We start from the raw sequence: 144,179 nt of genomic DNA, 5'->3' as shown, positions 1-144,179 counted from the left end.
TTGGCTTGCTTTTTATACATCTCAGAAGCCTTTTTCAGAGTGATTTTAGTGTTTTTTCCATACCTCCTCCTACCCCCTCACCCATTGGTCAAGCATTTGGGAAGTAGAGGGCCCCTGAATATATTCGGGTATTGGGTTGAACTCTTTTCCTGTGGCAACTTTAAAAGGTCTAAAACCAGTTCTGCTGTGAACAGTTATTGTAAGCCACCTCTGCAAAAGGGAGGAGGTCAATCCAGTTGGTTTGCTGATAGTCCACATAGCATCTGATATACTGCTCCACCATTGAGTTCACTGATTCAGCCACCCCATTTGTAGATAGGTGGAAAGCCAATGATAGACCTTGCGATGAGCCAATTAGCTTGAGGAAATCCCTCCAGAGGTTGGCTGTAAATTGCACCCCTCGGTCTGAGATTATTTGCTTTGGCGTGCCGTGTAGTCTGTAGATGTGTTTTTAAAACATCTTGGTTAATCTTTGGGATGACAGGAGTCCTTTGCAGGCGATGAACTGAACTTGTTTTGAAAATAGGTCTATCACAGTCCAAATCACCATATTCCCCCTAGTTTCAGGTAGTTCTACTTTAAAATCCCTAGCAATTTCTTCCCATGGTTGGGAAGGGTCCACAACTGGTTGCAATAGTCCAGGAGGCTTTCCAGGAAGTCTTTTCATGGTGGCACATACTGCACAGCTCTTGACATAGTTCTTTACGTCCCATTTTAAACCTGGCCACCAAAATTGCCAACAAACCATATGCAATTTCCAAAGTGTCCAGCTTGTTTCACATCATGACCGTGCTGAAGAGGAGAGTTTCAAGCAGATACAACTTCCCCCCTTTGTAAGCCAAACCATCCCTGCACATCAAGGAGGTTTGATTTTCTTTGAACCATTGATCGTTGAGGAGTTCCTGTTTTATTTTCCTCACACCAGGGACATCAGGGTTTGGGACTTTTGAAGATGGGGCTCTTTGTGGCATTAGTTAAGAAGCAGCTTGCAGTGTAGATATAATAAACGCTGGCTCTTGTACTGAGGTAATCTAGATAAAGCGTTACCTAAAAGCCTTGGTGGAGCAATGGGCTAATGCCTCCTTAAGTAACACCAGCTGCCTGCAATTAGTGCAGGTTCGCATCCCACCAGGCTCAAGGTTGACTCAGCCTTCTATCCTTCCGAGGTAGGTAAAATGAGGACCCAGATTATTGGGGGCAATAAGCTGACTTTGTAATAATGCCGCTTGGTGTGTGTGTGTGAAAGCCCTAATAATATAAGCAGGCATATACATAGAATGAAGGCTATTGCTAAGCACATTGGTTTGTGCTTAAATTGTAAGCCGCCCTGAGTCTTCGGAGAAGGGCAGGATATAAATGGGATTAAAATTAAAAATTAAATTAAATTAAAAAGTTTTTTACTTCAGGCTGAAGTTAAATCCGTTAAAGTATTGCACCCACCATACTTGTTTCAGGAACAGTTTGTGGGGAGTTTTCAGTGGCTCTAGATTTTTGTGATCAGTCCATACTTCGAAAGGCACCTTGCTCCCCTCTAGGTAGTGTTGCCAGTTTAATAGAGTCCAGTGGATTGCAAAGGCTTCCTTCTCCCACAATGCCCACCTCTCGCAATCAGTGAACTTTTTTGAGATGTAGGCACAGGTCTGTAGGACTCTGTCATGGTTCTTTTGCAATAGTATAGCCACACTGCTGGCATCAGCTTGAATCACAAGGGGTTTCCCCAGACAATGATGCTTTAGGACTGGTTCAATCGCAAATAGTCTTTTTAAATTCTCAAAAGCAGTTTGACAGTTCATAGTCCATGCTAGCCTAAAGGAGATCAACCCTGTCTGCTCTTTAGGAGGCCAGATCCTGAAGTTGAAACTCAAATACTTTGGCCACCTAATGAGAAGGAAAGATCACTGGAGAAGAGCCTAATGCTTGGAAAGATTGAGGGCAATAGAAGAAGGGGACGACAGAGAATGAGGTGGCTAGATGGAGTCACTGAAGCAGTAGGCGTAAGCTTAAATGGACTCCAGAAGATGGTAGAGGACAGGAAGGCCTGGAGGAACGTTGTCCATAGGGCAGTGATGGGTCAGACAACTAACAACTTTGCAACTAACAACAACAAAAGTCCATGCTAGTAGCTGGCCAGTTGTGGCTTCCCCCTCTCTTTGCCTGTTTTCAGGAAGTCTGTGAGGGGTAAAGCAATTTCAGCAAAGGAGGGGATGAACTGTCAGTAAAGTTGGCAAATCCCAGAAAACTCTGAAGCTGCTTGCGAGTCTTTGGGGGTTGCCATTCGATTATGGCTTTCACTTTAGCCAGGTCCATTTCAATGCCCTCACTGGAAATTCTGTAGCTAAGATAATCTAGTCAGGTCTGATTATGTATTATGTATCTTATGTATTTGTATCTCTGCTTTAAGAGCTATGGATGGGTCCTCGAACCTTCTTAGTCCAAGAAGGAAGAGGTAGAGGTTTCCCCAACTCAGGCGCCTGCTCATTGTACAAATTTCTTAGCCACTCAGACGCGACTACCAAATTGGCTGCGACTACATTGACCATAGCAGCTGGATTTGGGTAGAGATTGGCATTGCTATTCATGTGGGAATGCACTTGATTTAGGAAGAAAATAAGCTTCTCTGGGACACCGTTAAACATCACTCTGAGTGGTGGCGCCATCATGGGTCGCTGTTCCCCCCAGTGTGGCTGCATCCCCAGTGGAAGCTGACCTCCCATGGTGGCTGTGGCATCCCCAGTTGCTGCAGGCCTCCCAGCAGTTGCTGCACATTCAGGGGCTGTTGCCAACCCCATTGCTGCTGCATTCCCAACAGCTGCTGACTTCCTAGCAGTGGCGGCTGTTGCATCCCCAGCTGCTGCAGGGCTCCCATCGGTCCTGGTGGCAGTTGCTGTGGCATCCCCAGTTGCTGCAGGCCCCCCAGTGCTTGCTGTAGATTAAGAGGTTGGTTGCCAGTGGTTGCCAGCCCCACTGTTGCTGAGCTCTCGTCAGTGGCTGTGGCATCCCAGTTGATGCAGGCTTCCCAATGGTTGCTGCACATTTAGGGGCTGGTACCAGCCCCACTGCTGTGGTGCCCCCACCTGCTGACCTCCCAGTGGTGGTGGCTGCGGCATCCCCAATGGTTGCAGGGCCCCCAACTACTGCGGAACTCACCTGTTGCTGCCTGGCCAACAGATCGTGCAGCTGTTGCATTATGTCATGTTGAACGTTCACATCTGAGTTTTCCCCCTGTATAGGTTTCAGGCTTGGGTGGTGCTGACGGAGAAGCTCTGAGCTGTGTGACTGATAGTAGTGATGGTCAGTGCTTCTAGAGGAATGATGACATCTCAGTCTGCCGTGTTCAGAGTGGTGGCTGGGACTGTCCCTCCTTGCAGGGCTGGAGGTTAATGTAGATGGCTTCAAAGATGGGGAAGCTGTTTGTGCTCCATGGGCGAGGCTGGGGCTTCTTTTATGCAAGGATTTATGTCTGCTCCACCAATCGTCATCACTTGCATGGGAAGAGTGAAAGGGCTGCTTTCATTCTTCATCGCTAGCCCTTGAATCTTTCCACCAACTTCTCCACCAATTGGCTATGGGCTGCAGACCAGTACTTCCATTCTCCAGAGTCCCCAGTAATCATTGATTTCCTGATTCTCCAGCGGCTCGGGGAACGCAATTCTCAAGAGGTTCCTTCTTGCAAAGCAACTTTGAATGCTTTCAAAGAACTTGCTTTTGGCAGGGTCGCCTCAAGGGGTTTGGAGTCTTCACTGGGCAGCATCCACTTCGAAGACAAGATCAGCTCCCACATTTTGGGTCTCGCTCCCAGCTGTAAGGCCTGGGAAGATTCCTTCTCCACCGGTACGCTGGCTTGCGCTCGCTCCACTGAGGTGGCAGCCACGGCCAGGGTGCTGGATACAGGCACTACTTCCTTCTCCATGTTGAGATCTTCCCTTTGTAAGCTGGCCCCTCAACTTAGAAACGGTGACTGGAGCTCAGGACCCCAATGTGGTTAAGGTAGAAAATGTTAGTTTTGGGGTTAATGTCATGGTTCCAAAAGATGAAACCCTTCAAAAGAACTTCGAAGCATTGTTTTCCTTAAATAATATTTTATTCAGGAAACAATATATATATATGACAAATGCTTAACTATTTAAAATTTACACACACACATACACACATATATATATATGTACACATACACACACATATGCATATATACATACATATACACACACACACACACACACACACATATATATATATATATATATATATATATATATATATATATATATATATATATATATATATACACACACACACACACACACACATGTATATGCATATGTGTGTGTGTATATATATATATATTTGTTTTCTGAGGTTTTCGCGGGTGCCTGTATGTGGATCCTTGGTTTTTCGGGTTTTTCCCCGCGTAGAACTAGTACCAAGGATTGAAATTTAAGAGTTATCCAAAAAAATAATCTTCACGATTAACATTGTATACTTGGTGATCAATCTTCTATTATTTTATTGCTTGAAAGCATAATTTTGTCACTTGAACACCTGACAGATCAAATTCTCACCATAAAATTTATCACTGAATTAGATGGATCAAACACAGTTTGTTTTACAGCAAATATTGACCAAATATCAAGATTGCCATTTTATGATTTTCAGATTTATTGAATATGATTAATGACCATGAATAATCAGATGATGGATGTGAGAGAGTGGCTCGGAGGTACCACATGCTATCCCCCTTGAGGTGTGAGCTCTATGGGGGCAGGTTTTACCCTGGATGTATTTTCCATTCCACTTCCTGGTTCAGGCCTGCGACCGTCGTGAGAGGATGGTGGCCAACCTGTTCAGAGGTTATCCAACTCGAGTGGCAGTGGAGTTGGCTAGGCGGTCCGGACATCTATCCTTCTTCTGATTTAAGATCCTCCTATTAATCATGGGTCTGCCTTTGGTGGACCCTCATGGACAACTATGGCTCGTTTACATTACTCCAGCACAGATTTATTCGCTCTCAGGGGTGCCCCCCCTTCCTGGGTGCGACCCGCCTGTTTCTTTATTTCTCCTCTTGATGACGGCCCCAACTGTTGGGACCCTGAGAGATGGTTGGGTAGGGACAGGAACCTCTTGTATAAATTTAAGAAGAGGCTCCTGGTTTGTTTTTTATCGAAATATTTTATAGGGTTAGGGAGGGGGGAGGGTTTGCGGTCTTGGTTGGATTTTGGGGGGTGTCCACCATCTGCTGTTCAGGCCAGGCCTGGAATAGATCACGGTTGGACGGGGCTTGGGCGAGTTGCCTCCGGGGCCCCGAAGCGGTGTGTGGGACTACCTATTACCACGACGTTAGGGAATGGCAGCTGGTGTTCGAACAGAGGGCCATATCAACCTTCAGGAGTGCGTCCTCGCTGTCTTCAAGCGGTGATGCGCTCCGACTGTTTGGTTTCATCCCGTGGGCCCGGGAACGGGGATGAGCAGCCACCTGAGCTCAGGCTTGTGTATTTTAACGCCAGGTCCGTAGTTAATAAGTCCCCTCTCGTCCATGATTTGCTTGAGGAGGAGCGTGCGGACCTGGCTTGCATTACGGAGACCTGGTTGGGCCCAGAGGGAGGTGTCCCTCTGGTTGATATTTGCCCACCGGGTTTCTGGGTGCTTCACCGGCCTCGGGCTCAGGGTAGGGGCGGAAGTGTGGTGGTAGTTGTGAGGGAGACCTTATGTCCGCGGGAGGCCACCGTTGTCCAAATAGCCAGGTGTGAGTCTCTCCTCATGAGATGTGGCCCTAGGGCTCAGTTGGGCTTGCTGCTGGTGTACCTTTTGCCTAGTCGCATAGCAGCAGCCCTGCCTGAGCTTCTCAATATCCTCTCAAGGTTGGTGATTGAGTTCCCCAGATTTATGATTTTGGGTGACTTCAATCTACCGTCCCTGGGGGGATCATCTGAGTTAGCTCGGGAGTTCATGGCTTCCATGACAGCCATGGACCTGACACAAGTAATTCAGGGCCCAACTCATGGGGGGGGTCACACGCTCGATTTGATTTTTTATCTGGCCGGTGGTTAGATGATCTGGGTGGGGGTTCACCAACTGTTACGCCCCTGTCATGGACCGATCATCATCTCCTGTGGCTGGTCTTCCGTTTTGCCAATCCCCGTCATGGGGTTGTTGAACCAATTAGATGGTTCTGCCCCAGGCGCTTAATGGACCCTGAGCAGTTTCAGGCAGCGCTTGGGTCCCCACCTGCCGCCCTAGTTCACAGCTCGGCCGAGGCCTTAGTGGAGGCCTGGGAAAAGGCTTCCACGGAGGTACTCAACCAAGTTGTACCCATGCGGCCCCTGACCCGGTACAGATCCCAGTGGGCTCCGTGGTTTTCCGCGGAGCTCCGGGAGATGAAGCATCAGAGACGGGGCCTAGAGAGCTGTTGGAGGTCCAGCCGGTCTGAATCCAACCTTTTGCGACTAAGGTCCTTTACAAGGTCTTATCTCGTGGCGATGAGGACGGGAAGGTCAAATTACTTTGCTACCCTCATCGCGTCCACAGATAATCGCCCGGCCGCCCTGTTTAGGGTGACTCGCTCCCTCCTGAATCAGGAGGTGAGGGAGGAGCCCCACTCGGATCCGGACCGGTTTGGATACCGACTGGGCAGAGTCTGACGGTGAGAACATGGGTGGTCTTGTCAATGTCATCTGGAAGGAGTTCGATCCTGTGACTCCGGAAGATGTGGACAGGATTATGGGGAGGCTGACCTCCACCACGTGTTTATTGGACCTGTGCCCCTCCTGGCTGATATATTCGGCTCGGGAGGGGACACGAGGCTGGCTCCAGGCAGTGATAATAGTTTTCCCGCCGCCTTGAAGGAGGCGGTGGTGAGACCCCTCCTCAAGAAGCCTGCCCTGGACCCAGCTGTGTTAAACAACTATCGTCCGGTCTCCAACCTTCGCTTTCTTGCGAAGGTTGTTGAGTGTGGTGGCGCAGCAGCTTCCTTTGTTCCTGGAGGAAGCTGATTATCTAGACCCGTACCAATCGGGCTTCAGGCCCGGGTACAGCACAGAGACAGCATTGGTCGTGCTGGTGAATGATCTCTGGCAGGCTCGGGACTGGGGCTGCTCCTCTGTCCTAGTCCTATTAGACCTCTCAGTGGCTTTTGATACCATTGACCATGGTATCTTACTGCAGCGTCTTCGGGGGTTGGGAGTGGGAGGCACCATCTTACGGTGGTTCTCCTCCTACCTCCTGGGACGTTTGCAGTCGGTGTTGGCAGGAGGGCAGAGGTCGGCCTTGAGGCCTCTCATTTGTGGAGTTCCTCAGGGGTCGGTCCTCTCGCCTCTCCTGTTCAACATCTATATGAAGTCACTGGGTGAGATCATTCGTGGTTTTGGGGTTGGGTATCATCAATATGCTGATGATACCCAGATTTTTATTTCTACCCCAAACCACCCCAGTGATGCCCTCGATGTGATGTCCCGTTGCCTGGAGGCGGTTCGGGTCTGGATGGGGAGCAACAGGCTTCGGCTCAACCCTGACAAGACTGAGTGGCTGTGTGTGCCGGCCTCTCAGGAAATTCAGATTATTCCATTGTTAACTATGGGGGATGAGATATTACCCCCCGTAGATAGGGCTCGCAACTTGGGTGTCCTCCTTAACTCACAGCTCTCTTTGGAAGATCATATAGGAGCTGTGACTAGGGGGGCCTTTGCCCAGGTTTGCCTTGTGCGCCAGTTGTGGCCCTATCTGGACCGGGATGCCTTGCGCACAGTCACTCATGCGCTCGTGACCTCCCATTTGGACTACTGCAATGCTCTCTACATGGGGCTGCCCTTGAGGACTACTCGGATGCTCCAGCTGGTGCAGAATGCGGCCGCGCGAGTGGTGGTGGGGGTTTCCCAATACTCCCATGTAACACCTCTACTCCGCGAGCTGCATTGGCTTCCGGTTGTCCTCCGGGTAAGATTCAAGGTGCTGGTTATGGCCTATAAAGCCGTAAATGGCATGGGTCCGGGTTACTTACGGGAGCACCTGCGGCCGGCATCAACTTCCCTTCGTCCAGTGTGCTCCCACAGAGAGGGCCTCCTTAGGGTGCCGTCGGTCAAAAAGTGTCGACTGGTGACCCCCAGGGGGAGGGTGTTCTCTGTGGGCGCGCCAGACCTTTGGAACCGTTTACCGGTTGAGCTCCGGATGGCTCCCGACCTTCACTCCTTCTGACGTGACCTAAAAACATATTTATTTGAACAAGCCGGCCTGGTCTAATGGGTTTAGGGGTATTTTAATATTATTGTATTAACTTATTGAATTGGGCTGTAGTATTTAATATTTTGTTTAACTTTTGTATATTGTATTTTATTGTATTGCCCTGTACACCGCCCTGAGTCCTTCGGGAGAAGGGCAGTATAGAAATTAAATAATAATAATAATAATAATAATAATAATAATAATAATAATAATAATAATAATAATAAAATTATTATTATTATTATATTATTATTATTATTATTATTATTATTATTATTATTATTATTATTATTATTATTATTATTATATGCATCTCTGCTACCAACTGAAAAGCCTATGGCCTTCCTTCCTTCCTCCTTCTCTTCCTTTCATTCTTCCTTCCTTTCTAATATATATAACTGCCTACTGCACAAGAAATATTATTAGATACCTTAGGTATCTAAATATTATTAGATACCTGCCCACTACAGAAGAAATATTATTAAATACCTTATGCATAAGAGTAAATTATAAGTACTTTAGAAGAAAAAGATTATACCAGAGTTTGATTAGATAAGATATTTTAAAAAATGTCACTGTGAGCAGTTAGTAAATTATGTGCAAAGAATCTGAACTCCTGTTGAATGAAAGTTGTTCTTAGCCTGTTGAAATATCATTATATGCTATAAAGACCATAGCTTTCAAGATTGTTGAGCCACTCAAAAAGTCAAGGTGTTGGCTGTGACTGTGAGTTAACCTATTTTTTTAGGACTGTCATTTTAAAGTATTTAATCACATTTTGCAGCCACTAGACACTAGCTAGCTAGAATAGCTTCCAGAAAGAAAAAAATAGTTATTTAGATCAGAGGTTATTTTTTCTGAGACTTGGTAGACTTAAGTAATCCCACTGAATGTTCTAGAAAGGGTATGTTTGTTTGCGTTGTTTTGAAGATTAACTTAGAAGGAAACAAATGGAAAGCTCATCAACTTTCTTCTTTTGATTTCTTTGCCTGCTAATTCTCTCCCTCTCCTCACTGTTGGTTTTCCAGTATTTTCTAATACTTTGTCATTCTTCCCAATCACTGAGAATGTGTTTTGTTTGTTCCACGCATTCATGTTTGGTGTTGATTTGCAGCAATATAATTTAATACAATCCTGATCCTCTTCTCCAAATATCTACGTTGGCACAGCATCAATCACATAATCTCCACAATTATAAGTTGGAACTAAAGTTACAACTTTACCTAAATTTACCTAGATTTTCTCTAAACTGGTTCTATTAGTAAAAGCCTTCTAATGAAGGCAGATGTTTTATGAATAAAGTTTATTTTGAAGTATCTGAGATACAACTATTATGAAGAAAGTGGCAGGAATACTGCAGTTAGATACATTGTAAACTAGAACAATCCTGTTTGTAGATCATATGTGGTTGTTCCTTTCTTTAGATCTAATTCAAGTCACAGGGTGAACATGTATATTATAAATTTACTAAAATGTGGTTTCAAGTTAGTACTTTCAGCATCTTCTCTGAATTTTATACATATAAACTTTTCTGTAATTAGAATAGAAGGAATGTCATTAAGTTAGAAGAAAATATATTTTAAAATATTTTACAAACAAAATGATTCTAATCCATGAATTTTATTTCAAATGCATTTAACTATACAGCACTCAGAGTTCCTCTAAGGGAGATGGGATATAGAATTGTGAAAAATTAATAAAATAAAAAACAAACAAAAAACAGTGAAAATAAAGGGATAAATTAGAATCTTCCTCTTTGCCAACAGTTTAAAGCAGATATTCTATCATTAGTTGCTTTCTACCATATAAGAAAACTTGAAGAAAGAAGCTACAAAGTCTTGCTTATAAGTCAATACTTTCCATCAAAATACTACTTATTTAGTTAAACATAGTGAATCTTTTGTTTGGGGTTCTTAAATTCAAAAGGATACATTAGACATAGTTTGGTCCTGCATAACTGCCTTTAAGACAATATTTCATCTGATTGCCAAGAAACAAGCCACACATGCTGAATAATTCAAAAGACACATATTTTGTAAATAGGAAATTCTGACTGTTATAAAATATTGCATGGGATGATCAAATTATTATGACCACAATTTGGCAAGTTATATAAGGACAATCCCCTTCATGGATTACTGCCTTGTCGTGGCGAAGGGGCTTGCGTAATTCAATGAAGCTATGAGCTATGCCGTGCAGGGCCACCCAAGACGGACAGGTCATAGCAGAGAGTTCTGACAAAACGTGATCCACTGGAGAAGGAAATGGCAACCCACTCCAGTATCTTTGCCATGAAAACCCTATGGACAGTACCAAAAGGCAAAACGATATGACGCTGGAAGATGAGCCCCTCAGGTTGGAAGGCGTCCAATATGCTACTGAGGAAGAGCAGAGGGCTAGTACTAGTAGCGCCAGAAAGAATGAAGCGACTGGGCCAAAGCCGAAAGGATGCTCAGCTGTGGATATGTCTGGCGGTGAAAGGAAAGTCCGATGCTGTAAAGATTTTTTCTCCATAGGAACCTGGAATGTAAGATCCATGAATCAAGGCAAGCTGGACGTGGTCAAACAAGAGATGACAAGACTGAACATCGACATCTTAGGTATCAGCGAACTAAAATGGACAGGAATGGGTGAATTTAATTCAGATGACCATCAGGTATACTACTGCGGGCAAGAATCCCTCAGAAGAAATGGAGTAGCCTTCATAGTCAATAAAAGAATAGGAAAAGCAATACTGGGATACAATCCTCAAAATGACAGAATGATCTCAGTTCGAATCCAAGGCAAACCATTCAATATCACAGTAGTCCAAGTCTATGCCCCAACCACCGGTGCTGAAGAGGATGAAATTGACTGGTTCTATGAAGCCCTACAGCACCTTATAGAACTAACACCAAAAAATGATGTCCTGATCATCATGGGGGATTGGAATGCTAAAGTAGGAAGCCAAAAGATAACCGGAATAACAGACAAGTTTGGCCTTGGAGTACAAAATGAAGCAGGGCACAGGCTGATAGAATTTTGTCAAGAGAATACGATGGTCATAGCAAACACTCTTTTCCAACAACCCAAGAGACGGCTCTACACATGGACATCACCAGACGGTCAACACAGAAATCAGATTGACTATGTACTCTGCAGCCAAAGATGGAGAAGCTCTATACAGTCAGTAAAAACAAGACCAGGAGCTGACTGTGGCTCAGACCATGAGCTTCTTGTTGCAACGTTTAGGCTTAAACTGAAGAAAGTAGGGAAAAGCACTAGGCCAGTCAGGTATGAATTAAATCATATCCCTGTTCAATATACAGTAGAGGTGACAAATAGATTTAAGGAATTAGATCTGATAGACAGAGTGCCTGAAGAACAGAGGTTCGCAACATTGTACAAGAGGTAGCAACCAAAACCATCCCAAAGAAAAAGAAATGCAAGAAAGCAAAATGGCTGTCTGAGGAAGCTTTGCAAATAGCTGAGGAAAGGAGGGAAGCGAAAGGCAAGGGAGAAAAAGAAAGATACGCCCAATTGAATGCAGAATTCCAGAGAATAGCTAGAAGAGATAAGAATGCCTTCTTAAATGAACAGTGCAAAGAAATAGAAGAAAACAATAGAATAGGGAGGACCAGAGATCTTTTCAAGAAAATTGGAGAGATGAAGGGAACGTTCAATGCAAAAATGGGCATGATAAAGGACCAAAATGGCAGGGACCTAACAGAGGCAGAAGAGATTAAGAAGAGATGGCAAAATTACACAGAAGAACTATACAAGAATGAGCTTAAGGTCCCTGATAATCACAATGAGTTGGTCACTGACCTCGAGCCAGACATCCTAGAATGTGAAGTGAAGTGGGCCTTAGAAAAGCTGAGCAACAACAAAGCTAGTGCAGGTGACAGTATTCCAGCTGAGCTATTCAAAATCTTAAAAGACGATGCAGTAAAAGTGCTACACTCAATTTGCCAGCAAATTTGGAAAACTCAAGAGTGGCCACAGGATTGGAAAAGATCAGTTTACATTCCAATTCCAAAGAAAGGCAGTGCCAAAGAATGTTCAAACTATCGCACCATTACACTCATTTCTCATGCTAGTAAAGTTATGCTTAAAATCCTACAAGCTAGACTCCAGCAGTATGTGGATTGAGAACTACCAGAAGTACAGGCAGGATTTCAAAGAGGCAGAGGAACTAGAGATCAAATTGCCAACATACGCTGGATCATGGAGAAAGCTAGAGAGTTCCAGAAAAACATGTACTTCTGCTTCATTGACTATGCTAAAGCCTTTGATTGTGTGGATCATAACAAACTGTGGCAAGTCCTTAAAGAGATGGGAGTACCAGACCATCTTATTTGTCTCTTGAGAAACCTATATGCGGGCCAAGAAGCAACAGTGAGAACTGGACACGGAACCACTGATTGGTTCAAAATTGGGAAAGGAGTCCGGCAAGGCTGTATACTGTCGCCTTGCCTATTTAACTTATATGCAGAGCACATCATGAGAAAGGCAGGGCTAGATGAATCAAAAGTTGGAATTAAGATTGCCGGAAGAAATATCAACAACCTAAGATATGCAGATGATACCACTCTAATGGCAGAAAGTGAAGAAGAACTAAAGAGCCTCTTGTTGCGGGTGAAGAAGGAGAGTGCAAAACATGGGTTGAAACTAAACATTAAGAAAACCAAGATCATGGCATCTGGCCCTCTCAATTCCTGGCAAATAGATGGGGAACAAATTTATTTATTTTATTTATTTATTTATTTAATTTATATACCGCCCTTCTCTCAAGAGACTCAGGGCGGTTAACAGGGCAATACGTAAAAGACAAATACAAAAGTTAAAATTATTAAAACATGATTAAACAATGCCCATAGTACAAATAGTACAAATTTAAAATTAAAGTCATAATAACAAACCCACCCCATCCCATCAGGCCAGGCCCGCTTCCTTAAAGAGATGGGTTTTAAGGTCGCGCCGGAAGGAGCGGAGGTCGGGCGCCATCCGGAGCTCTACCGGAAGATGGTTCCATAAGTCCGGTGCACCCACAGAGAACGCTCTCCCCCTGGGGGCCACCAGTCGGCATTCTTTGACCGGCGGCACCCTGAGGAGGCCCTCTCTGTGGGAGCGTACTGGGCGGAGGGAAGTTGACGCCGGCTGCAGGTGCTCCCCAAGGTATTCTGGACCCATGCCATGAAGGGCTTTGTAGGTCATTACCAATACCTTGAACCTCACCCGGAAGACAACTGGCAACCAATGCAGCTCGCGGAGCAAAGGTGTAACACGGGAGTATCGGGAGACCCCCGACACAACTCTCGCGGCTGCATTCTGTGCCAGCTGGAGCCTCCGAGTGGTCTTCAAGGGTAGCCCCATGTAGAGAGCGTTGCAGTAATCAAGACGAGAGGTCACGAGCGCATGAGTGGAGGTAGTGACAGATTTTATTTTCCTGGGCTCCAAGATCACTGCAGATGGGGACTGTAGTCAAGAAATTAAAAGACGCTTGCTCCTCGGGAGGAAAGCCATGGCAAATCTAGACAGCACACTAAAAAGCAGAGACATCACCCTGTCAACAAAAGTGCGTACAGTATAGTCAAGGCTATGGTCTTCCCAGTTGCAATGTATGGCAGTGAAAGTTGGACCATAAGAAAGGCTGAGCGCCAAAGAATTGAGGCCTTTGAACTCTGGTGCTGGAGAAGACTCCTGCGAGTCCCTTGGACTGCAAGGCGATCAAACCGGTCAGTCCTAGAGGAGATCAACCCTGACTGCTCTTTAGAAGGCCAGATCCTGAAGCTAAAACTCAAATACTTTGGCCACCTAATGAGAAGGAAGGACTCACTGGAGAAGAGCCTAATGCTGGGAAAGATTGAGGGCAAGAGAAGAAGGGGACGACAGAGAATGAGGTGGCTGGATGGAGTTACTGAAGCAGTAGGCGTGAGCTTAAATGGACTCCAGAAGATGGTAGAGGACAGGAAAGCCTGGAGGAACGTTGTCCATAGGGTCACGATGGGTCGGACACGACTTCGCAACTAACAACAACATAAGGACAATGATCGAAGGTGAGTGAAATAATGGAAATGACTAAGTCATTCATACAAATTTTAATGGATTATCTAATAGTAAAAGAAAAGTCATAACCATTACTCAAATGGATCTAGATGTCATCCTTCAGTATTAATAATGGTCCTTTATGTATCTACAGATTTTGGTCTACATTATTTATCCTTAAATAATGCTACTTAAATTTACTACTTTTCTTAAATTTATTACTATTAAATTTAAGGTACTACTTTGTTCCTTAAATAAAGCAAAAGTGGTATCATTTCTTTTGAAAACAGTTAATAATATCTTAGACTTTGAGTTTCATCTCAAGCATTATCTTCCTAGAATTGTTTGAAGACTGCCATCTAATGGTTAAGACTGGAGACAAAAGTATTTTATTAGCTACAAACTATATCCTGGATAAATTTGCTCAATATTTTCAGCCTATTTTTTTGTTCATCAAAAATTATTAATTCCAGTGATTATAATAGATTTGAATGTCCAATCATGATGCTGTCATTTTTCTGAAAATTCAGGATATTTCATTATTTTTCTGAAAATTCAGGATATTTCATTATCTTTCCTGTAGAATTTGTTTCCAAAAATATTTCATCAGAATATCATTAATAACAAAATGATAAAGGTGGATGTGTTTAACCAAGCTTTTTGTCTTTCCCAGAAAATTATTCAGAGAAAATATCAATTCTATTCTGTTCAGATGAATGGAATTTGTAAACTTGAAACTGAGCTTCTGATAGAGAATCAATGCTCCATGCCCTTTTGCAATCTTTAAGAAACTGGGTGACATTTTTATTATTTTGGTTGGAAGAAACAAAATTACTACGTAGCCTTGGGGTACTGAGATTCATGTAAATAATGTGAAAGTATCAATAACATCTCGCTTTCTAAACCTACAGTGCTACCCATTTATTAGAGGCCAAATCTCATTGTGTCCGAGTTCACACATACTGTCAGAATCAAACAAACCATATTGTTCCCATATGTATTCAAATAAATTATACAAATCCTTGTGTGTATAACAGAATCTAAACAATGTTTGAACATTATTTAATAAAAAGCACAGGAAGATAATTTTCACTCAGATTAGAGTATACTAAAAAGATATATTTAATTCCTTCCACTCATGTAAACTTGATGAAAATTGAATTTCCTCAAATGCCTTGATTACCTTTAACCTAATAAATAAATTTTCTCCAAAACAATCTATTCCCAACCTGGTTCTTCCAAGTTTTTCCAAGATAGAGCCTATGGAGTTTTAAGGACCTTCAATGGAAATGAATGCTTTCAAACATTGTGACCCATTCATTTTATTCATTTTTGTTTATTTTCATTTCACCTATATTGTTGATACAGAAATTCATTTATAATCCACTGTGTTTTACAACTTCCCCATTATTACATCCATCAATTTCTCAATGATCTCCTAAAAACAAAATCTCATTTGCACATCCAGACTGGAATAAACCTGACTGCACTTTCCAAATTCTGTTCATGTTACCTCTTGAATTTTCCAATCAGAGGTTTGCCAAAAACATTCTCAGGCACACCTAATATCCAAATCATCCCCAGTATTGACTTTACAAATTTTTTTAATCAAGGAACAATAATTTATTTATTTATTTATTTATTTATTTATTTATTTATTCGTTTTATATACCGCCCTTCTCCCGCAGGACTCAGGGCGGTGTACAGAGCAAAGTAAGTATACAATAAACCAACAATAAAACAAATAAAACCCCAGATCTACAAATAAAACCCCAAATCTATCAGGCCAGGCCGGCTTGCTGGAATAGAAGGCAACTGGAAGCCAGTGCAGCTCACGAAGCAGAGGTGTAATATGGGAGTATCGGGGAGCCCCCAAAAGCGTCCGTGCAGCTGCACTCTGTACCAGCTGAAGCTTCCGAGTGATTCTCAAGGGCAGCCCCATGTAAAGAGCGTTGCAGTAGTCAAGACGAGAGGTCACAAGTGCATGGGTGACTGTACGTAAGGCATCCAGGTCCAGATAGGGTCGTAGCTGGCGCACCAGACGAACCTGAGTGAAAGCCCCCCTAGTCACAGCTCCTATGTGATCTTCTAAGGAGAGCTGTGAATCTAGGAGGACACCCAGGTTGCGAGCCCTATCTACGGGGGGCAGTAACTCGCCCCCAATATTAAGGGATGGAATACTCTGAATATCCTGACATGCCGGTATGTACAGCCATTCAGTCTTGTCCGGGTTGAGTTGAAGCCTGTTCCTCCCCATCCATTCCCGGACCGCTTCCAGGCAACGGGACATCACGTCAAGGGCATCACTGATGTGGTTTGGGGTCGAGATGAAAAGCTGGGTGTCATCAGCATACTGATGATAACCCACTCCAAAACCACGGATGATCTCACCTAGCGGCTTCATATAGATGTTAAACAGGCTGTTAATGACATTCTTTTAATTCTATAACAGGGATGCAATTTACAACTGTACATAGGCATTAAACAAGCGCAAAGCTTTTCCATAAGGAAACCACACCTATATTTTTATATTTCTTCACTTATTTTTTTCAATATTCTCACAGCATTCATTACTTTTCATCAGTTTTTTTCTTCTGGGACACTGAATTTATAGTTGCAATTCCACTCTTTATATATCGTTATCATTTCCAAGCAAAATTTCCAGAATTGTCCGTACATTTTCTCACTTCAGTTTCACCCCAATTATCTCTTTACTTTCATTTTGAAAACCATTTCTGCTACTGGAGGTCCATTTAGCTCTTTTCACATCCTTCCAAAACACTTTTTTAAAAAAACTTCAATCAGTATTGCTTTGCATTTTTTTCCTCTGTCTTTTAATCTGAATTGTTGCCTGTTCTCTTTTATTTTTTTCAACAATCTCTTTTTCTTTGTAAATAGTATAACATATCTTTCTGTCACTCATTTCATATTGTAATCATTCTCTTATGTACATTTTTTTTCTCATTTCAGGCTCTTTCACTATTATTCTACCAGACATCTTATTTAAATAAATAAATAAATAAATAAACCTTTATTGTCAAAGTACAACATGTGTACGTTGAGATTAGCTGAGCCTCCCCCTGTGCTCTCTCCCCCCAACACACAGTGACAACAAACCCTCCATCCCACCACACTATGTGAACCAACTACACCACACACCAGCCTCCCAAGTCAATTCTGCATAACATTATGTCCCATTTAAAAGCCTAACAGCCCACGGATAAAAGCTATTTTTCAGCCTGTTGGTACGGCTGGCTATATTCCTATATCTCCTACCAGATGGTAGGAGAGTAAAGAGATACCGTCCAGGGTGTGAGTCATCCCTGAGAATCTTCCTCACTCTTCCAAGGCAACGAGCCCTGGCGATGTCATCCAGTGGTGTCAGGGAACAGCCCACAATGTCTTGTGCTGTGCTCACTACCCTTTGTAATACTTTCCTATCTGCGGCTGTCGGATAGTAAATAGTAAATTTAATATTTACTATTAATGATACATCACACTTTTGTATGCGGTCTGCAAACAATTATCACCTGGTAAAAAAAGGGAATGAAAATGCATTTATTTATGACAACTGATGGAAATTGTAGCCATTTTTACTTTGCTTTTAACATGCTTTTTCTTCTGTTTAGAGAGCAGTGTTGAAGGGGAGATGGGGTGAATGCTTGAGCTCAGCTATCCATAATAATAATGCAGCTCTGTGGGAACTCAAGGACACAAACCGATAACATTTTGGCAGGCTGAGGAGCTGGGGAGAGAGCCCTTGCTCCGGGCTAATTGGAGGATGTGAATTATGACTGCTTAATGGGGGTAGGACTTGCAACTTGTTACTTTGTATATGGGGGAAGGGAATCTAGTTTTGGGTTCAACGATGTAGTGCCGATACTTTGTTTTCTGAATAAAATATTCTCTAAGGAAGAATTCTTGCCTTAAAGTTCTTTAAGGGGTTTCATCTATTGGAACCATGACAGTAGAACTTTTTGGCCAGTATCCCAAAAGGGAAACTAAGCTGCTTATCATATTCTATGCAAGCTAGGATCTGTAATCTAGAGATTATATAACTATAAAGCTTTAGCCAATATCCCATCAACTTGGAGATACATGAATGTATTGACAACAATCAGCCAAATCCAGGTAGCAAAAGTTTTGATTAATAATTTGAGATACTTGAGTCCAATGGTGATAGGATAAGTAACTTTCCCTTTGGTAGGAATTCTTACCCCCTCTGTCATCCCTTTAGGTCAGAAATAAACCTCCATCTATTTCTTTAGACTGGCTAAGTAACATAATATTTAAAATTTAATTAATGCTTCCCTCTTGCCTCTAACATAAATATGAATTAGGGGACTGTCTATTTGACACATCACTCTTTGGATTCTAGCAGTGTTTTCCTTTTGCTTGCATTAGTACTCAAACTTCCCTTTGTCCACCAAGATCATCCTATGTACTCTTTACAATTTCTATGGATTTTTTCTCTCATTCTCTCATGTGCCTTTGTACTATTCCATGATTTATTGTAGTTTTTTTTCCTTTCCTAATAGAGTTTTCTTCTCTCATGTCTTGCAACAAACATCTCCTGGTAACATTTATTTCCAAGATACAGATTTCATTTTGTCTCCAAGAAATGAGTTCCTTAGCTATTCCAGTGTTGTAGCATGTACCCCTTATTTTAACTCCCATCTAAGATCAACTTTAAAAGTTGTAGAATATATTAGGTTTTTCCATCCTTAACCTTGAAGGAAAATCAGCTCTACATTAGAACCACTTTAGTAATTAATACTGCAGTTGCAAATATTATTGATGACATAGGGAAAATGCCAAGATGTAAAATATACTTCCTCTAGAGTTGCACTGCCACAGCCTTACGCAAACTACAGCCTGTAACATATTAAAGGTAATGCTCATATTACTGAATTAGTATATGTTTTAGATTATAAATAGCCAGACAGCCCAAAGGTCAACAAATAAGTTGACAATAATGTAATATATTAAAATTAAGCAATGATAGCAAAAGCAGTATAACAATATAAATGGCACTACTCCCTGTTCAAGATAATAAATTATATATGAATTATACATTAATGACATTATTGCAATGTAAAGAGGAAAAAAAGCATATATCTGGCCTCTCTCACAACTAAAGTCACAAGGATCATGGAAACACAAAGCCCAGTAATTTAATGTGAGAGGAGTGTTTCAAAAGCAAACTTGCCAGGCCATTTGCAGCTAAGCAAATTGTTGTTCCCAATCATATCATCCTCAAGACTGCCCTTGTTAGATACTGGGTTCGTTGCGTAATCGACAAGACGAGGCGAGTGAGTTGAGCAAAGAACATTGTTTATTGTTTTCAGGAACTGAACTGAGAAACAGGGCTGCAAATACAGCAATTTATACCCTAGCCTCTAGGCGGCGGCCAATAGGTTTAAAGCAACCTATTGCCGCCCTAGCGGCGCTGGAAACGGGTTGTCTGAGGAGCTGGGAGCTGTTAGCCAGCTTCCCCACTTGAGCAACCTTCCAGCAATTAATCCACGTGATATTCCCTGAGCAAGACAAAGCCCAATACATTACACCCCTCTCCCCTAGAATGTACATACATTATGACAACAAAAGGAAAATGATCACAGCAATACAAGTTTTACAGAGGTACAACAGTAACATACAATGTCCACATTTTTCCATACTGACTAATACAGAAAGTCTCCTGGCTAGTAGCATGTTAATAATACAAAATTTTAGCTCAGTTATTTCAGAACAAAATCTTGTAGATAGGCAGGAGGCTTGCGAACCCTCATGGAACGCCTGGGAGAGCCAGGTACTCCCTGGCCTACCAGCTTGCCCGCTGGGCTGGGTAGATCAGGGTCCATAAGTTCAAGCGAGTTTGGCTGACTCGGAATTCTCTGGCTGGCCCTCTCTGGTCGGCCCACCCAAGAGTCCAATCGCTCTGCAGAGTTAGCACAGCAGCTGTAGTGTTCTGGTTGGCTTTCTCTGTCAGGGGCCCCATGTTGCCCCATGTTGCTCTGCTCCCCTACGGACACCTCCCCGTTGTTCTGACTGCTCGGGACCTCAAAGTCTATGGATTGTCCGGCCTGGTTGCTGGTTTGTGGTCTGTGAATGGGACCTGGGACGAAGTCCTTGTTTTGTGGCCATTCTGGAAAACGCTTCCTAAGCTGACCGATATGGCGGTCACTTAGGCTCACTTCATATGAGAGAGGGTCTGATGTTTTGGTAATTTTCCCTGGCACCCACAAGTTCCCATCCCCATAGTTCCTGGCCCACACCCCTACCCCCACTTGCAGCCCCCTTGGGGGTTTTGGGTGAGAGGGCTCAGCTGCCACCCGGTCTGGGTTCAACCTGTCCAGTTTCGTGATTAGTCGCCTCCCCCAGCGCAGCTCTGCTGGGCTTTTACCCATTGCCGTGCATGGCGTGGAATGTTGGCAGAGCAAAAAGTCGGCCAGTCTGTGGTGCCAGTCCCCAATCACTATATTCTTCAATGATTCTTTTATGGTACACACCATTCATTCGGCTAGACCATTAGTAGATGGCTGAAATGGAGCTGATGTCGCATGCCTAATGAGGTTTGCCCTCAGGAAGGCCTGAAATTCTGCCGCAGTAAATTGGGCGTTATCGGACACTATGAGGTCCGGCAGCCCATGCATTGCAAAGTGTTTCCTAAGCACCTGGATGGTCCTAGCAGTAGTCATATTTACGACTGGTATAACTTCTAGCCATTTAGAGTGGCTGTTGACCACTATAAGAAAAAGCTGTCCCTGAAAGGGGCCAGCAAAGTCTATATGAATTCTTTACCAGGGGGCGTGTGTCTCCTCCCACCTGTGAACAGGAGCGTGCAGCATTTCAGGCCTAGCTTACTGGCATGTATAACACCCATGCACCTGAGCCTCAATGGCTTTATCTAATCCTGGCCACCATAAATAGCTTCTTGCCAAAGCTTTTATGCGAACAATACCCAGATGACCTACATGAAGTGATTGCAATACCCTGTCCCTTAATGAGGTGGGAACAATGACCCTGTTCCCCCAAAGAATACAACCCTTGTGAGCTGAGAGCTCATGTCTCCTTGTGAAATAGCTCTGAAATTCAGGACCTGGGCTTTTATCTAGCCACCCCGTGTGTACCCAAGAGAGCACTCTGCTTAGAGTCTTATCTGCTGCCATTTCTGCAGCTATGTCCCCCATGTGGAGGGGAAACTCTGGCAAGTCCTGAATGGACAAAATGTGGGCCGCTGGGGCCGGATCTGGTTTGATTTGAGGCAGTGGAAGCCTGCTCAGGCCATCTGCATGGCCCATATCCTTGCCGGGTTTGTGAATTAGCTTAAAGCTGTAAGCCGATAAAAAATTGGACCATCTTAGCATCCTAGGGGATAAGATGTGGGGAGTCTGTCTGTCTGTCTGTAGTGAATAACCCCAATAGCGGTTTATGGTCTGTAAAGACCGTGAAGTCCCTTCTGTATAAGTAGTTGTAGAATTTTTTTACTCCAGCTACTATAGCCAGTGCCTCCTTGTCAATCTGAGCATAGTTACATTTGGCGGAGGACAGTGTCCTCGAGTAAAAAGCAATTGGAACCAGAGTTCCATCGCTCTCTAAGTGACTTAGGACTGCCCCCACCCCACACAGAGACGTGTCACATGCTAGGCATACTGGCATTGATTCCTTGAAATGAGTGATTGTGGAAATGACTGACAGAAGAGACTTCAATTCCTGAAAACTTTTTTCGTGAACACTAGTCCACTTCCATGCAGCATTTTTGTCCAAGAGCCAGTGTAACGGCTCTGCCACTGCGGCCTTGTTAGGAAGGTATGCATGGTAAAAATTTAGGAGGCCTAGGAATGCTTGCAGCTCTCCCTTCGTTTTGGGGCTGGGTACCACCTGAATGGCTTTTACTTTAGACTCAGCAGGGTGGATGCAGTCAGCATCTATGTGGAAACCCAAGAATTCAGTTGAAGGGACTCCAATACTGCACTTATTCTTTTTAAGCTTGAGGCCTGCTTCGTGCAGCCTTTGAAGGACGGCTCTGAGACTCCTTGCTAGCACCTCAGTGGACTCACCGGCGATGAACATGTCATCAAAATAAGGGCAAATCCCCAGAATGCCCTTGAGCATCCATTCCATAATGCCCTGAAAAATGCCGGGGGCTACACTGACCCCAAATTGCAGGCATTTTACTTTAAACGCCCCCTGTGGGTTACAATTGTCTGTGCCGCGGCTGTGGCCTCATCAACAGGAAGCTGTTGGTAGGCCTGAGCCAAGTCCAATTTTGCAAAAATTGTACCACCTTGCAAAGATGCCAGGATGTGGCTTACTACTGGCACTAGGTATGCATGCTGTTTGAGTACATGGTTAATTGTGCATTTATAATCAGCACAGATTCTGACCTCCCCGTTGGCTTTTAGTGGCGTTACAATTGGGGTCTCCCATTCACCCCCATTTACTGGCTGCAGTACACCCTGTTCAACAAGTTTATCTAACTCTGCGTCTATCTTGTGCTTGAGAGCAAATGGCACCCTACGAGGTTTAATCCTGACCGGCACTATAGTAGGGTCTAGTTTAAATGTTATTGGCGGGTCCGTGTAAGTCCCCAGGGCTGAATCAAACACATCTGCGAATTCCTCGCATACTGTTGCTAGACTTGCGACTTGCGTCCAGTTAATTCCGATTACTTGCATGCCTAGTGTATCAAACCAATTGAGCCCGATCAGGCTCATTCGCTGACCCCTACTACAACAATGTCCAGGTGCCCAGAAAACCCCTTAAATTTAACGGCTAGTGTGGCCTCACCCTTCTGCAACTCTGGCATTCTGGAAATCAGTTAGTATGTCAGAAGGCCTCAGCTTGGCCTATCTCTTACTGTGATTGCAGACAAAATTAAATGTTTCAAGTGAAATGATAGATACGGCGGAGCCCATGTCCAACTCCATCTTGCAGGGTACCCCTTGCAACTCCACCCTTGCAACTTTGGCTTAATGAGGCAGTGAGCTCCTGTACTGCAAATGCTTCTGCGGCTGGAGCAAAATCCCACGCTATACTGTCCCGGGGCCCCGGTACCTCTCCTGGTCGGAATGTCCAACTGGCGATTCAATAGCCGATCCCTCTGGCAACCTCTGCAGATGGATGTGATGTGGCCAGTCTTTCCGCAGGCCTGGCATGTGGCTGTCCGGAACCTACAGTCCAAACATTGGTGGCAGCCGCCACACCCTGGGCACCTAAGGAAGGGATCTGTCTTGTAAGTCGCCCCTTGTTGTCTGTCACTGTGACACTGTTGGTCACTGTGTCTTTGTAGCTTGTTGATCTCTGTGTCATCTTTGGGGTCTTCTGTGTGTTTGGTGTCCTCGTGGTGGATGGCTTCCTCATGCTGTGCTGTTTTGGCAGGCCACAAGGCTCGTACAGCCCCGCCGGCAGCTTCATCCACCATGATTTCTTTCAGCGCATCTGGAAACAACAGTTTCTTTGGCGAAGAGTTTTTTTTCTGTAACTCTCGATTCCAGAGACTGCAGACAAGCCGGTCTTGTAGCCTCTCCTCGACATCAGAGAACTGGCACAAGTGCGCGGCCTGCCTCAAGGCTGTGATGAACTCAGATGCTGTTTCACCTGGTTGCTGAACTCTCAGTTTGAATGCATGGTGCCAAGCGATTACCGACAGCTTGGGCTGGAGGGGATATCCGAGCCTCTTCTTCAAGTCTGTGAACGTTACGGACTCTAATGGCGTGGGCATGAACAAATTCTCTGCAATGTCGAACCTGGCTGGGCCGCACACACACAGGAGCATAGCGGCCTTCAGGCCATCCTCTGCAACTTGATTCGTGCGCAGATACTTCTCGACCCTGGATAGATACAAAGACCATCTTTCTGGGTTAGCTATGTCAAATTCTTCCAGCTTTCCGACTTTGGCCATTTTTGCTGGTCTTCGCGGCTGGGGCTCGATGTCTTCTTGTCCTGCTCCACCGTTGCCCAGGGACTGGTCTTCTGGGCGTGTGGTCGCTAGCGTGGCTGTGCTAGGCTGACCGTAGGGGGCGGGAATTGCTTTCCCGCCAGGCATGTTCGGCCTCTCCGCTAGTGACTCTTCAGCTCAGTTGGAGGAGGAGGATCCCACCTTCGTCGCCAGTGTTAGATACTGGGTTCATTGCGTAATCAACAAGACGAGGAGTGTGAGTTCAACAAAGAACATTGTTTATTGCTTTCAGGAACTGAACCGAGAAACAGGGCTGCGAATGCAGCAATTTACACCCTGGCCTCTAGGTGGTGGCCAATAGGTTTAAAGCAATCTATTGCCACCCTAGAGGCAGCCAATAGCGGCGCTGGAGATGGGTTGTCTGAGGAGCTGGGAGCCGTTAGCCAGCTTCCCTGCTTGAGCAACCTTCCAGTATTTAACTCACGTGATATTCCCTGAGCAAGTCAAAGCCCAATACATTACAGTCCCTACAGTGTCCTAAATTGTCTACATGGGTATTTTGTTCCCAGAGAAGCAAAGCACCACTTTCAAAATGTAACAACTAGGTTGGGTATGAGACGGACGACATATATGTCAAGCACAGTGACATGTTTTTGTGCCATGGCAAGCAGGATATGATAATGAGCCCAATATGTACTATATATCCATTTGTGTTCAGTAGGGCTATTCTGTAACAGCTCATTTGGATTCCTATAGTCATAAGCATGCTTATGAGAAAATAAATCTCCCTACAGAAAATAACAAAAGTCGGTATCCTGGTAATGCCTAGCAACAAATTTCATTCATTTCATTTCATTTTATTAAATTTATATGCCGCCCTTCTCCCTGAGGACTCAGGGCGGCTCACAACAATAAAAATTAAAAAACATAGAGTAAAAAATTTAAAAGAGAATTAAACAATAAATGCAAAATTACAAAACAATTTAACTCAATAAAAAACCTAATTAAAAATCGTAGTCAGTCCAGGCCCGCTTGTTGGAACAACCACGTCTTCAGGTCACGGCGGAAGGACTGAAGGTCAGGGGCCATCCGCAGCTCCGGAGGCAACTCATTCCAGAGGGTCAGTGCACCCACAGAGAAGGCTCTCCCCCTGGGGGTCACCAGCTGGCATTGCCTGGCCAACGGAACCCTGAGGAGGCTGACTCTGTGGGAGCAAACCGGGCGATGGGAGGTTGACAATGGCAGCAGGTGGTCTTGCAAGTACCCCGGTCCTAAGCCATGTAGGGCTTTAAAGATTATTACCAGCACCTTGAATCACACTTGGAAGGTAACCAGAAGCCAATGCAGCTCACGCAGGAGTGGTGTAACATGGGAATACCGAGATACTCCTATAAGCACCCGCGTGGCCATATTTTGCACCAGTTGAAGCCTCCAGGTGCTCTTCAAGGGCAGCCCCATGTAAACAGCATTGCAGTAATCCAGGCGAGAAGTGACGAGGGAGTGCGAAGGCCCTCCTGGTTGTGGCCGTTAGATGATCTTCCAAATTAAGCTGTGAATCCAGGATGACACCCAAGTTGCGAGCCCTTTCTGAGGGGGGCAATACCTCCCTCCCCATCAAAAGAGATGGAACTTGTTGGACAATACGAGATATTATTACTAAAAGAATGTTTTAATGTATAACACTTCATCAGACAAGCAATGAATGTTCTTTTGAACATGTATAAATGTTGTGCCATAGGGCTGCAATAATTTTATGCATATACTATAAAAATCTGTCATACCCATCTTACCAGGAATGTATTAATAATCAATAATACAATTTCCACTTTCAAATCACAAAATTCTTTGCCAGTTTACAGACAGACCTATACTAGCTCCACAGTCCAAAAGGCATTCCTTTCCTCCCTAAAGATTTTTTCTGGTAAAAAAAAAAAGAGTAATTATAGCAGAGTAGACAAAAATGTTCCAAAAAATTGGTATCTGACATCTTTACTTTGTTGTCCTACTTTATGTATAGAACATAACATATTGCGTTTGCATAACATATTGAACCATAAATTTATAAATTTTAGCCTACTGTGAAGGGCAGATTCAACCCCAGTCGTGCATTTATGAAATCATAGCAGGGGACTTTGTAAGCATTCAGTTCAATCCCCTGCTCAGTGCAATAATTCATATTAAAGCCTCCAGATAGATGGCCATAAGGAGATCAGTAGCCTGCGGACATGTATGGTGAACCCATCCCAGTTTTTGCATTTTGGTTGTTTTTTTTTCTACATGAACCACGGGCTTCGTAAAAAATCAGTGGTTTTATAAGCCAGACCGAAGTTATGTCTAGAAGGAAAGATGTTCAAAAGGCATCCCTGCATTGCTGCTCAGTAGGAGGAACTGCCTACCTCTGCCTGATTTTGTGAGCCATCGATTAGAGATGGGCTCTTGGGCGTTTCCTACTCGCCGAGTTCAGCGCGCTTCAGAACAACCGTTTACAGCGCGGGCTGCTTGCCCGTCGCCATAGCGACCGTTCCAGGCACGTGGCACGTTTGACCCCTTTGCTCTGTGCACGAGCCGTGGACGGGAGTGACGGACAGAGCCTGGAGCAGCGGGAAAGGGACCCCAGTGCTGCCCCCAGGACGTCTTGTGTATCCCTCTTTCACCGGGCTGGGAAGCCACGCGCCCACTCTCCCAGATAAAAATGTCGAAAAAGTCCGTTGATGCCCGACAGACTTCAAAAGCCTTTCAGTGTGGTTCAGGAGGGGACAAAGAAGGATCTAGTATCAGTTTGGATGAGCACCAAATTGTTAACGAGGTGAGTCTCATCACCATCCCGCTCCTTCTAGGGCAGTTTTGCAGGGGGTCTGTCTTTAAGCCCTTTTCTCCTAGAAGGTCCTTCCCCCCCTTTCCTAAAAATAAATCGTTTTCGAATCGGAGAGAGCCTTCCAAGTCCATATATATGCCCTAAAGGTTTTGAGGAAGGAGATGTCCCTTTTAGCCTCCCTTTTAGTTTGAGTACAATCTTATTCTTATATTGGCGATTGGCACATAATGTGTTGTGTTTGGCTTGGGTTTAGATTATTGTGGGAATTGTGGATGACTTCCTGCAATGTGTACACCCAGCCAACTGCAGTTTATTCAACAGTTATGATTAAAAATATGCCTTTGAGTTCATTCAAACTCCTTTTTGAAAGTGTGCTCTTTATTTTCAGCCAGCTGTTAACCTAGGCAGCAAATCAGGTAAAGCAGAATTAAGGTGATACAGGAACCCAAGAGGTTCTATAAGATGCCAATCTAGGGAGCAATAGGAAAAAGGTGTTGCTTTGATTCTCAAAGCAGAACTTTAACTTGGGGAAAGGGGATGCTCTTTCTATTCTTCTGCAGGAGAAAAGTATATACAAAAGAAGAAATATCAGCTACAGAGCTTAAATTTGTCCTAGGAAAAGCAAATTTATTCCCTCCAGATGTCTATGGAGAGTCTCAGTCATCCAGGTCATAGTTATTCCAAAGGTGCCTTTTTCAAGAGGCAACTGGACTCTTGTTTTTTCTTGGAGATATTTCGCTTCTTATCCAAGAAGTTCTTCAGAACAGTTTCTTGATGAAGAGCAAAACATCTTCAAGGAAAAACTATGAAAGTCCTATTACCTCAAGCTGTTGTCACCTCAGTTACTTGCATGCTTTAACTATCAAACTTGGAGCAAAAGATAATGGATTCTCACAAAATGGTTGTTTTAAAGAGCATGGCCATGTAACTGCCCCTTGTATAATTTGGAATATTTTTGTAGTGTTTATCTTTATTCTATTTATTTATTTTTCACATTTTTGAACCGCTGATGTGTCTTGAGGAGGGACTCTGGTTGATGTATAATAAATTTTTCTGATACAATCTATTTTCAGATTTTAAACAAACAATTAAAAATTTGTGGCTATAGGAATGATAAAGAAGTCACAGATCTGTACCTTGGAGAAAAGTAAGTTGTTTGCACCTGTTACTATAATTAAGCTATACTATGTAAGACCAATGAATATTTCAGTAGCAGACAGAATATTTTTGGGGCTGTTTCTTAATTTATGTTTTCCATTATTTTAAATTGAAGTATGGTATCAGCTTTACTGTTTAATCTTTATTTTATTGGACCAGTGATTTAGCATGGTCTAAGTACCAGAATTTAGAAAATTTTCCAAGTTGAAGTCATAGAAATAATTGTAAATAAGAATCATTTTGCTTGCTCATCAGCAATTTTTATTACAAACTTTGTTCCATGTTAGTGATTGCCTAACTAAAATGTTCTCTCCCCCTCTCTTTCTCCCCCTCCCCCCTCCATCTCTACCCCTCTCTATTTGGAAAGAGAGGTGGAATAATAAAGATGCCTTGGGGTTGAAGCAGCCCTCTTTGAGTTATTTTGTTTCTGAGGTTATCCATGCCAGGAGACTAGAAAATTAAATCTTGTTGTTGCCACCACCCCTTCTTTATTCTGAAATTCTGAACCAATTTCCATCAGGCCTCTTGGGCAACCGGAAGAGGACTAAATGGATAATCCTCATCCCTGCCTTGGATCTGACTGAACTGCAGGAAGAGAAACCAAATAACTGTGGGAGTTGGTAGCTCAGCCAAGCTGAGGTGGATGCTAGAAGCCATCAGTCAACTCCACAATTTGCTTTAAAAAAACAACTTTATTAAAGATAACAAAGAAAGATAAGATTCTATATACATGTACAACACTCCGTTAAAAGAGACAAAATATAACCCCCGTCTCACAATTCTAGTCACAACAAAACAATCTGGAATTCCAGCCAACTCCCAAAGCCCCCCCCCCTAAAAAATGGTGCCAGCTATCAAACCTGCAGCTGCTTCCCTCCAGAACAAGTTTTAGAAAATGAAAGGGTAATGAATACAGACAAAGGGTATATTTCATTTACCTGAAATATAACAGCTATGCCAAAATACATGTTTCTAAAGGTCATTGATTTCAATTGTTTTAGGTAAATTGTGTCTAATTGCATAAGATAAGTTTGAATTTGCTTTTCATAATTTGATACATCAGCAAACTGTGATTTCTTTTTTTCTTATCTGTATTTAATCTTGATTTTCAGAAAGGAAAGGAAGAGCAGAGATATCCATTATTTCAATTAATAGTTTGTTGGATTAGAAATAATACCTCTGTATTATCTGACCTGAAGTTCTGTTTATTGGAAATAAAATTGAAAGTAGGCTTAAAAATGGCAATATTAAAAAATCAGTGGGAATAAGGAATATCATCTTAAAATATTGTGACAAATCTCAAACCATCCATCTTTAAAGAATTATAAAGACTAATTTCATTTTAAAATCACTGAGCTAAAATGTATAGATTTAAAATCATTTATCAGAGATTAAACTGCCCAGGATTGTTATTATATTACATATGTTGATTGGCTAATTAAATGTCTCTTTTATATTTTGATTTTGATTTTTTTTCCTTTGCCTTACTTTAAATGGATATGCACGTATAGAATACTTCCTTATTAGGACTGCATTTATTTAATAAAAGTTTATTGGGATGATCAATTTTTAAGTTTTTAAGATTTGATAAGATTCTTAGTTTTATAGTAAAATACTATAAAATTTAATCACAAGCAAATTGATATCCTTACCTCTACATCTGGATACTCAAGGCCCAAAGAACTTAGTTTTATTAAAATAAAGGATAAATTTAGACATTTGTGATAATGAGCATTTTTTAAAAAAAGATTGAAATGAAATTCTGCTGGGGAAAAAATAGATCCCTTGGGTTCAAGTCTTCAGATTTTTTGCCAATGATTTCAGTGAAATGTATCAAAAGTAAGTAGTTTGAGATTTGCAACCAGATTATCTAAGGAATAAGAACAGGTTGGAAGATAAATGAAAACATTTAGAAGTAAATTCATGATTTTAGAAAACAAATAAAAAGAAGAAATATTTGTATGCTTGTGTAATTTTGAATTCTGTAAATAAAATGACAGCATGAGATATTTAAAAGAAAGCGGTATTATCAATACAAAATTAGGTATCTTAGAACCAAAATGCAGTATAAAAATTGTCTCTCTTTTAGATTGGTTTGTTGAGAAGAATTAAGAATAGAATAATAGAATAATAGAATAATAACCTTATTGTCACTTTGAATGTACACTAATCAGCATACATTAAAATGAAATTTTGTTGTATACAGCTCTCAAAGGGATCCCACCTCCAATATATACTACATAAATCAAATGCATAGGTATAGTATAGGTGGTACCTTGCTCAATAGTAGTAACTGTGAGAGGGATCTCGGAGTCTTAGTAGACAATCACTTCAATATGAGCCAGCAGTGTGCTGCAGCTGCCAAAAAAGCCAACACAGTGCTAGGCTGTATTAACAGGGATAGAATCAAGATCAAGTGAAGTACTAATACCACTTTACAATGCTTTGGTAAGGCCACACCTGGAATACTGCATCCAGTTTTGGTCACCATGATGTAAAAAAGATGTCGAGACTCTAGAAAGGGTACAGAGAAGAGCAACAAAGATGATTAGGGGGCTGGAAGCTAAAACATATAGGGAACGGTTGCTGGAATTGGGTATGTGTAGTTTAATGAAGAGAAGGGTGAGGGGTGACATGATAGCAGTGTTCCAATATCTCAGGGGCTACCACAAAGAAGAGGGAGTCAAGCTATTCTCCAAAGCACCTGAAAGCAGGACAAGAAGCAACGGATGGAAACTAGTCAAGGAGAGAAGCAACCTAGAACTAAGGAGAAACTTCCTGACAGTTAGAACAATTAAACAGTGGAACAACCTGCCTCCAGAGGTGGTGAATGCTCCAACACTGGAGGTTTTTAAGAAGAGACTGGACAGCCATTTGCCTAAAATGGTATAAGGTTTCCTGCCTGAGCAGGGGGTTGGACTAGATGACCTCCAAGGTCCCTTCCAACTTTATTATTATAATATGACATAAATAAATATGCATATACCCACATATATGACACTAAGAAACAACAGTCTAGTTCGGGTTACATACATGTGCATGGCAAGAAAGACTAATCTTGTGAATTTATCAGATGGATGGCATAGGGAAGAAAGCTATTACAGAATCAGGTAGTCCTGCTAGAAATACTTAGAAACCTCCTCCCACAGAGGAACAATAGAAACAGACTGTAAAGTGGGTGTGTAGGTTCTCTAATAATGCTTTGAGCTCTACGAACATAGCACTTATAAGCAGCATCCTGAATATCAGGGAGCGAGCTTCCTATGATCTTCTCTGGTGTCCTTACCATTCTCTGTATGGACTTTCTATTTGAAGCACTGCTTCCACCAAACCATATAGTGATGCAGTTTGTTAAAATGCTTTCAATCATGCCTCTGAAAGGACAGGAGAAAGATGTGCTGTCCTCATCCAACGCAGGAAATGAAGACGCTGGTTTTCACGCTTCACTAAGGATGATGTGTGGAGAGACCAATTCAGATTGTTAGTTATCTGCCCCCTCCAGATACTTAATACTGTTGACCACCTCTACAGCTGCATCCTTGATACTGAGTGGAGTATGACTATGCCGTCTCTTTCTAAAATCTACAATTATCTCCTTTGTTTTATCAGTATTTAGAACCAGGTTACTTTTATTGCACCAATCCACCAGAGCCTTCACCTCTTCCCTATAAGCATCTTCACTGTCATCCTGGATAAACCCACCACTGCTGTGTCATCTGCATACTTCACAATATGATTCGTAGCAGATTTGGCACAGCAGTCGTGGGTCATCAGGATGAACAGTAGCGGACTCAGGACACAGCCCTGTGGGGAAACTGTACTTGAGATGGAATCGGAAACTTTCTTTCCAACTCGCACAACCTGGGGCCTATCAAGGAAATCAAGTATCCAATTACATAAATGAGTATTAAAACCTAATAGGCCCAATTTGTTCACCAGATGCTGAGGGATGATTGTGTTGAATGTTCAACTAAAATCCACAAGCAGCGTTCGCACATAAGTATTCTTCCCCTCCAGGTGTGCCAAGCTAAGTTGAAGCACACAAGAAAGTGCATCTTCTACAGAGTAGTTCTTCCGATAGGTAAACTGTAATGAGTCAAATGTAGGGGGAAGTTATGAAACCATGTAGTCCTTTACCAATCTCTCAAAACACTTAATCACAATTGAAGTGAATGAAGTAAGTGAAGCCCATTAAGCGTATTTGCCATTTTTATGGACAAAGTCTCACAGTAATGTTAAGCTTTAAGCTTATCTTGCAAAATCATAATCTGTAGGCTAAACCATAACTGGTTAATCTTACAATGCTCCAACCTATAGCTGCACTCATGAAAGAAAAAATAAAGAAAATAAATTATTATTTAGGGGCATTGTGACACCAATGTGTGAAGGACACATTTGTTACCATATATTCTAGATATTATTTATTTTATTTATTTTAATTCCATTTATATCCCGCCCTTCTCCGAAGACTCAGGGCGGCTTACAAGCTTGCCGACAAAGCTTTTCCTTTTCTACCACAGAGTTGTTTTAGTTTATGACAAAATATAAGTCATATTTGAAACTGCATATGGTGTAGTTTTTGGTTTTAGATTCATTTTTTAAAAATAAATCTGAAGTCATGTTTTTTGTTTCCATTAAAATAAGTTAAAGGGATTCAAGATGGATATGGAAAAGCTGATGTGAATCCAAATCAGGCTAGTGATGAATTTTCTAGTGTCTTCTCTGTATCCTTTGCATCATATCTACTATCTGTAGTTGTTAATATAGGTGGTCCTTAGTTAACAACCATTCAATCAGCTATCATTCAAATGTTTGGTAGAGTTGAATGACCAGTACTTACAACTAGTCCTTGAAGTTCTGGCTGCTGCAGAACTCCTGCAATCACATGGTCACATTTGTGATCTACCCTGCTACCTTTCCACAACCAAAGTTAAGAGGTGTGTCAGCAGGAAGTTGTTATTATGTGTTCAATGAGAGTAACTTAGGGCTGTTCGAAGTGCTGTCGTTAAATGGCACAATCACATGATATTGTGCTTTATGACCGCATCAGCAATGGAAATTCTAGTCCCAATTATTGTAATATGAATGAGTAAGAATATTTCTGTATGTTTAATCAGTCATGAGTATTGTGTTACTGTGGTATACTATTTCACTAGTCACATCCTAATAAAGTTATTAATTTCTCTTTCAGTGGATTAAAAGATGTTCCTCATTTATCAAGGTTCCGGAAATTGAGAACTTTGTGGCTAAACCATAATAAGGTATTAAAATACAAGAATTTTTATAACTGCAATTATTTCTTATCTCTGATTATCTCAGATTATTCTTTCAAGGGGAGCACCATTGGCTGTATTTACAAATAAGCCAAAATTTCAGAATTATAATGAAAATTATAAAAGCTACAGGGACCTCCCTGAAACATAACTGTATGTATAGTGGACTATTAATTTATCATATTAAGCTACATAAATATGCATGTTTAAGAGTCTTCATAAAACTACAATATTCCATAGAATCTAGCTGTGTATAAATTCAATGGGATATTTTCTGGAATATCACAGCAATTTTCTGGCATATCACAAAATGTTTCCATGTTTGCAGATTACCTTTTGGAAAATGTCCAGACTGCAAGAATAGTGACAGAAAAGACAAATGAAATGTTCTGGATTTATCCAAAAGCGTCCAGTTCCAGAAATATAATTGTGTACATTTCTAATCTCTTTTAATTCAGCAAACTCATTAGAATAAATTTCCCAAAATACCCTATGTATGTACATTATTAAGGAATTTTTTTAAAAAAATCAACAAAGCCATTGTAAAAGTGACTATGCTATACCAATAAAATAATAATAATGCTATTCTAATTTCTTTTTTTAGATTCAGTATATAACATTCGTGAAATATAACTGTTGCTTGACAGAATTATATCTTCATAATAATGATATCAGAACTATAACAGGTACTGTTTAAACATTTCATTTTATCTGATTTTTCTGAGTAAGAAATAAGTTTAATATATGGACAGTAAAAATGTTCTCTTAAAATATGTAATGGCCATTCTTGCACTAGATAAGGACTTTTGTTCTTCTATTTATTTTCTTTTGAAAATACATATATTGTGTTGATTTTTATGCGGCAATGGTCCTTTTTATCTAATTTTCCTTACCTGTAATTGAAATGCCACAAAACAATTATTTTTTGCTTTAAAAGTATTAATTGTAATTTTAATGTATTACAATTCCAAAGTTTCTTTTAGAATGGCATATATATATTTAAAACAAAGAAAATATTTTCATAGTATGTTTCAGTAAGCTCCCCAGAGATAGATGGAATATTTAACTCAACAATAAATCTTAAATTCCAATTGTTACTTTTATATGATTGAGATTAATTTATTCATATTTTAGTTGAATTCTTATATTGACTTGGTTATATGATACTGGTACTTGTACTGCCTGAGTTTAAGTAATGTTCTCATGTAGTGAAATCTCTTTATGTGGATATTAATAAAAGAAGTTTTACATACAATAGACTATATTTCAACAGTGATTTGTATCACTTCTGTGAATGATGAAATTGCATCAACTATGTCACTTGCATAATTGCATAATCATAAATGTTGTAAATGAACACAAACATGTCAAATTTAATTGATAGTTGCTAATAACAGGCATGTTGGTCTACTATAATTTTATTAAGATTTCTGTTAAATAGCAATAACACATAACTATACTTATAACTGCTCCGTAGTGCTTTACAGCCCTTTCTAAGCGGTTTACAGAGTCAGCATATTGCCCCCAACAATCTTAGTCCTCATTTTACTGACATCTGAAGGATGGAAGGCTGAGTCAACCTTAAGCCAGTCAGGTTCAAACTCCTGGCAGTGGGCAGAGTTAGCCTGCAATAATGTTTTCTAACCATTGTGCTACCATAGCTCTCAAAATAACTGTTTTCAATAATAGTAGGCCAGCTGTTTTCCTCTTGGCATGATTTCACTTGATGGTCATAGTCAAAACATGGTCTAGGCCAGAGTCCCCCAAAATCCTATATTGCCAAAGATTGCTGGTGTTATCCCAGGGGTGGATAAATGACTGGGAATAAAAAGTGGAACAGTAAATGACTGGGAATCAGTCAACTAATGATAGAAGGTCAATTGGGGTCAATTAATCTTTTGGGGTCTTTGCCAGTTCTTCATCCTAAAGGTGAGATGGAATTTAGCAAGAGTGATATCTAGAATATGATGATCAGTTCCAGATGATTACCACTATTTTCATGTAATAAATGTTTGGAGGTGGATGAGCAATCTGAAACTTCATGAAAAAGGTGATGAAGAGTTTGGACATTACTTATCTAGATTATTGGTCCATCAAGCTTTTGCCATCCAATCAAATGCTTTCAAGAATCTTATAAAGAAAGCATGAATGTTTTAATTGTTTTATTGCCTTTCTTGCAATAGGAATTAAAGTACAAGTTGTTCCTATAGTGCCTTATTTTTTATTATCATTTTTAGGTGCCCTGAAAAATTTACACTCACTGCAGATCTTGTTGCTTCACAACAATCAGCTAAAAAAATTGGATATGACTACGAAAGAACTACAAGGACTGCGAACTTTACATACCTTAAGTAATAATATGTGTGTGTGTGTGTGTGTGTGTGTGTGTGTGTGTGTGTGTATTTCTCACATAGAATAACAGTACCAACATAAATACATTTGTTTCATAGAAGCAGCTTTGGAAAAGTGAATGGGATACTATACTTCAATTTTTTTAAATAGGTTCTTTTGTTGAGAAACATTTTTTGTAATTCAGCACACCTGTGTACTTTTTAATTAATGTGTGTGTGTGTGTGTTCTTTTACTATATTGGGCAGAGCAAGGGACAGATGAAAATGCCTGAGTCTGAAACTTCATATTAAGATAACAAGACAGTACTGGCGCCACTAAATTCTGCTGTATGAAATTGCCTGCAGGGAAGTAGGATTATAAACTGTTAACCTTAAAGTGAGTGTGTAGGCAATCTTTCTCTCCCCCCCCCAAGGAATGCACTCATGCATCCTGCTAGGCTTTTAGAATTCTAAGAAGTAAGGATTCCTTGGTAAAGTAATTATTAAAGGTGTTTAATAAAATCCAAATGATTACTAGCATACCGAACATTTCACAGGAACATATCTGAATCACTCTAAAGTTAAAAAGATGATTAATGATTGTCATATTATCCCAGCTACTATGGAAGATATAGCCACCACGTTTTGAAAATACCAGCTATTGAAAGGGGAGAAAGTTTATGATGGTTATGGACATTTCCAGAATAACTGTGTTGAGATTGGTTTAGAAGCATGAACACTTTTCTTAGATAAGAATATTTATTTAAGATAATTTAAGTAGATCAATAAGAGTCAGTTCATTATAGTGGTAAAAGGCACCAGGCTAGAAACCAGGGAACTGAAGAGTTCTACTGCTGCAGGACACTATTGGATGACTTTTGGCCAGTTGCTCTCCTAGCCCTAAGAAAGTAGCAATGACAACCTGCTTGTCAAAATCATGCCAAGAAAGCTATATAAATTCAGGCAATTGCCAGGAGTTAAGACTGACTTGAAGAACAATACATAAAAGGCCATTATGCCATCTATTTTAAAAACAAACAAACAGACAAGCCCAGAATACTACACAATTTTAAAGACATTATTTAGAATTCTTTCAAATTGACAGTCCAGTAACCAATGTTATCCAGTGAATATAGACGGAATTATTTTTATTTTGCAAAAAAGTATTAATTATAATGTTCAGCAAAACTACTCATTTATTACATTAAATCTTGATATATTTGTGTAATTTATTAAATTACACAAAAGATTACACACGATAGCATACTCTACAAATAATTAAAATGAAAATCCATACTATGATAGGAAAAATGTTTTGGTTAATATTGACATAATTTCTAAGTTACAAAAATAGTGTAAATATGTGTTCTTTCTACTGCTGCCATCTAGTGGTTCTTTAAGTGCAATTAATTAGATTTCCTTTTTATGAAAAAGAAATCATGTCTAAAACAGACTTTAGAATTCCTTGGAAAAAACAAACCTCATTATCCATTATATGTTGTTTGTTGTTGTTAGCTGTGAAGTCGTGACCAACCCATCGCAGCCCTATGGACAATGTTCCTCCAGGCCTTCCTGTCCTCTACCATCTTCTGGAGTCCATTTAAGCTCACGCCTATTGCTTCAGTGACTCCATCCAGCCACCTCATTCTCTGTCATCCCATTCTTCTCTTGCCCTCAATCTTACCCAGCATTAAGCTCTTCTCCAGTGAGTCCTTCCTTCTCATTAGGTGGCCAAAGTATTTGAGTTTTAGCTTCAGGATCTGGCCTTCTAAAGAGCAGTCAGGGTTGATCTCCTCTAGGACTGACCAGTTTGATCGCCTTGCAGTCCAAGGGACTCACAGGACTCTTCTCCAGCACCAGAGTTCAAAGGCCTCAATTCTTCGGCGCTCAGCCTTTTTTATGGTCCAGCTTTCACTGCTATACTTTGCAACTGGGAAGACCATAGCCTTGACTGTATGCACTTTTGTTGACAGGGTGATGTCTCTGCTTTTTAGTGTGCTGTCTAGATTTGTCATGGCTTTCCTCCCGAGGAGCAAGCATCTTTTAATTTCTTGGATACAGTCCCCATCTGCAGTGATCTTGGAGCCCAGGAAAATAAAATCTGTCACTACCTCCATTTCTTCCCCATCTATTTGCCAGGAATTGAGAGGGTCAGATGCCATGATCTTGGTTTTCTTAATGTTAAGTTTCAACCCAACTTTTGCACTCTCCTTCACCCGCAACAAGAGGCTCTTTAGTTCCTCTTCACTTTCTGCCATTAGAGTGGTATCATCTGCATATCTTAGGCTGTTGATATTTCTTCCGGCAATCTTAATTCCAGCTTTTGATTCATCTAGCCCTGGCTTTCTCATGATGTGCTCTGCATATAAGTTAAATAGGCAGGGCGACAGTATACAGCCTTGCCGGACTCCTTTCCCAATTTTGAACCAATCAGTGGTTCCGTGTCCAGTTCTCACTGTTGCTTCTTGGCCCACATATAGGTTTCTCAAGAGACAAATAAGATGGTCTGGTATGTCCATCTCTTTAAGAACTTGCCACATCAAAGGCTTTAGCATAGTCAATGAAGCAGAAGTAGATGTTTTTCTGGAACTCTCTAGCTTTCTCCATGATCCAGCGTATGTTGGCAATTTGATCTCTAGTTCCTCTGCCTCTTCGAAATCCTGCCTGTACTTCTGGTAGTTGAGTTTTCCAAATTTGCTGGCAAATTGAGTGTAGCACTTTTACTGCATCATCTTTTAAGATTTTGAATAGCTCAGCTGGAATACTGTCACCTCCACTAGCTTTGTTGTTGCTCAGCTTTTCTAAGGCCCTTGCCGGACTCCTTTCCCAATTTTGAACCAATCAGTGGTTCTGTGTCCAGTTCTCACTGTTGCTTCTTGGCCCAAATTTAGGTTTCTCAAGAGACAAATAAGATGGTCTGGTACACCCATCTCTTTAAGAACTTGCCACAGTTTTTTATGATCCACACAATCAAAGGCTTTAGCATAGTCAATGAAGCAGAAGTAGATGTTTTTCTGGAACTCTCTAGCTTTCTCCATGATCTAGCGTATGTTGGCAATTTGATCTCTAGTTCCTCTTTATATAAACAAAGAGATCTAAAACTTAACTTAATTCTTGGGAAGCAAGATTGTATTTAGAAGACACAAATGTAGCTCCTATCCGATACACTATGATATAAAAGGGAGGGTGGTAATACACAATCAGGATATAGAGATTCTCTTGAGCTTGTCTACTTCATCAACTTTGTAAGCCTGGATGTAACATGTATTGAATACATGTTATTTTACTGAAATATGATGATGATCTTAATAAGTCATCTTTCAAATAAGTCATTTTTTAGGCTTTTAAACTGCCAGAGGCGGCTGGGAAAAGCTACAATACTGTGAGTTAAAGTGGGTAAGGAGCATAGTAGCTAAGCCCTTGCTGATTGGACCCTCTTTGCTTTTAAACTGCCAGAGGCTGCTGGGAAAAGCTACAGTACTGTGAGTTAAGGTGGGTGAGGAGCATAGTAGCTAAGCCCTTGCTGATTGGACCCTCTTTGCTTTTAAAATGCCAGAGGCTGCTGGGAAAAGCTACAATACTATGAGTTAAGGTGAGTGAGGAGCATAGTAGTGGCCCGCATGCCTAACGGCACGCGAATCACATAACTAAAAATAAAAAATAGTGGTGGTACATTCAGGGCAAGTGTATCTGAGATTCCTTTCATCTCAGCATGTCTGGCTTAGTTCAGTGCAACACTTATTTTGCAGCTGTCTTTCGCAGCACTCTTTTCAAACTAGGAAAATGTCCTATCTGTACTGTTATGTCGTAGCCGCCGTGTGGACACAATGAAGAGACTAGGTACATGACTGTTCCGTTTATTGATTACATAATGGAAGCCGTGGTCCTTCCCTTGTCAACCCCTTATAAACTACTGATGCCCCACCAGCTAACCAACCCGATTACTCCATTTTCCCACCGGTCAGGTAACACCCAACCTGGTGTCGAATATTTCCCGCCAGACAGGTTTACCTATCACATCACCTGGGTGATGTCAGTGATGTTAGGTTGGCTCTGCCAGTCAAGCATCCTACATACACAACACCCCTTCCCCCCACGAGAGCAATTATTATCCAGTCACAACACCAACAATCACCTCCAGTTATGGTCTCACATAATCCTTAAGATAGGCCGGAGTTTTGTGAGTTCTGACAGGGTACCTTCCTGACGGCTTTCCGGCCTCTGTATTAGCTGGCTTACTGTCTACAACATTCTTTTCATGCGAGGACTCTTTTCCCACTGACTATTCTACAGTCCCTGTGTGGTCTGTGGCAGATTCCTGATTAGGCCGTCTGGCTGTGACTGCTTTGCTGCCAACTTCAGTTGTTTCTTGCCTAAAATGAGGTGCAGTTACGTTTGGTACAGAGAAGGCCGCCGTCGGTACTGGTGGTTGTAGACCCACCGCCAAGTCCATTTGTGGTTCACTGATTGGCCTTTCTTCCATCTCTGAGCGAACCACTTGTTGTTGAGATTGTTGAAGTTGCAGACTCTCAGGTACCCGCTTCCTAAGTTGATCAATATGTCTTCTGATCTGCCTTCCCCCTTCCCCCTCAACAACCACCCCTTGCATCCACTTGTTACCCAGTCCATAGTTCCTGTACCAAACTAATTCCTCCACAGACAGTTCCCTAGCTGCGTTGGGTTGTTCCGCCTCTGCGGCCACCCTGTCTGGGTGAAGTCTGTCTAATCTAGTGATAAGTCTTCTACCCCAACGCAGCTCAGCTGGGGTCTTACCTGTGGCTGTACATGGAGTTGTGTGTTGAGCCAATAAAAATTGTGCCAGTCTCTGATGCCAGTCGCCCGCTATCACTTGTCACAGTGCGTCTTTCGTTGATTTTACCATTCTCTCTGCCAATCCGTTACTGGAGGGGTGAAAGGGTGCCGATGTTGCGTGTCTAATCGAGTTGGCCCTGATAAAATCCTGAAATTCAGTAGACGTGAATTGAGGGCCATTATCAGAAACAATTACGTTGGGTAACCCATGTGTGGCAAAGAGCCCCCTCAGCACCTGTATGGTGTTTGCAGACGTCATACTTTTTACAGGCACCACCTCTAACCATCTAGAATAACTGTCCACTGTTACTAAGAATGTTTGTCCCTGGAATGGTCCCGCATAATCTATATGTACCCTAGACCGTGGGTTGTGCGTTGTCTCCCACCTATGTACAGGAGCACATGGTTGTTCAGGTCTGGATCTTTGGCACTGGTAGCAACTTGCCACTTGTTCCTCAATAGCTGGACAGCCATTTGCCTGAAATGGTATAGGATTTTCTGCCTGACCAGGGGGTTGGACTAGATGACCTCCAAGGTCTCTTCCAATTTACTTATTATTATTATCTAGGAAAGAGGCAGATCTATTGCAGTTGCAATTTGTCTCTGAAATGCATTAACAAGTCTATTTGCAAGGGGCAGGAAAAAAAGAATAGCACATGATGTGGAACCTGTAGATTCTTGCTTAAAGTGGTAACTTTTCCCAGTTAATCATAAGGTACATTTAAAAGATAATGAACAAAGGATGACAAAAAGCAAGGGTGGTCATATTTTCACAATGCATTTCACAGTGGGTGAGAAGGTTCAGGAAAAATATACTTTCTGAATTCAAAATAGCATATTATATTTGCAAAGTCAAAATTAGCGTGAATATTGTCAAGTTTTTGCTGAATAATTTTCTTCTGTGTTTCAACTTCTGCAGACCTGTTTAACAATCCTCTGTCACAAGAATACAGATATCGCCTATATGTAATATATCACATTCCCTCAGTAACTTTGCTTGACAGAAAAGGTAGAATTCTCTTTTTTCAAGAAGAGTGTTTTGTAAAGAATAAAAGTATTATTCTTATGGTTAAAATAATTGTATAAGGTTTAATATGCATGGATTTTATAGTTGTATATTTTATTGATGGAGCTAGCATTGGATAGTTGATGGATAAATTAGTTTTATTGACTTGCAGTAGAAATTGGGACCAGAATTTTCATTGCTAAGTGATGCAATTGTAATGAACTACCATATTGTTTAGCAACAGCAATCTCAGTAGTCCTAGCTGCTGTTGTTAACCGAATCCCATGGTTGCTTGGTGAAGTGTGTTCCTGCCAGGTTTCCTGAACAAAATCACAAACTGTCAGGCACTGCTGCTGGGTGGAGGAAGTAGCAAGAGGTACATGGGAAGGAATGCAGAGGATGAGGCAGGATGTGAAAGAGTATGAGGGCTGTGCTAGAGGCACACTGCAGGCCAAGAAGCGGAGCTAAGGAGGTGCTTGAGAGGTGCAAGTCTGAGTAGGTGCAAGGGGGTGCATGAGGTGACATGCAAGATGAGTGTGCAAAGTGGTGTGGAAGAAGGATGTGAGGGTGTATGAGAATGTGGATTAGAGATTGAAGATACTATGCAAATGGGAAGGGTATATGCAAGTGTATGTGAGAGGTCCACCAAGGGTTGAGGAAGGAGTGTGCAAGGGGTGCAATAGAAGGTACTAGGTAGGAGGTGCATGAGAATGATAGCTAACGGGTTCAAGAGACATGGGTCATGGAGGTTGTATAGTAGTTCAAGGGTCACATGAGTGTTAGGGAGAGTACACTAGGGAAACTAGTGACCTTCCCTGATGGCTTCCCCTTTTAATTTCTGAAGAAGCCAATAAAGAAGATAGCAAATGGCAATCACATTATTGCAGAATGCTGCAACTGGTTGCTAACCAATCGCCAAGCACCCAGATTGTAAACAAATGACCAAGAAGGTACTATAATGACTGGCATTTCAAGGATTGGTCCTAACCACCTTAATGTTCAGGATTTTTGTAACAAACAGTCACTGAACAAATGACAGTAGGTTGCAAACTACATGTAGTCACTATTCATACCCATGATTCCTATGAATTAATCTAACTTTTTTTTGCAGCCAGTCAAGCTTGCAGCCATCAAAACATCATATTGTAGCAAATTCTGAAGTTTAATTATGTGTTATAAAAATGATCTTTTTTGTTCTGATTTTTCCAATTTCATTTATTCAGTTTCATTGATTGACATCTGGCTATAATATTTTGAAAGGGAAAATAGCTATTATCCATTTTATTCACACCATAAATTTCAAAACTTCTCAATTTTATAGATCAACCACCAATAATACCTTTGGAAGCAAGGTTTCAAAATGCCTCTAAAAGGGCAATTGGCACTGAAATTTTCAGTGAATATTCTAAAGAAAGGATGGAAGGACATAAAGGAGTCTCTGGAATATTTTGTGGAATGTGATAAGTCTCTTAAAAAATAAATAAAAGCCAAAGAGACTTGAGCATGTAATGAAAAGTATTTAAATAGTTTAATGATCTGACAAAACTTTTTTTATTTTCCCCAGAAATAACTAGAAAAGAAAGAGAATCAGCTCTGCATATCTACAATCATGAGAAGACTCTTGTCCTTCAGTCCATAGGATTTGGGAAGAGAGTAGATATACCTTTGTTGCCAAAGGCAGCATTCAGGCTGGCACCCACAAAAGCGTTGCGCTTGCCTCCAGGTATTTCAACAATAATTTACTAAAATAGAATAGATTTTGCATTCTTGTTGGAGGCACCAAGGTTTGAAAGGATTAGCTAGTGACATCACTGTTGCCTGGTGTACACCCAGTTGGGGGCTCCTTTAATATCTCCGGGAGGAGCTGGAGCAAATAACAGGAGCTCACGCAGCCCCATGGCAGCACATTTATTTTATTTATTTATTTTAATTCCATTTATATCCCGCCCTTCTCCGAAGACTCAGGGCGGCTTACAAGTTTAGCAGTAGCCTTCATTCTATGTATATGCCTACGTATTAGGGCTTTCACACACACCCCAGCGGCATTATTACAAAGTCAGCTTAATTGCCCCCAACAATCTGGGTCCTCATTTTACCTACCTCGGAAGGATGGAAGGCTGAGTCAACCTTGCCTTGAACATGAGTTTGCTGCTTGTCAGACCAGTGTCCTAATCACACGAACTACCAGGTTTCTTAACAACATAGATTATCAATCAACATTCTTTTCCTAACATGTTTAACAATTTCCAACATTATCTAAACTTTTATAATTATTATTATTTTACCTCTTCACCTCAAAAGATCTTTATTTGTAATTATATTGTACATATCAATAAAAATTATTCATAAAACATAATTGAATTATTTGATCTATTTTTAGCTTTTCTGGTTCAAAAATTAAACTATTTGAGATTTTGAACTTTGGTAAATGAAACAAAAATGTTTATTGTATGTATATATTGCATGAATATAAAGCACCTATTAAAATTAATTGTTTTGCTTCTAGAAGTTGAAAATGATTCTTGAGCAGAATAATGATTAAGTGGCAAAGGCTTTGGACTATATAAATCTCCAAATTATATAAAAAGCATGACATATAGAAATTAATCTGAATAGAAAAAAGCAATATTTCTTATGCCAGATTTACAAATTGTAAATTTGTAAAGATTTACAAATTATAAGAGTCTATCCATAACCATTTGAAATTAAAATTCAATACATTTTACTGAATAAATATTTTAGATTGATAATTTTATGTATTTATTTTTTAAAATGAATGTAATTTAAATTGATTAGTTGTTTAGTAGTATATGTCAGTTGACAAAAGGTATATACAACATTCATTTTTTAATAATTATTTTAGGTTGCAAGTTTGGAAATCACTTAGTTAAGTAAGTAGTTGAAACAATTTCTCCATATTTTAAGATTATATTGTAAATAAAAAGTTCTATTTAAAAGGACAAGTCAAGCCATAGCTCCTTAAATTGAACAGATAATTGTGCTTATATAAACATTAATACTCATTTTATAAACTTCATGAAGAGTTATGTTACATTAGAAGTTTAAACATTTCTAGATTCACCCATCTTGAATTTTAAATGATTTGCAAAAGAACATTTCAATGAAAGATATAATTGGTATGAATATATTTAGACTATTTAACTTGTATATCATGTATATTTCCCTTTTTAATTTGTATACCATTTGCATAATTATATGGTACAAAGTATACTGAGAACCAGTTTGATTTAGTGGTCAGAGCAGTAACTAGAAGTGGGGAAACTTGAGTTCTCACTCTTCCTAGATCAAGGACAAAAGCAATGGAAAACCACTTCTAAAAATGTTGCCAAGGAAAGCTCCTGGACTTGTCCAGGCAGTCAGCAGGGTCAGAGTTAGCTTAAAGACAAAAACAAACAAAATACACTGAGGGAAAAACTAATTTTGGGCAGAGCAGAGTTCAGTTTTGGGTTTGGAGCAGGTCTTGAGATTTGAGCAGAATTTGGTTGTGAGTTTGGAGCAATTTTTGAGATTACAGAGGAAGAAATAAGGGAGCCTCATTTTAGAAATGGTAGTCCCATTTTTGTGATTATTTTAAGAATATGCTTAAATTCCAATACAAGTGCCTATTTAATCATTGGTTGAATAAGAATATTGTCATTTACTAACTTTTGGGGGGGGTGGGGTTACTCTTAAAGAATACCATTTGCAAATCCAGAAGATGCTGTCTTTGTGCGGGCCATGAAGCGTGGCATGACGGAATTTTCAACTGTCGATTGGGGGAAAATGCCCACCTGTGAAGAAAAACGCCTTGGCAGCAATCCAGAGAAAAGACCAGAAAAACTGACTATTAGATTCAGATAAGAGCCTGTTTCCTACAGAAAATTATCTCTAAGAGCTTCTTTTGAATTGTATTCCTATTAAATGTTCTAAGTGTTAATTGAAGATATTTTAAGGGGGAAATATTTATTGTTTTAATATTGTATGAGGAACACTTTTTAAAATAAGTGTGATTCAAGAATTCAGTGGTCAGGGCAATAACATTACATTACTGAAATAGGTCAGCCTTGGAGTTTCAAGGTTTTTTTTTTTAAGAATTGGTATATTTTGAAATAATAGCAATTTAAATACCAATTTTTGCCACCCAACAATAACACATAAGGATTATATTACAATATATTACTTGAAATATCTTCAAATATATGCAATGACTATTGAAAATTCTCAGTCATTATTGCCTTCTATGTAAAGAAGTACTGTGGGTAGGGAAAACGGTCTGTGTGAGATTAGTTATTTCATCCCATAAGGTCTATCTTAGTATTTAAAATAAGTGTCAATATCTTTATAGGACCATTGAAGTGAGACTAAGTATAGTAGTCAAATTTCATTTGCATCCACAAGTTGTAAATAATGCAATAAGCTAAAAAAATTATCTGGCATTAATTTTTAAAGTCTGCATATATAGCTCTCTGAACATTATTGAAACCCAGGGCCAGCTGTCCCAGCTAATATATCCACCAGTGAGACAACTTAGCAACTTCTGGATAGCCTTGAATATCTGCTATAAATTAGTCACAGCCACCCAACCTAACCAGTATTCATATTCTTTTCTTTGTAACAAGCCCTAACTAAATTTTATTTTACAGATTAAACTATGGTTTTCTTTTACAAAGATTTTATATGCTGTCTTTACCATAGATACTTTTATTTTGCTAATCATAGATACTTTTATTTTGCTAATCAGATACTTTTATTTTGCTAATTTAGAATGCATCTATTATACATTCCAATTGGGCAGCAAATAAGCAGTCTATCAAATTAAAACATACTGGAATGTCTTACATAAAATTTCTCCTGTTATAATATTAACTTTTGGAAGCAAATATTCAATGTGACAATGTTTTGCATGGATTTAAAAAAATATGGAAATTAGTTAGAATACTGAACTGTTTAAGGGATTGCCCTACTTATTGCATAAAAATAGCGAGTCCAAAACAATTCAGCTTGTCTTGATTTTGGATTGCTTATAAAATACTTTGTTTTATGTATATTCCTAGTACATCTTCCCAAGTTCAATATTTTGCATTTCATACAGAAATGAGAGAAAAAGTATTATTTGCTATTTTGGAAATTAGCTGCAAATTAATATAGATAATAAAAGTAGATGCAACAGTGTTCTGAGCTCTCTAATTTTTTCCTCATAAGAAATCTTAAAAGTTGTCTGATTTATCCTTAAAAAGGTACAGGAGGTGGGAAGAAAGTATTGTTAATGAAATTTTCCTATGGTTTGTAGAGGTAGTTCGTCAAGACAGAAAGGTCACTTGACAGCTGTTGGATATTACACCAGAATCCCCAAAACCTACATATGACCCTTTTTCAAAGTTACAGCTGCTGCAGTGCTTCCCCTCCTTTCCCCTCCTTTTATCCCACTGTCCTCACACCACTTGGGCCTGCTCTTTACATGCCTGTCACATATCCCACATTTATCTTTTGAACATTTCTGGACATATTACAAAAGGACACGCTACATGTCCTTGGGCCATGCAGCGGTGATCCATATGCAACCATTTTGTTCCACCCACTTGTGGCAGGGCGAAATGGCAGCTAAGGGACAAATCGGTTTTGTTGCCTTAAAACTGCTTTCTGCATCGCTATGCAGACCTCATTAGGTAGCAAAGCAGAATGCTTTGTCCTGTGGCTGCATAGTGCATTTCCAAAAGCGGTAGCTAATTCTGGCCCAGAGGTTTCTGAATGGTGGTGCAAACTACATTGTCCCTCACGCATATGGCACTATTCTAAAAGTGGCTGCCAAATACCCAGCGGCTGAACTGCATTCTGATGGCTATAAATATCTCTGCCACTGTTCCAGCACTTTAGGAGGCCTTGAAGTTTCAAACAGCAAGTGAAGAGGGTGTTTAGTTCAGTGGCATGGGAATCAGGCCTAAGGCCCAGGGGGTCACAATGGGAGTCAAGAGCAGGGGCAGGAAGTATAGCATAGGATATCTTGGAGAACAGGGAGGCCTTGGGAAGGCCAGGGCAGACAGACCAGGGCCTATTCTAGGTCACCAAGGGTCTTCCCCACCTGAGGCACCCCATGTCTCACTTAACAACCTGACTGCATTGGGGAGAGTAGGCATGGGATATTGTTATGTGAGATGACAATGCAACATGTGACCATAATAGACAGGCTCCATTACAATTGTATCTTGAGGACCATATGTATATGTTATCAATCAGTGGTATGGACAGTGTATAACACTGCTAATTTGTTTAACTAAGATTTTAAAGGAAATTAGCAGTATTATATGCCCTGTATGACAGTGCCCAACAGAAATATTTTGAAACCTGTTTCTGGTCCTTTGCAGTGTTTTGGAGTGATATACAGAAATGGTAATTCAGTATTTACCAGGTCAGTGTTGGATTCCTAATTAATACATTTGCTTTGAAACTGGATGTTACTAAAGTATTTTATCTATATTTATATAGATATTTTAAAAGGAATTACAATTATCAGTTCATATATTTTATAAATTACTAGAAAATTTATAGCAGCCAAAACCCCTAAAATATTTTTTTAGCAAAACTGAGATTTAATATATCAAATTTTCAGCTTACCTGGTTTTCATTTCATACATTCGTGTGGAATAAATTTTTTTTCGGATTATTGCCCTGTTTTGGCTCAATTACATTGTATTACCCCTTTGAAATCTCAGCAAATTTTACAATGAAAGTATAACAACAAGGATTTTCATTTTTTAGCCTTAAAAGTAGCATATTTTGTTACTAAATAGGTAAAGGGTGAAAATTAGACCCAGAACCATAAAGAAACTAACTTGAACAATCCATATTTGAAGACAGTAGGCAATATGTCTATATGGACCAGATGCCTAGCAGCTTCAGAGGTACCTGGAATCTTATGATCCTTAAAAGAAACTGTGCTTAAAGTGAAATTAACAATTCAATTTTACATGGAATTTTCAAAAATAAAATGAAGTAGAAATTAAATGAAAACTACTATTATATACTTGAAATGTGGAATGAAGAATTGAAATACCCAATCTTGAAAATCATTAGAGCCAAGTCCAGATATTGATTTAAGAAAGAAGCGAATACATCAGAAAGTATGTTTCATGTTTATGGAATCCTCAAAGAATGTTTTTAAGAGACTGGGTATCAAATTATTTCCTTTTTTACTTTTTTTTTTATTGAATATACAGTTAAAAACACAGAAAACAGAGTGGACATGATACAGCTTTCCTGGCTTAAACAATACTATTAGTATTACCTTGTGAAAAGAAAAAGAAAAAGGTCTCTACAATATAACAAATTTACGTATAGAATCTGTGAACTCTAGTAAATATTCTTTAGATCGTATACAGTTATAGTTAAATAACTTTCTATTCTATCTTATAGAGAATACTGGTATAAAGATTTCTATGCTATCGACTTACCAATCAACATTTGTCCCAGCCTTCCTCCTTAACTCTAGCCATTTATACACTTCATTCCAAATTTCGTAATAGTCTGTTTCAGTTTTGTTCTTAAGCTCTAATGTTAACCTATCCATTTTGGCGCAGGATAATATTTTATTTATTACTTCTTCGGTGGGGGTTTCTTTTCCATTCCACTTCTGAGCATAGGCTAGTCTTGCTGCATTTAAAAAGTGCAGTACTAAATATAAAGATCCTTTACTGAATTTATCTTTGGTAATTCCTAATAAAAAAGTTTGATTTTAATTTGATATTTTGTGATTTGTGATATCTCTTCCAGCCAATTTTTTATCAGATGCCAAAATTCTTGAGCTTTTGGGCACTTCCACCACATGTGATAGTAGGTCCCTGGCAATGATTTTCTACATTTCCAACATATTGAAGAAGTTTTTTTATCCATTTTTGCTAGTCTTGGGGGTGGCAATGCTATCTGTTAAACATCTTATATAGATTTTCTTTATAGGTGGTGGCTAACGTTAGCCTCCTGTTCCTATCCCATAATAATTGCCAATTATCTAGATCGATACTATAGCCAAAATTTTTGCTCCAAATTAGCAGTGGTTTATTTGTTCTTCTAGCATGTCTTGCTCTAATAAATATTGATATATCGTTTTATCTTCTGTTTCTAATAGAATTTTATCTAATTCTGTGCGTTCTAATTTTATCCCAGGTTCTTTTTTGTCTTTTCTGTATCGTGATTGTATTTGCAGATATGCCCACCATTCCAGCTCTATGTGATCTAATAATTTTTCCCTTGTTTTCAACTCTCCACTTTCATCTAAAATTTCTTTATATGTAATTACCTTTCCTAAATTCATAAATTTTGGGTGCATAAATATCTCCAATGTTGATATCCAATTGGGAATTTTTATGTAATTATTTTTTTTTAATTTTAGTCTACACATCTAATAGTGCCTGTCTAATATAATGCTTCTGAAAATACTGGTGTGCCTTATGTTTCCCATACCACAGTATTGCATGCCACCCTGTCTGCATGTCATGGCCTTCTAATGCTAACAGTCTCCTATTCCTTAGGTATATCCATTCCTTTATCCAAGCAGATGTTGCTGCCTGATAGTATCTTTCCCAATTTGGGAGGCCGAATCCTCCTCTTTCCTTTGCATCTTGTAATAATTTGAATTTAATTCTCGGTTCCCTCCCTTGCCAAATAAATTTGTAATTTTATTTAAATTTTCAAAGAAGTTTTTGCCTAATTTAATCGGTATGCATTGAAATAGAAAAAGTAATTTAGGGAGTACATTCATCTTAATTGTCGCTATTCTCCCCATAAAAGAGAGCTGCAGGTTTTTCCATCTATCTAAATCCACTGTAATTTGGTCTATTAGTTTATCGTAGTTTTCTCTTTTAAGTGTGATGCATCTTGCCATCAGTTGAATCCCCAGATACCTTACTTTTTTAGTTATTTGGATATTATTTTTTTCTGCAAGCTCATTTTCTTGTGATTTAGTCATGTTCTTAACTAGCATTTTAGGTTTTTCTTTGTTAATCTTCAACCCTGCTACACCTCCATAGTTTTCCAAAACCTTTAATAGTCTTGTTCCGGACTCTTCCAAAATAAAGACTAAGTCATCTGCATAGGCCTGTAATTTAAATATCTCTTATTTTAGTTTCTAGGCCTTTAATCAATTTATCTTTTCGGATTATTCTTGTTAAGACTTCTAGAGAGAGTACAAATAATAATGCTGATAGTGGGCAGCCTTGTCTCGTACCTTTTTGTATTTGGAAACTTTTTGTTAATTCTCCATTTATAATTACTTTTGCTTCTTGTTTAGAATAAATTGGTTTGAACACGTTTATGAATCTTTCCCCAAATTCCATATGTTTGAGTTGGGTAAGCATGAAATCCCATTTGACGTTGTCAAATGCTTTCTACGCGTCATCAAAAATCAATGCCATTTGTTTTTCATTATGCGATTCGTAGTATTCAAATGTGTCTAATATGATCCTAACATTATGTCTTATTTGCCTTTTGGGCAGGAAACCGTTTTGGTCACTATGGATAAATTCAAGCAAGTATCTTTTCAATCTTTCTGCCATTATTATTATGAAAATCTTATAATCCGTATTTAATAAAGAAATAGGCCTATAGTTTTTAATGACAGTCAAATCGGAGTTTTCTTTAGGGATTAACGTAATGGTTGCTTCATTCCATGAATTTGGGATCTTTGCTACTTTTAATACTTCATTAAATGTATCCAGTAAAGTTGGGCTCAAAAGTTCTTGGAGATTTTTATATATTTCAGACAATAATCCATTAGGGCCGGGTGTTTTATTACTGTTTTTTAATTGTGTCTATAATTTCCTGAAGTGTTATGCCCTTATTTAATATATTTTGGAATTCTTCCAGGACCTTCGGTAGATTGGCATTTATGAGGTATTGTCAGATTCTTCCCTCACTAATCTTTTCATCGTCTATATAGAGGTTTTTATAGAATTCGTATGTCATGTGTTTTTTCCCCCTTCAGTCTGGTATATCCTCTCCCACTTCATTACATAGTTTTTTTTTTGTTTTTTTTTAATCCCATTTATATCCCGCCCTTCTCCGAAGACTCAGGGCAGCTTACAATTTAAAGCACAAATCAATGTGCTTAGCAGTAGCCTTCATTCTATGTATATGCCTGCTTATTAGGGCTTTCGCCCCCACCCAAGCGGCATTATTACAAAGTCAGCTTAATTGCCCCCAACAATCTGGGTCCATTAATCCATCTTTTATCTTTTTGGTTTTTCAATCTATAAGCCAACCATCTCCCGGGTTTATTTGCCTGTTCGAAAATTTTTTATCTGATATTTATTTTTTGTGCCAATTCTTCTTCCTGAAACTGCAAGCAGCCTTTCTGGAGCCTCAGAAAGCCTTCCCAAGGATTTGGAAAGAAGGCTTCACTGACCTGCAGCCACCTTATGGAAGATTGGTGTAGGCATGCCTTGTCAACAGCACTAGGAGAAAGAAGACAGTGAAGGTCAGCTGGGGACAGCAGAATGCACATGGCAGGGTCCATGGGGGTGCAGGATGGCTCAAAGGGCAGAGATGGTGGGATATAGGCAGGTGGAAGCTGAAGTGGTCCTAAATGTGAACAGGCTGCCAATGTTTCTATGAGGGCACTGCAATGGCTGCAAATATCATTTGTTCAGTATCATTGTAACTTTGAGCAGTCACTGAATGAATGGTCGCTGAATGAGAATTACCTATAATTTATTGCACAGGTAAAAATACTTATTTATATGCTTATATATGAATTTATTAGTCACAGTTGTAGTAAATGAGTAATTCTTCCCCCCACAAAGCCTGTATCTCTTTGAAAACATAAGCACTGCAGCCAACAGATAAATGTAGATAGCTTCTACTATATTTAAATTTGGTTATTTCTAAATAAAAAGCTGTCCTGTATAATTTGTACTTCCATTCCAATCTCAAAGAGAGAAATTGACATTGCTATTTCTGAATACTGTTAATACCAGTCTGTGCTTCTACATTTACTAAAGTATAATCTGAGTGTCTGGGATATAATGAAAGTCAGGTATAGTTCAAGAAAATTTGTGGAATTCAGCTGTTTTAGCCTATCTTTCCTCCGTCCCCCAATAAATCTGGCTTCAAGGTGTTACAGACCTCTCTACTCCAGATTATGAGTGATTAACATATTATTCAAAGATTAATTTGATTACTAAAGCATCCCTAATATTTATATATAGCCATGCTGTTAGTCAATTTTTCAGCAAACATTATGGTTAATTTGGTTTGAAAAAGGTTCTATAACTGAAAATTTGTAATTAAAGTCAAATCAATATAGATTAGCAATATTGTTTAACAGAAACAGGCAAGTAGCATACTAGATGAAAACTAGGAATTTTAATGTACAAGTAATCTTCGACTGATGACCATAATAGAGACTGTCCATTATGGTCAGAGGTCATTTTTGTATATATTTTGTTTTGTTTAAGACAAAGTTAAAATACAAAAAAACCCCTAAAAAATCCAAAATCCTTAACAAGCCTTGGGCTTGTTTCTATCCCAGTAGAACCTACACCCTCATATTGCTTCACTCATTGTGCATTTACTTTTCAAACTGGAACTAGGATTAGAGAACAACAGGTGTCCTCGTTCCTGGGCTGTGAAATCCTGGAAGAGGATGCCATTTTCTGAGTGGCCACAATTCAATAGTGGCCAGTGATGGGATTGCAGCGATAACTGGCCATGAAGTCCAGGAACATAGAGACCTATCCTCCTTTCTTAACCAGAGATCTTTTAAAGGTGAGGAGGAGGTTGTAGGGCCCTGTGGGTTGGAAGCAGGTCCAAGGCATGTGGGAAATAGGCAGGGATATTGCTGCAGTTGGTCATAAGAACAAATGACCACAGAAGTGCTGCAACAGGTGTAACTTTGAAATAGATATTTAAGTAGCTTTGGAGGAGGGTCCATCATAACTTCAGTCGCTAAGCAACCAGTCCTAAGTCAAGGACTATGTTTATATTTCAGATATCATTATAGTAGTAACTTGATATTTGAATTAAATAAAAAGCTTTTTTTTATACTAAACTGGTTTTTAAAACATACCTAAGGTATAAGACCAAAAACAGATGGGTTTATGTTATTCTGATTTCAACCATCTGTTTAAACTCTTTATCACAATTATTTGATCGAAAAACTGATATAAGCTAAAATCCAATGTCATTGAGCACTTATCACGTTATGAAATCCAGTCTATAGACTGTAGTCCAGATGACATTCTTTCAAAAGTACTGTTTATTCTTCAGATTCTTGAACTTTTTTACTAACAATGTTTTTTGAAGTAGTTTCCTCTTCAAGACAGTTACAAACTGCTGGAGATGACACAATCATTTTTATGTTGGGAATCATTTCACTTTGGTCTCCAGTACTTTTTATTTCCATATCTTTATGAGTTTCAGGTTCAGAGCACTGTTCTTCACTTGTTAAAATAGATTCTGAAGTTTGTGCTGCTTCTAGAGTGAAAACAAGCATGTGTCAAGTGAAATATACAACCATGTACATTTTGGTAAGTAATACAGAAAACTGACACCCCCCTGCCTGAATTACAACTAATAAAGAAAGCTACTTGTAATATTTTTGTCAATTTGAAAGTAAATTAAAAGGACAAATTTAACTAAAATGTGATGCCATATGAGTTAATATTTTTAACAGTAGAAGTATCATGTCTGCACAAAAGAATAGGTTGTTCAGTCTGAGCAGGTTGGTTAGGGAAAAACCATGTATGTCCTCCAGGATATTTTTTTACCTAATGTGAATAGACTAACTTGGTGAGACTGAAGAAGTTACTTGGATTAGCAACAAAAAAATTCCAACGAACAGTTGCCATGACTCAACTTCCAGACATTTGGATAGAAGAGGATCCACAAGAGGAAAAAAAGGTCTTCCTGTTATGGGGTGGGCATAACTAGTCCAATATGGGTACTGGAAGGAAGAAGTGGTAAAGGACGGTGTCAACAAGGTTCCTCTTGCCTGAGGTGCTTGTGTGGAATGCTGAAACAGTTTCCTTATCCTCTGTTCCTGTCCAAGATGTTTGTTTTACCACAGGTATGACTGTGTGTCTGCCATGGAAAGATCCCTGACATCTCTTGTATTTCTACTCCCAACTGTCCTTCAATCTGAAGCAACTCAAAGGGGAGCCTTCTTGGCTCCATTTGACATTCTGAGTTGTGCATTGCTGGAGTCTCTGCCCTGGAGTGCTTGCAAAAAAAAGGTGTCCATGGGCAGCTTGACTTGCTGGCTTGGATCACATCAACCTGGGACTCCAGCTGATTTTTTTCTGTTTAATGGGGCAGGGATCTGTGGGGAAAAATTAACTGGTCTTGAGAAAAAGATGGTGCTTTGTGGTGGCAGCTGCTTTGTTGTGAAGAAAAAATTGATCAAAAGAAGGGGACTGCGAAGAGGTCAGGATTTGGTGAGCAGCCATGGAGCTATCTCTCTGCCTGATTTGGCAAAGTGCGGGAGATGTTGTTGGATGGCCATCAATCCCCCAAAGGGCACTGAGCTGCAAGGAAGCCTGGCCGGCCGGCCCAGAAGATGGATCCCTGGCTGGAAGGCATTGCCTTACTTTTGTATCATCTCCCTAGTGAGTTTTCTGCTCTGCGAGAGGGAGAGAAAAGAAGAAAACAAATTTCCATCGGCAATGTCTCCTGTACCTGATGTACCCCACACTGCAGGAGAGATTGGAGAGGACTTACAAGAGAGTAAAGAGGAACACAATGAAGAATACTCTGTCTGTTCACCATGCACTCTTGCAATGCCAATTCCCCACTGTGTGCCTGCTTACTCTCTTCTTGTATTCCCTTCAGCAAAAACATCATAAATCCCAGTCATATGACTGCAGGATGCTAGAAATAGCCATAAATGCAGGTTGATTTCCATACAGCCAAAATGTAATCATGTGAACATGGAGAGGAGGGGTTGGAATTCATAATCAGGTCATAAGAATATTTTGGTCTGCTATAATTTTGAACCATCACAAGTCAAGGACGTTATGGAACCAACTGCCGGTCGAGCTCCGGATGGCATCAGACCTCCGATCCTTCCGTCGCGGGTTGAAGACCCATTTATTTGAACTAGCGGGTCTGGCCTGATGGGGGTACTTGGGTTTTTTATTGGTTTGTTTTATTATTCTGGTTTTAACTTGGGCATTAATTTAATTATTTTTTTAATGTTTGTATTGGTGTTCATATTTATGCCCTGTGAACCGCCCTGAGTCCCTTTGGGAGAAGGGCGGTATAAAAATCTCAATAAATCAAATCAAATTAAATCAAATTTATACTAACTCTAATGGTAATCATGTGACCAAGGAACACTGAAGGTCATAAATAATTGTACATTGGTTATAAATTCATTTTTCCAGTGATGTTGAAACTGTATGGTCACTAAATAAATTGGTTGTAACTTGCAGACTACTTGTACCAACCAATATTAACACTTGACAAAGATAAAATTTTCAGGTGAAAATTAACTGCCAAGAAATAGATTTTAAGATTGAGAAAGATTATTAGCTCAAGGTTGCAAAAGGTCTGTCTGAAAAAAAATCATCAAAAAACTCCTATCACATAATCCCAGCATAAAATGTTGTCTCAATATAATCTCTTTGAAGAAGCTTATGACAGGGAAGGGGATGAATTCTGACAAAAATAAAAATATAGTAGTACACTAGTGTAAAGATTGTCATATCCTGTTATTTTGGAATACAACCAGCATCTGTTTTAGTTATTAGTTTGTTTTGAAGATACTTCCCACCATAAAGGACATATTCTTAAATGCTCTTGAAATAATAAAGCATCTCAACCTTTATTTTCTTTGGCTGCGTCTTCCATCTGTTTCTCATAAATCTTCTTTAGCATGCTGCACGATTTCTTATGCGTAAACCAGTGCATTTTCTGGCAAGTCTGATCACAGTAAATAACCTGAAAATCAACAAAAGTATATCACCATTTTGATTTTTAAAACAATTTGAATTACCTAAGGATCAGAGACATCCGTTTACAATTAAAAAAATACAACTGAGAATTTTCAAATAAATGAGCAACCAGTTACATTCTGTTTGCTCCCACAGTTAGAATTTCAATATTGAGAAGTTATTTTCTTGTTTTCATTTTAAAAGGTAAAAATAGTTTTGAAGATTGAGATACAATACCATTAAATGTTATGGGTTGTCACTCAGTTGTTGGTAATTTTATTTGATAAATACAAAGGATGGGAAAATGAAAAGAAAGAACATACAAGTGATAGAAGAAAGATAATGTATAAAAAAACCTTAGCTGAAAGAAGCAAAAAAACTATTTGTGAGAATGGGCTTCTGGCCATTGATACATGGAAGTGGAAATTGGGTATGTCAAGAAAAATGAAAGTTGAATGCAATGTGGAAGATTATAAAGTGTGTGTGATAATTGAAGGAAGGCAAGAATGACTTAATGAGTGACCAGTATGAAGTTGTTAAGACTGCTGACAGATTGAATGATGACTAAATTATAAAACATACGTGAAGGAAAGTGAACGGCTCACGAGGAAGACTAAGTAATACACAGTTGTGAAAATCTTGAAGAGAAATAAAAAGTGTGAGGAAAAGGCAGTATGGATATGGCAGAAATACGAATTGTTTATAAGGATTACAAAGTATGGAGCAGTGATCTCTTTTCCACATGTGATGCATGCTGTGCCTTTGTGATTTGGTGGAGCAGTGGGCTAATGCCTCCTTAAGTAACACCAGCTGCCTGCAATTAGTGCAGGTTCGCATCCCACCAGGCTCAAGGTTGACAGCCTTCCATCCTTCCGAGGTAGGTAAAATGAGGACCCAGATTGTTGGGGGCAATTAAGCTGACTTTGTAATAATGCCGCTTGGGGGTGTGTGTGAAAGCCCTAATAAGCAGGCATATACATAGAATGAAGGCTACCGCTAAGCTTGTAAGCCGCCCTGAGTCCTCGGAGAAGGGCGGGATATAAATGGAATTAAAATAAAATAAATAAAAATTTGTTTGGGTTTTAACATTATTTCAACTAATCTACTACATTGTGCACAATCATTTAACTTTAAATCTTGTATCCTGTATTCTTATTTTTATTGCCCTGTACACCGCCCTGAGTCCTTCGGCAGAAGGGCGGTATATAAATCAAATAAATAAATAAATAATAAATAAATAAATAAATAAATAAATAGTATGTGATGAGGATAGTTTTGTTTATTACTTTATCTGCATACTCTTACCATTTTGCACGTGGAACATCTTTTGTCCGCTCCCTTTTCCCCACATGTTGTACAAAATTCAGCATCTATAAAGCCTATATGGCCAGTAATAGCTTGTGTAAGTACAGAAAATGCTGTAGGATCAGAACCCTGGAGAGGCAAAGGGAGATGAAAGAGCAGTTTTTCTTAACAAGAATTCTAAGTCCAAGACCAAAGGGGGAAAAAAATCCTCTATGCTCTGGTTGTTTTTTGTTTGTTTGTTTTAAAAAGTACCTGACATGCATCTACCTTAATACCAGGCATCCTGAAAAGAATGAAATGATTTCAGACAAAATTTCTAAATACTGTTCTCACTGAAAGGACTAGAGTTTCCATTTAAGGAATCGACACAATCGAGTATTTTTACTCATGAGAAAATATTTTAAAAGAGAATGGAGAAGAATCTACATTTCCCTGTAGATTTCCAAATACTATTTAAAATGGATATATGTCACTTAATGGTACACATTGATTCTCAGGCCTTTAATCTAACTTGCCAAAACAAAAGGCAGGAAAATGAAGAACTTGCCTGACAAATTTTGATTCTTGTTGGCACATCAAGCCAAAACCCCTTTCAAGCACTGTTATAAATCTATTAATGGAAGTGTTCTAAGAAAAGGTTGTTCAAGAAAGTAGACCCACTGGTGAATAACTTGCATTCTACTGTTAAAGTAGGTTTGGCTGAGATCATATAACTTGTCCCTAAATCAACACTATTTCCTCTGCATTGTTTGCCAATTCCACACTGCTTAATCTAGATCAGGGGTGTCAAACTGCCGGCCCGCAGGCCGGAGCATCACAGAGAAACCATGCCCATCCCATTTTCGGCAATGGGAAAAAGTTCCGATACGTCGCACGACGTCACGTGACCTCGTGAGTTTGACATGCCTGATCTAGATGAATTGGAAACCAAGGGCAATCGGGTATCACCAGAATAACTATGATCTCTGTTTGTGAGGACTTCTATGTTATTTGGAAATTATCTTAAGGAAAAAGCTATAAAGAAGACCTATCAGCCAGTCAGTCCCAAAAGCATCCAGTTTTACGTTTTTGGCAGTGAATATCGACATGAATTGGAACATTATGTTTTATCCTAAAGATGTCTAAATGAGGAAACAATCTGTTGGAAGGACTGAAGGTTTGGTACCCATGCTAATTCCTGGATTATGTCACTGCTGAATGTCTTCTATTAGACCTTTAAGGATTCGTAAAACATGATTCCATATTTCTTCCCTGTACTAGTTAGAAAAGAAAGACAAGGACAAAGCAGCATAAGATTGGAAGCTTATGTATCCTTGTTCCCCGATTGTGTTCAGGTCAGTTATCTAGCTGGATTAGATAACTTTTAACAGATGCACTGAAGCATCTGCTTTGATTGCTTTTTCCCCCTGCAGCCAGAGCCAGATTGATTCATGTTTGTGCTAAGTGCTAGTTGTTTTGCCTCCAAATATTTAGTAAGATGACACTAAAAGAATCCGTAATATCTGGTACCTTTGGTTTTCATGGCTGCTATGCAAGTCTTAGAAACTCAAAAGGTTAGCAAGAGCTGAACTAAGGCAAAAGACAATTTTGGAAAACAACATGAAGTAGGTAGAGAACACTTTGAGATAATCACCCGAAGAACCAAATTTGTCTCCTCTCCCCTTTCCTTACATTAATTAGAATTTGGTTACAGTGAACAGATGTAAATAATACATACTTAAAACTATATTGTAGATTCTAAATGTTCAGTCAGTACAAAACAACAGACATACTGTTCATCAAGATACACTCACAATTTCAACAGGAGCAATGTTTCTCACAAGCTGCTGAAGCAAGGTAGTTTCACAGTAAGGAAATTTCCGAATAGATTCCCTGATGATCTTCTCTTGATAAACTGGAAATCCATCTCTCTCTCTGCCTTTTAATAGGCTGAAATTAAAGGTAAATATAGCTGAAGTTACATAAGTTGGCCACATTTTTTCTTCCTACTCATGATGCAAATGTATGTGTAGCATAAGATCAGACCATTAAGAAAAACTACAATGCAAATACTTAATATAGGAGTTTTGTGAGTGCAGTATATTCATTCACCTCAAACAACAGCATTGGATTCTAATTTCTAAAGAATGTAGTATGTATTACTAACTTTAGCTAACCTATACAAAACTGAAAAGTAAGCCAGTTACTCTACCTCTCAAATCATGCATACAACCCAATAATGTAATGGGAAGCCCCAGTTTCATACTTAAGAGTACAAAAAGTGCAAGAATCTGTAATTGTGGAGAGATAATATATTGTATGGAAAAGAGCCATCTACTGAAAAAGTAACATACCTTTTGATTAATCCATCCAATTTGTCATCTTGTTCAAGGAAAAGGATACATTTTTTGAAAACGCAGCTAATGTAGTGCATTTTAATTGCAAGGACTTCATTCATCTCTCTCTGTTTCATGCACTTCTCACAGATAAGATCTAATACTTTGTAACATTTCTGCATTGCTTCAACTTCTGCCAAAAGAGGATTTTCTTTCACCAGCAACACAACCTATAGAAAACGTTTATATATCCAGTAAGTTGTACTTCCTAAAACATAGCCAGTGCACAATTGGATATGCTTCTACACTAATGGCTCAAAGTCAAGTTAGGAAGGCCTTTGCACTGCTTTGTGTACCATTCCTGAAAGAGGAGGTTCTACACACAGGTCACTCATGCTCTAGTCATCTTTCATATAAATTATGCATTTAATATGGGGTCACCCTAAAAGATTATTTGGAACTTATATTGGTGTAAAATGCAGTAGCGTGGGGCAGTTGTGTATGAATCTACACTTATATATGTTATCTTTGTTCAATGAGATGCACTGGTTACCAATTTGCTTCTAGGCCAATTCAAATTGCATGTGATAACCTTTAAAGCTGGTGATAACCTCTAAAATCCCTCAGTTGGCTTATTTGAGGGACCCCTCCCCCCAGTGCCATGTACCGATACCATTGGGTCTGGCAGAAGAGACTTGTTGCAGTCCATCCACTACAAAGTGTCACCAAGAGAAGAGCTTGTTTTGCTGCTGAATGTGACCTGTGAAAGAGCATTCCCCCAATATTAGGCTGATCCCAGTTTTAATGGTCTTGTGATCAAGAGTGATGTGGAACCCATAAAATGACTGTTCATAATTTACTGTTTTTCAAGTGACTGTTATCTATAACTTTTAATTGATTTATTTGTTGTGTGATTGCTTTATCTTACATTTATGAGTGTAAGGCTGCTGTATAAATTGAATTTAAAAAAGGAAATAAAGTTAATTCTTTTTTGAATTAAGACTTTATAATAAGCATTAACAAGTGCAGTTTAACAGAGCACATGCGCTCTGTCTGTCTGTCTCTCCCTCTCTCTCTCTGGTGTGTATTAGTATGTACATAAAAGGATTAAACCCTTAATTATGAAAGACTACTCAATACTGAGTTACCCTCAGTATTGTTCTGCCTTTTGAAACATAAAAGATAAAAATAATATAAAATGTTGTTTTTAATCATCTCTTTCTTGCTGTTTTTCTCTGCCTTTGTTGCCAGTGAAATGTTTTTGTTTACTGATGTTTAGTCAATAAACATCAAGCTATAATTTTGCTAGTGCAACTAAGTGATACATGGAGGCTATGGCCATGCTCACATATGGTGGTGCACAGTTGTGGCCATACCTGGGGCAAATGGACGTAGTTACAGCAACCCCTGCCATTATCATATATATTAAGTATTTCAATACACTTGGGGCTGTCCTTACAGACTACTTGGAAACTATATCCCATGTGCTTACTGGCACTTATACAACTTTGCAGGCTGCAATAGTTACTAGTAAGTTTCCAATTGTACCACTGAATGCTGAACTCCAACACTGAATTAATTCCACACATCATAAAGTTGCCAAATTTGAAAAACACTGGTCTGTACATTCAAAAATCTGGGACACTATAGCAGAGAAAACATGAGTTTCAAGTGGACATTAGGTGAAAATTACACTCTAAAGGTACTGCAAAGATGATTGCACTATACAGTAATAAAAATTCTTATATATGAAATCAGCCTTAAGATACAAATTAGGTATGTCATGGGATTCATTTCATTTTTGCAGGACCAATTAGCTGGCAACATGTTAAGAAAACATATCCAAATAAGAATATATTGTACCTTAACAGGATGCAAATTAGTAGTTGTAATGATTTTATGTAGAGGTCCAGCTAACTTAATTGGAAGCTTGGGTTCTTTATCCAGTCCTTGTGGTTTTGTGTAGTAGTTTAGCTTTTCACGCGGAAAGAAATTGTTGATAACTGTTACACAATCATGTTGACCTAAAGAGAGCAATGATTTCCTTTTATGAAGTGGAAGAAATCACAGTTAAAACTGGTCATTTGGTGATGAAGCATAGTTCACTGCATAAGAGTGAAAATAATTTATTTGCTAATAATTGATAGCTTCAAATCAACTCTTCTGTACAGAAAACTCTGGATCTAAAATAGATTCATTTTTGATATATAATTTTAAACTCATTCCCATTTTTCAGGCCAGTAATTCTTTAGTCAAATGCGCTGTATCAATCCAACCTAAAAAGTATAGTTAGACAAAGATTTAATACTTCTAGAAATATTTCACAACTTTATATAGAAGTACCACATACTCAGAAGCAAAATAGTGTATGGGTATGTTAGCTAAAAGGGAGAGCTCTCTTCCTACCAAAATATTTTACATTTTTTCATGATTTAACATATGATGCAAATCAAGTTCCATTCTTTAACAGAAAATGCAGAAGGTATCTTAAATATTTAGACAGCAGAAGAATGGATTATAAATCTAATAAATAAATAGAATTAGATCTTTACCCACAAAGGCAGCCATCTGAGCTGCAGTTCTTCCCACAGAATTGACGACATCAATCTCTGCTCCAGCCTCTAACACCATCCGGGTTATTTCTTTGTTGCCTAAAATGAAGAAAGTTTATTTAGACTTTTTAAAGACGTTTTCAGAAACTATAAATGAAATATGTTTCCCTCTGATAGATATTAAAACTAATGCTTCTACTAACAAGAAAGAAATCAAATGATTGGTTTTCTAACAGAATCAATTACACAGGTTCAATTTTTTTTTCTTTCCCTTACTGTGCCTTCAATTAAAAGTATCTGGAGTCACAGAACATTTCTCTTTGCAAAGATGAAACAATTATCAACAAGATATCTTGAACTCTTGCTTTCTAGAACTTTAATTGGCTGCTATTCACCCTCCAGTCCACCATTACTGTGATCAATCAACTGATGCCAAAGATTCTGCATGTTCTCCAATTAGGAGAAAAAGAAAGAGCATGAACCAAATAATTCTAATATATGGGTGAGAAAGCAGTTCTGTGGACATGATCCATCACTCAATTATTATATTAAATCAAGCTACAAAATCTTATACCAAATTAAAATGCCCATCCCATTGATTTCCTCAAATTCTGTTACCATTTGCTTTTTTCTATCAGTACAACTCAAATAAAAATAAAATATAACTTTAAAAATATATACATCATTAAGAGATTCTTATGCCATCAGATCAAAGTGGATATTATCTCTTTTATACATTTGGTAGAAAGCGAAATCTTCCTAACACTTCTGTAGTCCCTGAGAAAAGAACTAACAGGTTTTTTTTCTTTGCCTAAATAAGAAACTGCATTTAAGAGAAAAAGGAAAGCACTATTTACCTGAAAGTCCAGCAAACATTAAGGCAGTATATCCGTATTCATGATTATTGCAGTTTACATCAGCTCCATGTTGCATCAATAGCCTGCATATATCAGTTTTACCTTTATATGCTGCATGCATTAGAGGGGTCATTCCATGCTAATGGAAAAATATATAAATGAAAGTTCCATTTGTTTTCTACTTAACAGTACCATAGCAAGACTCATAATATTGATGTTAGGTGGACTGACAAAAAATATTGTTAGAATCTTAAAGATGAAAATAGAAAATGCAGGGAAGCCCTAAGGCCCAGTAACAATGCAGCTGAACAGTATAAGAGTGTAATATTTCTATTGTTACATAGCTTAACAGAAATATTTTAACTCCATTGCCTTAATATAACCAAGTTGTTAAAGTTTTTTAATTTATGATTGCTACTTTTATTTGCTTTTAGAAATTTTCTGTTTATTGTGGATATTTTATATAACACTTAGTGTCTGTTTTATGTCCATTTGCTTTAGTATGTTGTCTCATTATTTTGAATTTTACTTTAAATCTGTTTGAGATTTCTAATTGGAAGCAGCAGTATGGATAAACAAATAAAACATAGGGTTAAGATTTTAGACAAAGTTGACTGATCATCCCAGGAAAGACTTCAAACCAGTAAATACTGATAAGAAAATGTGTACCTAAAATTACATCAACATTTGAATCAAAAGGCAGATGTGGTGTACTAGAATGAATTGCCTTTAGTAGAACATGGCCTCTGGATGGATTAAATCATATTCTCTGGAGCACTGGAGCATTAAATATAGGGGAATGTGATAATTTCATTTTCAAGTCATCTAAAATATGAATTGAAAATAAATATTCTTAGCTTTATTTGAGTATACAGATTTGTAATTAAAGCTAGTTGAAGGGCTATTTGGACTTGATATAGCTTGGAAAGATAGAAGCTTTAAAATGATTTCAGAATATGATTAACATTAACAAAAGATAGAAAATCTTTGAAAAAATGAATGCATTTGGAAGTTATGTTGTAATCTTTTTTATGGTTACAAATCCAGAGACATATTTTGAATAAACATGAATAGGATTGCATTTGAAAGGTATTATTTCCAACAAAATATATCTCTTTAGGCAATTCATATTTCTTTTTCTTTTTAACAGCAAACAATGGAAAAAAAGTAATGGCAAATACAGAATAATTTAACTAATGTTAAAACAAAAAGGTAAGACTTGCTCCATTATAAAATATTCAAAATCCATAGGTGGATAATAACTGTATTAGAAGCAACTAAAACAATATAAATATTTATAAACTTCCAAGTTTTCCACTACTAAACTATGATAAATTCTAGAGTCTAAAGCAGAGTTCCCCAACCTTTTTGGGTTGGTGGCCTGGAACGGGAGGGAAGAGGGGATTGTTTTGTGGGAGCGGCAAGTGCACCCATGATGTGCATGGCCCTGAGCACTCTTGCAAGTGGGGCTGCAAGCACCCACAGTGCTTGTGCAAATAAGGCCCTGAACACTCATGCAAGTGAGGCCACAAGCACCCATAATGCTCACCAAATGGGGCTGTTGATGCCTGCAACGCTCATACAAATAAGGCCCTAAGTGCCTGCAATGCTCACACAAATTGGGCCGCAAGCACTTGCAACGCTCACACGAGGCCCTGAGTACTTGCGCAAGCCCCGAGCACCCATGACACTTGTGCAAGTGGGCCCCAAATGTTTGTGCAAGTGAGGCCCTGAACACCCACGATGCTCACATAAATGGGGTTATGATGCCTGCGACACTCGCATGAATGGGGTCACAAGAACCTATGACACATGAGGGGGCTGTGCATACACATATACACGCACCAGTCAGCTACTCACAAGGTCCAGTTGCAAATAGGTCATGTACTGGTAGTGAGCAATGGCCCAGAGGTTGGGGACCCCTGGTCTAAAGCATATTTCTTTTTTTATTGATCACATTTCTACCCTGCCCACCTCACCTAAGTGCTTTTCTATCATCTGTATTGCTTAATGCCACTACTTATCTAAAAGCGATGATTCTTAAAGGTAAAGGTAAAGGTTCCCCTGCACATGCGTGCTAGTCGTTTCCGACTCTAGGGGCTAGTTTCTGACTCTCTGTTTCAAAGCCGAAGAGCCAGCACTTGTCCGAGGACGTCTCCGTGGTCATGTGGCCGGCATGACTAGAAGCCAAAGGCGCACGGAACGCTGTTACTTGATTCTTACTCAAGGTTAAATGCACTTCAGATATTGCTACTTCCTGGATCTTAAATTTGTGGCAAAATGTCTTGTTAGGTTTTATTTGGCTTAAGAAACCTATTAGATTCAGATAAAAAATATAATTTTGTCAAATGTTACCTCATCTAAACAATTCACACGGACGGTCTTGCTGCCAAGAAGTCTTGAAGCTTCTTCGGTGTTTCCTAAAAGTAAAAAAAGTTTATGAGAAGTAATCATAAAAAAATGTGTATTACATTATAAAGTTCAATGTATTTAAACTGTATTTTTTCCAAACATCCATAAATCTTATAAAATATTTACATTCACAGTTCATGACTGAATCTTGAGTCTTTTCCAATTCTAATTCAATATTTTAATTTAATTTAATTTAATTTATTGAGATTTCTATACCGCCCTTCTCCCAAAGGGACTCAGGGCGGTTCACAGGGCATAAATATAAATGACAATACAAAAATTAAAAGACAATTAAATCAATGCCCAAGTTAAAACAAGAATAATAAAACAAGCCTATAAAAACCCATGTACCCCCATCAGGCCAGACCCGCTAGTTCAAATAAATGGGTCTTCAACCCGCGACGGAAGGATCGGAGGTCTGATGCCGTCCGGAGCTCAACTGGCAGTTGGTTCCATAATGCCGGAGCACCCACAGAGAAGGCCCTCCCCCTGGGGGCCACCAGTCGACATTCCTTGACAGGAGGCACCCTGAGGAGGCCCTCTCTGTGGGCGCGCACAGGGCGGAGGGGAGTCGACGCCGGCAGCAGGTGGTCCTCGAGGTATCGCGGACCCATGCCATGTAGGGACTTGAAGATCATAACCAAAACCTTGAACCTTACCCGGAAGACAACTGGTAACCAATGCAGCTCACAGAGCAAAGGTGTAACATGGGAGTACCGGGAAACTGCCAAGACAACTCTCGCGGCCGCATTCTGTACCAGTTGGAGCCTCCGAGTAGTCTTCAAGGGAAGCCCCATGTAGAGAGCATTACAGTAGTCTAGGCGAGAGGTCACGAGCGCATGAGTGACCGTACATAAGGCCTCCCGGTCCAGATAGGGCCGCAACTGGCGCACCAGGCGAACCTGGGCAAAAGCCCCCCTAGTCACGGCCACTATATGATCCTCCAAGGTGAGTCGTGAATCTAGGAGGACTCCCAAGTTGCGAGCCCTATCCACAGGGGGTAATCATTATTCTACACTTTTAAACTTTAATAAAAATCTTTAAAACTATAAATTAAAGTTACTGTACCTTATTATCCAAATATGTTATTATTAAGAAATAATAAACTACAAAATTATTTTGGATAAATTTTTTTCCAAGGTTTTTGGTCTTAGATCTTTCCTCCTCCTTTTTAACATATACTGAAACCAGAATGATGGCCACCACCTGCATCATTTTACTGTTGGAAGAACACAATTAGGCCAAGGGCCAACCTTTGGGGAATTTAGCCAACTGGTTTGATATGCTTCAGGCAATCAAAACTTGGAAAGTATATTCTGTGACTAACAAATATTGATAGTAAACTTTACAATCAAGAGCTTTGTATTTTCAGTCAGCCTGTTTCTCCTATTTACTTCTTTTGAGGAGTAACTGGGAAATCATAACCATTACTTCATGTTTCTGATTTCACACAAACAAAATGTTCTCATTGGACAATGATGCTTGGATGATTCGTACATGGTTTTGGGTTAAATGGTCCGATTCTGATAACACTGACTACTTTCTAGGTTCAGGGGAAATACTACAAATTATATTAAAATAGGTTACCAGAACATAGTGAAAGCATAAGATGGGCAGATACATATTTTTTGCCTGCTACCTCTGGACTTAAAGGATACAATCTTAATCACATTTAACACTATTTGGCATATTCCTTGTTCACCAGGATTAACTTCAGTATTTAATTAGAAATAGCAGATTCTGATGCTATTGAGAAACAAAGCAACTGACTATTGCTTTGGTCAGTCTGCTAATATATATATAATTTTTGATGCATTTGGTATGCAAACAATTTATTAAGGGCTAGGTTTCTCTATGTGTAGAAGTATAAAGTATAAAAAACCTGTATGTCTGAAAGTAATTAATGCAAAACAATTATCTAACAATGGTTACTAAGAATTCCCTAGTGAAGTTCATGCATTAATTTTGAATAATAATTTTAATTTTCCATTGTTTCTATAAGCAGAAAAATATAAGCATATAATCTAAAAAAAATAGCATTTAAAAAACTCTACCATTCATATTACTATTTTAAAAAATCAAGATAAAAAGAAACTACTAGATTTTGTGGGAAGGATTTTTTCATTTCATTAATATTTCTTAATTCTATTTATTATACAAATAAAAATAATAGCTGGATTAGTGCCACTTCTCAATTTTATGTATTACTGTTAATTTTATTACCCTGAGCTACACAAAGGAAAACAATTGAACAGGGTAATAAATCAACAGAATAGCTGAATACAGGTAGTCCTCAAATTACGACAGTTCATTTAATGACAGTCTGAAGTTACAATGGCACTGAAAAAATGACTTTTCAACGCTTACGACTGTTGCAGCATTTCCAAAATTCAGATGCTGGGCACAACTGACTCATTTTTATGAGAGTTGCAGTGTCCCAAGTTCATGTTATCACTTTTTTGTCTCTGGCAAGCAAAGTCAATGCGGAAGCCAGATTCACTTAGCAACCATGTTACTAATTTAACAACTGCAGTGATTCACTTAACAAATTCTGGCAAGAAAGGTCGTAAAATGTGGCAAAATTCACTTAACAACTGTCTCACCTAGCAACAGAAATTTTGGGCTCTATTGTGGTCGTAAGCCAACAACTACCTGTAGTTGATTATTGAAGTAATTGAAAGCAAAGACATCAAGTCAAACATTTAAAATGAGTTCCCAAAGTTAGGCTGACACTTGGAGCTAAAAATACTCTAATTCTGGCAACAAGTTTTTTTTCCCCCTTGGAAACATATTCTATTTTTTACCATTACTTAAAAATGCCTTCTGTTATAGCAACTTCATTGCCATATCTGACAAGAATATTGAAATATTCTTGCGTACAGTCACTCATGTGCTCGTGACCTCTCGGTTAGAATATTGAGTACAGTCACTCATGCGCTCGTTACCTCTTGGTTAGACTACTGCAACGCTCTCTACATGGGGCTGCCCTTGAGGACCACTCGGAGGCTCCAACTGGTGCAGAATGCAGCGCGAGAGTCGTGTTGGGGGTCTCCTGATACTCCCATGTTACACCTCTGCTCCGTGAGCTACATTAGCTTCCAGTTGCCTTCCGGGTGAGATTCAAGGTGCTGGTAATGACCTTTAAAGCCCTACATGGCATGGGTCTGGGGTACCTTAGGGAGCACTTGCGGCCGGCATCAACTTCCCTCTGCCCAGTGCGCTAACACAGAGAGGGCCTCCTCAGGGTGCCACCGGTCAGAGAGTGCCGACTGGTGACCCCCAGGGGGAGGGCGTTCTCTGTGGGTGCGCCTGATCTGTGGAACCGTTTACCGGTTGAGCTCCGGATGGCTCCCGACCTTCGCTCCTTCCGACGTGATCTAAAGACCTATTTGTTTGAACAAGCCGGCCTGGTCAGATGGATTTGGGTTTTATTACTGTTTTTATGTAATTTATTTGTTGTATTTGGGCAATATGGTTTAATCTCTTCGTAATTTTTGTATTTCGGTATTTTAGTATTTATTGCCCTGTTCACCGCCCTGAGTCCTTCGGGAGAAGGGCGGTATACAAATAAAATAAAATAAATAAATAAATAAATAAAGACGAGCCTCAGATTATTTTTTTCAGTGTGAAGATAGAATAATATAATCATGCTATCTAATGTCAGGGAATCTTCTGGCTGAAGTTTCTGAACCATTTTTGAAGGCAGGTACCTGTAGATTTCAATATTCCAAATGATATGTTTCCATTTGAGTGCATAATACAGTCATCGCTGAAGCATCAATCTAAGCTGATAGAAGCTACACCATTTTAATGAATTTAGAAGATTCACAATATGAATCTAAACCTTAGAAGCATTAAGGAAAATATAGTCCAATGTATCTGGAGCAAACCTGAATAGAAAGACTGAAGTGTTCTACAAAGCAGTCACCTGTTCAGCTTAATGCAATTTTGAGCATACAGTTAGCAAAGCACATTGTCTGAATCTCATCATGTGAATGAACTGAAGGGAGCATGAACTGGTTGTCATATAGTCAGGGCTTTTTTTCCTCATAGAACGCTCAGAACGGCGTTCCGGCACCTTTTTTTTGCCAAAAAAAAAAAAAGCTGCCTCTATTGGCTTTGGAAAGCCTATTGCAGTCTTAGCTCTTTTTTATGACTCATGGACTTCAACTCCCAGAAATCCTGAGCCAGCCACGCTGAGGGGAAAGAGAGTGTTTCCAAGCTGAGCCATCCTGGCTCAGGAATTCTGGGAGTTGAAGTCCTTGAGTCATAAAAGAGCCAGGTTTGCCTACCCTGCACTAGACGACATTAAAATTATTTACAAGGTTACTTCTTTAGGAACTAAACTTTTAGAATCTAAAACAGCTAATTCAAAAAAGCCAACAGAGAAGAACCTCACATTTTTCATCTGCTTCTGTCTTTTGGAAGGTAAAACTAGATAACAAAATAATCTATTTCCTATGTTAACATCTCTTCAATGAAATCAATAAATCAATAAGAAATGAGAAACATTTTTCTCAATGTAATATGTCTAATTTAGCTGGTGCTAGAAAAAATAGTATCTTTTTTAAATACTCGAAAACTATTTTGAATCTATAAACCTCTATTACAACTAAACTACTTTAAATTAAACAATTCTTAAGAATGAAATATTCTTAATTTGGACTTTACTTTTACTGTTTGGACTGTTGTGTGTTTTGAAAAATAGATTATTTAGAATCTAGTTATGTTGCACTTCAGTCTTTAAATAATTAACCTAGTATATACATAACAATATATGATGTTTTCCATGGTGAGCTTAACATCAATAAGAACATTTATTAAAAAGGCTAAAATAATTTCTGGTGGTATTATCTGTACATTAAAATTTTGTTTATTCACAATCTTTCACTTTTCACATTCTAGGCAAGCAGTAGTCATGTATCCTAGGAAAAAATGTTACATATGTGCATAAGCATGGTCAGTAGCATATGCCTTTTTAAAAATATCAAACATGCAAAGAAACAAAAATAAGTCCAAAATATCTGTATTACATCCAGAAATGCTAACTTTGCAACCAATATTTCTCATCCATAACTATGGCACCCTAAGGATACCTGCATACATGCAAATGCTTCTCTGGGATCAGTAACGCAGCAGGGATTGCTTTTTCCTTCCAATAACATATACCTAAAACCAGTTTATTGCATTTGGCAATTGTACTAAAAAAATATCTCATTGTCAACCAATATAATTCATTTAATTTGAAATCAAGTGAAAAATTGACTTAAATTGTTTTATTAAAACAAATTAATGGCATTTCTTTTATAAGAAGTTGCCTCAAACAAAATGAGTTTGACATGCCTGCTCTAGATAGATGAATGCTCCAAAATAAATTCTAGACCAGGCCTGTACATGCAGCCTACCAAGCACCCTTGGATAGAGCACAGACTTTTTAAAAAATAATAATAATAAAATCACCACCACTGCCCTGAAAGTCATGTTGCCTAGTGCCTCCATAGCTTACCATGACCACGAGCTCCAACACTGTAGATGCTCCTCTAGTCACCAAATCATTGATTAGTCCACCAGCATTCTTTTGCAGACCACAAAGATTTTTAATTTATCAGTGTGGGCCTTTCCCTTCTACAAGTTGCACAGATCTCTTCTAGATTTTCCTCTTGCCTTTCTGAGTTAACTCCTTGGTCTGTCATTGAGCAAGAATTGACTTTGTAGGGAAGCATATTATCATTTGATGTATATTTAACATATGTTCTACCTTTATTTACCGATTATATAATATTTGTATGCAATCCACATGCGAGGTTTGGGCCAACTTACAATAGAAAAAATATATATTTAAAATCATAAGATTAAAACATAAAAGCAGGGCTTTTTTTCTCATAGAACGCTCAGAATGGCGTTCCGGCACCTTTTTTAGCACACACACAAAAAAGCTTTTGCACAAGCTATGCTATTCCCTCTATTGGCTTTCCGTTTCCGAATCCAATTCAATTAAAACATTATATATCTTTATATGTGCACAATTTAAATCTCTAATTTGTTTTACTAAATTTTCATCTGTAATTGTGATGCCAACCTTCTGATCCAACTTCCACCTAGCTTTCAATTGGGTATATTGAAACCAAGAGTAACTTATGTTTTCTTGTCTTAACTCATCTAATGATTTAAGTTGCCAATCATTCCCTTCCAATCTAAGTAATTGCTTATAGGAAAACATATCCAAACTCACTCCCATAGATACACCTTCTATCGCATGTCCAGTTATTCCCCAAATCGGTATTTTATAATTTAACTTATAATAATACTTTTTCCAGACACGTAACAAGTCACTTCTAAGAATATGAGATTTAAAAGCCCTATCCACCTTTTTATCATAAAGCAAATATGCATGCCATCCATATACCAAATCCCAACCCTCAAGGTGAAGTATTCTCTTATTAAATTAAGCCAATCGCTAACCCATGTCAAGACCACTGCATCATAATACAGTTTCAAATTTGGCGCCTTGAGTCCCCCTCTTTCCCTAGCATCTTGTAAAATCTTAAATTCAACTCTTGGTTTTTTCCCCGCCCAAATAAATTTATTAATACCCTTCTGCCATTCATCAAGGTTGGCATCCTTTTTCAATATAGGTATCATTTGAAACAAAAAGAGAAACTTCGGCAGAACATTAATTTTAACAACTGCGATTCTTCCCAGTAAAGATAATTGTAATTTTTTCTGTTCTTATATCTGCAAATAGGAAGTCAACAGCCCTATTCAAAGTAACCCACTCCCTCCTAAATAAAAATGGCCAGTGGAACATATGTAAGGACTATTTAAGGCATCTTCTGGATACACCTGCTCGGATCCCCTCAAACTGCATAAGTCTTATGGAGATAACTAAGGCATATCTGGCTTAGTTTTCTGAAAACTGTTTCAGTCTTTTGGTCTTCAGGAATTGGAGACAGCCCAAGAAGCTGTGGATGTGGTTACTTTGTGTATTATACCTATATTTCTCCTTGTAGATCAAGGCTTTCTGGAAGACCAACATGAGATTGGATCTAGGCCACAGGTCTGCAAACTGCGGCTCCTGAGCCGCATGTGGCTCTTTCAGACGTCTCCTGTGGCTCCCAGTTCTCTGCCATGTGCAGTCCAAAAAAAAAAGTGGGACTAAAAAAGTTCAACCAATCAATTCAAATATGCAGGGTAGGTGCATATCTTGCCTTGGCTCCACTCTTCAGTCAAACCCTGTTCTGCACATGCGCGCATGTACGTGCATGCACACACATTTTTTGCGGCTCCCATTTTTTCTTTTTGTGAGGGAACCGGTTCCAAGTGGCTCTTTCACTGTTGCAGGTTGCTGACCCCTGATCTAGGCAATGGTAATCCCACCACTTTCTAAACAGGCAGTGTTTCAACCCCATTTTAAGAAGCATGTTGGATCTGATCGTGTGTCACAATTTTTGTTCTATCTCTAAAGTTTCCCTTTTTTAGCGAAGGCTATTGAGAAGGTGATCAAATTGTAGATTCAGAAGATTCTGGAAGAAAGACTATCTGGAACTTTTTTATCTGTGTTTCAGACAAGGATATAATACCGAGATCATCTTTGGCAGGACTGGAATAGTAAAGGTTGGGAAAATTAAAATAAGAATAGACTCTCTTCTTATAAACCAGGCGTCTTAAACTTGGCCCTTTTATGACTTGTGGACTTCAACTCCCAGAATTCTTCAGCCAGGCATGCTGGCTGAGGAATTCTAGGAGTTGAAGTCCACAAGTCATAAAAGGGCCAAGTTTGAAGACCCCTGCTATAAGTAGTTAAATGTCCTATAACACCAGGAAGACCACTACAGGTCATACACGAGCAGGCCTAGATTTAATGGCACCTGAGTAGCGGTCAAGCATTACTCAACTTCATTATCTGAACTAGCAACTTCTCCACTGATTTCCTTATCTTGTATTTGAACAAGCTGCACCTTGTTAAATCTTACACTCACTGTCGGAAAACAACCCGCTTTAAAAACCATCAGGCCTAACCATGAGATTTGCATAACGATTCGCTGCAGCCACCAAAAATAGCTGCCTCCAACCATTCCAATTGCGAGAAACAAAACCTTCGCCGTCTGGGCCTGAACAAGGAAGCAAACCAGCGAATGCAAACTGAGACAGTAGCGCGTTGCAAACCACTCACCGCTGCTAATGACTTCAAGCAATGCTTTCTCCTCCACATTCAAGTCTCCTCTCTTTGGAAGCGCCATCGCCTATTTTATGTGTATTCTTCCTTTTTGTTTTTCCCCTCCCTGCCAACAGTAATAAAATGGAGCGTGTTAGCACTGGAAGGCAGAAAAAAGAACCCACAGCCGATCAGCTGGGGCAACTCTGTTGCGTTTTACGAGAGCCTTTCCGCGCGCGCTCCAACCTCATGGCCGGTTTCACCTTCTCACCGGGGAGAGGGAGGGTTTAAAGCCAGGCTGACATGTATAGGGCAATAATGCATCGCTTTAGGACACCTGAGCGGCTTAGTCGGTCACACATATATGTGCGAGGAAAAAACTAAAAGTAGCAATTTAGGAATATGCTAAACTGGCCATCCCGCTCCTGACTATGATGAATCTCCCCCTCTTTGGTTATAATGGTGCGACCTAGCCGTGAAGTAGGCGGAGCTCAGACTGCTTTTAGGTGTCGGCGTGCGCGCCCTTCACTTCTCCATTGTGTGCAGACTCTGGTCTCGTGTGTCTTCCTGCTTCTCCTTAGATCAGAGCCTCATCCCAGGCAGAGGTAAGCGAATGTTGGGTTGTGGAGAAGCGGCGCTTTGAGCAAAAAACGGTCGAAAACCTAAGAGGAGAAAAGCTGAACAAAAGAAGTTTGTTGCTGCTGCAAGGCACAAAGAAAGGGGGCAGGAGGCATAATTACTCTGACTTTAAAGGGCATAGAAAAAGAAAAGACTCTTGTGTTTTCCGACAGGTTTGACTCCTTAGCCTATCAATTAGTCAGGCTTTGGGCTAAATGCTTTCAAGTGACTGCAGCAGCAGCGGCGGAATATCTTTGGAGGCGAGAGGAACTTTGTAGTGGAAGAGGTGTACGTGCGTGACTTTAGCAAGGTGACACGAGACAAGAACATCGTGCTGGGTTGGAAACAGCACTGAGAGTTTTTAAAGCTTTCATTTGTGCAGCTGCCTTTTGCGGGAGGGCGGGCCAGAAACTGTCTTTGCGTGGGGATTTAAAGGTCTCGTAATAGGGATTTGGAGGAGGGGAAAAGCACAATTCGCGGTCCCAAGATTTGCTTCCAACTGCTTGATAAAATAGGATGCTAAGAAACGTGTTGGGCACTGAAGTAGTACCGGAGGGAAATCATAGGACGTTTCATCTTTTTCTGATCTCTTTTGGGAGGCACTGTGCTTGATGAAACGGTTGTAAACGAAGAAGACGTTTTGATATTTTGTAATATCCCAAAAGCAGGTACGGGTTGCTACAGGCAGTGAAAGCTGGCTGGCCTGCAGTGCTATGGTCCGATGGTTATCTGGTTTGGGAATCTTTAAAATCAAACTGGCTCTCTGTGGGGCAGCTGGGCACGCAGTTTTATTGCAGAAGCTCCCTTGGCATCCAAGAAACCTCAGCCAGAGAAGTATAACTTTCATGTGTGGCATTTTACAACTTCAAATATTATTATTTATCTGACAGTAAATTCCATTTTGGCTCAATTCGGAATTGTCATGTGGGTTACATCTATCAGAAGGAACCAGTGTATGGTTGGAGTGTAATTCATTAATTTTACATGTGTGTGGTTTTTTTAAAAAAAATATATCAAAGTGATTGAGATTTGTGGTAAAAGGTAAGTTGGGGGATAACAAATGTCTTGAAAAATCCTTGTATCAAACTGAAACTTTATCTCTGTCACTCTGAATGCTTTTTTAAATAAAGTTGCATCCTCTCTTTAGATTTCTGTGGATTTGTTTGAGGGCATTCAAGTTTATTATGCTTTCTTATACTTTAACTGGGTAGGGAAGACAAACAGCTTAAAAATAACATTTATTAAAATTGTTTATTAAAATTTATTAAAATTGCTATTCCATTGGAAGATATTGTAAACTGTAATGTAAGATAATGTAAGATACTGTAAACCAGTAATGTAAAGTCACGGATTTCAGATTTTAAGATTATTTGAGGAGATTGAACAGATGTAGGATGAAGTCTAGATGAAATCTAGATGATTTATAAAATTAGAGTTTCTTCTTTTATTTTTTGCTATGGGTTAGTAGAAATTCAATTTTTCAATTGTGGTTTATTTAGTGGAATACCTTCTGAATATGATTTCGAGCGCCTTACTCTATCTAAACTGCTGCAGAGAAGAGATTTGAACATAGAAGTATTTCTGTGAAATCCAATTCAATCCTCAATAGGGTTGTAGAGAAATCTCATTATGGAGACCCTAATTCCTGCTAAGAGATCTAGTCTATAGTAAGTGTCTTTTCATTTAGATATTTATTAGATTCTAATAAAATATTAACCAGAGAGTTTTGAGTAAGGAACCTAGAATTATGATCAGCTGGTTTACAGGTGTAGCAGTATAAAATGCTGCACAATAAGAATAAAAACATAGAGAAAGAGGGATTTTGTTCTTTGACCTATATAAATATTAAATACTTAAAAGTTTCACAAATGCAATATTAAAACTATAATTTAACATTGGTTTTATTTAAGCAATATAGTAAAACGTACAACTACTTTTTAATATATTTTAACTTTCAGTTGTAATTCTTGCTTGGCTATTAGAGATTTTTCTATAGCTTGCAAATAACTCTGAGAAGCATTTTATACTATTGATTGTATTAGGCTAATTACACAAGATTAGTATTTTCAAGTAGATGCACTTCTGCATTCAAGTTGCTCCACATCCAATATCATGTGCCTGGCATTTTCATGGAGAGCTGCAAAAGTGGGTAGAGATGAGGGAAAGAACTACCGCCCTAACCTGTGTAAAGCCTTCTGAATCAGATAAGATCCAGTTTGTATAGTGGACCAGAAACCAGGAAACTGAGTTCGTCTTAGAAGTCAACACTAATTCAAATGGACACACACACACACACCACGGAACTTCTAGTTTGTTTTTCTTTGTTTTTTATTCTTTGTTCATACTACCAACCAGCTTTTAGCAACTATGATCAAAGGTGATTATCAGATCCAAACGAAAAGAGCTAGACCATCTTGCTATTCTTCCTGAAAGTTACCAATCCCCTGTAATAAGGGATTATACTCTTTTCCACTTTGCAGCTATGTTTATCTGGAAACTATAAGATCTGTAATCCACCACAAGTAAGGTCTATATTATTAGATGAATTTGTCACTCGTGATAATTTGTTCCATTTTGTATAATATTTCTTGGTACTTTATCATTTTTGGACCATTATTTAAGAAAAACATGTGCAGTGAAGTCAAGATTATTCATAGGTGAATTGATAAACATGTTTAATTTGGAACAAATAGACTCAAGTTTTCAACTATTGCTTTCTTCCTAATAATATTCTGAAATGGCAATACATCATCCTGTCCTTATGTTGTATATTAAGCTACACAGTGTAGTGCAACTTCTGTTATTGTTTTAATCTTTCTCCATTGTGTAACATTGCACAAACATAAGATTATCTTTTTAGTACTGCTTCCTTTCCATTGTGCTTTCTTTTCAAAAGGTACAAAATCTTATGCCACTGAACATTGAAAGATAAAATTATACAAAGCATTATAGGTCTCTACACGAAAACATTATTTTAGGTATCTAGAAAAGGCAAATTCATGTAGAATGAGGTTATCATTATTCTAAAGAGCAATATCCTGGGTGAAGAGATAAGCATTTAGTTTTAGATAATAATTCCTTCTTTCTTTGTAATATACTTCCAAGCAAGCTTCTCAGTTCTGGGATGTTGCATAATAAAATAATACATTTCTATAAACTTCTTTCCTTTGCTTAAAATTTAGGCTTAGGCTTATATTTAGAGCTGTATTAGATAGAGCACAATTAAGACTTGTGTGTAATGCTTTAAAAAAAATTGCAGTAACTGGGCTCCTCCATAATTTCAGGAACACTGGATTTTGGATTTATATTGTTTATACTGGGAAAATTGTTATAAGAGATACATTTCAGAAAGAGAAAAATCAAGCTCTTTAGGAGTAATTATTTATATCTGCCATGTGAAGACTAAGCAATTATTTTCATCATGAAATTCTATTAACGAAAGGATTTTAAGCATAATTATTTTATTACTGTATTTTTTTCAGAACAAAAGAAATCCAGCTTAAAATCTAAAATTTACTCAAACCTGCCCATGTTGAAATCAATAATTCTTTTATCCTTAAATATTGTTGTTGTTAGTTGCGAAGTCGTGTCCAACCCATCGTGACCTCATGGACAACGTTCCTCCAGGCCTTCCTGTCTTCTACCATCTTCTGGAGTCCATTTAGGCTCACGCCTACTGCTTCAGTGACTCCATCCAGCCACCTCATTCTCTGTCGTCCCATTCTTCTCTTGCCCTCAACCTTTCCCAGCATTAGGCTCTTCTCCAGTGACTCCTTTCTTCTCGTTAGGTGGCCAAAGTATTTGAGTTTTAGCTTCAGGATCTGGCCTTCTAAAGAACAGTCAGGGTTGATCTCCTCTAGGACTGACTGGTTTGATCGCCTTGCAGTCCAAGGGACTCGCAGGAGTCTTCTCCAGCACCATAGTTCAAAGGCTTCAATTCTTTGGCGCTCAGCCTTTCTTATGGTCCAACTTTGGAATTCGAATGTAAACTGATCTTTCCCAATCCTGTGGCCACTGTTGAGTTTTCCAAATTTGCTGGCAAATTGAGTGTAGCACTTTTATTGCATCGTCTTTTAACATTTTAAATAGCTCAGCTGGAATACTGTCACCTCCACTAGCTTTGTTATTGCTCAGCTTTCCTAAGGCCCACTTCACTTCACATTCTAGGATGTCTGGCTTGAGGACAGTGACCACTTCATCTTGGTTATCAGGATGTTAAGCTCGTTCTTGTATAGTTCTTCTGTGTAATTTTGCCACCTCTTCTTAATCTCTTCTGCCTCTATTAGGTCCCTGCCATTTTGGTCCTTTATCATGCCCATTTTTGCATGAAACATTCCCTTCATCTCTCCAATTTTCTTGAAGAGATCTCTGGTCCTCCCTATTCTATTGTTTTCTTCTATTTCTTTGCACTGTTCATTTAAGAAGGCATTCTTCTAGCTATTCTCTGGAATTCTGCATTCAATTGGGTGTATCTTTCTTTTTCTCCCTTGCCTTTTAGCTTCCCTCCTTTCCTCAGCTATTTGCAAAGCTTCCTCAGACAGCCATTTTGCTTTCTTGCATTTCTTTTTCTTTGGGATGGTTTTAGTTGCTACTTCTTGTACAATGTTGCGAACCTCTGTTTATAGTTCTTCAGGCACTCTAGTCTATCGGATCTAATTCGTTAAATCTATCTGTCACCTCTACTGTATATTCGTCAGGGATATGATTTAGTTCATACCTGAGTGGCCTAGTGCTTTTCTCTATTTTCTTCAGTTTAAGCCTAAATTTTGCAACGAGAAGCTCATGGTCTGAGCCACAGTCAGCTCCTGGTCTTGTTTTTACTGACTGTATAGAGCTTCTCCATCTTTGGCTGCAGAGCACATAGTCAATCTATGCTTAAATATATGTAATAGTAATTCTGTGGCACTTGAGGATTATTAAAATTGTATAAAGAAAAAGAAAATCAAAAGCAGGCAACTACTTTTAAAATATAGAATGTGCTATCTATTGTGCCATCAAATGTTATGAGTTAAAATAACTTCATTATATTACATGGATGGAAAGTTTCCAGTCACATTTTGTCTTCTGCAGGACCTCCCAGGATTATTGGAACCTTTCTAAGCCATGTGGAAACTGGACAAAGGAGGAGATATATTTTTTTTCTTTATATCACTATTGTTATGTTAATTTGCCTTTGAATAGAATCCAGAGGATTTTGAATATTTAAAAATCCAGGCTAAGCCACTTTTGTGCTAGAAAGTTTTATGGTTCTATACCTATATAGTCATCAACAATTGAGCTTGCCTCATGTGGGTCTTTCTCTTAATAAAAATACAATAATATTAAATGCATTTTAATTATTATGGGTCCAAATCTGTTATCAGGTAAGAATCCAGTTATGTAAGTTCCTTGGAGGCTTCCACAAATTTATCATGAATGTGCAGGAAAGTATCCATGTTTCCTCTAGACGTTTCATAGACTCATCCTTCATAATGAAAGTTGGAAGCAGTCTTGGAATCATGAATTGTGCTAAGCATGTAGATCCAGTGGGAGAGATTCCAGTAGTGAAATGTGGTATATCCAGAAAATTCATATGATGCATGCTCTGGGTTAGAGACTATCTAAATATTGTCCCAAAAATAGTGGTCATGCAAAAAGTATTTTCAGACTGAGGGATATCTCTTTTCCCTAATAAAGAAGAAATAAAGGATTCAACTATGCTTCTAACTCAACTTGCTACTGTAATTTGGAGAATGGACTTGGGCTAAAGCTAAAGATATACATAAAAAAAATTATATACACATGAAATTTGCAGAATGCATAGATATGAGGACCTATATCTTGTTACCATAGCATTCCTATACATGAAGTGAAATATGTGTATTAAATTGATGTTCAAACTAACAACTTACTGCGGGATATAGTCTTTTTTATATATAACACTTAAAATGTTAAAACAAGACTTATATTTGGAAATAGTTTTTTAACAGTAAATGGTGCACTCCTTCTACCAGAGTGAAACAACCCTGTAGCAGACAAATGCATTTACTGTTCAATTTCTATAATTATTACAGATTGGAGAGGTAACAAGCATTCAGCTTGAAAAGGCTAAGGAAGGTCAGAATAATAAACACATGTTACACTTGTGGCATGGAATTAAGAAAAATTCAACATATCCCTACTTAAATAAAATTATTCTTCATCCTCATATTTAGGATTGAATTTCAATCCAATCATAGTCGTATTTTAACTCATATGCAAGGCTTATTCAATTGACCACAGTTTATTGAATAAAACAAGATTTTATATGGATTAATTGAAGATATATTTTTGAATATTAGTTTATGTCTCAATCTGTACTGACATATATGGAACACAGATCTCCCTGAGATCTAAAATTGCATTGGGAGAAAGTATATATATGTTCTGGCTTTGTATTGTGTAATTGTTTTTCTGACTGGAAGGGATGACACAGATTGGATTCATCCACCATATTAAACCATAATTTAGTTCATTGATTTTTGCTTATTCTGCTGTATGAGCCCACCTCCTAGTAGTTTATTTAATAATCCATAGTGCATATAATATCTTAGCACAATGTATGGCTGTCTGATTAAAAAAATCAGATAAATTCTAGTGTTAGTATATCAAGGTATGATCTAAAGCAAAAAAAAAAATGTCATCCTGATTCATCCTATCAGATTTCAGTAGTTTTTCTTAAACCATGTGATACATGTCTTAATTTTTCCACATTCTTTAGTTATTGGGAATTTATTTTTATGGGCAGGCAAGCAGAAACCTTTTATATTCCATCTTTTCTTTTCTAGTACCTTTCAGATGCTTGGGCTTCTTCTTCCCTTAGGCCAGGGGTCAGCAACCTGAAACAGTGAAAGAGCCACTCGGAACCGGTTCTCTCAAAAAAGGAAAAACTGGGAGCTGCAAAAATTGCATGCGCATGCGCGTACATGCACAAATGCGCAGAACAGGGTTTGACTGAAGAGTGGAGCCAAGGCGAGATATGCACCTACCCTGCATATTTGAATTGATTGGTTGAACTTTTTTAGTCCCGCTTTTTTTTTTTGGACTACACATAGCAGAAGACTGGGAACCGCAGGAGACGGCTGAAAGAGCCGCATGCGGCTCCGGAGCCGTGGGTTGCAGACTTGTGCATTAGGCTATGACTTTTAAGAAAGTAAGTGTTGCATGTCAAATATGTTTAAAAAACTAAATGAGATTTTTCGTTTTCTCCTACTTATTTTTGTCTTCCTTCCATCCTATGAAAAGGTTACTTTTTCCATCTCTTCTCAAATAAGAAAATTAACTCACTATGGCTAGCAATGGCTAAGTATGCTATGACATATTTGACATACCAGGTTAGCTGTAGTCACTGCATTTGATAGCTGTTGTGTTAATTTGAGGTCTGCAAATAAGCATTGTTGCTTTGGGGTCATCTTCTCAGCCTCTTGGATTTCAAAGTAGAGGTCAGCTTTTCTGTCATCGTGTTTAGTCGTCTCATACGTATTATTTGTCATGTTTATCAGCTTTCTAAATTCTTACTGATTTTTCTACAGTCTCACAGTCCTCATGGGACAGCATCTGTGAGCTTTGCTAGTTTGGCACAATCAAACATTCTGTTTGTAATGTATCGGGTTCTTCGTGCAGGAAAGAAGAGGCAAGTGATTTCAGCAGAACTCATGGTTTATTGCTTGCAGGATCTGAACTAAGAATAGTGCTGCAGCTTGCAGCAATTTATAGCCTGGCCCCTAGGCGGCAGCCAATAGATTTAAAGTAACCCATTGCCACCTAGGGGCAGCCAATAGCAGGACTGGAGACCTGGAGTCTAGGTTGCTGGAGAGCGTTAGCTGCTCCAGCTAACCACATGGTACTACAATTGAGCCTAATACATAACACTGTTCTTCCATGATTTCTCTTAACTGTATTGTGTGATTGTAACTGGTCTTCAGTGCAGTGTATTAACAGCTTCCTTTGTCCTGGGAGTCTTAAATCAGGCCTTTAAGAGTTACAAATATGGCTGATCTTAAAGTTTCTATAAAAAGACCATGTTTGGAAGCAAAGAATAATACAACTAGGGACTAGCTAATTTATTTGTCTTTTTAATTAGGAGATATTGCAATTGTGCCCAATATTAGTTGTAGGTTAGGTACTATATTTTATGTGAATGCATTGATAGAAATTTCTGTTCTGTTTTATTTTCTCTTTCTTCAAGTCAGTATTATCTTCTGACAACGGTCGGAATAAGTCCTTGAAGTTTTCTTGGAAAGATTTTCAGAAGTGATTTGCCATTGCCTTCTTCCAAGGTCTAAGAGAAAGGGACTGGCCAAAGTCACCTAGCTGGCTTTAATGCCTAGATACAAGACTACAAGTAGGCCTCAACTTATTATGAGTACAATTGAGCCCAAATTTTCTGTTGCTAAGTGATACAGTTGTTAAGTAAGTTTTACCCCATTTTATTAACTTTCTTGCCACAGTTGTTAAGTGAATCACTGTAGTTGTTAAATTAGTAATATTAAATAACATTAAGCGAATCTGGCTTCCCCATTGACTTCGCTTGTCAGAAGATAGCAAAATATTTTCCCATGACTCTGGAAAACTGCAACCATCATAAATATGAATCAGTTGCCAAGTATTCAGATTTTGATCACATGACAATGGGAATGCTGCAATGGTTGTGTGAAAAACAATCATAAACCACTTTTTTCAGTGCTGTTCTAACTTCGAAAGGTCACTAAATAAACTTTTGTAAGTCAAGAGCTACCTGTACTCAGCTGGTTTTGTATAATAGTTCAGGTGCTAGACTACAAACTGGAAGATCATGAGTTCGAATCCTTTCTTAGGTGTAGAAGCTAGCTAGCCAACTCTGGGCCAGTCATTTTTTTCTCAGCAGAGCCCACAGAGTTATTATGGGGGATCTACAAGAAAGGACCATTATGGACAACATTTTGAGTTATACAATATTAGAGCATGATATAAATAGCTGGATACTATGATACCTATACTAGTGAAGTACTGTGCTCTAATAGGTGCATATATTATTTACAAAACCAGTATGTTTTTTTATAAACATACAGTATAGGATAAGAAGTATAATGCCATGTTTTAACCTGTTAAATTTTCTTACCACTCCTACTCTTACTTTCTGCTTACAATTTATTGAAGATTATTTTCCTCCTCATAATTCCTTATACTGGAATGCATATGCGTTATCTTCCAGCCAAACACAACCTTTAATTAAAAAATGTTCCACTGTTCAGCATCCAAATCTCCATACTCAAGAGTGCAGTCTGCCTTCTAGTCATTCTGTTCCCTGACAAGCCAATCCAGGTTTCTTGTGCCAGGGCTGAAGTCCCTGGATTTATTTTATTATTTTATTTATTTATTTTATTACATTTATATACCGCCCTTTCCCGGAGGACTCAGGGCGGTTTACAGGGAATTAAAAACCAAAAATACAAAAGTTAAAACCAGTTTAAAAAAGATTAAATTTGTCCCTGTACAAATAAAACCCCAATTAAAATAAATTAATCCTCAGCCTGGGCCAGAGAGCTCGAAGAGCCAGGTCTTCAGGCCCCGGCGGAATGAACGGAGGTCGGGGGCAGTCCTCAGCTCCACTGGCAGCTGGTTCCAAAGGGCAGGCGCACCCACTGAGAAGGCCCTATCCCTGGGTGTCGTCCGCCAGCAATCTCTTACCGGTGGCACCCTGAGCAGACCCTCCCTGTGGGAGCGCACTGGACAAAGGGCACTTGATGCTGGCAGCAGGTGTTCCCTCAAATACCCCGGACCCAAGCCATGTAGGGCTTTATAGGTCAGTCTGGCTCATTTTCCTATTCCATTCCATGTTAATCAGGTGACACCCTGTCCAGCAGCATATCTTGCAGTAACTGAAATATACACGCCCTCTTCTATTTTTCATTTCTCTTTTTTTATATATCCTACATCCAAGGTATGTGTCTTTGCCTTCCCTAAAACAAATAAATGATCTTGATATGAAACCAACTACTTTCTCCAGCTGGGTACTGCATTCTGCCATGTACAAAATAAAAACAAAGTTTTATATTTTGAAAAGTTTTACAAATAAGTCACAGGACAGGAAGGTGGGTGATGAATGAATTTAATAAATTTATAAGTGTAATAAATACAGGTAGTCCTCAACTTATAACAGTTCATTTATTGACCGTTCAAAGTTACGGTGGCACTGAAAAAAGTGACTTATGACCACTTTTCATACATGACCATACAGCATCCCCATGGTCATGTGATTTACATTTGGATGCTTGACAACTGGTTCATATTTGTGACCGTGATTGCCTTTTGTAACCTTGTGAAAAGCAAAATCAGTGGGGAAGCCAGATTCATTTAACAACCGTGTTATTAACAACTGCAGTGATTCACTTAACAAATGTAGCAAGAAAAGTCATAAAATGGAGCAAAACTCACTTAATAAATTTTTCATTTAGCAACACACATTTGAGGCTCAATTGTGGTTGTAAGTCGAGGACTATCTGTAAAGTCTAAAACCTAGGCTTCCCCACTCTGAACCATCACCATCACCACCATTAGCTGGATCAAATTAGCTTGAAAATGAGTATGAACGTACAAGGGAGCATTTACTCCGTTCTGTAAAAGGGAGAAAATAAATTATGCATTCCCATTTTTTAAAATAAAAGTAACTCTAAATACATTTAATCCCTTCACCAGTGATGCTCCCTTTAATTCTTACTTGCAGAGCTATAGTTTATTTGTTTTGCTGCCCATCTCACTGATAACGGCAACTCTGGACAGCATACATTAGAACAAAAAATTAAACATAATTCAAAGTGATTTAAATTAAATAGCTAGAAATTAAGAGGTGGGTAACAAGAGGACAGGAAGGCCTGGAGGAACATTGTCCATAGGGTCGCGATGGGTCGGACACGACTTCGCAACTAACAACAACAAAAACAAGAGGATGTGGATCTTCTCTACCTCATCAGCCACCCACAGTGTAATGCACCCCTATCAGGGACCCAAGCCAATTGGCAAGGCCACGTAGTTTGAAAGAAGGCTTCGCAAGTCTAGTTAGACAAAGAATGCTGCCAAAATATAATTTTTCATTTATTAACAGAAGAATAAAGTTTTAAGCAATTGTATTGTATTGGAGATACTTGTATTAAAATACTGCTCCCATATGTTCATGACATTATATGCCACTTTGAGACATTTAAAAATGCAATTCAGAAACATCCTGTTTAGTGCTTCCTATTGTCTTTGTTTTCTCCAGTTTTTAACCACTTATTTCATTCGTGTGTCTCTGATTAAATCATATTCCAGCATGTAAATAAAAACATTTTCCTGTTTCTTTTCCTTCCCTATGCTTTGTTCGTGTTCTGCTTCTGTACTTCACTGTACTTCTGATTGACTTTGAACATTTATTGCTGTTTTGCAGTATATTGGGTATACTTTGAACTTTTAAATTTTTTTCATATCATCTTGACTGCTATTTGGTTGTTATTTCACATTTTGAGCAATGTGCTAAGGAAGTTGTATTACACACTGCAATAATCCTATTAAAGGCCAGTGTCTGTTCATTCTGAATTCACAATGTAATCGTAAATGTGTTTACTAAGAACTCTTATCCACAATGTGCTTTTATTTGATTTGGTTTGGTTTATATATTATAGTGTTTTATTCAATAAGCTGCTGTATGATTAAATCGTATTTTAGGCAATATACAAATCCAGTCTCTGAGGCTCGGTATTTAGAATAATAATCAAAGTGTATAATTCCATAGTTCATTATTTCCAAGTTTTATTTTACACCAGTGGCTTTTAAATGTGAGTTCCAGAAGATTTAGCATATTTCACCAACTAAAAGATTAGCAAATGAAGATAACCTTATTGAAAAAAAAATCAAATAGTCTTCCTTTTTGTAAATTAAGGACACCATCAATTCACCTGAAGCAAGAACGAGGTATTCAGCTTCATTGTTTGAAGTACTGATGTACCTTCAAATGAAGACGAAGATGCTTTGCAATACGTTGATTGCTCCCAGCAAATATTTAAAATGTTATGGCAAGTCAGTTAATTGTAGACAGTAATCCCTGAAACCAAAAAAAATCATGCTAAATTTTCTAAAGGCTAAAGGTAACTTGCCTTCCATAGAAGATCTGTAATTGCACCTGCCAGAAGGAGGGTTGAGACGATATCTATAGATGCCTCACATCCTGGACATAAACTGTTTCAACTCCTCCTTGTGGGACAGTGCTACAGGGCAGTTGTAGGCCAAATCAACACAGGGATAGGTTTTAACCCTTGGACCATCACTCTGCTGAAGAGCTAATTCTCAGTGTTGTCTAGTGTGTATTTGTGTGTATATGTATATGTGTACGGCTATATTATTATTGTATTTCTTATTCCCCCACTTACTGGTTTTATTATTATTAACATTATCATTATTCTGTTGCTTTGCATGTATGCCCAGAGCTTCTGCACCAGAGACAAATTCCTTGTGTGTCTAATCACACTTGGCCAAAGAAAATATTCAATTCAGTTCAGTTTTGAGTCCCTTTTTCTGTTCCTACTTGTCTTGGAATTACTTTAGTACATCAATAATGGTTACAAAATACACTTTTCTTTATCCTGCCTTGACTTTCCAAATCTTTAAGATAGACAAATATGATTTATTAATACTCTTCATTTTATTCCTGCAATAAACTGAATGTGTCTTTATTGTAATGTGATCTTCACAGCTAAGTGAGGCTCCATTAATCCAGCAATGCCTTCCCCGCTCGCGTTGTACTATTCCTTTGATTTCTGGTTATAATCAAATTCATTTGGCTGCTCTGGCTGCTCTTTCAGCAGGATTGGTTTTAGTGTTTTAGTGACTATCTCATAGAGCCTGGTTTAAAGCAGATTATAGTGTGATGCATTTTACAGCTAAATATAGATGTTAAATAAAAATAATCTCTGGAATGACACTTCTGCTTTGCAATAAAAACTGTTAAGTCCACTACAGGTGATAAGTTTGGCTTCTTCTCCTGCTTATTTTTTAACATGTTTCTATTTCACTTTTAGGATTTGTTTCTAATGATTATTTTAGTGCTTTCTTTTATCCTAACTCAGAAAGAATAACATGTATTAAGACATGAGAATGATGAACATAATGAAGAAAACAGCGTATGTATGTGGAATGCAAAATTGGACTTAGGATGATCCCCATTAAACTGTGTGGCCATCCACAAAAAATGTGAAAGCATTAAATCAAAGTAATTTAGTCTCTCTACTGCAATAGAGATACTGGCCTTTTGTCGGTTCGTAAACCAAGGTTTATTTAGTTTGTTTGTTTGTATCCTGTTTTATTTTTACAAATAACCCAAGACAGAAATATATCCAATACATCATCTTCCTCCTATTTTCCCCACAACAACCCTGTGAAGTGGGCTGAGTTGAGAGATGCAGTGATATAATCATTTGTACTTAAAGTGTAGTGTTTAATAATGTTTTGATTTAAAATATTTCTATTTTAAAATTATATTTAAAATTTGTATTTCAGAAATTTTATGAATAAGCACCAGAAGCCGGTTCTAACAGGCCAGCGGTTCAAAACAAGAAAGAGGGGTAGGCTTAACAACTTATTGTAGTAGTACTGAAATAGTACTTTACTACTTTATACAGTAGTAGTTTATACAGTATTTTATGTTTTATTAAACAAAACACAAAACAATGAAGTAATGATTTGCTTTAATGGTATATATTGAAACAACTGCTGGGATCACACAGCATTGAGTCAGTTGGAAACCATAAAAGTTGCTTATGTATTATGTTTGGTTAAAACAAAGCACATTATGATTTACTGTAGTATATTTATTGATTTATTTAAAACATTTATATAGCTGTCCATTCTATGCCAAACTATATCAATTATCACACATTAAAATTAGCTAATTTCAAATTTTAGTAATATTGTCCTGTTTCAATAAATGTAATGTTAAATTTAATTCCTTTGAAACATAAGAGGCTATATGTCTCTTATATAGAAACAGAAAGGTATGTTCCTAATCTGATATGTACTTGATATGAAGAAAGAAAACTTCAGATATAAAATTGGTATGATTAACCATCTGAGAGATTTTATAGTAATTTTATAGTTTATTTATTGCTACTATTAGCATATAAAGAATGCTGTCATCTAAAATTTTAATTGCCCTTCCAGTCAATCTTAAGAAGTTGATTCAGTAAAAAAATAAAATCACATTTTCTGTTTGTGTCATTAATTTGAAAGTATGAAAAATCAGTATTATGCTTTGGAATTCTATAATAAGATAAATTTAAAAGCATTTGAGTTAAAACTAATGGTAATAGAGACAATAGCAGGAAAATGGAACACAATGTATATAGCATTCTCAGTGGTATAGTGGTATAGAGACTAGTGCATTAATAAGCATATGCTTAGAATGGGAAAAGAATACTTTATGGTAAATAGCTGAAAAATATAGGTAAGCAATAAATTGCGTAAACTGATTAGTACTACTTTTCTATTACAGATGAAAAGGAGAAATTTGAACCCACTGTCTTCCGGGATACAATTGTCCAAGGTCTTAATGAAGCTGGTGATGACTTGGAAGCGGTAGCCAAATTTCTGGATGCTATGGGCTCAAGGCTAGATTACCGACGCTATGCTGACACTCTGTTTGATATTTTGATAGCTGGCAGTATGCTAGGTTTGTATGTCACATAGAAAACTTCAACACTTTCATCAAAACTAGTTCTAGTCACATGTCTTCTTGATTCTGTTAGCCATAGAGTTAAAGAACTGTTCCTAACTCAATTCTTTTGTGGTGTACATCTTAAGTTTGTTTTAGAAATTTTGGTTTTCTATGATTACTGTAAATATATGAAGTAGTATTGAGTATAGAAGACAAAACTATAGTCTGCATTATAGGCAGTGTCATTATAACTTTTGATATTCATATCATGTTGTAGTTACATGGTTGAAAACTTTTTGTAATAATAATTCATATGGCAGATGTCTGTGTTCTGAACACATATACTAGATATTATATATGTGTGTATATTTGTATATGTATATATAAAATGAATACTATCTCTTTTTCCCATGTGGATAACATAAGATTTAGTTGTGTGATTATTTTGAATTTGCCTTTTCAGCTCCAGGTGGGACAAGAATAGATGATCATGATAAGACCAAGATGACAAACCAGTGTGTGTTTTCTGCAGATGAAGATCATGATGCTCTCCGACACTATGCTCAGGTTGTCAGAAACATGACTAGACGCCAAAGGCGCACGGAACGCTGTTACCTTCCCACCATAGTGGTCCCTATTTTTCTACTTGCATTTTTACGTGCTTTCGAACTGCTAGGTTGGCAGAAGCTGGGACGAGTAACAGGTGCTCAGTCTGCTACGCGGCACTCGGGATTCGACCCGCCAAACTGCCGACCTTCTGATCGACAAGCTCAGCATCCTAACCCACTGAGCCACCGCGTCCCTTTCAGCTTGAGTTAATAAATAACTATAAATGAATTTAACTACTAATTTAGTGGTTTATTTTTGATAATATCTGATAAAGTGTATTTTATTAGGATAAATCATAATCAGTGGAGTAATAAATTGCTTAATAATTTAAGGATGGCAAATATTGATATATGTTCCTGCTTTCTGTTTTACTCACTGTATTACATATTATATCCACCATCATGTTAGTTTGCTATCACAAAAGGGAATTGACTATAAAAAATAAATAAACTGCAGAACAGCAAGGATAGCATTATACATCTGCCTTTAGTTGATTTAATAAATAAGTAAATTAATGAATATATATTTAATATACATTTTAGTATTTGTGAAATGTTTATTTTTTATGTTTAGGTCTTCAATAAGCTGATCAGGAGATATAAATATTTGGAAAAGGCATTTGAAGATGAAATCAAAAAGGTAATTTTATTCTAACATGTAGGAACTTTTTAATATGCTTCAAATAGAATAAAACTATTGGCTGCTGAGATCTAATGTAATGAAACTTATTACAATACTTCATATTTGCATAGATTTTTCAGGGTTTCATAGTAAAGATAAAATATTTTTTTGCTTACATCTATAAACTGAACTTCCTTAAATTTATTCCCTCCTTGTGCATCAAGTCCAAAAATTTCTATTCAAAGATTATGCTAAGAAACACAGCTGGCAAGCACTAGGATTTGAGAATGCATTTTAGCTTGAATTAGGCAAAAATACAAATAGGTTTTGATGAGTGCGGTTAATAAATCCCACAAAATAGTCTCATTGTTCAAATTTATTCATAATCCATGTTTATTATTTTTATAAATAATAAAGTGGCAAACACGCTTAATATTGTTTCCTCCTACTACTTTCCTCACAACAATAACTCTGTTAGGGGCTGGGCTGGGCTAAGAGAAAGTGACTATCTCAAAGTCACTCAGTGATCTTTCATACTTAAGGCAGGAGTAGAATTCAGTCTCCTAAATTCTAGCTAGATTCTAGTCTTAACCACTAGAACAAACTAGCTCTCACTTGCACTATTTGAAGTGATGTTGCTATGGAAAATAGGATAATTGTTTTCAGCTCATAAAATAGGCAACCAATAGGTAATAAATACAATAAAGTGGATAATAAAACATAATCTTTATATGTACATTCATGAAATATTACAGTAAAGTAAAATAGTACAGTAAAGAATAAAGTTAAAATTTAAATTTATGTTTAACAAAGACATGGAATAGATATAGAAAGCATTTTTTTAAAAAAAATTCTAAATATAACCTTTATATTTAGAAGAAAACATTGACCATCAAGGTCATTTTATATATGTTCAAAAAGCTTATCTAACTTTACCTTTACTGCCTTATTTTACAAGCACAGTGTCAGGACCCACCTCAATCCACATCTTAGGAAATAAGAACTCTTGGATGCAAGTTTAGTCCAAAAGGAAAATGTTTACTAGGATGGAATTGATTGTGGCAATACAAGACGGAATCTAACAAAGTTACATTTCAATCCTATATAAAGCATTCCCATTTCAGCCCCTCCCCTCATCCATTTGGTCAGATGTCAGGCCCTTCCATGGGAAAGGGAACTCTCCTTGGTTTTATGGTTATTGCTTCCTTTTGTTGTAAATGAAGATGCAATCCAGATCTGTCACTCCCCCTCCCTCCCCCAGTTCAAATGTTCCCTGTTGTTTGAAGATGCCTAAAGTCTATCCTCTCCCCCCCCCCCTTCGGAGAGATGGCAGAATCCCCAGAATAAGCACATTGTTCTACCTATACATTTATGAAATGTGATATAAATGGATTCTGACACACAGCCAATGATTATTGAAAGTTCTATGTGTACCATAGCTCTGTGATAAAAAGCAAATATTTTGAATCATAGAGCCTACATATTGATTTGGCAAAAGGTCAGAGATGCATGTTAAAATTAAAGGGCAGTTAAATAGGTTTTTCCAGGAATTAAGACAAATTATTCATTTTCTCTTTTCTTATTATGTCCATATATTGCATTTTGTTGTCAGCAACGTATAACTATGCAGTTTTGAACTTTTATTCAAAGTTGTGGATCAAAGTGTAACTAAATATTCTACTTTGTATCCCTGTTCTGAAATAAAATAAATATATCTATCTTGATTGTTCTTATTATTGTATGCTAAATTCCTTCCACAGCAGAGATTAATTAGATTGACTTTAAGTTACATTCAGTTGATTTAATATAAATGCTGTTATTTCTCATAAACTGATGAACACTTTGATTTTTAGTTTTGATGATCCCAAAGTTGGAATTATTGCATTAGCTATTTTGGCAGGCCTGGGCACTTCAGGTTGTTATCTGTATTTATATGCTTCCAAAAAGATGTGCCTTTTTTTTGCTTCACAGCTCCTGTTATTTCTTAAAGCTTTTTCTGAAACTGAGCAGGCAAAATTGGCAATCCTCACTGGAATCTTGCTAGCTAATGGAACACTACCTGCTACCATTTTAACAAGCCTTTTCACTGACAACATTGTTAAAGAAGGTAATTAGAAATTCTACCTACCCCAAAGGATATACATTATCTTCTCCCACAGGATAGCTTTCTTATCTTTATTTGGAAAAGGCAGGAACTTTGACATTGTGGCTTTAGAATTAGGGATCACTCTCTTGAGGTCCTTTGTATTTTCCATTTCTCTTAGACTTTAATAAAAACTGCAAATTCTACATACTGTGCATGGATAAATTGTTTATAATTTTGTTATTTCATCATGTTTGTTTATTTATTTATGGGACTTATATGCCGCCCTATCTCCTGAAGGACTCAGGGTGGCTCACAACAATACAACAGCTATAAAAAACAGTAATACAAATATTTAAAAAATTAAATTACAAAGCGCCATAATTAATTACTAAAACCAATAAAATTAAAACAATATTAAAAAAAACCCCATCCTCAGTCCAGGTCGGCCAGTTGGAAAAGATACGTCTTTAGGTTGCGACGAAAGGACCGGAGATCTGGGGACATCCGAAGTTCTCGGGGGAGCTGATTCCAAAGGGCAGGCGCCCCAACAGAGAAGGCCCTCCCCCTGTGGGTCACCAGCCGACACTGTCTAGCCGACGGCACCCTGAGAAGACCCTCTCTGTTAATATTGAGTGACTATGATTTAATTTTAGAATCTTGGATGCCATCTTGTTTAATGGGTAATATCTTTGCAGGACTTAGTACATTAAAATGAATAATTACCTTCCCAGAAAAAGGCTGAAGAACCTGCAGGAAACCAGGAAATCAGTATTTCCAAGAAGTGACCTTGAATCTAATGGCCAAGTAATAACTTAGGGCAATTGTATTTATAAAACTGAGTGTGCTTAAGAGTTGCTGGCACTTCTCTCTTGCCAAAAAACAAACAAACCAGCCACTGGAACTTATTGGAAAGAAAAGAGACAATCCTGTTTTCTCCTGCTATTTTCTTTTAAAAATTTCTCTTTTTCTAAATATGCTTAGGATAGAGATAATATTTTAAGCAAGAAAATTATGAGATTAAAATTCACTATCTTCTGCATTGAAGTTCCAGATTGAAGATTTTGCAGGCTTCTTTTTGTTAATAGAGTGTTATTTATATGTGTTTCAACTTCCAAGTATAATTTATCTTTGAGAGAAGGCTAAGTAGCAGAACAGATTTTAACAGCAGGTGACACAATGCCAGAGGTCTGCTCCCTAAAATTGGTGACTCTTCATTATGGGATTAAGAAGATTTAAATGATTCCTCAATAAATCTCTGAAAATTGATTTTTTTTAAATAACACAAGTGAAAGCCTGGATTGAGGAAGAGATTCCAAGGCCATTTCAGTTCTCTTCCACTTGGTTACATTTTTGGGATGCCTGCAATACTTTCATTTATATGTTTCAAGATGAATGTGACAACTTGTATCAGGGACAAAAGGGAGGATTCTACTATGATTGTCTATTAAGGGAATTCTCCTATGGCAGTGTTTCACAATCTCAGCAACTTCAGGATGTATGGACTTCAACTCCCAGAATTCTCTCAGCCACATGCTGGCTCGAGGAATTCTGGAAGTTGAAGTCCACTCATCTTCAAGTTGCTGAATATCAGAAACACTGTTCCATGGACAGTCATAGTTGAATAACCTGTTTTGAATTCAGATGAGTTTTTCTTATGTTTAAAAAATGTTAGAAGCGTGGTACGGCTAGGTGTATTTCTAGTTGTTCTCAACAGATAACTATGGTAACTAAGCTGCTTTGATTCTGTGTTTGCCCAAATAACACAGGCAGTTCATTTGTGTTTCCTCCCATTTTCTTTCTCCTTTACTTTCTTGTGAAACAAGGAGTATTAAACATGCAAATATTTAGTAACTTCTGAAAATGTATCCTTTTCTGGCTTACTCAATTGTTTTGCATATGTATAATCTGAATATGTATAAATGTATAACTAGATTTTGTATTATTGCAGATAATTTAAACTTCACAGTTTTAGAAAGACCATAGTATGGCTTCCAATGAAAGCTATTATAGTATGTTAGAGACCACCAGCGATACATCAATTCTGAATCTTAGAGATCAATTCAGACCTCCCTAATTTGTTATCCTATAGAGATTTTGGATTGCAGTTCCCCTCAAAGCCAGTGATAGTTATGCCAGGAAAATCTAATGAGAATAGTAGTTTAATACAGAGATTTTTAACCTCAGCAACTTTAAGATATATGGACTTCAACTCCTAGAGTTCTCCAGCCAGTTTACTCATCTTAACATTGCTGAAGTTAAGAAACACTGGTCTAAACACGTTTAGAGAATATTAGATTGTAAAAGACTGAATTAAATAAAGACCACAGCTTCTTTGCTTAGGATATTATTTATTTTCTGTAGGTATAGCAGCTTCTTTTGCTGTCAAGCTTTTTAAAGCATGGATGCTTGAGAGAGATGCCAACTCTGTTACCTCTTCTTTAAGAAAGACTAACTTAGACAAGAGACTGCTTGTAAGTATTCCTATTCTTATACTTGATGTGACCAATAAGCAAGCTTCTGTAGGAATCTGGAAGTAAAAATATAAATTAGATAAATAAAAAAAAATATGAATATGAGGTTTAAAATGGCAAAAGCGTAAAGTCTGAAGAAAATCATCAGTCAGGAACTAACATCAATACTGTAAAAAAAAAGTACCAGAAGGGAAAAATAGAAAATAGGGCATTTAAATCTTCAAGTAAATCTAGTATGACCAGTATGAAAAAAGGTTCTTTCTTCTGTTGATCATTCACTGTATGACCTATTTAAGGAGTTAATTACTTAATTGCCACTTAAGACTAACCATACAAAGAAATACAAAAACTACAGTAAATAAAAGAATTCTTTATGGAAAAAAAATCTGGATTGGGCTCTCGTCAGGGAATTTCAGGTTTCAGGAGAAGAATAAAAAGTTTAAAAGTCAAATAGTTCATTCCAGTTGTTCAAAATCTCATATAAGAAAAGATTCACATAGATAGTAATGCAAACTGATCTGATTAATGCTTATTTCAAAATAAATAGCCTCTCAGATTTATTCCAAAATAAACATGCAGATAGTCCTTGATTTATGACCAGTCACTTAGTGACCATTCAAAGTTAGACTGGATCTCCCAAGGGTACTTACAATCTGTTCTAATGTTTTCATGCTTTATCCGCAGTCATGTGGTCACATGTTGGGCGGTCAGCAAACAGGCCTGCATTACTGGCAGTACAGGATTCTACAATCACATGACCATGTTTTATATTTTTGGCAGAAAACACATTTAGTTCCAATTTTTGGCAAAACCAGCGTATAGAGAGCCATTGGTATTCATTTAATAACCATGGTAGTTGCTTTACAACTGTAGTATTTGCCTATTGATCACCACAAAAGATTGGCCACATAGATAACCCATATACATGGAAAACCATTAGGGAAGGTTGTCTTCACCTCTTTCTCTAACTCTGGACTGAGCTGTGTGTTACTGGAAAGCTCTTCCTTCTCATGAGAATTCAGCCTACTACAATCCATCAGAATAATTTGGAAAACAGTTAGGATTACTCAAATGGTTCCTGGACAGAACTGTGTGCTGGCCCATGTCAGTCTCCTTTTCTTTAATCCCTGCTGCTGTTTAAAGTGCTTTAATCCTCCAGATAAACTATTGATAGTTACCTAAATAGCTAGCAGTTATGCTTAGCCATTTAACTCTCTAGATTAAGTGACCCTCCATGTGCTGTTTTTGAACTATGGCAACTTGTGTAAGCCAACTTAACTTTCTGCAACTTAACGAAGGATTTGACTCAGAATATCTATGATTCTTTACAGGATTTAAAATTACTTTAAAAAATAAATAATATTCTTTTTATTATTCTATTCTAGGAACTGTTTCCAGCCAATCGGCAGAATGTGGATCATTTTACCAAATATTTCACAGATGCTGGCCTAAAAGAGCTTTCAGATTTCCTTAGAGTCCAGCAGTCATTGGGGACCCGAAAAGAACTACAAAGAGAACTCCAGGAACGTCTTTCTCAAGAATGTCCAATTAAAGAGGTGTAAAAATAGTTTTTCTTTTATTTAAGCTACAGAAAGAGTAGCTTAAATGTATGTGTAGCTTAAATGTGTATGTCACAGGAGAAAGATAAAATTTAGCTCTTAAGAACAGAATACTTCCATGTAATGCTTGTTCCATAGACAATTGATGTTACTGCTTTGATTTTCATAAAGGTTTGCATGCATAATGTAAAAATTGGGAATGAGAAATTGTAGGGTCAATTTTAAGTGAATTTTGACACATTTTTGCTGTGTTGTTGTTGTTAGCTACGAAGTTGTGTCTGACCCATCGCAGCCCTATGGACAACGTTCCTCCAGGCCTTCCTGTCCTCTACCATCTTCTGGAGTCCATTTAAGCTCACGCCTACTGCTTCAGTGACTCCATCCAGCCACCTCATTCTCTGTCGTCCCTTTCTTCTCTTGCCCTCAATCTTTCCCAGTATTAGGCTCTTCTCCAGTGAGTCCTTCCTTCTTATTAGGTGGCCAAAGTATTTGAGTTTTAGCTTCAGGATCTGGCCTTCTAAAGAGCAGTCAGGGTTGATCTCCTCTAGGACTGACCGGTTTGATCGCTTTGCAGTCCAAGGGACTTGCAGGAGTCTTCTCCAGCACCATAGTTCAAAGGCCTCAATTCTTCAGCGCTCAGCCTTTTTTATGGTCCAGCTTTCACTGCTATACTTTGCAACTGGGAAGACCATAGCCTTGACTGTATGCACTATTGTTGACAGGGTGATGTCTCTGCTTTTTAGTGTGCTGTCTAGATTTGTCATGGCTTTCCTCCCGAGGAGCAAGCATCTTTTAATTTCTTGGATACAGTCCCCATCTGCAGTGATCTTGGAGCCCAGGAAAATAAAATCTGTCACTACCTCTATTTCTTCCCCATCTATTTGCCAGGAATTGAGAGGGTCAGATGCCGTGATCTTGGTTTTTTTAATGTTAAGTTTCAACCCAACGTTTGCACTCTCCTTCACCCGCAACAAGAGGCTCTTTAGTTCCTCTTCACTTTCTGCCATTAGAGTGGTATCATCTGCATATCTTAGGCTGTTGATATTTCTTCCGGCAATCTGAATTCCAGCTTTTGATTCATCTAGCCCTGGCTTTCTCATGATGTGCTCTGCATATAAGTTAAATAGGCAAGGCGACAGTATACAGCCTTGCCGGACTCCTTTCCCAATTTTGAACCAATCAGTGGTTCCGTGTCCAGTTCTCACTGTTGCTTCTTGGCCCACATATAGGTTTCTCAAGAGACAAATAAGATGGTCTGGTATGTCCATCTCTTTAAGAACTTGCCACATCAAAGGCTTTAGCATAGTCAATGAAGCAGAAGTAGATGTTTTTCTGGAACTCTCTAGCTTTCTCCATGATCCAGCGTATGTTGGCAATTTGATCTATAGTTCCTCTGCCTCTTCGAAATCCTGCCTGTACTTCTGGTAGTTGAGTTTTCCAAATTTGCTGGCAAATTGAGTGTAGCACTTTTACTGCATCATCTTTTAAGATTTTGAATAGCTCAGCTGGAATACTGTCACCTCCACTAGCTTTGTTGTTGCTCAGCTTTTCTAAGGCCCATTTTACTTCACATTCTAGGATGTCTGGCTCGAGGTCAGTGACCACCTCATTGTGATTATCAGGGATAATCACATTATCAAGCTCATTCTTGTATAGTTCTTCTGTGTAACATTTCCACCTCTTCTTAATCTCTTCTGCCTCTGTTAGGTCCCTGCCATTTTGGTCCTTTATCATGCCCATTTTTGCATGAAATGTTCCCTTCATCTCTCCAATTTTCTTGAAAAGATCTCTGGTCCTCCCTATTCTATTGTTTTATTCTATTTCTTTGCACTGATCATTTAAGAAGGCATTCTTATCTCTTCTAGCTATTCTCTGGAATTCTGCATTCAATTGGGTGTATCTTTCTTTTTCTCCCTTGCCTTTCGCTTCCCTCCTTTCCTCAGCTATTTGCAAAGCTTCCTCAGACAGCCATTTTGCTTTCTTGCATTTCTTTTTCTTTGGGATGGTTTTGGTTGCTACCTCTTGTACAATGTTGCGAACCTCTGTCCATAGTTCTTCAGGCACTCTGTCTATCAGATCTAATTCCTTAAATCTATTTGTCACCTCTACTGTATATTCAACAGGGATATGATTTAATTCATACCTGACTGGCCTAGTGCTTTTCCCTACTTTTTCAGTTTAAGCCTAAACTTTGCAATGAGAAACTCATGGTCTGAGCCACAGTCAGCTCCTGGTCTTGTTTTTACTGACTGCATAGAGCTTCTCCATCTTTGGCTGCAGAGTACATAGTCAATCTGATTTCTGTGTTGACTGTCTGGTGATGTCCATGTGTAGAGCCGTCTCTTGGGTTGTTGGAAAAGAGTGTTTGCTATCACCATCGTATTCTCTTGACAAAATTCTATCAGGGTGTGCCCTGCTTCATTTTGTACTCCAAGGCCATACTTGCCTGTTATTCCAGTTATCTTTTGGCTTCCTACTTTAGCATTCCAATCCCCCATGATGATCAGGACATCATTTTTTGGTGTTAGTTCTATAAGGTGCTGTAGGGCTTCATAGAACCGGTCAATTTCATCCTCTTCAGCACTGGTGGTTGGGGCATAGACTTGGACTACTGTGATATTGAATGGTTTGCCTTGGATTCGAACTGAGATCATTCTGTCATTTTGAGGATTGTATCCCAGTATTGCTTTTCCTACTCTTTTATTGACTATGAAGGCTACTCCATTTCTTCTGAGGGATTCTTGCCCGCAGTAGTATACTTGATGGGCATCTGAATTAAATTCACCCATTCCTGTCCATTTTAGTTCGCTGATACCTAAGATGTCGATGTTCAGCCTTGTCATCTCTTGTTTGACCACGTCCAGCTTTCCTTGATTCATGGATCTTACATTCCAGGTTCCTATGGAGAAAAAAATCTTTACAGCATCAGATTTTCCTTTCACCACCAGACACATCCGCAGCTGAGCGTCTTTTTGGCTTTGGCCCAGTCGCTTCATTCTTTCTGGTGCTACTACTACTAGCCCTTTGCTCTTCCCCAGTAGCATATTTTTTGTTTATTTTTATTTTAATTCCATTTATATCCCGCCCTTCTCCGAAGACTCAGGGCGGCTTACAAGCTTAGCAGTAGCCTTCATTCTATGTATATGCCTGCTTATTAGGGCTTTCACACCACCCCCCAAGTGGCATAATTACAAAGTCAGCTTATTGCCCCTCATTGGTCCTCATTTTACCTACCTCAGAAGGATGGAAGGCTGAGTCAACCTTGAGCCTGGTGAGATGCGAACCTGCACTAATTGTAGTTAGCTGGTGTTACTTAAGGAGGCATTAGCTCACTGATCCACCAATGCTATTGGACGCCTTCCGATCTGAGGGGCTCATCTTCCAGCGTCATATCGTTTTGCCTTTTGGTATTGTCCATAGGGTTTTCACCCCTTCATGGATTCCTGCCTTGTCGTGGCGAAGGGGCTTGCGTAATTCAATGAAGCTATGAGCTATGCCGTGCAGGGCCACCCAAGACGGACAGGTCATAGCAGAGAGTTCTGACAAAACGTGATCCACTGGAGAAGGAAATGGCAACCCACTCCAGTATCTTTGCCATGAAAACCCTATGGACAGTACCAAAAGGCAAAACGATATGACGCTGGAAGATGAGCCCCTCAGGTCGGAAGGCGTCCAATATGCTACTGGGGAAGAGCAGAGGGCTAGTACTAGTAGCGCCAGAAAGAATGAAGCGACTGGGCCAAAGCCGAAAGGACGCTCAGCTGTGGATATGTCTGGTGGTGAAAGGAAAGTCCGATGCTGTAAAGATTTTTGCTCCATAGGAACCTGGAATGTAAGATCCATGAATCAAGGAAAGCTGGACGTGGTCAAACAAGAGATGACAAGACTAAACATTGACATCTTAGGTATCAGCGAACTAAAATGGACAGGAATGGGTGAATTTAATTCAGATGACCATCAGGTATACTACTGCGGGCAAGAATCCCTCAGAAGAAATGGAGTAGCCTTCAGAGTCAATAAAAAAATAGGAAAAGCAATACTGGGATACAATCCGCAAAATGACAGAATGATCTTAGTTCGAATCCAAGGCAAACCATTCAATATCACAGTAGTCCAAGTCTATGCCCCAACCACCGGTGCTGAAGAGGATGAAACTGACCGATTCTATGAAGCCCTATAGCACCTTATAGAACTAACACCAAAAAATGATGTCCTTATCATCATGGGGGATTGGAATGCTAAAGTAGGAAGCCAAAAGGTAACTGGAATATCAGGCAAGTTTGGCCTTGGAGTACAAAATGAAGCAGGGCACAGGCTGATAGAATTTTGTCAAGAGAATACGATGGTCATAGCAAACACTCTTTTCCAACAACCCAAGAGACGGCTTTACACATGGACATCACCAGACGGTCAACACAGAAATCAGATTGACTATATGCTCTGCAGCCAAAGATGGAGAAGCTCTATACAGTCAGTAAAAACAAGACCAGGAGCTGACTGTGGCTCAGACCATGAGCTTCTTGTTGCAAAGTTTAGGCTTAAATTAAAGAAAGTAGGGAAAAGCGCTAGGCCAGTCAGGTATGAATTAAATCATATCCCTGTTCAATATACAGTAGAGGTGACAAATAGATTTAAGGAATTAGATCTGATAGACAGAGTGCCTGAAGAACTATGGACAGAGGTTCGCAACATTGTACAACAGGTAGCAACCAAAACCATCCCAAAGAAAAAGAAATGCAAGAAAGCAAAATGGCTGTCTGAGGAAGCTTTGCAAATATCTGAGGAAAGGAGGGAAGCGAAAGGCAAGGGAGAAAAAGAAAGATATGTCCAATTAAATGCAGAATTCCAAAGAATAGCTAGAAGAGATAAGAATGCCTTCTTAAATGAACAACGCAAAGAAATAGAAGAAAACAATAGAATAGGGAGGACCAGAGATCTTTTCAAGAAAATTGGAGAGATGAAAGGAACGTTTCATGCAAAAATGGGCATGATAAAGGACCAAAATGGCAGGGACCTAACAGAGGCAGAAGAGATTAAGAAGAGGTGGCAAAATTACACAGAAGAACTATACAAGAATGAGCTTAACGTCCCTGATAATCACAATGAGGTGGTCACTGACCTCGAGCCAGACATCCTAGAATGTGAAGTGAAGTGGGCCTTAGAAAAGCTGAGCAACAACAAAGCTAGTGGAGGTGACAGTATTCCAGCTGAGCTATTCAAAATCTTAAAAGACGATGCAGTAAAAGTGCTACACTCAATTTGCCAGCAAATTTGGAAAACTCAACAGTGGCCACAGGATTGGAAAAGATCAGTTTACATTCCAATTCCAAAGAAAGGCAGTGCCAAAGAATGTTCAAACTATCGCACCATTGCACTCATTTCTCATGCTAGTAAAGTTATGCTTAAAATTCTACAAGCTAGACTGCAGCAGTATGTGGATCGAGAACTACCAGAAGTACAGGCAGGATTTCGAAGAGGCAGAGGAACTAGAGATCAAATTGCTAACATACGCTGGATCATGGAGAAAGCTAGAGAGTTCCAGAAAAACATCTACTTCTGCTTCATTGACTATGCTAAAGCCTTTGATTGTGTGGATCATAACAAACTCTGGCAAGTCCTTAAAGAGATGGGCATACCAGACCATCTTATTTGTCTCTTGAGAAATCTATATGTGGGCCAAGAAGCAATAGTGAGAACTGGACACGGAACCACTGATTCAAAATTGGGAAAGGAGTCCGGCAAGGCTGTATACTGTCGCCTTGCCTATTTAACTTATATGCAGAGCACATCATGAGAAAGGCAGGGCTAGATGAATCAAAAGTTGGAATTAAGATTGCTGGAAGAAACATCAACAACCTAAGATATGCAGATGATACCACTCTAATGGCAGAAAGTGAAGAGGAACTAAAGAGCCTCTTGTTGCGAGTGAAGAAGGAGAGTGCAAAACTTGGGTTGAAACTAAACATTAAGAAAACCAAGATCATGGCGTCTGACCCTCTCAATTCCTGGCAAATAGATGGGGAAGAAATGGAGGTAGTGACAGATTTTATTTTCCTGGGCTCCAAGATCACTGCAGATGGGAACTGTAGCCAAGAAATTAAAAGACGCTTGCTCCTTGGGAGGAAAGCCATGGCAAATCTAGACAGCACACTAAAAAGCAGAGACATCACCCTGTCAACAAAAGTGCGTATAGTCAAGGCTATGGTCTTCCCAGTTGCAATGTATGGCAGTGAAAGCTGGACCATAAGAAAGGCTGAGCACCAAAGAATTGAAGCCTTTGAACTATGGTGCTGGAGAAGACTCCTGCGAGTCCCTTGGACTGCAACCGATCAAACCGGTCAGTCCTAGAGGAGATCAACCCTGACTGCTCTTTAGAAGGCCAGATCCTGAAGCTAAAACTCAAATACTTTGGCCACCTAATGAGAAGGAAGGACTCACTGGAGAAGAGCCTAATGCTGGGAAAGATTGAGGGCAATAGAAGAAGGGGACGACAGAGAACGAGGTGGCTGGATGGAGTCACTGAAGCAGTAGGCGTGAGCCTAGATGGACTCCAGAAGATGGTAGAGGACAGGAAGGCCTGGAGGAACATTGTCCATAGGGTCGCGATGGGTCGGATACGACTTCGCAACTAACAACAACAATAGGGTTTTCATGGCAAAGATACTGGAGTGGGTTGCCATTTCCTTCTCCAGTGGATCACATTTTGTCAGAACTCTCTGCTATGACCTTTCCGTCTTGGGTGGCCCTGCACGGCATAGCTCATAGCTTCATTGAATTACGCAAGCCCCTTCGCCACGACAAGGCAGTAATCCATGAAGGGGATTTTTTGCTGTAGCCAATAAAAAGCAAACCCTGAGACATATAGTCTCAAGTAAATGAAAAAACAATCCAGGAAAAGAATTCCTTAAATGTATCTCTGTGGAGAGGCAACTGGGCAGATCTCAGAATACTCTTATGTTGCTCCATACTTAGCTGTCCCTCCCAGTCTTGGACCCAGAGCAGAGGTCCTGTAAGATATTATGATTGCTATCTATTGCTGTATCTGTTGACTTGTGACATTAACAAGATTGTGTCACTGCTTGCAGTGCAAGAGAGTAGGCATAATAGGTGTTGAATGGGAATGGGTGAAAAAGTGACGTTTCTGCTCTTGAACTGACTGCAATCCAGGGATAATATTTATCAAAGACATGGAATAGCTTAGTGTATCATATGAAGAAAATCCATTTAGTGATTATCAAGGAAACAAAGCTGCCCCCCCATATGGAATTTTACAGCTGCAGGAATTCTCTCTCACACTGTGGTGATAAAAGTGCAATCAATTTTCTTTTAATTTATACAGTTAAACATTTCCTGTGAATTGAGTTTGGTGTATGAACACAATCCTACAAAATGAAATAAAAAGCATATAGGAATATGACATGCTTCCTTCTTTTTTCTATTTTTCTCTTGGTTTCTCTATTTTCTCCATACACCACTGAGAATTGGATCAAAAATTGCCTTATTGAAAGACATTGGTGGCAGATAGGGCAGTGTTATTTAAGGTAATGGCTTGAAAAATGATGGTTTAAAAAAAAATCCCATTCCAGATGGTGCTTTATGTAAAAGAAGAAATGAAAAGAAATGATCTGCCGGAACCAGCAGTGATTGGACTCCTGTGGACTTGTATAATGAATGCTGTTGAATGGAACAAGAAAGAAGAGCTGGTTGCAGAACAAGCACTTAAGCATTTGAAGGTATGCATGTGGGAAATGTTAGTGCATTGAGAACACAGATTTCAATCCTAAAACTAGCTATGTAAACAGCTGTTTGAAAAGAAGTATGACTGTTAATAAAGAGGTGCAGTGACCTAGCAATTAAGATTTGGGCTTGTCAACAGGAAGGCTGGCAGTTTGACACCCAAGTAGTACTGTGGGGTGAGGTGACCTCCTGTTTTTACCCCAGTTCCTGCCCACCTAACAGTTTGAAAGTATGCAAATGCAAGTAGATAAATAGGTACCACTTTGGTGGGAAGGTAACATCATTCTGTGTGCCATCGGCATATAGTTGCATGACCATGGAAGCATCTCCAGACAACGCTGGCTCCTTCAGCTAGAAAACAGATATTAGCACCAGTCCTAGAATCAGACGTGACTGGACAGGGTAAACTGTTACCTTTTTATTTATGATTGCTAAGGGTATGGGATATATTTCCCAACAAAACACCTTCTTCATAGGCCAGCATTATGTGTCTGTGATGATAAATTGCACCTGCCTCTTTCAAAAATTTATCAGGCTCTTCAAACTTACAATAAAGCTTATAACATAATTTCACAGTTCTATTACCTGGAGGCTTTGGGGATGATTTGAGCACCATTCAAACTAAATAGTTATTGCAGCTTAATTAATTTTACTATACGATTTCAATTTCAGTGGCATTCTTATGCTGTACAGGATACTGAGAATAAACAAAATCAGTGTGTTCACATGTATGTGTGCAGATAGCCACTTAGTGTCCCGCCTTTTGGGTTTACATATTGTAAAATTATCTAATAGCCACTTAAATCCAACATAAAATGCAGTAAAAAAAAATTAAAAAAAAACAATACAGGTATTCCTCGACCACAATTGTGCCCAAAATTTCTGTTGTTCAGTGAGACAGTTGTTAAGTGAGTTTTGCCCCATTTTACAAACTTTTTTGTCGCAGTTGATAAGTTAGTAACATGGTTGTTAAACGAATCTGGCTTCCCCATTGGTTTTGCTTGTCAAAAGGTTGCAAAGGGGGAAATCACATGACCTTGGGACACACTAATGGTCATAAGTTTGAACCAGCTGCCAAGCATCTGAATTTTGGTCACATGATTGTGGGACTGTTACAAACATCCTAACTGTGAAAAATAGTCATGTCACTTTTTTCAGTGGTGGTGTAACTTTGAACAGTCACTGTTTTGAAAATATTGCATGATCAACTTCTGTAGCCTTTGAAACATTTGGATAATATTCTACTTGGTATTTCTCTGTAAATAACTAATCCAATTTCTCCTTTGATTGTTTTAAGCAATACGCACCTTTACTGGCGGTGTTCAGCACCCAAGGCCAGTCAGAATTGATCCTTATTCAGAAAGTTCAGGAATATTGTTATGATAACATCCACTTTATGAAAGCCTTTCAGAAGATTGTGGTGCTCTTTTATAAAGGTACTTCTTTTTATCTATCTTTTTTTATTTCAAAGTTATCTTGTATTAGATTTTTTTTATCCCATCTTTATAAATAACTCAAGGCAGCCAGTGTACCTAATACTTCCTCCTATTTTCCCCACAACAACAACACTATGAGGTGGGTTGGGGCTAATAGAGAGTGATTGGCCCAAAGTCACCCAGTTGGCTTTCATGCCTAAAGTGGGACTAGAATTTCCATTCTCTTGGTTTCTAGTCTGGTGCCTTAAACATTGAAACAAACTCTCAAATTGCAAGACGCTTACAATGAAGTATAGAACTTTTTAAAAAATCTATTAGCATGGAAATAAGAAAACAGTTATCATGCATATGAAAATTTATCATCAATAAGGAATATATCAAATTATGATCCATTGCTAGTAAAGTAAATCAACCAAGTTTGATAAAATCTTGTTTCCTTTTTTTATGATCAACTGTGGATGACCTTTTGAATAGGTCTCAATACAATCTCTCTTTACAATCTCTTATTTCAGTATATGAAAAAATAATAAAAATATGACAGCTGTGTTTATATTTTTATATTCCAATCATATTTATTTATTTTTCACATTTTTGAACAACTCATCTCCCTAAAAAAGGGACTCTGGGCAATAAAGTATAAAAATATAAAAACAGCATTTAAGAATTATAATTTTTTTAAAAATGAATTTAAAAGGAGACGAGGATGGACGACCCCAGTTAAAAATTAGTTAAAAAGGTGAAGGGTACCAACCAGCCCCACAGCTATGAGACCCTCTGGGCTCCCCACACAAAGGACAGAGCCATCTTTTAATTCCTTTTCGGAAGAGTGATGGAGTATTAATATTTTCCATAGAAAATTCAAGTTAGTCAAGAATTTCAAGTTAGCATCAATCCTCCTTGTTGACTATTTCTATGGAGATATATATATATATATATATATGTTTTCGTAGATTCTCGCGGGTGTCTGTATGTGTAGATCTAGAGTCTCGGGTTTCTTCCCGCGTTCCTTTCATCTTCAGAAAGTTGTGGCGACGTTTCGACGAAATCCCATCCGTCATCATCAGGCCGGAGTGTTCCTCCTGCTGCTTCCAGGAGCAATGCGTGGTCTGGCTGTTCCTTTCCTTCCAACTGCCGGTGGGGCTGTGTTCTGACTGGGTGGAGGCGTGGCTGCTTTCTGATTGGGTGGGGGTGTCCTCTGACTGGGTGGAGGCGTGGTTGTCTTCTGATTGAGTTGTCTTCTGATTGAGACAACCACGCCTCCATCCAGTCGGAGGACACCCCCACCCAATCAGAAAGCAGCCCCACCGGCAGTTGGAAGGAAAGGAACAGCAATGCGTCCTAGCAAAAGGTTTCAACTTCGCTGTTGCACCAAAGAAAATTCCCACAGAAACCATCATATGTGGAGTTGAAACCAGCTTAACTAAACTCAATGCAGATGAAGCAGACCAAGTCAGACATGAAGTCACCCACATCCTATGCACAAGCAAACCACCCAAAAGCAACCTAACAAAAGAAGAACAAGTAGCATTGCAAAACCTAAGAAAAGACAACAGCATAATCATACTACCAGCAGATAAAGGCAATGCTACAGTGGTAATGGACACATCAGACTATGAAGAGAAACTGTCCAACTTACTCAAAGAAACTACATACAAACCTATATATACAGATCCCACAACCTATCTAGAAAAGACCACCAAGAAAAAGATAAAATCAACTTCTATAAGCCAAGAAATCCAACAAACAATCATTCCTAGGGAGAAGTCATCCAGATGCCCAAAACTATATGGCCTCCCCAAAATACACAAAGATGGAATCCCACTAAGACCCATAGTAAGTTCTATAGGCTCACCACTACAAAACTTAGCTAAATACCTAGCAAAACAATTACAACCTCAAGCAGAAATGGCAGCTTCATATGTCCAAAACTCATACCACTTTATAGAATTAGTGAAAAATCTACAGATAGACCAAAAAGACTTGCTAGTCAGCTTCGATGTGGTATCACTATTCACCCAGGTGCCAGTCCAAGAAGCTCTATCAACAATAAGAAGCAAATACCAACCACCAAACCATATTATAGAACTAGCAGAACACTGCTTATCAAACACATACTTCATACACAGAGGCCAGAGATACAAACAAATAGAAGGCGCACCAATGGGATCCCCTCTATCACCAGTTATCGCCAACCTTTTCATGGAAGAATTTGAAACTAACGCTCTGGAAAAGACTACAAACAAACCAAAACTGTGGCTCAGATATGTGGATGACACCTTCGTGATCTGGCCCCACGGAAGAAAGGAGCTAGAAAACTTCCTAACACACCTGAACAGCCTACATCCCAAAATAAAATTCACCATGGAGATTGAAACAAACAACCAGTTACCTTTCCTGGATGTACTTATATACAAAAAACAAAACGGCACCCTAGGACACACAGTCTACCGAAAGAAAACACACACCAACCGTTACCTCAATGCGCAATCACATCATCACCCAGCACAAATAAATTCAGTAGCCAAAACACTAATAACAAGAACCAGACGCCTTGCAGATGAAACACATATACAAACAGAACTACACACCCTGACAGACATATTGACAGCAAACAAGTTCCAAAAAAACAAAATCACCAATATGATTCAGCAGGGGACTCCGAAACAGAAAAACATCCAAGAAGAAGAACAGAACAACGGACGAGCCATCTTGCCCTACATAAAAGGAACAACCGACAAAATCAGTAAAGTACTACGCAAACATAACATCAAAAACGCATTTAACACTGACAAAAAGATATCAACCATCCTGAGAAATCCCAAAGACAAAATAGAACTGGAAAACCAGGGCATATACCAAATCCCATGCGCCTCCTGTCCAGCAACATACATCGGACAGACTAACAGAAGAATAGAGGTACGTGTAGAAGAACATAAGAACTCAGTACAGAAGAAAGATCACACATCTTCACTAGTACAACACATAAACACTACGGGACACAACATCAATTTTGAAGGTACAAAAACAATAGCCAAAATAGAACATCTCAATAGCAGAATAATCAGAGAAGCCATTGAAATAGAAAAACACCCAGACAGTATGAACAAGCGAGACGACACCTCCCGCCTACATGCCATTTGGAAACCAGCATTGATAGAGAAATGAATTTCAGCAAACAAGGATTTAAAAAACCAACAAACAACCCCAAATGCCACCACCCCCAGCAAGACTCATCCACACCCAGAACAAAAACTCTCCCACACAGAAGACAGAACAAGTCAAGCAAAAGTGCCATCACCCAAGCAGAAGAACGCACACACGAACCTGACTGACCCATACCAGAGATACATAGCAGGTCCTCGAACTCGGAGCCGGGCCAAGGCTCTGGAGGCCACTACACAGCCCACTCCTCAGGACACCAAATCACAACACTCAGGATATTACAACACAACAAAAAACCCCACCCATTCAGAACACACCCCACCCAATCAGAAGACAGCCACGCCTCCAACCAATCAGAAGACAACCACGCATCCACCCAATCAGAAGACAGCCACGCCTCCACTCAATCAGAAGACAACCACGCCTCCACCCAGTCGGAGGACACCCCCACCCAATCAGAAAGCAGCCACGGCTCCACCCAGTCAGAACACAGCCCCACCGGCAGTTGGAAGGAAAGGAACAGCCAGACCACGCATTGCTCCTGGAAGCAGCAGGAGGAACACTCCGGCCTGATGATGACGGATGGGATTTCGTCGAAACGTCGCCACAACTTTCTGAAGATGAAAGGAACGCGGGAAGAAACCCGAGACTCTAGATCTACATATATATATATATATTGGATTTATATACCGACCGCCCTTCTCCCGAAGGATTCGGGGCGGTGTACAGGGCAGTTAAAACACAATATACAAAGTTAAAAATAAATTAAATTAAATTAGCCCCAACAAATAAATCACATTCTAAAAATTTAAAATTCCAATCCCTCAGTCCAGGCCGGCAAGCTCAAATAACCAGGTTTTCAGGTCACGGCGAAAGGAGCGAAGGTCGGGAGCCATCCGGAGCTCAACAGGGAGCTGGTTCCAGAGGGCAAGCGCGCCCACAGAGAATGCCCTCCCCTTGGGGACCACCAGTCGGCATTCCCTGGCCAACGGCACCCTGAGGCGGCCCTCTGTGGGAGTGCACAGGACAATGGGAAGTTAACGCCGGCTCCCGTAAATAATCCGGACCCATGCCATTTAGGGCTTTATAGGTCATCACCAGCACCTTGAATCTCACCCGGAGAGCAACTGGAAGCCAATGCAGCTCACGGAGCAGAGGTGTTATGGGAGTATCGGGAGACCCCGATCACCACTCGTGCGGCCGCATTCTGCACCAGTTGGAGCCTCCGAGTGGTCCTCAAGGGCAGCCCCATGTAGAGAGCATTGCAGTAGTCAATCCGAGAGGTCACGAACACATGAGTGACTGTACGTAGGGCATCTCGGTCCAAATAGGGCTGCAACTGGTGCACCAGGTGAACCTGGGCAAAAGCCCCCCTGGTCACAGCTCCTATATGATCTTCTAAGCTGAGCTGTGAATCAAGGAGGACACCCAAGTTGCGAGCCCTATCTATGGGGGGGTAACACCTCACCCCCCTTAGTTAAAGATGGAATAAACTGGGTAACCTGAGATGCCGGTATGTACAGCCACTCAGTCTTGTCAGGATTAAGACGAAGCCTGTTCCTCCCCATCCAGACCCTCACCGCCTCCAGGCACCGGGACATCACGGCGAGGGCATCACTGGGTTGATTTGGGGTGGAAATAAAAAGTTGGGTATCATCAGTTTGCTGATGATACTCCACCCCAAAATCACAAATGATCTCACCCAGCGGCTTCATATAGTGTTGAACAGGAGGGGGGAGAGGACCGACCCCTGAGGGACTCCACAAATCAGAGGCCTCGAGGCCGACCTCTGCCCCCCTGCCCACACCAACTGTGAATGACCCAGGAGGTAGGAGAACCACTGTAAAACAGTGCCACCCACTCCCAACCTCCTGAGGCACCGCAGTAAGATACCATGGTTGATGATATCAAAAGCCACTGAGGGGTCTAATAGGACTAGGACAGAGGAACAACCCCTGTCCCAAGCCCGCCAGAGATCATTCACCAGTGCGACCAATGCCGTCTCCGTGCTGTACCCGGGCTTAAAACCCGATTGGTAGGGGTCCAGATAATCCGCTTCCTCCAGGAACAGAGGGAGCTGATGTGCCACTACACTTTCAACAACCTTCGCTAGAAAGCGAAGGTTGGAAACCGGACGATAGTTGTTCAAAATAGCCGGATCCAGGGCAGGGTTCTTGAGGAGGGGCCTCACCATCGCCTCCTTCAAGGCAGCAGGGAAGCTACCCTCCCTCAAAGAAGCAGTTATTACTGCCTGGAGCCAGCCTCGTGTCCCCTCCTGAGCTGCATATACCAGCCAGGAGGGGCACAGGTCCAATAAACACGTGGTGGAACTCAGCCTCCCCATGATCCTGTCCACCTCTTCTGGAATTCTTCCCAGATAACGTTCCCAAGACTGCTCGTCTCCCCCCCCATCAGACTCCGCCCAGTCAGAGTCCAGACCAGCCCGAATCTGAGCGATTTTGTCGGCCATATGTTGACTAAACTCCTCGGCACGACCCTGCAAGGGTTCCTCCCTCACCTCCTGATTAAGGAGGGAGCAAGTCACCCTAAACAGGGCGGCTGGGTGATTATCTGCGGACGCGATGAGGGCAGCGAAGTAGTTGGACTTCGCTGCCTCCATCGCTATGAGATAAGACCTCGTAAAGGTTCTTAACCGTAATCGGTCAGATTCAGACCGGCTGGATCTCCAACAGCTATCTAGGCTCTGTCTCTGGAGCATTATACAATGTTTGCAGTTTTGCAGGTGTTAACAAAAAAGTAGAAACTTTAAGCGTTTATCAGAGTAGCTTTCAAAAGCCCAGCATGTTGCTCAGGATATTTCTTGCCACAATGTCAAGGGTTTTTCTAAACTGGAATAGAACTTTACTTTCAGCTGCAGACTATGTTTAGCAAAAGGTGTTTGAATTCAGTAGCAGTTCTGTTTGTTGTTACATATACATCACACAATTACACCTAAGAGACCAAAGTTCTCTCGTTTTCTGTAATCATTTGCATGGCTATTATTACCAACCTGGGTTTAAATGCATTATAGAAAAAATAGGTTTCAGATAAAAAATCAAAACATTACCAGATGTTTCTGTTTTGACTAGTGACTTGATCAGCCTAGTCAACTAAATTATGTGTCAGCTAATTTAAATAACTCTCACTATAAAAAAAAAGATTTTTAAGGTCAGAGGAAAGATAAGACAATATAGAGAGACAGATATATTAGATAGAGTCTTACATTTTGATGGTCTTTTAATATAAAGGAGATGGAAAATATATTGTAACACAAAACTGAAATGACAAAAAGAGTGATAAATGAAGTAAGGAGAATGAAAATATCAATTTGAGAAGAGTTCATTGTCTGGCTTTGAATGCCAAGGAACTTGCTGGAAGTTAACGGACTCTGTTTCTATCTTGTTTATTAAAAAGATTTGCACAGGTGGACTAATATGTTCATCATGACAGCATGTCTGATAGTTCCTATTTTATTTGCTATACAGCTAGTAAACGTAATTTTATCTTGAAATTCATGTAGCATATACTAATCTGATTCAGGAATGGAGTCCTGTGAACTCTGCATAAACCATCAATATTTCAAGATTGCACTGCTGAATTTTGGCAGCACAAAGGCATAGTGCAATTTTGGGTAATTTGAGAGTGGGGAGGGGGACCTCCAAGAAACTTTTTAGTTCCAACCTACTCTTAAAAAATATCAAAATGCGATGAAAATCATAGCTGCTATCACTGCATCACTAGTGTTCTACTGCTCTCTCAGAAGAATATGAGGCAGAATTATATTTGCTATCATAGATTCATGCATTTGTTGCTTGTATGTACACTGAGAGTTTATGCATCAGAGACAAATACCTTGGGTGTTCAATCACACTTAGCCAATAAAGAATATTCCTGTTCCTATATTATAGTCCTTATTCCTTGGATTTATTCTGACTGCTCTGTAGAAAAGATCAACTGCTGACAAGTCCTCTCTAAGAAGGTTAGAGATGCCGAGACTAACCTAACAAAGAATCATGGTTAATAATGCAAGGCCATAAAAGCCTACTGGCTTTTTAAATTTTTGTTTTCTTTCCATTTTTTAAATATTGCTATACCTTCTTCTACCAATCTATCTATTCAGAGTGGTGGGGGAACAGCAGTGAGATAGGATTTATCTTCATATTGCTTCAAATTCTTGGAAGCATCTTGCTGGAGTTTGCTATTTTCTTGGGTCAGAGGTCATACCAGGCTTTTAAATGCTTGTGGGCCATTCATCAAATTAAAAAAAAATAAAAGGGACTGCAATTGACATTTTTGGGGCCTCAAGTAGTATAACTATGTCTTATAAAATTTAATGAACTGAAGTACCCGGAACATGATCATCTTCTACAAGATGATCTCTTTACAAATTTCATGAAAAGTAGCTGTATGCTAGATATCAAGTCATGTTTTCCATCATTTGTTTTTGGCAATAAAAGGCACAGAACTGAAATCAAGACAGTTTTTTGGGTTGTTTCTCTGCTGGCTGAGGTGAACTTGCATTGGGGCACAGTGACAAAGATTTGAAAGTTGAACATGAGTGTTAGAAATATTAAACAGCCTATAATTCAGGGAAAGAGGTTTCCAAAAGGAACAAGCCATTTTTTTTGTTCAAAAGGCTTACATGAAAGCAGTCAATTCTTTGGCTAAATTATTGGGTTACTTCCTTTCTCTGTTTTCAGTTTTATTTAAGGATTGTGTTCACATGAAGCTTAGATTAGTTGTCATGGAAACCAAAATTCTTTGGCTGGGTCTTATTGGGATTGCTGCTATAAATACTTGAAGGGGAAAAACAGCTTCAGTAGAACTATTTCATAATAGTTTTGTTTGTATTGTTTTGAATGCTAAGCACATTTGATTTGTGCTTAGATTGTAAGCCACCCTGAGTCTTCGGAGAAGGGCGGGATATAAATGGGATTAAAAAAATGGTGTAATGGCCACTGAACAGTAAATGGAAGGATTTTTTTGTTTGCTATCAATGAGCCTATTCTTCCTTCACTGGAAAAATATATTTTAATAAGCCACCATATAACTCAATGTGAAATCCATCTCTTGTAATATATGTTCCTTACCCATTTTCACCTGAATCTCTTTAAGTATGAAAGAAGTTCAGAATATAAGAATAGCTCTTCTGGGCCAGGTCAAGATCCATCTTATTCTGTGTTCATGATGACCAACTGGATATCTCAGAGATGCTTATTAGCAGGAAATTGAGAAATGCATTTCTTTCCCTGTTTTTCCGTGTAATTCATATTTGAAATTCTGCTAATTGAAAAACTGGTGGACTTTCATAGATCTCCATGTAATAGATTCAGTCTTTTTTCAAACCCATTAATAGATTTTAACATGTCTTGTACTGATGAGTTCTACAGATAAGCTATGGTGCTATGTGAAGATATGATTTCTAAATCTCTTTCCAATTAATTTAATTGGAAACATTTATTTGTGTAATATAGTAAACTGTAATTTAATTAAACATTATTTTTATTGATTCCCATTCTTCATAAATCAGATCCTTGCCTATTTGTTCACTGAAAGTCTGGCTTCAATAATTTCATTGAATCCCTAATTTCTGTATGATTATAATTTGGCCAGAATATATTCTGTACTGCCCTTCATTCACAACTATTGTATATTCAGTTTTAAAGGATAAACCCCACCTACTAAGTTGGTATTCTTGGCTCTTGTCTCCAGCAAGAGCAAACATGGAAGCAAACATAATTTATGTGTCAACATCCGGCTGAAAAGCCCAACTAAGAAAAACCCCAGAGCCATTAAGTCCTCTAATGTAATTTTATTGAGCAGAATCATTTCAGTAAGTTCAAAGTGAAAGCCAGCTTGAAGAACAAGCGGGAAACAAGTAATTAAAAGAATGAATCTCTCATTCTCTCCTCTCTGACAGTTCAAGTCACATTGTCCAATACATCTCCCAGTAATTGTTATGAGAAGAAACTTTGGTTCACTAGAACCAACTCTTCCATAGCTCCGGCTTTCACATGATGAAAAGAACACCTGTGCATCCCAAAGTCTTTCCCGTCTCCCTCCCCCTCTGTTGGCACACAGCAGTCCTAAAGGCAGTAGAGTTCATAGCTTGACATGATGTTGACTTGCACGTTAATTTTGCAAATCAGAAAGCATGCCAATATTTCACAGCTTATTTTGTGATATGTCTTTTCTTACATGTCTATTGCTCTTCCTTGGAGATATAGAAGATGGCAATCTCTAAAATTTCATTCTGCAACAGTTCATGTGCTTTGTTCCAAGTGATAATTCTCTAGCATTGGGGGAACACCATGTCCCATAAAAATTGTATTAGCATTTAAAATATCTATCTAATCTTTAAATTACTACTCCAAAATGATAGATGTTCAAAGATGATTATTGAGACAAAATCTTTATCTTGCAAAAAGGTATATATGGAAAGCATACAAAAGTTAAACTCGAACTTTTCCAAATAAAAAGAAAAATCAATTGGCCTTTGAATTCCTCTAGATGGCATGTTTCACTTTTGTGCTCCTAAATGGTTGTATTAAGATCTCTCCATTCTCTCTCTTTCTAAGCAAATAATACAAATATACTGTAAGCAGATCTTCTCCACTGTTCTTTTAATTAGACTTTTTTCTCCTCTGGAGGACTGTACATCTTAACCTTTGTTTCCTTCATATCTTAATATCCAACTGAAGCCTTGTTGTTTGTTTCTGTCACAGTAGTAAATTATTTCAGGATGTATTTTTTAAAGCAGCAATAGTATTTACAGGTGGTCCATATCTTAACATCCATTTGTCTTGTCACCATTTGATGTTATAATGGCACAAAAAAGTAACTTATAACTATTTCACATTATGATTGTTGCAACGTTCCCATGATCACATGATCAAAATTTGGGTGAATAATTATGACAGTTGCACTGGCCCAGAGTCACGTTATCACCATTTGTAACCTTTCCATCCAGATTCACTTAACAAATACATGATTCACTTAAACGCAGTGTTTCTTTTTAAGAACTGGGGCAAAAAAGGTTGTAAAATAGGGTGCAATTCACTTGCTTAGCAACGGAACTTTTGAGGTCAATTTTTATCGTAAGTTGAGGATTACTTGTATAGTTCAATCTTTTACCCAGAACATTTACTAGTGGTTATTTTTCTGAATTTGAATTTCAGCTGATGTTCTAAGTGAAGAAGCCATTTTGAAATGGTTCAAAGAGGCGCATCTTGCTAAAGGCAAAAGTGTGTTTCTTGATCAAATGAAGAAGTTTGTGGAATGGCTGCAAAATGCTGAAGAAGGTAATTTTTTAATTGAAGTTTTAATTTAATTAAATTTTGAATTACATGAGCTGTTCTTTGCTTATCTGGAGCTCTGAGATTCTTTGATCCACAGAACAGAATCTTTTGGAGTATCCATTGCCCAAACTGAATAAGCTTAAATAGGCTATGCATTAGCTAGTCAGGTAGTGCATTGGCTAGTCCACAGGTCGGCAACCTGCGGCTCCGGAGCCGCATGCGGCTCTTTGAGCCGTCTCTTGCGGCTCCCAGCCGCCCGGTGCGCGCGCACCTCTTCCAACGGGCAGTGGTGCGCGCGCACCTCTCCAAATGGAGAGTGGCACCGCCCGTTTGGAGAGGTGCACGCGCACCTCCGCGCGAATGGGCAGCGGTGCCGCTCTTTCAGGAAGCCCGCCGCGGCCCGTCTGTGAAGCTGCCGAAAGCGGCAGCTTAGCAGACGGGCCGCGGCAGCTTCCGCAAAGAGCGGCGCCCCTGCCCATTCCGAGAGGTGCGCGCGCACCTCTCCGAACGACCGGAGGTGCGCGCGCACCTCCCCAAACTTTTGGGGAGGTGCGCGCGTACCTCCGCGCGAACGGGCAGCGGTGCCGCTCTTTCAGGAAGCTGCCGCTTTCGGCAGCTTCCTGAAAGAGCGGCGCCGCTGCCCCTTCGCACGGAGGTACGCGCGCACCTCCCCAAAGGTTTGGGGAGGTGCGCGCGCACCTCCGGTCGTTCGGAGAGGTGCGCGCGCACCTCTCGGAATGGGCAGGGGCGCCGCTCTTTGCGGAAGCTGCCGCGGCCCGTTTGCTAAGCTGCCGCTTTCGTCAGCTTCACAGACGGGCCGCGGCGGGCTTCCTGAAAGAGCGGCACCGCTGCCCATTCGCGCGGAGGTACGCGCGCACCTCCGGTCGTTCGGAGAGGTGCGCGCGCACCTCTCGGAATGGGCAGGGGCGCCGCTCTTTGCGGAAGCTGCCACGGCCCGTCTGCAAAGCTGCCGAAAGCGGTAGCTTTGCAGACGGGCCGTCGCCATCGGGCAACCGGGAACCGGTTCCATCTCATTTTTTAAAAAATGGCAGCCGCGTGCGTCCGCGCATGCGCAAAAAACCTTTTTGCGCATGCGCGTGCATGGACACACGCACGCGGCTCCCTCTTTTTTTAATTTGTGATGGAACCGGTTCCCAGTGGCTCTTTTTCTTTTTTAGGTTGCCGACCCCTGGGCTAGTCCCTGGATGACACTTGAATCAGTGTCAGCAATGGAGAATCTTGCTTTGCACATAGGAATATTCAGGTTCAGTCTCTATCACTGCTAGGTAGGATTAGTAATATCAGCAAGTTGGGTTAGTAATTTGATTCAAAAGAGTTGAGCCTTCCTATGACATTATTGGTCTATTCTCACCCCCAAAATGTTTAAATAACTCCTGTCGCTTCATATAATATGTTTGCAAATATTTGATTGGTCTTCAATTTAGAGAGGTGTTTACGTTGTTGTTATAGATGAACTGCATGTTATTGTTTTTTTCTACAGGAGGTATTTTACTCTTTTCTTTCTTCCCATTGTCATATTGCCTTGCCTCAATAGTTACTTCCCACTTTCCTCATTTCCATACTTTATTTTTTCCTTTCTGATTTCTGGAGGCAGGAAGAAGAAATGTCTGCACCTATATGTGACAATTGTGAATGCGAAAATGACTCTCTGCAATGTCTTATCTTATTTTATAGATTCTCTTTATTGGAATTTCTAGTGCATATATTAGAATTCTGCAAATTTTTCACAGAAAGTGCTTTGAAATGCAGAAAAAAGTATACGAAACAACTATGTCTTTTTATAGGTTCATATTTTCTTTCTAAAGCTGTTCCTGTGTATCTCAATATGATGTATAGCCAGGCATACACATGCCATTTTACTGAGCAAAATGCACCCATATGGAGACACCTCGGATCATTTTCCAAAGCAGCCCTATAAGCTGAAATTTTTTTTTGGCTGTTTTAAAAAATGTTAGAAGAGGTATTTCGTATGTGCTGCCTATATATGCATGTTATTCTTTTGGAAAATTGACAGCTTAAATTTGACATCATCCTTCTTTATTTCACTATCACTTCCCTGAAACTGAGAGTTCATCACCTTATTTTCTGGGTATTATTTAAGCTGAAATGCTGAATATTTTGAAGTAAAAATTGCAAGATTGCCTACTTCTGCTTTTAAATCAAAAGCTATGGCTAGTTCCATTGTGCATAGAACCATAAATGAAAGAACAGATGTTTGATACCTCAGCTCTCACAATAGTTAGTATGAGATTTTTTAAAAAATTGTGGTTGATTTCATTCTACATCTCCACATGGTGACCTCTATGGAGAAGTGTTTTTTGTATCCTGTTGCAATGTCTCAAAACAAATCCCCTTGAAGTCTAATTTAATATACCGTATATACTTGAGTATAAGCCGACTCAAGTATAAGCCGAGACCCCCAATTTCACCCCCAAAAACTGGAAAAAGTTATTGACTCGAGTATAAGCCGATCCGCCGTTCTGCAAGCCTCTGCCGCCAGCAGAGGCTCGATCCGCCATTTTGCAAGCCTGAATACACAGGAATACCCTGTGTGGCCGCGGCTCTCGGGGAAGCCCTGGCTGTCCGCTTCCTCGCTCCATGCTGCCATTCGGGGCCCGCGCGTTCCCCGGGCAAATCGCGGCGCCCAGCAGGCGAGGAAACACGCCCGCTCCAGTCGCCCCCCCTTCCCTCAGGAGACGCGAAGCAAGTGACCGCCCGGAGCTTACCGAGGACTTGCGCGCGGCCAAGGCTTCGGTGCTTCCAGGATCGCGCGCACCTCTCCCAAGCCGCCGCCGTCCGGAGACCTGCCGAAGTTTGGGGAGGTTTGGGGAGGTGCGTGCGTCGGCAGGTCTCCGGACCTCCGCGCCCTGCCTGCCTGCTTCTTTCCGCAGCGGAAAGAAGCAGGCAGGCAGGGCGCGGAGGAACGGAGACCTGCCGACGTTTGGGGAGGTTTGGGCGCCTCCCCAAACCTCCCCAAACGTCGGCAGGTCTCCGTTCCTCCTGCCGACGTTTGGGGAGGTTTGGGCGCCTCCCCAAACCTCCCCAAACGTCGGCAGGTCTCCGTTCCTCCTGCCGACGTTTGGGGAGGTTTGGGCGCCTCCCCAAACCTCCCCAAACGTCGGCAGGTCTCCATTCCTCCGCGCAGACCTGCCAACGTTTGGGGAGGTTTGGGCGCCTCCCCAAACCTCCCCAAACGTCGGCAGGTCTCCGTTCCTCCTGCCGACGTTTGGGGAGGCGCCCAAACCTCCCCAAACGTCGGCAGGAGGAATGGAGACCTGCCGACGTTTGGGGAGGTTTGGGGAGGCGCCCAAACCTCCCCAAACGTCGGCAGAAGGAACGGAGACCTGCCGACATTTGGGGAGGTTTGGGGAGGCGCCCAAACCTCCCCAAACGTCGGCAGGTCTGCGCGGAGGAACGGAGACCTGCCGACGTTTGGGGGCGTTTGGGGAGGCACCCAAACCTCCCCAAACGTCGGCAGGTCTGCGCGGAGGAACGGAGACCTGCCGACATTTGGGGACGTTTGGGGAGGCGCCCAAACCTCCCCAAACGTCGGCAGGAGGAACGGAGACCTGCCAACGTTTGGGGAGGTTTGGGGAGGCGCCCAAACCTCCCCAAACGTTGGCAGGTCTGCGCGGAGGAACGGAGACCTGCCGACGTTTGGGGAGGTTTGGGGAGGCGCCCAAACCTCCCCAAACGTCGGCAGGTCTCCGTTCCTCCGCGCCCTGCCTGCCTGCTTCTTTCCGCTGCGGAAAGAAGCAGGCAGGCAAGGCTCGGAGGTCCGGAGACCTGCCCACATTTGGGGAGGTTTGGGGAGGTGCGCGCGCACCTCCCCAAACCTCCCCAAACTTCGGCAGGTCTCCGGATGGCGGTGGCTTGGGAGAGGTGCGCGCGATCCCGGAAGCACCAAAGCCTCGGCCGCGCACAAGTCCTCTAAGTTTTTTTGTTGACTGGAGTATAAGCCGAAGTGGAATTTTTCAGCCCAAAAAGTGGGCTGAAAAATTCGGCTTATACTCAAGTATATACGGTACTCTACACTTGGGTGGCCGGCTGTAATCATAAATTTGTACTTGGCCTTTAGAATTAAAATTTGCTTTATTCAATTCTTATAAATTCTTCAGTTTAGTAGTTCTTCCTGCTTGTTTTTAAAAAGTTGATTGAAGTAACATCCCCCCAAAAGAGACAGAATCACACTTTCCTTAAAATAGACAAAGTCACACATAATACAATAAACTGTAGTAAGAAGCAGTAATTGAGCCACAGGAAGAGTTATTAAAGTAAAACTGTCTAAACCTAACATGTTGGGACTTTTCACAAATGAACAGTAGCATTCCTGGTTTTTTGTTGTTGTTGCCTTGTTTGTATGTCTTTAATTGTACCATCCTAGGTAGTATTTTAATTGAAAATCAAGGAAAATGATGTTGCAAAATAAGAATACTCTAAGTATGATGAAAAAAGGAAAGGCATAGCGACGTTTCATGACAGTCTTGTTTCATTGCAACAACTCAGGCAACTTGTCCCAAGAAAGAAGCAGCATAGTTGGAACCTGTCCATGTCATTCACATTGGGGAAACCTTGACTTGTTTTGTTGTTAATATAGCTCAGAGCCCTTTTCTTCGAGAAAGCTTTGTGGAGTGGCCAGATATTGGCGCTATGTGGTGGATGGTGGGAGATATGGTCTTGTCGGTTGTGTTTTTCAGAGAGCAGGGAGATTTTGTGGCCTTCACAAAAGATGTTTAGTGGGAATAGTGGTACTTAGTAAAGTAATGTCATATTCAGGTTTGTTACTATTTTTATTTGGGAAGTACTGGCAGTTGACAGAAAAGTAATTGATACATTTCATGATACAATTATAAAACATTTTTAATAGGAAAAGTAGGGAAGGCACCCCTTCATGGATTACTGCCTTGTCGTGGCAAAGGGGCTTGCGTAATTCAATGAAGCTATGAGCTATGCCGTGCAGGGCCACCCAAGACGGACAGGTCATAGCAGAGAGTTCTGACAAAACGTGATCCACTGGAGAAGGAAATGGCAACCCACTCCAGTATCTTTGCCATGAAAACCCTATGGACAGTACCAAAAGGCAAAACGATATGATGCTGGAAGATGAGCCCCTCAGGCAAGACTACAACTGCTACATTTTGTGTGTCATGAAATGTAGTAATCATAGTCTTGTCTTTCACAATTTTTCTTATTAAAAATGTGTTATAATTTGAAGGTTCTCAACTTAAGAAAGTCCCCATACTGAGATTTATTTTTAATCTTTACAATCCCACCACATATTTGGGATGTTAAATTCAACATATCCAATAGCACATCTTAATGAGGAACATACAAAATATCTAGGGTGGAGAAGCTTATTATTGACAATAGATGGCATTTACACCATTGATTAAAATAAATACTTCTCACTTTAAATCTCCTCCTTTTGGCTTGTGGCTTATTTATTTGTGGAGTTGTGTGTATGTGTGTGTGTGTGTGTGTGTGTGTGTAGAGTATTTTTAAAGCTATAATAAACTTAGTATTTTTCTCTGTTTTTTAGAATCTGCATCTGAAGGGGATGAAAATCAAGATGGCTGAACAAAGCACAAACCAGACATGATTACAGCTGGCTGCTCTTTCATAATTTTGTACTATCCAAGCAAGATTCTTCCTTGGGTGTCATACTGAAACTTTAGGCTAGATTTTTTTTCTTTGTTAGTTTATTTAGAAAAATAAAATATTGGAGCCCTGAAGGATTAGTTGCTATACATGCGTCTCTTTTGGCAAGCTGTATGCTAACAGACAATGGCATTCAGCAAGGAGACAATTAGGAAAATTGAAATTAAAAGCTTAAGAACTTTTTGTTGGCATATTTTCAGGTACTAGTCTCTGCCCATAAGGGGTTTTTTGTGTTTTGTTTTTTTGATCTGTGTACGCAGTTCAGTATTTATATGTGAGTCAACATCATTACGTTTTTTTAAAAAAATTAAATGGCTTTTATATATTCATGTTTCCAGACTTTTTGTTTCAGAAGTCGTTAGTATGGAAACAAACTATTGCTGAATTCTCTACAATTCAAAGACTAGTCAGTAACATTACCTTATCCATATAGCCAGCTTCCTTAGTATAACTTTCTCACCAACGTGAAATGTTTCCAAATTTAAGGTTGATGACCCCAGGAGTATTTGATACTGGGGCAGAAACCTCCTGGCTTAATTAGATATTTCACAGAAAAACCAGCAATAAACTAAAGAAGAGCCAGTGCGCCATGTACACAGGTAACATATAGCCAGCCCTAAGATACCAACATTAAACTGGAGCCTGCTTCCATTTTTTTAAAACTTATGTGGCTATTCTCACACACAAGAAACAGTGATAAATCTCATCAAAATAAGATTTAAACCTGTTTAATTGACTTGGTGGTTATATTAATTAAAATAATTTTCAGTCAATTAAAGAGATCCTGTGTTCAATAATTGGGTAGATTTTTTTAAAAAAATCTTGAATGCAAATACAAGCAGTCCTTGACTTACAGTCATTTATTTAGTGACTGTTCGAACTTACTCAGTATTTGCTTCATGTGGGTTCAGGTACTGATTGGAAGAAAAAAGTTAGAACAATGAACAATAAAGCAGCTAGCATAGAATATAAGTATAAACAGGCTGGAGGCAAGAGAAATGATTGAATAAATCCAGTCATTTTGTTGCTTTTGCCTAAAAAAATAATTAGGTGTAATGCCTTTTCTAGCTTGAAATACACTCGATGCGCATATGATGCCACTCAGTGGTGGTGAGCTGGGAATGCAGAACTTAATGCTATTAACTTTTCCCAATGTGATACTTTCCAGAAATGTTGGAAATGTTTCTGCTGTGCATACTGAACAGGAATTCTGAGAACTGTAATTCCTTGAGGGCACATAGATGAGGAAGGCTATTTCTCATCTATATAGCAGCCCTGTACAAAGAGATATTAAAAGCTGTCAAGAGACCTAGGAGGGTCAAAATTCCCCTAACCCAAACCTGCCAAAGTCATCCATCTATGTAGTGACCAATGCAGTTTCAGGTTCATATCCAAGTCTCTATCATGATTGATAGGCATAGCCATATATTATTAATAGCAATAGCAACAGAAATAGAGTACATCTTGATGCCAATTGCTGGAATACAAGTTATTTCCATGGGCATTTGGTTTGGCTGGGAACAGAAGGCTGGATACATTTCTTTTACTAGAGCACATATGCCATTGGCAATGTTTTATTCATACTGAAAGAACCCTGTACAGAATTTGAAAATATGAGACAAAAAAGTAGCAAGTGAAGAAGTTGACTGCAGGTTTTTTTTATTTCTTCTTTGAAATGTTGTGCAGCTCATTCAGTCATTTGCAACATATTCAGAGCTTTAAATGTAAGTTGTAGAAAAAAGTTACTTATGTCCATTTTTCACATGACCCCATGGTCATGTGATCAAAATTTGGATACTTGGCAACTGGCAAGTTTTTATGACAATTGCAGTATGCTAGGGTCATGTGATCATCTTTTGTGACCTTCTGCAAGCAAAGTCAATAGGGAAGTCAGATTCACTTAATAGCCATCTTAGCAATTTGACAACTGCAGTGATTCACTTAACAGCTGTGGCAAGAAAGTTCATAAAATGGGGCAAAATTTACTTAACTGTCTTGCTTAGCAATAGAAATTTTGCATTCCAGTAGAGGAAATCATCTATACTTGAATGCAAAAAACTTTTAAAAGGTAATCCTTTTTTATTTCTTGTAAGGAAGAATTACTTTCTAAGATAGAAATGAAAAACCTGACTCTCCATATACCGTAGTTTCCGGCGTATAAGACGACTTTTTAACCCATGAAAATCTTCTCAAAAGTCAGGGGTCGTCTTATACGCCGGGTGCTGAAACTTTAGGGACAGGGCTGGCTGGAAAACCTGGAGCGGATCTTCCATTTAGTCTGCGCAGGGAAAGCGGGACCAATTGGAGTAGAAGCTACAGTCTGTGATTTTTTACAGGCTGGGGTCTGGGCTTCTTTCCTTCTAAAGTTGAAGAGCAGCTGTAGGCAGGTGGGGAATGCAAGAGCAACTTGAAAGGCAGGTGGGGAATGCTGTAGCCAGAGCAGCTGCTTAGCTCTAAGGACACATTTGACTCAGGAACTGGGTGGGCTGGCTGGAAAACCTGGAGCATTTGGTCTTTTTTTTAAAAATCTCATTTATATCCCGCCCTTCTCCGAAGACTCAGGGCGGCTTACAATTTAAAGCACAAATCAATGTGCTTAGCAATATCCTTCATTCTATGTGTATGCCTGCTTATTAGAGCTTTCACACACACACACCACAAGCAGCATTATTACAAAGTCAGCTTATTGCTCCCAACAATCTGAGTCCTCATTTTACCTACCTCGGAAGGATGGAAGGCTGACTCAACCTTGAGCCTGGTGGGATGACAACCTGCACTAATTGCAGACAGCTGGTGTTACTTAAGGCTCTGCGCAGGGAAAGCTTTAGAGTGAATTAGGAAAAGTGAAAAAGTGAATTAGGAAAATAGGAAACAGTTGCTGGAATTGGGTATGTGTAGTTTAACGAAGAGAAGGGTGAGGGGTGACATGATAGCAGTGTTCCAATATCTCAGGGGCTGCCACAAAGAAGAGGGAGCCAAGCTATTCTCCAAAGCACCTGAAAGCAGGACAAGAAGCAATTGATGGAAAATAATCAAGGAAGAAGCACCCTAGAACTAAGAAGAAACTTCCTGACAATTAGAACAATTAACCAGTGGAACAACCTGCCTCCAGAAGTGGTGAATGCTTCAACACTGGAAGTTTTTAAGAAGAGACTGGACAGCTATTTGTCTGAAATGGTATAGGGTTTCCTGCCTGAGCAGGGGGTTGGACTAGATGACCTCCAAGGTTCCTTCCAACATCATCATCATCATCATCATCATCATCATCATCATTATTATTATTATTATTATTATTATTATTATTATTATTATTATTATTATTATTTTTAATCCACTTGCACTGTTTTATGTTTACATGTTTGATGACAAACAGCCTTATGTTTATAAGACAGTTTTCCTACTAAGTACCTGCATGTCATAAGCATTTGAATTAAAATTACCATATTAAAATCAAATCTGATGTTTTTTAATTTTTATTTGGTGTGCATTGGAAGAGGGGTAGTCTTATATGGTGAGTATAGCCCAAACCCCATAATTTAACAGGAAATGTAGGGGGTAGTCTTATACGCCCAGTCGTCTTATGCGCCGGAAAATACGGTACAGTTGCAAGAAAAAGTATGTGAACCCTTTGGGATTACGTGGAGTTTTGCATGAATTGGCCATAAAACGCGCTCTAAACGTCATGTAAGTCACAACAATAGAAAAACACAGTCTGCTTAAAACAATACTACACAAACATTAGCTGTTGTTATGTTTTAATTGAACATAAAATGGAAACATTCACAGTGCAGGGTGGAAAAAGTATGTGAACCTTTGGACTTAATAACTGGTTGACCCTCCTTTGGCAGCAATAACCTCAACCAAACGTTTCCTGTAGTTGCAGATCAGACCTGCACAACGATCTGGAGTAATTTTGGACCACTCCTCTTCACAAAACTGTTTCAGTGTAGCAATATTCTTGGGATGTCTGGTGTGAATCGCTCTCTTAAGGTCATGCCACAGCATTTCAATCGGGCTGAGGTCAGGACTCTGACTGGGCCACTCCAGAAGGCGTACTCTGTTCTGTTGAAGCCATTGTTGAATTACTTGTATGCTTTGGGTCATTGTCCTGTTGCATCACCCATCCTCTGCGGAGCTTCAGTTGGCAGACAGATGGTCGTACGTTTTCCTGCAAAATGTCCTGATAAACTCTGGAATTCATTTTTCCATCAATGACAACAATCCGTCCAGGCCCTGAGGCAGCAAAGCAGCCCCAAACCATGTTGCTCCCTCCGCCATGTTTTACAGTGGGGATGAGGTTTTGATGCTGGTGTGCTGTGCCTTTTTTTCTCCACACATAGTGTTGTGTGTTTTTCCCAAACAACTCAATTTTGGTTTCATCTGTCCACAGTATATTTTGCCAGTAGTGCTGTGGAACATCCAGGTGCTCTTTTGCAAACTTCAAACATGCTGCAATATTTTTTTTGGACAGCAATGGCTTCCACCGTGGTGTCCTCCCATGTACTCCATTCTTGTTTAATGTTTTCCTTATTGCAGATGTGTCAACAAAAATGTTAGCATGTGCCAGAGATTTCTGTAGGTCTTTAGCTGACACTCTAGGATTCTTCTTTACCTCATTAAGCATTATGCGCTGTGCTCTTGCAGTCATTTTTACAGGACGACCACGCCTAGGGAGAGTAGCAACAGTGCTAAACTTTCTCCATTTGTAGACAGTCTGTCTTACCGTGGACACATGAACATCAAGGCTTTTGGAGATACTTTTGTAACCCTTTCCAGCTTCATGCAAGTCAACAATTCTTGATCGTAGGTCTTCTGAGAGCTCTTTTCTGCGAGGCATGGTTCACATCAGACAGTGCTTCTTGAGACCAGTAAACCCAAAACAGGTGTGTGTTTTTAAAGGGCAGGACAGCTGTCAGCAACACATCCAATATCATCACAATGATTGGAGTCAAGGTTGGCTCACTCCTGGCTACAATTAGCTCTTGGAGAAGTCATTAGGCTAAGGCAGGGGTCAGCAACCTGAAACAGTGAAAGAGCCACTCGGAACCAGTTGCCTCACAAAAGGAAAAACTGGGAGCCGCAAAAAATGTGTGCGCATGCGCGTACATGCGTGCATGTGAAGAACAGGGTTTGACTGAAGAGTGGAGCCAAGGCGAGATATGCACCTACCCTGCATATTTGAATTGATTGGTTGAACTTTTTTAGTCCCACTTTTTTTTTTGGACTGCACATGGCAGAGAACTGGGAGCCGCAAGAGACGGCTGAAAGAGCCGCATGCGGCTCCAGAGCCGCGGGTTGCAGACCTGTGGGCTAGGGGTTCACATACTTTTCCCACCCTGCACTGTGAATGTTTACATGTCATGTTCAATTAAAACATGACAACAGCTAATGTTTGTGTAGTATTTTAAGCAGACTGTGTTTTTCTATTGTTGTGACTTACATGACGTTTAGAGCGCATTTTATGGCCAATTCATACAAAACTCCACATAATCCCAAAGGGTTCACATACTTTTTCTTGCAACTGTATTGCTGGATTCTAATCCTATCATCTCTGTTAATCATGCTGCCTAGTTTGATATAAATTGAACAAAGACTGGAGGATATAGGTTTGCTATCTCAATCATTTAACATTATGCTGTTACCTGCATAAAACCAGATTTGTTTCAGAAATATGGTGTCTACCCTTCGGTAATTATAACTGAATAGTGAAATTGTCTTATACCTCAAAAGTAAGAAGGATAGACATTAGTTTTACATTTGCTGCTGAACTATGAGATCTAAATTAGCAAGGTAATGGTAAATACATGTGATAAATTAATTTTTAAAAATAACTTGAAATACAAATTAAAAAACCAAGAATATTGACTAAATTGTTTGAAAATCATGTTGATGTATAAGTCTGTTCTTGGACACAAAGAATATGTATCAATAATCCATTGCTATAAGATAAACGGAGATCTGTCCCTCATATTAAATAGAGGTTGTAGAGCTACTATAGCAATCTAAGAAGGAGAATAGGATACTTGAATGAAGTTTCTAGATTTAATACATTAAGGTGCATAGATCTAAATTAGATCATAAAATCATGATTTTTATGATTTTGTCTTGAGTTCCTTGATCCACTAATGACTGTTATCAACTACCAACATAGTTCTAATACTGAGTGAATAGGTGAGTTAAGTTGCAAAATACCTAGCAAAGAAGCAGTAGCAGTCTAAGGAAGATCTTTCTGCTCATCACATTCCAAGCAGGTTGTGTTTTGCCTTAAACCATACTACTGGATGCTTCGCCATTTTTATCAGCACTGATAGGGCTTAATGTTGGCTTGTACCATGTCTAATCATGCTCCTTGTCTTCTGACTTGCTATCACATTAGATGTCTCTTTTGCTTCTTCATTCCCTTAAACTCTTAGTCTTGCCCCAGTATCTCCATCAAAGCGAGGCCTTTCAGGACCAATTGCATGCAGTCATCTCTGTATCATTCTTGCCAAATCAGTACAAATCAACCAAAGGAATAGTGTCAATTTTGCCATCACTTCTATATTAGGTTGCATTAATTTCTACTCCCAATTATACACTTGAATATTTACAAGCCTCCAAATCTATTTTATATGAAGAAAATCTGGTAGTTAAGGTTTTCCATAAGAAGTGCTAGAGTTTGCTTGTGAAAGCCTTTAATATAAATGTAAGTCCTAGTGCCCTCTAGTGTGGATTAACAGAAATTGCACTCAATTTCTATTTCAATTTATTTCAATTCCTGGACTCTAAACACATCATAAATATCAGGTAGGTTGTATTCTTGGTTTTCAAATTTAAATGAAGTCTTTTACTGTCCTTACAATCCCTAAAGGTTTACTGCTGTCTCCATCTTAGGCCCAGTAGTCTCAATATCTTCATAAATTACTTAGATGAGGGACTAGAAGAGGAACTCATAAAATTTGCAGAAGACACTAAGCTGGCAGGAATAGTCAACACCCTAGAAGACAAGCTCAGTATCCATAAAGATCTTGACAGACTTGAACAATGGGCCCTATCCAACAACATGAAATTTAATGTGGCGAAAAGCAAGGCTTTAGGCAGGAAAAACTAAAGGTACAAGTACAGATTAGGGGAAATCTAGCTCAAAAACAGTAACCGTCAGAGGGACCTTGGAGTCCAAGTGGATCATCAGTTAAATATGAGACAGAAGTGCTTGGCAGCAGCCAAAAAAGCTAATACAGTCCTTGGCTGTATAAACAGAGGCATAGAATCAAAATCATGTGAAGTATTAATACCGCTCTATAGAGCCTTAGTAAGGCCACACCTGGAATACTGCATCCAGTTTTGGTCACATTACAAAGAAGATGTTGAGACTTTGGGAAAAGTGCAAAGAAGAGCAACTAAGATGATTAAAGGCCTGAAGACTAAAACATGAAGAACAGTTGCAGGATTTGAGTTTGGCTAATCTAGAGAGAAGAAGGATTAGGGGTGATATGGTAGCAGTATTCCAGTATTTGAGAGACTGCCCCAAAGAGGAGGGGGTCAACTTATTTATCAAAGCACCTGTAGGCAGGACAAGAAACAATGAATGGAAACTAATCAAGAAGACCAGCAACCTGGAACTAAGAAACTACCTAACAGTGAGGACAATTAACCAGTGGAAGTTGCCATTAGAAGTTGATGATGCTTCATCACTGGAGGTTTTTAAGAAAAGACTTGGCAGCCACCTGTCTGAAATAGTATGGGGTCTCCTGCTTGCGCAAGAGGTTGGGCTAGAAGACATCCACAGTCCCTTCCAGCTCTATTCTGATTGATTGCAATGGTTTAAAATAGATTGGATTCCGCTTTTAATTCCCCAAAAGAGTTTCTTCTATGTAATCCCACTTCTATAATTGCACAACTGGTAAAAACCATCATTATAATTCCAGGACAAATTGTTAGGCCGGTAGGTTTATAGGCAGGAATTATGAAGTATAGATTGGTGGGTGTACAACAGATCTGAGGGCAGTCAAGCAAAGCAGAGATTGGGCAGAAATTGGGGGGGGGGAGCTGAAACACACCTGGTAGTCATAAACATGGGAGGCTGCAAAGCTCCCAAATTTTGATCATGTGACCACATGCAATGGCTGTAATTTTGAGAGTTGGGTGTAAGTACCAGTTGTTCAGCACCACTGTAATTTCAAATAGGGGCTGAACAAATGGTCATTAAGTGAGGACTACCTCACTGCCTACACTTTTCAGGCAGCGCTATATGCAGTCATTTAAAATTTCTGCTCATTTGAGCATCTCATCCTTCTTTGCCCTCATCAAACATGGTTTTCAGTTCATAGGCAATTATTTATGGGCAGGAGAGACACCCTCAACTTCAAAATGTAAGCAGCTGGGCTACATTAAGAAGCCTCTCCTGACAGGAGACATCACCTGGCTGTTTTTGTCTGACCTCTGAAGATAATCAGGGTTAGGTCCAGGGTGTATTCAGTCAGGAGATCTCCAGGGAATTAAAAGGATTACAGGTTTATAGGCCACAGTGGGAACTAAAAAAAACCAAAATCCTAAAAGAGTGAGGTGGCAAACTATTTCCATATTGCTGACTAGAAAACTACAAAAGTGTCTTCAAGAAATCAGCATGAATTGAGTTTGATTTGAAAAAAAACTTTCTTTAGCTATGGAATGAGACTTACTAAATGTCCTGAAATACTGCCTTGCCAGCACTACAATCACAAATCTGCATAGATTTCCTTGCAAAACAATGAACAAGTGAGCAACCATTTACATTTATGCCAGCAATAAAAAAGTAACTTCTTGTGTTTTCAATCTTCACAGGTCTATAATGCAAAGCAAAGTTGAAGTAAGATCATAAGCACAAACACCATTTCACTTAGCAACCTCCTCATTTAATGACCAAGTTGCTAGCTAGGCCCGATTATGTGGCTAAACAAGGAATACCTTAATTATAAATTCAGAAAAATTCATAATTTGACCAGGGGTGCTAAACATTTGCATACAACTATAATTCTATACTCTCCTAATGCTTATATATTGTAGCATTTTTTCCTTGAGTTGGCAAAGACACTGAGTTCTTGTAAAACATATGATAGCACAGCAGGTGGCTGGTTGAGCTGTTAAGCAGCTCCTCAGTTTATTTAACAGACCTTTGTTTTCAATTTGTGATGTTTCATTTAAAACTGGGCATGTTTCATTTTCTCTCATCTGTTGCTATATTTATAGATAATGTCAGCCTGTTACCATTCAAAAAGGCTCAGTTTGTGAATTATGGTTGCAGTTATCTTAATCAATTAGCCAATGCAATTGGCTATGATAGTGAGATTTGGTATCTGCAAAATTAGTAAAAATGATGAATTTAACAGGCAATTTATGATTGCCAAAATAACAGTAGCTCAGCCAATGGAGAAATAATGAAGAAAAGGAAGAGAAAAACAATGTTCAAGGCACTGCACCAATATTTATTTATTTATTTATTTTATTTTATTATATTTGTATACCGCCCTTCTCCCGAAGGACTCAGGGCGGTGAACAGGGCAATACATGTTAAAAAACAAGAATACAAAAGTTAAAAAAGATTAAACAAGATGCCCCAAAACTATAACAATAAGTTAAGTTAAAATACATAAAAAACACCCTGTGCTAAAATACACCCTGTGCTAAAAGTAGGAAAAAACACATTACTATAAAATCCTTCATCTTTTAATTTAACTTTTGCTGTTGTGTTTCTTATCACTTAGTATTAGAATATGTTGCCATTTTGATTTGATTTCTAATGTTATGTCTTCCCAAACTGTTTTATAGTCCCATTTGGTTTAGTGCAATAAGGAGCAGGTCAGAAAGGCTAGTAAAAAGCTGGCAATTTCTAAATCTGAAAAAAAATATGTACTGGCTGTTATTATCTGCAGATCTAATTTGGCATTTTGCCTTCAATAGTCACTAGGTCACCGTTCCCAGCCAAGTAGGTAGGCATGACCAAAGAAAATTCTAAGCATTGCAGATCAAACACATCAATACTGCATTTTCCAGAAACTAGCTGAAGAGTGTGGCTCCCTTACAAGGTTCCAACCAATAGATTTTGCATTTTGCTAATCAAAACTACTAAAAATCTGAAACATACTAGTTGTAATGTCAAGATGCTGTCCATTTAATGGGACTATGCTGTGCATAAATGGTGTCTACTGAAATGGCAAAGCCTGGAGTGGTTATACAATGGACAAATCCCTTTTCACAATTTCATTTATTATGCAATGTATTCAGTGATATGTACAAAAACTCCAGAGTGGAAAAAGAAAGGCTTCTGCCCTTTCCCATGGAAGTAACAATCCATGGTCTTCCAACACGAGCCACTTACTAGCAAGGCTATTGAAAGAGAATAAAATGGTCTGAAAGAAACAATGGAAACACAGAGTACAGAGTGAAGTCTCTAACAAAGCAAGCAGCAGAAGCACCACACATGCTGCAAGGACCTAGTTGTATTAACAATGTTACACTGGTATAATAGATGTATGCCAGGTTTAACAATGTCAAATAGCAGATGGTAAGCAATAGACCATCTCTGGTGCACAACATCAGCCGACTGAAAACATCACTTTTGTCTAAAAAGTATTGAAACTATTGGAGTCTGCATCTCTAAAATTATGTATAAAACTACAACATTACTTGGAATAGTTCAGAGGCATCAAAGCCACTCTGTTACTTTTTGTAACTGCAACTTGGAGAAAAAACACTGAATTTTGTATAGTTGCTGTCATTGTAATTAGAGCAGGATTCACAAAGTTTCACTTGGCCTTCTCCAACAGGGTGCCATCAGATTTTTTTAAAGAGTTTTTCACAGTGCTTTTTTTGTAAAAGAAAAAGGTGCCGGAACTCACACATGTCATACAACCTGCCTTGCCTATCCTACAAGGTTCCATCCAAAAAAGGTGCCAGAACTCCGTTCTGAGTGTTCTATGAGAAAAAAAAGCCCTGGTTTTTCAGCATCTACCAGTAGTGATGATGACCAGGAATTGTAGTTTCAGTGTATCTTAAGATGATTGGAAAGGTTTCCTACACTTTGAGGCTACTTTGCCTCCAATATACTACTTCAACTTTTCACAGCCTTACTTTCAGACTTGCCTGATAAATAAATAATTGACAATTCTAGAAATGCCCAACAGAATTATTTATAACATTTCCTATCTATATTTTATCATAATTATAATTGTAGGCAAATCTGAAGACCATTGGAGGGAATGTATCCCAGGCGAAACTACCCCAGCTGGCTTCTCTTGACCATTTTTATGATAAATAATTTTCATTTTTGCTAGCAATTGTCTCTATTCTTGTTCTTGAAAAGCATGTAGTGGATAGATAACATCTCCAATTAAAGCTGATCCAGATTAGCAGTGGATTTAAATTAATAAATGGGCAATGGGATTTATTGCATTTGTTTTCTCTCAGTAGCTTCCATCCTTCATTTGATCTTTATGAGATTTATAGTGTTTAAAACTATTGTATTAGCTTGTTTTGTTCTGGTGGCAGAGAAAAAAATATTGCTATTCAATGGTGAAAAAAAGATTCCTCTAAATAATGCATGATGAAAAAGTATCAGGACAACTAATGGCAGATGCTGAAAAATTCAGAGTGGTGACAAAGAGGATATTCCCCTAGTTATTTGACCTTTGCTTTGGCATTGGCTCCACCAACGCATAAGGTTTTGGGAAAGAAATCATAAATTGTGCTACTATCTTTAGATTACAATCCTTTCCATTAACTGATGAAGCTGTTTCCCCTATATTTATTTGCTGAGGCCATAGAGGATGGACATGGCTGACTAACATGGTGTTTTTTGTGTTTTAAATTTGCTTTTTCATTTGTATTGCTAATAATTTCCCATAAGACTTAACCTTCAAGAAAAGTTTCTCTTTCTAAAACCAGGATTGGCAGGAGAGTGTTCGATACATTGTTGATAACATTTTCCTTTTTAGCTATTCTCAAGCTTCCATGATCAAAGAAAAAAATCAAGCTCAATCTTCAGAAGCACTCTTAATATATCCTACATATATCTAATTTTTGTTTTTCCTTTGTAAATATTTTTTTTATTTTTACTCAAAGGTAAGTGGCTATGCTCATATATTATTGGATGGTTTAATTCTGTTGGTGTAACTGAACAGATGAGTACTTCTAAACCAATCAACTTTTGCTTTGAAGTTCTATGTTGTGCATCTATAACATTAAATGCAATCCATTTTTCCTGTTTCTCTCTTTTTCATAGGGAGACTCCACTTTATCAGAGAACTTTACTAAATTACTCTGAAATGATCTTCTGAATGAGTTCCTTATTGGAAAAGGTAAAGCAAGGCAGACCTATAAACAGATTTGGGCAACGTTGCAGACAAAAAGTTGTCCTGTTTGATAAACTGCATGCAAAAATGTGCTTTGCACACACAAAATATATGTTCTGTCAGTGGATTCTTACATTAGATTATACTTTGCTTTAAACAAAGAACTCATCCAAATGCAAAATGTCATATCATATAGCCTAGCAGAAAACACATGTGAATCAGAGAACTAAAACAAACAACTGCTTTTGAAGTCATACAAAAACTAAAATCTTTACATGTCAGGAGTATGGCAGCCACATCTAGTTGCCAATAGACCCCTGCCTGTAGGAAATTGTAATACCTGAAGTAGTTCCTTTGATGACTCCCTATATGCACAAGCAAGAGGGAAGATTGGGCAAATGTTCAATTTTTCCAATTTGATCACTGAGACCTAGTTAAAATTGTGACAGAAATAGCAAAGGAAACACGCCTAAGGTAATGTTTCCAGAAGCATTCCTTTAATTAGTCAGAATAATAGGCATGTATTCTGGGAAACCTTGAAGATAACGCTTTTCCAGAGAGCTTTGGGGAATCTGGTATCAAATATTGCTTTGGGGCAGTAAGGGTAGCAATCATATTAAGGTGCGGTTATTTTGTTTGCATATTTTTATAAGTTGCTGGAGTTTTTCTGATTGACATAAATTTGATAAATAAATATTTTAGTAACTCATTGATTGTATTTTAAATAAAAAATGGGTCTGGAAACAAATCAGATTGTTTACTTGATAGTAAACTATAGTATTAGTAACTATTGTTATAAGCACAGAATGGTGGTAAAAAAATCAAAGAACAGACACCAAAGGCAGAGTGAATACAGCCTTTAGAGCTCAATGAAGGAAAAAACCACTGCACTTAGCAAGTTTATAATAGGCCCATAGATATCCATGATAACATAATCTGACTGGCATTGTCTGGAGTAGTCCAGTCTAGGATTTTAACCACTGGAGATAGTGTTTTTGTCTCTTAATGTTTTATATGTCAGACAAAATCACTATGTCTTTCCCAGCAAACCAAATCAATTTTATATATTTACAAGAAGTATAAGGATATAGGATCACATTTCCAATACAAATTAATTTTCTTTCCTTGCAGTTCAGTCCCAACTATGCTGAATTCAAAACTCTGAGCAATTGCCTGTGGAATTTATTTCCACATTAAGCAGAAATCTTCATCAAAGTCAAGCAAATTTAGACACTATGTATTTTTTTATGCTTAGATATACTCAGTGGCATACAATTAAGTTAAAAGTATGCTCAGAATCAAATCTATGTCCTGAGAGGCCAAGAGGATGAAACATTGGAATATATCCACATTTTAAACTTCTTTTAAAAATAATGGCATGTGAGAAATCTACAAATTGTTTGAGGAGCTCTGTAATGTGTATTTGTGTTGAAGGGTACCTTTTTTCTGAACTGTTTCAACAGACAACAAATGCACAGAGCTATTATTCATCTACTGAAGGAAAATGTTGCATCTCAAGATGCAAAGATAAGAAACTGCATCTACATGATATATGACTTAGTGCTATAGTAGAACACTGAGAATGCTTCCCCACCTCTCAGGATTCACACATTACACTTCCACCACAAAAATTTCAGGCTAGTTTAAAAGCATTCTTTGCTTTGGATTTGATCAACCTATTTATCTTTTCATAATTACTGCATTTTTATTTCTACATTTACGTACAACACATGACTTGCACCGGACATATCACGGCTTGGAAGATCATATAGGAGCCGTGACCAGGGGGGCTTTTGCCCAGGTTCATCTGGTGCGCCAGTTGAGGCCCTATCTGGACCAAGATGCCCTACGCACAGTCACTCATGCGCTTGTGACCTCCCGGTTAGACTACTGCAATGCTCTCTACATGGGGCTGCCCTTGAGGACCACTCGGAGGCTTCAGCTGGTGCAGAATGTAGCCGCGCGGGTTGTGATGGGAGTTTCCCGATACTCCCATGTAACACCTCTCCTCCGCAAGCTGCATTGGCTTCTGGTTGCCCTCCGGGTGAGATTCAAGGTGCTGGTGATGACCTATAAAGCCCTACATGGCATGGGTCCGGGTTATCTTAGGGAGCACCTGCAGCCAGCATCAATCTCCATTGTCCTGTGTGCTCCCACAGGGAGGGCCTCCTTAGGGTGCCGGTGGTCAGTGAGTGCCAGCGGGTGATCCCCAGGGGGAAGGCGTTCTTTTTGGGCACGCCTGCCCTGTGGAACGACCTGCCTGTGGAACTCCGGACAGCCCCCGACCTTCATTCGTTTCACCGGGACCTAAAAACCTGGTTGTTTGATTTATCTGGCCTGGACTGAGGGGTTTTAAATTTTTAAATTTTAAATTTAAATTTTAAATTTGGGCTATTGTTATTTAATCCTATTTTAATTTTAATTTTATCTTAACCTTTGATTTCCCGAAGGACTCAGGGTGGTTTACAGGGCAAAGTTAAAAACAGTTAAAACAGTACAAAGAGAAGAACAACAAAGATGATTAGGGGACTGGAGGCTAAAACGTTTAAGGAACGGTTGCTGGAATTGGGTATGTGTACTTTAACGAAGAGAAGGGTGAGGGGTGACATGATAGCAGTGTTCCAATATCTCAGGGGCTGCCACAAAGAAGAGGGAGTCAAGCTATTCTCCAAAGCACCTGAAAGCAGGACAAGAAGCAACGGATGGAAACTAGTCAAGTAGAGAAGCAACCTAGAACTAAGGAGAAACTTCCTGACAATTAGAACAATTAACCAGTGGAATAACCTGCCTTCAGAAGTGGTGAATGCTCCAACGCTGAAAGTTTTTAAGAAGACTGGACAGCCATTTGTCTGAAATGGTATAGGGTTTCCTGCCTGAGCAGGGGGCTTGACTAGATGACCTCCAAGGTTCCTTCCAACATTAATAATAATAATAAGGACTTCCGGTGGCGACGCGAAGCCGAAGACAGCCGTTTCGGGCTGCCCGCTTCGCAGCTGTGTTTTTCCACCGAAAACAGCGCCGATCAGCTGTTTAGGTGGATTTGAAGCCCCCTCCTCGGGAGAAGAGGAGGGGGTGAGGCCCCAGGTAGGGGTTGAGTTCTCCGGGGCTGCCTGAGCTGAAAGCTTGGGCGGCTGAAGGATTGAGCCCCCCCGAAGCCTGGGTTGCTCCGAGCTGCTCAGCATCTCTGCTCCGGGATTTTTGGAGCAGAGCCAGGCGTTAGCGACCACCCCTGCCAGAAGGAAAGACTTTGGAGTAATAAGGAGCAGGCAGAGCGGTACAGGAGGTCAAGGCAAAGTGGATTTTTATTTTTACTCCCTAGCTCAATGGATTTTATAGCTTTAAAGTGAAAGTACGCAACAAGTGAAAGTGGGGAAAGATGGCGGCTAAATCTTCCTCTAAAGTTCTTCGGAGTGCGGGAACTTCCCCGGTGCAACAGACATCACTGCAAGCTTTGCTTCCCCCTGCACCTCCTGTGGCATTGACGCTTAAGGACTTACAAGATGTCTTTGCAAAGCAATCCCAGGTAATGTCAGAAATGATGGATGATAAGATGGCAAAGCTGGAGGAGAAACTGGAGAAACTGGAGGAGAGGATGGAAGAGAAGTTTAATGTAATGAGGGTAGACATTTTGTCTACAGTTGAAAGCGTGGCTGAATGCGTGCAACGTTTGGATGAAAAAGTGGAGGATCTTAGTCAAAAGAACTCTATATTAGAAGTAAAGGTACTGGAGAATGAAAATTTAAGGGATAAAATGGACGGAGAATTGAGTCTTGTCCAGTACCATCAGATGCAGTATGCTATTAGAATCAGGGGCTTAAATGAGAATCCTAAAGAAGACTTAAAGCAGCTGATTTCTGAGGCTTTGGAAGCAGTATTGGGCCAGCCAGCATCTGAAATAGAGGGATGCATGGATAAAATTTTTCGTGTAAACTCATGGATTGCAAGGCAGAGGAAGCTACCTAGAGATGTGGTGGTCTATTTTACAAAGAGAGCAACTAGAGATGAAGTTATTCAAGCTGCTTATGATACTAAAGTTGTGGTTGCTGAGCAAGAAGTCCTGGTTCTAAAAGAGATTCCTCCAAAGATTTTAAGGAGAAGGAAAGATTTTGCATTTCTTGTACAGGAACTTAAGCAACATGATATTAAGTTCAGATGGGAGATTCCAGTCGGATTGGTGGTGATGCACGAAGGTAAAAGATATCGTCTGGTTACTGTGACTCAGGCGCGTGATTTCTACAGCAATGTTTTAAAAGCAACCCCTCTATCACTCCTGGAAGCTGTAAAGGGATTTGGAGAGGGAAAACCTCAAGAGGCTGAAGGTGGACAGACAGAGGAGAATGGTGCTGGAGGGGTTCAAATTATAGCTTCATCGGCTGCTGCTGGAGAGCAGAGGTTGACGCGTGCTGCTTTAAGATGAGCAAGACAAGTACAAGAGCAAGACCAGCAGAAGTTTATGGAACTCTCAAAGCGTACTTACAGTGAAGCTGTGGGAGGAGCGCGGCCCAAAGAAGTTACAGGGGTCATTGAAGATGTGCTCCAAAAGCTTCAGGGAGCCAAGCATGGTGACTAAATTTCTAACCTGGAATGTTAATGGATTAAACTCACCACAGAAGAGAAAGAAAGTTTTTCAATATTTAAAACAATTTAAGATTGATGTTATATGTTTGCAAGAAACGCATATTAGGGTTATGGACCAAAAGTATTTATCAAACTCAAGGTTGGGCACGCAATTTGTTGCCTCTGCGATGAATAAGAAAAATGGAGTGGTTGTCTACGTTAAAAGTACTCTAACAGCGGAACTAATTGAAGCAGATAAGCAAGGAAGATATGTTATGATAGATTTGCTGTTAGAAGGTAAAAAAAACGCTTCTAGTTGTACTGTATGCTCCTAATCAACAACAAGCTGATTTTTTTAGTTTACTTCATACAAAGCTTACTCAATTGGATTACAAATCGTTTATTTTTATGGGGGACTGGAATGGTGTTTTGGACGTGCAGATGGATAAGGCTGGTTCTTTTAAGCGTGTTCCGAGTCGTGCCAGATTGCCTAAATCTTTTTTTGAAATGAAGGACGATTTGGAACTGCGAGATATCTGGCGTGACACACACCTACATGAAAATTTTTCTGACAGACATCAATCTTTTTCCAGGATTGATTTTATTTTGTTGACTAATGATTTTTTCCTAGGATTAAGAAGGTAAAGATCTGTGCAAGAACTATTTCTGACCATAGTCCAGTTTGATTAGAGATCAATAAGGACAATAGGGATAGGCGCTCGTGGCGCGTAAATGAGAATTTGTTTAGAAATCAGAGAAATGTGGAAGAATGTAAACAGCAAATGAAGGATTTTTTTGAAATTAATATGAATAAGGATACCTCTATGGACATGGTTTGGGATGCTAGCAAGGCCTACATGAGAGGGGTGTTGATATATATGAATAATAAATACAGACGTACTTTGGAAGCCAGAAGGAAAGAATTGGAGAATGAAATTAGGGAAAAAGAAAAGGCCTTAATTTTGAATCCATTGGATGTGAAGACTAAGGAGGTTATTAAGCTATTAAGAGGACAATTTGATAAATTGATGGCTGATCAAGTGGCAACCAATTTGCGGTTTGCCAGGCATAATACTTTTTGCAATGCTAATAAACCAGGTAGATGTCTAGCTTACACACTAAGGAAAAAGCAAAGGGCTTCTAATATAGACAAAATTGAACATAAGGGAAAGGTTGTGTTTCAACAGGATTTTATTAAGGAAGCCTTTGTGGATTTTTATTCTAAATTATATGCTACGGAGAAGATTAATGAAAAAGACATTGATGTATATTTAGAGAACGCTAGCATCCCGGTTCTTACGCAAGCACAAAACGAGGAGATTAACCAATTGATAACAGAAGAAGAAATTCTTATAGCAATTAAGGAATTGAAGGTGGATAAAGCGCCAGGTACGGATGGTTTGACTGCGGCTTACTACAAAAATTTACAATTGGAGTTGATAAAGCCGTTAAAAGAACTGTTCCAGATAATTCAGAGAGGGGGAAAGGTGCCTCCGTCTTGGAGAACTGCTTTTATCTCTTTGATTCCGAAGGAAGATCAAGATGTTACTCAAGTAAAAAACTATAGACCGATATCACTTTTAAATACAGATTACAAGATATTTGCTAAGGTGTTGGCTAACAGATTGATGAGGGTTCTGCAACAGGTGATTCATGGGGATCAAACTGGGTTTATTAGTGGTAGGCAAATGAAAAATAATGTGAGGCATATAGTTGATGTGATAGAGTTTTTGGAAAGGAACAACCAGATCCCTGCGGCGCTAATCTTTTTAGATGCTGAAAAAGCTTTTGATCTATTGAATTGGCAATTTTTGATGAAAGTTTTAGATAAAATGAATTTTGGGGATAAATTTTTGCAATCAATTAGGGCATTATATCAAAAACAAACTGCCTGAATAATAGTTAACAATAGTTTGACTGAAGCATGTAATATTGAGAAGGGCACAAGGCAAGGGTGTCCGTTATCGCCTTTATTATTTGTGTTAACATTGGAGATATTACTGGTAAAAATACGGAATTCAGAAAGAATTAAGGGTATACAAATTAGAGATCAGGATTATAGATTGAGAGCGTTCGCAGATGATCTGGTTGTTACGGTGACCCAGCCAGAGAACTCTGTTGTGGACCTGATGGAGATAATAATGCAATATGGGAAGGTTTCTGGATTTAAAGTTAATGCACAAAAAACTAAAATTTTGGCCAAAAATATGACAGTATCGCAAAAGGCTCTTTTAGAAGGATTAACTGGATTTGAGATTGCTAAAAGGGTCAAATATTTGGGGGTGTTTTTGTCACCCTCTAATACAAAGTTATATAAAAATAACTATGAAAAATTATGGGGAAAATTTCAAAAAGAAATGGAGAGTTGGGAAAAATTGCAATTGTCTTTGTTGGGAAGAATTGCAGCAGTGAAAATGAATGTCCTGCCTAAATTTTTATTCTTATTTCAAATGATACCGGTTCTTAAGAAAGATTCTAATTTGGAAGAATGGCAACGGGGTATCAATAAATTTGTTTGGGCAGGGAAAAGGCCACGAGTTAAACTTAAGATTATGCAGGATACTCGTGAAAGAGGTGGTCTCAAAATGCCCAATCTTAAATTATATTATGAAGCTGCTGCGTTAGCAGGAATAAGTGATTGGATTAATTTGACACAAGAGAGATTATTAAATCTTGAGGGTCACGACTTGTTATTTGGCTGGCATGCATATTTGTTGTATGATAAGAAGGTAGATAATGTGTTTAAAGTGCATATTTTAAGACAGGCATTGTTGAGAGTTTGGAAGAAGTATAGACATAAGTTAGACTGTAAGATGCCATTGTGGGCAATTCCAAAACACGCAATAGAAAACATAAATGTTGGTTTTAAACATGATGTGACTACATATAAGGAGATTTTAAGCTTGGAAAGAAGTGTATGGTGTTTAAAATCGTACAACCTCTTGCGAGATGAGAAGATTGTTCAAACTTGTTTTCAATATACTCAGTTACGGGCCAGGTGGAAAGAAGATCAGAAAACTGGTTTTGCAATGACTGATGAAAATTTGATAAAGCAAATTAGAAATCAGGGTCCAGCACATATCAAACGGATATATCTTGCATTGATAGAAATTGATTCAGAAACAGAACTTGTTAAAGATTGTATGATAAAATGGGCCCAGAACATCCAAGAAGTTATTACAATGGACACGTGGGAAAGGATCTGGGTGAGGAACGTAAAATTTACACAAGCTCAAAACCTAAGAGAGAACTTTTATAAAATGTTTTATAGATGGCATTTAGATCCTAAAAAGCTTGCAAGTATGTATCCGAATTATCAGCCAAAATGCTGGAGGTGTGGTGGCGAAGATGCAACATATTTTCACATATGGTGGACCTGGAAAAAGGTCAAGGCTTTTTGGATAAAAATTTGGTGGAATATGCAGAAGATCTTCAAGCAAAGGATAAAGTTTTGTCCGCAATTCTTTTTGTTGGGTATAATTACAGATGTTACTGTTGTGGACACTAAGTTGATGTTGAATTTAATTACAGCAGCAAGACTTTTAATAGGTCAATATTGGAAGAAGGAGGAACTGCCGACTATAGAAGAATGGACTTTAAAGGTTTCTGACCTGGCAGAAATGGCAAAGATCTCGGTTTATTTGAAAGATCATTCGCAAGAACGTTATATTATGGAGTGGAAAAAGTGGATTGAATATATCCAGAACAAATATGGGACTAAAAAGTTTCATTTAGCATTTGAATAAGTCTTCCTTCTATTTTCTTTTTTTTTATATGAAATATTAGTATTGCTTGTAGTTATCTTATATGAGCTAGAGAGCGATAGATTTAAGAATTTATTGTTGGTAGCATATGGATGTTTATGATTGTTCTTTGTTTTTATACCCTGTATTTAGCTCTGGGAAGTCGGGGGGGGGGGAGGGGGGGAAGGGGGGGAGGGGTAGGGAGGGATAGGTAGGGGTGGGGGGAGGGGGGGATTGTTAAAGATAAAATGTATTTTAAAACGTTTCAATAAATAATAATAATAATAATAATAATAATAATAATAATAATAATAATAATAAATGGATAAAGCCAGATTCTAGGATGTCAGAACAAAATTTTCCTATAAATGTCTGTTTTTATATGCATATCTTTTTCCCTTATCTACTTTCGCACCACAATCTTTTTGCTAAGAGACACAGATGTTAAGATATACAGTATTTTCTTATGCAATCCTTGATCCCTTAGAATTTTTTGATGCACAGAATTTAAATAGAATTGTTGTTTAACTAGATATAGAGATCAAATGACATTAGATGTTATAAAAATTGAAATCTTTACTATCATGAAAGGAAATTCCACTGATAAAGAAAATGTTACTTCTGAAAAAGCTATCTATTTTCTTGCATTCCCAAAACCATTACCATGATTCTTTTTTTTAAAGATAAGCATGTGGCTTTTCAGTTTAAGGCAAATATATAATAATCCAATAAACATGAAATTCACTACATGGAACAAACACACATACATACACAAATCAGATAGCTACTGGGTTGCCTTATTGTTCATCTTAATGTCTCTGTCTTTAGTCAATAAAATATTATTTTCTGTTTAATGGACCGAAAAGGGCTTGGTTTCCAACCAGTAAAAGTACAATGTGCTGGAACAGTCTTTTAACCTACATGTTCTGGGTCTGTTCTTTTTACAAATACACTCCATAAGATTATAAAATAGAGTATTGGGGAAGGTGTGTAAAAATTATATTCTCAAATTGGAAATCTATGAAAGCATAAGGAAACGTTGGACATCATGTATAGATAGCAGCTAGTATACTTTACCAGAAACTTTAGCTGAAAGATATGTTTATACTTTCTGAGCAGACTTTCTGCTGATGTTATTATGGGAATCTCATTTATATAGTCAAGATTTATTTGGGTGTTTAAGATTTAAGATCCCTTTTACAGAGTTGTTGTATTTTTTTGCTTTTGTTTTCTTTTGGCTTTTTGTTATTATTTATTGTTGGATTTATTCTTTTAGTTTATTATAGAATTGAAAAAGCAATTCATCACAATTTCCAAACACATAGTACAAACTATATGCATTCTATTAAAAGCTAGACCTTTACAAACGAATGCATCAAAAACGTATTGGTCTACAATACCTATCAATCTTTGACTCAGACATAGGAAAGAAATAATGAACAATGATGTTCAACTCAAGAGGAAAGCAAAGAGCTGTTCTAAATTTACTTTTAAGTCAAAATCAACCAAATGTTAACGTGTGCACGGAACTGCTTCAGTGAGAATTATGTTTTCCGAATGACCAATGT

At 39.1% G+C, this 144,179-nt stretch overlaps 3 protein-coding genes across 5 annotated transcripts; 2 read left to right on the top strand and 1 right to left on the bottom strand.

The window, feature by feature from the left end:
- Positions 1–26,831: 26,831 nt before the first annotated feature.
- Positions 26,832–45,394, top strand: LRRC72 (leucine rich repeat containing 72; the record flags this gene model as incomplete). The annotated part of the gene is made up of 9 exons (XM_083376430.1): positions 26,832–26,945; positions 28,028–28,101; positions 33,304–33,373; positions 33,990–34,071; positions 35,623–35,736; positions 41,447–41,536; positions 43,098–43,256; positions 44,397–44,424; positions 45,229–45,394. 9 exons carry the CDS (start codon positions 26,832–26,834, stop codon positions 45,392–45,394), a joined length of 897 nt encoding a protein of 298 aa, XP_083232556.1.
- A 7,469-nt stretch (positions 45,395–52,863) lies between these two features.
- Positions 52,864–74,293, bottom strand: ANKMY2 (ankyrin repeat and MYND domain containing 2). Of its 3 annotated transcripts, none has more exons than XM_083377959.1 (10): positions 74,066–74,293; positions 65,836–65,900; positions 63,481–63,619; positions 62,624–62,722; positions 61,935–62,095; positions 60,090–60,301; positions 59,550–59,685; positions 57,757–57,885; positions 56,341–56,458; positions 52,864–53,995 (listed from the first exon to the last, which is right to left on the bottom strand). In XM_083377959.1, exons 1-10 carry the CDS (start codon positions 74,130–74,132, stop codon positions 53,778–53,780), a joined length of 1,344 nt encoding a protein of 447 aa, XP_083234085.1. In that variant the 5' UTR covers positions 74,133–74,293; the 3' UTR covers positions 52,864–53,777. The 3 variants fall into 3 exon arrangements, with proteins under 3 accessions (XP_083234085.1, XP_083234087.1, XP_083234086.1); XM_083377961.1 differs by having other exon boundaries at positions 53,785–55,139; XM_083377960.1 differs by having other exon boundaries at positions 53,785–55,134.
- A 307-nt stretch (positions 74,294–74,600) lies between these two features.
- Positions 74,601–122,882, top strand: BZW2 (basic leucine zipper and W2 domains 2). Its single transcript, XM_083376951.1, has 12 exons — positions 74,601–74,652; positions 88,193–88,257; positions 89,184–89,360; positions 89,809–89,912; positions 90,528–90,593; positions 92,547–92,682; positions 95,023–95,132; positions 96,518–96,688; positions 104,278–104,424; positions 105,726–105,864; positions 116,205–116,327; positions 121,885–122,882. Exons 2-12 carry the CDS (start codon positions 88,200–88,202, stop codon positions 121,920–121,922), a joined length of 1,269 nt encoding a protein of 422 aa, XP_083233077.1. The 5' UTR covers positions 74,601–74,652; positions 88,193–88,199; the 3' UTR covers positions 121,923–122,882.
- The last annotated feature ends 21,297 nt before the right edge of the window (positions 122,883–144,179 follow it).

The sequence above is a fragment of the Vipera ursinii genome (genome assembly GCF_947247035.1).
Source record: "Vipera ursinii genome assembly, chromosome: Z".
Classification (NCBI taxonomy): Eukaryota; Metazoa; Chordata; class Lepidosauria; order Squamata; family Viperidae; genus Vipera; species Vipera ursinii.
The sequence above is the reverse complement of the archived record's forward strand: the minus strand, read 5'-3'. Positions and strand labels throughout refer to the sequence as shown.

What these genes read in the sequence shown, in the direction of transcription:
- ANKMY2 (XM_083377959.1), bottom strand. Translation starts at nt 74,132, where the DNA reads ATGGCGCTTCCAAAGAGAGGAGACTTGAATGTGGAGGAGAAAGCATTG. An exon ending in AATGTTTGCTGGACTTTCAG is followed by an intron (nt 62,723 to 63,480) that starts GTAAATAGTGCT and finishes TCTTCATTTTAG; the next exon opens with GCAACAAAGAAATAACCCGG. An exon ending in TTGGATGGATTAATCAAAAG is followed by an intron (nt 59,686 to 60,089) that starts GTATGTTACTTT and finishes CTTTAATTTCAG; the next exon opens with CCTATTAAAAGGCAGAGAGA.
- BZW2 (XM_083376951.1), top strand. Translation starts at nt 88,200, where the DNA reads ATGAATAAGCACCAGAAGCCGGTTCTAACAGGCCAGCGGTTCAAAACA. An exon ending in GTTCAAAACAAGAAAGAGGG is followed by an intron (nt 88,258 to 89,183) that starts GTAGGCTTAACA and finishes TTTCTATTACAG; the next exon opens with ATGAAAAGGAGAAATTTGAA. An exon ending in AAGAATGTCCAATTAAAGAG is followed by an intron (nt 96,689 to 104,277) that starts GTGTAAAAATAG and finishes ATCCCATTCCAG; the next exon opens with ATGGTGCTTTATGTAAAAGA.